Source organism: Melanotaenia boesemani, chromosome 6 (assembly GCF_017639745.1).
Source record: "Melanotaenia boesemani isolate fMelBoe1 chromosome 6, fMelBoe1.pri, whole genome shotgun sequence".
Lineage (NCBI taxonomy): Eukaryota > Metazoa > Chordata > Actinopteri > Atheriniformes > Melanotaeniidae > Melanotaenia > Melanotaenia boesemani.
In genome coordinates this window covers 25,819,087-25,940,624 of record NC_055687.1, presented here as the reverse complement: position 1 = coordinate 25,940,624, position 121,538 = coordinate 25,819,087, and the positions used below count along the sequence as shown (strand labels likewise).

General features: G+C 38.6%; 3 protein-coding genes and 1 non-coding gene across 6 annotated transcripts; 1 reads left to right on the top strand and 3 right to left on the bottom strand.

Moving 5' to 3' along the window:
* Positions 1-12,841: 12,841 nt before the first annotated feature.
* LOC121641797 (terminal nucleotidyltransferase 4A-like) lies at positions 12,842-24,995 on the bottom strand. Its single transcript, XM_041988093.1, has 12 exons — positions 24,099-24,995; positions 23,834-23,957; positions 19,696-19,742; positions 19,071-19,191; positions 18,812-18,919; positions 18,579-18,707; positions 16,625-16,838; positions 16,059-16,185; positions 15,836-15,939; positions 15,562-15,749; positions 15,246-15,377; positions 12,842-15,139 (listed from the first exon to the last, which is right to left on the bottom strand). The coding sequence occupies exons 1-12, from the start codon at positions 24,797-24,799 to the stop codon at positions 14,711-14,713; spliced, it is 2,424 nt and encodes an 807-aa protein (XP_041844027.1). The 5' UTR covers positions 24,800-24,995; the 3' UTR covers positions 12,842-14,710.
* Positions 24,996-26,191: 1,196 nt separating this feature from the next.
* On the bottom strand, positions 26,192-35,842 carry ice1 (KIAA0947-like (H. sapiens)). 2 transcript variants are annotated; one of them, XM_041988090.1, is made up of 20 exons: positions 35,624-35,842; positions 35,401-35,459; positions 33,731-33,842; positions 33,552-33,628; positions 33,430-33,467; positions 33,266-33,348; positions 33,080-33,156; positions 32,952-32,989; positions 32,776-32,858; positions 32,654-32,690; positions 32,406-32,462; positions 32,221-32,304; positions 31,721-32,085; positions 29,000-31,477; positions 28,230-28,398; positions 27,863-28,023; positions 27,075-27,265; positions 26,849-26,949; positions 26,656-26,754; positions 26,192-26,498 (listed from the first exon to the last, which is right to left on the bottom strand). In XM_041988090.1, the coding sequence occupies exons 1-20, from the start codon at positions 35,759-35,761 to the stop codon at positions 26,317-26,319; spliced, it is 4,629 nt and encodes a 1,542-aa protein (XP_041844024.1). In that variant the 5' UTR covers positions 35,762-35,842; the 3' UTR covers positions 26,192-26,316. The 2 variants fall into 2 exon arrangements, with proteins under 2 accessions (XP_041844024.1, XP_041844025.1); XM_041988091.1 differs by lacking the exons at positions 35,401-35,459; positions 35,624-35,842 and adding an exon at positions 35,236-35,298.
* A 1,155-nt stretch (positions 35,843-36,997) lies between these two features.
* Positions 36,998-37,069, top strand: trnae-cuc. The gene has a single exon. It is a non-coding gene; the product is annotated as a tRNA-Glu (tRNA).
* Positions 37,070-41,959: 4,890 nt separating this feature from the next.
* On the bottom strand, positions 41,960-103,109 carry LOC121642049 (A disintegrin and metalloproteinase with thrombospondin motifs 16). Of its 2 annotated transcripts, XM_041988518.1 has the most exons (24): positions 102,606-103,109; positions 102,371-102,449; positions 97,133-97,491; positions 82,837-83,266; positions 80,619-80,821; positions 76,392-76,475; positions 75,655-75,814; positions 73,979-74,084; positions 72,710-72,847; positions 68,798-68,951; positions 66,889-66,984; positions 64,486-64,634; positions 61,319-61,491; positions 61,042-61,172; positions 60,641-60,764; positions 60,229-60,473; positions 60,002-60,143; positions 58,658-58,784; positions 47,177-47,381; positions 45,383-45,577; positions 45,190-45,246; positions 44,748-44,963; positions 43,906-44,053; positions 41,960-43,803 (listed from the first exon to the last, which is right to left on the bottom strand). In XM_041988518.1, exons 1-24 carry the CDS (start codon positions 102,696-102,698, stop codon positions 43,688-43,690), a joined length of 3,930 nt encoding a protein of 1,309 aa, XP_041844452.1. In that variant the 5' UTR covers positions 102,699-103,109; the 3' UTR covers positions 41,960-43,687. The 2 variants fall into 2 exon arrangements, with proteins under 2 accessions (XP_041844452.1, XP_041844453.1); XM_041988519.1 differs by lacking the exons at positions 102,371-102,449; positions 102,606-103,109 and having other exon boundaries at positions 82,837-83,262; positions 97,133-97,231.
* Between the last annotated feature and the right edge of the window lie 18,429 nt (positions 103,110-121,538).

Here is a 121,538-nt window from a genome sequence, read left to right as displayed (position 1 = left end):
GGAAAGTGAGGCAGAGCAAATAAACTGTGAAATTGTTCTTATGCCTTTCACCTCTGTTGTTGTAACTTGCTTGAAACCTACCAAAAAATGAAGCAGTGCAAGTTAATTTAATTTATCACTAGAAATCATTAAATTCTTGACAGAGCTCTGTAAAAAAGGAAAACCCTAGCCAGAATGGTAGACAACTTCAAAACCAGTTCATAAATCCAATCCAGTCCTTTTATGGACAGAATTTCTAGGTGCAGCCGAGGTGTTGAGGGGATCCGGTTTGATGGCCTCAGGGTTGGGTCTCTGCTCTTTGCAGATGATGTGGTTCTGTTGGCTTCATCTGGCCGTGATCTTCAGCTCTCAGTGGAGCAATTCACAGCCGAGTGTGAAGCGGCTGGGATGAGAATCAGCACCTCCAAGTCCGAGACCATGGTCCTCAGCCGGAAAAGGGTCGAGTGCTCTCTCCGGGTCTGCAATAGGGTCCTGCCCCAAGTGGAGGAGTTCACGTATCTCGGGGTCTTGTTCATGAGTGAGGGAAGGATGGAGCGGGAGATCGACAGGTGGATCGGTGCGGTGTCTGCAGTGATGCGGACTCTGCATCGGTCTGTTGTGGTGAAGAGGGAGCTGAGCCAAAAGGCAAAGCTCTTGATTTACCCGTCAATCTACGTTCCTACCCTCACCTATGGCCACGAGCATTGGGTAGTGACCGAAAGAACAAAATCGCGAATACAAGCAGCCAAAATGAGTTTTCTCCGTAGGGTGGCTGGGCTCTCCCATAGATAGGGTGAGAAGCTTGGTGATCCAGGAGGTGCTCAGGGTAGTGCCACTGCTCCTCCACATCAAGAGGAGCTAGATGAGGTGGCTCGAGCATCTGGTTAGGATGCCTCCTGGACGCCTCCCTGGTGAGGTGTTCCGGGCACGTTCCACCAGAAAGAGGCCCCCGAGAAGACCCAAGACACGCTGAACAGACTACATCTCTCGGCTGGCCTGGGAATGCCTCGGGATCCCTCCAGATGAGCTGGTGAATGTGGTCGGGGAGAGGGAAGTCTGGATTTCCTTGCTTAGGCAGCTGCCCCCGCGACCCGACTCTGGATAAGCAGAAGAAAATGGATGGATGGATGGATGGATGGATGGATGGATGGAGTGTGTGTGTGTGTGCATTGATAGTGTGAGAATGTGATCCCAAAATGTATCTATTTCTACAACGTATACCATCTTCTTTTTTCCTGCATGACTTTGCAGAAAAAGCTGCCCTTTTAAGTATTTTGTACCATCTGTCCTCTTCTTTTCTTGTGTTGTTGACTTCTATTTAACTTCTATAATTTATTCCCACCCTCTTCCCACCTGTTTCTTATACCGTCTTTCAATATCATTAGTTCCTCTTACCTTCTCCTTTTCTAATTTTCACTTACTGTATGTGGCTTCCCTGGGTCACAGGCTAATGGTTGATACAGGTTAACGCAGCCTATTGACTGAAAGTTAATCTGATATGGAGGAACTAAGTGGTGATAAAATCTGGATTGTCAGATTTTGGCCTATTTTATAAAAAGCCACACTGAATCTCTTGAACAAAATGTGACATGAAGAATCATTACATTGATCAAGGCATTTCCATTTAACCAAATCTATACATTTTCTATTATCAACACATAAAATGAACATTCCCTTTAGCTGCATTACGTCTGCATCCATCTTACTTTTGCAAGAAATATACATTTATTAAATTTCAGTTGTCTCATAGAAATAGCTGGTACAGTTTGTAAAAAAAAATTAAACTCAGAGAAACATGTCTTTTCCAGTAAGTATGGGTTTATTGTAAGCCCAAACTGCCATAGTTCATCAGTTCAAACTGTGGCTTTTATGTAGCAGGAATGCATAAACGTGCAGCTTGTTAACACAGCTTTGGCCTGGCATTTTAAACCATTTTATATGTAAAGAAATAAAAAGCTATTTTTTAAAGATGTTCTAGTCACACTCATTAACTCATTAATACTACTTTTTATGTCATCAAAAGAAACTTTCCTTGGCTAATGAGCATTCCCCTTTGCATTTAAATAGCCAATAAGCTCAAAGGTCTTGTAGAAAAGTAGTGAAAAGTAGAGCCAGACAAATGCATTCCATCAAAGAATAAAACCAGACCAAAACCATCCCTCTGGTAAGAAAAATAAAGACATTCAGGGAGGAACCTGTGTAATGGAAAATTTTATACACATGCACTTTGTATTGTTACAAAACCTTGTCTTGTGTTTTACTGAGGAAGGAGGATGACTTGTACCCAGATAAGAACTGAGTGAGTTCCATTTACTTCCCCTTCCAATCTCCTAGCATTCCTTTGAAACAGAGTACTAATGATTTACCTTGATGTGATCAGCTCATGCTAGTTTATATAAACCAAACCCAAATGCATCTGTTCAGACCTGCACAGCCAAAACTTCTTTGACTGTGGATTTCTCATTGCTGATCAGCTCTTATTAAAAATACTTTGTTTGATTCTCACTTAGTGTGTGATCTTTGATAAATAAAATTCCACAACACCTGTTATTTTCTGTAGTATTGCAACTTAATGTGTGCTTCCAGTGTTTAATAAAATGCTAAACAATGATGGCATTTCATCTGTATCTTGAGAAATTGCTGAAAATGGATGATTATGATGAACAAAAGCTGATCAAGTGAATCCTGTGTAGAATCATGCGAAAAGGGTTAGGACCTGTCAGAATATAGCATCTACTGCATGTATCACTGTCACAAACAAACTTTAACCAATCAGAATGATAATAAGAGGAGCTGCTCAATTAATAATGGCCAAAGATATCACACATCAGGTCAAACCTAAAATTAAGAGGGTGAATCTATCACCAAACGAGATAAGTTGGAGCCCTAAAGATGGGTTATCTCATGACTGTACCTTTGGACGGTGAAAGCAAATTTGCCACTCAATAATACACAGCTTTGTTTGTACTCAAAATGCCCTGTTACCATGTTTTCTGTAAAACTTTCAAACACACTGTGGACATTTTCAAACATGTATAGCAGAGATAGCCAATAATAATATGTTTTGTTATTATTTTAATAGTTTCTTTATTAGTATCACGAATGCATATTGATTTTTTTCCTCAGAAAATCTAAACTATAAAGGCCTGTCCTCTAATGATATATTCTGAGGCCAGCCTGTGGGCATGCAATGTTCCTTCATTGAATTACATTACAGCCACGTATGACCTGAAAATTTGTTTCACCATCAAAGTCATTAAAGTGGAATAGTAATATTTTCCACATTGAAAGGTTGAACAAAATAAAAGAGATACAGTAATGGCTTTAGTCCCATTTAATGGCCCTGCTTTGAAATTCATGAACTTATTTCATGTTAATTAATACATTCTTCATTCGTACACTCTCTCTGGACCCTTTTATCATTTGTTTTGCTAGTTTTACAGATGTAAATCAGTTTTTTTTTGTTGTGGAAACTGTAAGAAGTTGTACATGGTTTTGTTACATATTCCCCTAAATAAACTTAAGCCAAAATGCCATCCATTAACTCCCAAGGTAGAGCGGTCGTCTCGTAACCCGAGGGTTGCCGGTTCGATCCTCGGCCAAGTCGGGTTCATGTCGAGGTGTCCTTGGGCAAGACACTGAACCCCTAATTGCTCCTGATGAGTCGTGGTCGATCACCTTGCATGGCAGCTTCCGCCATCAGTGTGTGAATGTGTGTGTGAATGGGTGAATGTGATGTATAATGTAAAGCGCTTTGGGTATCATTCCAGGTACAGTAAAGCGCTATATAAATACGGATCATTTACCATTTACCATTTACCCAAAGATGCAATATTACAATTAATTTATAGAACAATGTTTCACAGCACCCACTAAATATTACACTAATATTTTTTCAGACCTATTTACTTTCCTCCAATACTTGATAAAACAAAACAGCTTTGCAGTAACTAAATGCTCTGCTCTGTTCATTAGGACGTTAGTCCCTGGCTTGTCTGCAGCTTAACAAGGGAGTGTTTTTGCCAAAGGGAGCAGTTGAATGTGGCTGGAAATCAATTCAGTCAGTTGAGCCAAAAGACACATCTTCACAAACATTGTAATTTGATACTCTCATTTTATGTACTCTATTATATTTCCTGCCAATATGACTGACTCATGACTCACATTTCACTCTATGGGATGGTGGAGCGGTGTGGCATTGTTTTGCAAACTGCAAGAAAAGCCACTTGATCTTCAAAAAGATTTTTCAGGATGAGTGTGGCACCGTGGCAGCACTTTACTGATGTACGTCTTGTTGTCATAAGTTCAAAGCACTTCCTCTTGTCATGGTAGTTTCGCAGCTCTTAGCCAGTAGCTGCTATTTCACCATTCACAGCTTTAAGAACATATTCTTCTTTGCTAAATGAGAGCCTAAAATCACAGTGAGCTTTTGAGAGGGAAAATCTGAACTGAACGCGAGTTTCTATGTTACAAATTTAATGTAAATCCCGCAAAGAGAATGACCTTCAAAGTGGTGTATTAAGCAGATTTAAACCCACAAAAAAGCAAACACTTGGTGCAGTTATCTAGCTCAGCCCCTGAGCGTCATTGTCCACTTGTCCTTTACACTGGGAAAAAACTTGAATGACAATAAATTAGCAGCCAGGCGAGTGCAGTTTAGCCGGGTTGTATAGGGCTTACATCTCTTTGTGTGATCCTTCATTCTTATCAGCCTTCTCTAGGAGGACACTGCTCTCACAAACACTATTGAACAATAGAAGCCATTATTCTACCAGTCCAAGCTCAGACTGGTGAACTAGAGCCATGCCGTGAGCTTTTTTTGCCTTTCATGGTTGAGTGATGTTCTGGTCAGGCATTGAACGATTCCAGTGATGAGCTGCTCATCTGAACACTGCATTTCCCACAGCTAACACTGTCCGGAGAGGGCATTGCATCCTTGCATTGTTGTGAGTTTAGGCACAAGACCATACCATTAAATTGGAATGTTAACAATTACGACATTCATCATAAAAATGATGCGTTGTGTTTGACCTTACTCCAATCACACAGTTTAGGTTAATGAGATGAGTCCAGCTGATACTCGTGCTGCAGGTTCAGAGTTTTTCTAGCTCCTGATCTGCTGAGCTTTAGAGGAGGGATGAACATTAGAGCAGCTGAGGAAGATAATAAAACCCTGTTAGTGCTTTAATGATGAAAAAGATATGAAAGACTTGAGGAAGCTCATGGAGAGCTTTGAAGGTCTTTGTAAGTCATAATGTGGTACCTGCAGGAAGCCAATTAAAATCTTAAATGAATCTAAGATGTACTGTAGTAATACTTGTGGTTGTGTAATCATTAGAAAGGGAAATAACTATGAATTAAAGGAAAAACAATCTTTGTTATCTATAAACATACAAAAAGATGACAGAGAAGCAAAGTGAAAGTTAGACCTGAATGACTTTCAGAAATTAATAATTCATTAAAGTTGTGAAATTAACTCCTTTAGATTTTGTACTCATATCACAAAATTTTATAGGCGCATGAGATCATTTTAACACAGTTAGAGTCATTTGTATAATTGTGCAGCCTGTCTTTCACTACAAGAGAACACCTATACCTAAGCAGCCATCTTGCACTGTTTGCAAAGAAAAAAAGAAAGAGAAAGAATCCTGGTGAGAGGAAGAAAGTGAAGGAACCCATAGCTGTAGACATTGTTTGTGAGATATTTTAGGGTTACGATTTGAGAAATGAAGGTTTATGTTTTCTGTTGCAAGAACAAGCAAAGGCACATGAATCAACCATGAATAGTCTAAGAAGCAAAAACACGACGAAGCGATGCATTTCTAGGATGGGTGAAGGGTGAATAAACATCTGTGTGACTTTTCCCAGATGAATGACAAAAATATATGAAAATGTAAATAAATAACTGTGCAATGTGGAAGTGTCACAAGTAATAAAGTTTTCAATTGAGTTGCTGTGAGATTTTTTTGAAGCTCAAATTTTTTAAATGAAAAGCCTTCGAACTTCTGCTGTCCTCCCTGCTTCTCCAGTTCTGTACTTCACACAAACACGTGAAGAAGAAACCTGACATATCCCTTTACAGGTTCATCAAAACAACCCAAATGGAACTGGAATAAACTGGCTTCAAACACCACATGGATTTCAGCCATACAGAGTGCCAAAAACACATGCACACACAATATGGCAGATCCTCAAATAGCCTGCTGCACACTGCTGACTGTGTCACACACAAAGTCGGAAGTGTTAATGAACAAGATCAGTAATTAAAGCCTTGTCAACATTAAAGGTGCACAGCTGCTCACGTTATGGTGGCAGACAGTCTGAAAGGAAAAAACGGTCAGCACGGTTGCATCAAACGGGGGTAAGGTGGGTCATCTGCTTCTATCATTTCTCATGCATCCATCTATTTAGTCTTTAAAAAAGTTTTGTTCCTTATGTATTATAAATTCAGTGTAATCATGCAGAATAAACAGAAAACTAGTACAAATACTAATATGAATTGCTTTTAGCCTCCCAGTTTAGCAAATGCTTTGTCCTGGAAACTCTTGCAAACATGCCATACGTTTTCAGTGTTTAAACCTTCTCTGCTAATAAACTTTTAAATTCAACTTTCAGATGAGGCCTGCTGAGTTTCAGATTTGAGTTGTTTTTTTGTTTTGTTTTGTTTTTTTTTTTGTTTTTTTCTCTGTGTGTTTGTGTGTGTGTGTGTGTGTGTGTGTGTGTGTGTGTGTGTGTGTGTGTGTGTGTGTGTGTGTGTGTGTGTGTGTGTGTGTGTGTTTGCAGTCTCTTTGAGCATTGAACTGTTGGGTTATACTTATCGGGACATTGACTCCTGGAAAAGACTGACAGCTATCTTAAATAGCTTTACTCTCTGGTGCACGTTTTTTCAAATAAAGTATTTTACAGACATGCACATTGATGCTTTTCTGTATTTTAATCCTATTTTAACTTTTACTCAGTGTATTGATTTTTCTATTTGATCTATGAAAATATTTATAAAATAATATGTTGTCATATTAATATAATATAAATTTTCTATAAAAACACCTGGATCATTTTCTTGTCCTGTTTATCACTGAGGCAAACATGGTGATTATTATCTTAATTAATTAAGAATAAAACTATTTAAATACACACTGATCCCTGTCTCTCTCTCTATGTGCTTACATTGGCTGATGATGAGTTAAAGAAGTGTATTTCACTTTATTATATTATTATTTGATTTGATGGGGATTTTTAAAAAATTATCTCCTAATAACAAAAACGTTAAAATCCAAAGTAATAAGTACTTTTTTATTTTCATGATTGTAGATTGAAACATCAATCAATCAAACAACAATGTGGTTATTGGCTGTAAAACATGAAACATTTCCAGTGCACTGCTTCTGTCAGTCCCATCTTGTGTGACATATTTTTAACGTTAATTGATTTTTTTTTTTCAGCTTCTTGAGGGCAGAGCAGACAGCTGTAAACCCGACACAGGGATGGAGCATATAACTTAGAAAGTAAGTAGGCTGAATATTTACACTCCCAGCAGATACCAATACACAGATCTGGTATATCATGCCAAATCATTTCTAGCTACCTATAAATACAGATCTTATCTCATTTTAGCATACATTTGATCTGCTGTAACTCCTAAAGGATAAAAATGCAGTTATATTTTTACCAGCCGTATGCTTACCTTATGTGCTATTTGATAGTAAAGTGTTTATTTTTTGACTGACTTTTTTCAAAAGATGTTAATTGCCATAAATCCTATGTGCTCCAAAGCTACATGACTGGTTTTTTAACTAATGAGAAACCATTTTCATATACAGTCACAGATGTTTAATTAGCTGTCAACATGCAAATATTCAGCTGAACATCTTAAAAAATTCTTTTTTTATCTAGATTATTAATACTTTTAGTATTTTCATTAATCAAGACTTGAATTTCCATGTATACAGGCGGACAACAGGAGAGTCGATGGAATTCTGTTCAATCCCAAAAGCTGCAGGTTGTTAATTCCAGCGTCATCTCTGTCGTGCCCAGCTTGTCCAGGTTTTACCTGACTGATGCCAAATGTCAATCATTAGCTGATGGGAATGCTTGAATGCTTCAATCACAAAAACAATGAGTAGCATTTTAATTCTCTCCACTGCTATTTGTTGTCAGTGTCACTTAATAGATGGCAGTCATCAGTTTACAAAAAAAAAAAAAAAAAAAAAAAGCAGAGCCTTGCAGGTTTGTGCATCAGTACAGTAAGGCAGCTGTAATAGCAGCTTTCATGTTGCACACACAAAATGGATATTAAAAAACTGTAAACAAACCATTTCTAAACTACTTTTTTAAAGGTTAGAAGTCTTTCTTCTGAGAAAAATAAAATACCTGTGAATATTTCGTACAAGTCCTGCCTTGGAGTGTGACATATAAACCTGTTTCACTTCATGATTGCTTGTGCAGCAGGCTAGCTCAGATGGCCAAACATGACACCTGCTTTCCAGGATTACATTTTGTCTCCTGAGGGTGGCTGCTGCTTCCACTGTTCGCAGTAACTGGTGAAGCACTAACTTTTTTCCTACTACATGCAGTAACATCTAGGTAACCTAGATGATTAACTGGTATTACTGAGTTATAGCCACATAGTTTTTGATAAAAGTCATTTAGTAACTAAGTTGGATGAACTGGGAACAGAACAGAATAGAAACAGTTTGATGCTAATTCCTTAACTTGTATCATTTTTTTCAGTTTTACTTTACACACACTTTCTATGCCCAGTTGAATGTCTTTGCATTAATATTACAGCAGGTGATTTATGATCTGGCTTTAAAAATCCAAATCTCTCATTGACTATAAACATCATAAAATTCAGATGTTTTGATCATCCCGCTGTCTGCCGTGTCCTGCAGAGCCCACTTTATTCTCCATTCTGCAAGCATGGCTCTGAAGCAAATACTCTGCATTATAACAGGTTTTTACACAGCACAGTATCTCATGCTGAGATTGGCAGGGAACTGACAGAGTAAAATGAACTTTTATGCAAAGATGTCCCATCTTTTGCCCCCATAAAACACAATTTAATTGTTGCAGTTGTTGAAAACATAACTCAGACTAGTGATTATATCCTAAATTTGTCACGTAAAAAAAATCTGTCATTCACCTTTATGATGTTCTGCTATAAATCACACAGTATAAAAACAAATGCATAAACCTAAAACCCAAACAATAAGTTTACTTCTGGTAGTAATTACCAGAAAACGGATTTTTTAAGGGGATATATGTGAGTCCAGCTCTTTTTACCGACCTATTTCAAACTCAGATGAGCAAAAAGATCATATAATTGAAATGTGTGTGATGTGAATGGAGCCACATTATTCTCTTCCCCTTACTCTCACCATCACAAGAGGCACATGCAATAACAGACTAAGCTACCAAATGATCTCAAATAAATTAACTTACTCTGCTTCATAGCTACTTTTTGGTAGGGTTTAAGCAAAAGACAAAAACAGAGGTGAAAGGTATAAGAACAATTTCACATTTTATTTTATTTTTACTTTCAAACAACCCCACTTTCACTTTTCAGCTGAGTGAATAGGGGAAAAACAAATAAATGGGACATCATTAAGCAGACTGCCAGTATCAAGCATATAAATCACAAGGTGTAGACGAAAAAAATCATGAAGGTAGTCAGAAAGAGTGTCACTGTGACTCATTTATTTTGTGCATTATTATGAAGCTGGCAGAAGTAGGTTGGCAGAGAAATATCTCCAGTAAATAAAATGTCAAATGTCAAAATGTCATTTCTGTACCAAAAATTTGTTCTGAGTTAATTAAATGTAGCCCGTTACCTTTTGAAACTTTCTGACCAGCATCTCTCTTCTAGCAGGGGGGGCTGATAGGGTAGCAGCTTATGAATTTGCTGATCTATCCTTGTAAAGCATTAAAAATTAATATCACCTACCATGAAGAACTGTCAAAAATAGAAATGATGATTTGTGTGTACAAACATAAAATGGCCTGATTCACTCTGCTCTCAAGTTTCTTCTAAAAGCTGCCAAAGAACAGAGGTCCCAGGTTTCACAGAAAATGGGTTTTGTGTAAAGCACCTGAATACTTGTGTTTGTGGGTCATTAGTAATTAGAAAGAAGATGAATAGAGTTATTTTACAAAAATCCATCAGGCCTCTCTTAGCTGTAGAGAAAAAAGGACATCTCAAATGAATAAATTGGGATGATATGTGAATGAGCAGAAAATGAATGAAAATCTAAGGGGTGTGTGTGTGTGTGTGTAGCTAAGAGTAATATGTCCTGAATTTAGAGACTATTTTACAATATTTCACTGCAAAAGAGAAGCGAATGAGCAAGATTTCATGGGCTCAAATAAATAGACTGGTTCTAGAAACACATTGCTAGTTATCTGTCTTCATTAGAGGAAATGGTTATTTGACATGTCCAGGGGGCCCACAAATCCATTTTAAAGGTTTAAGTTGATAACACACTGAACACTGGACTTATTTGATGGACAAGAAGTTACCAGTAAAACTACATTTGCATTGCAGAATAATGAATGGACATGATCCAAACATGATTACTTCCTAGGTATAGCGGAGTATTCTTAACTTTCTTTTTACCTCTTTTACTTTGCTTTGCTTTTCCGTTGGCACATTTTGGGATCTCATTACTGACTTCTATTTTGCTCCATGCCGAAAATAGCTAAATAGGATAAGTATGTCCTCCGTATATCTTGAGAGCACAGCAAACAGAATCTGTCAGCAGAGCTTTTGATCACATTTCTCTCTGTATTCCAGGGAGATACAAAAAGAGCAGGCAGACTTAATACCCGACAGGAAATAAAAGGTGAGAAGAGCTGCTAATATTATTTTTTTATACTTTTTTTTAAAAAAAAGCCCAGAGCTAGGAAACTTATGCTCTTACCTAGAAACCCAAAAACGCAAATCTGGTAATAGAGCTCATGATTTCATGTTCATATAAATAGATATTAGACTTGATCTTGAGCTTGTTTATATTGACACTGGCATCAGTGTTGACTCAATGGAGTTTTCCAATAACACGATCTGTCTCTCAGGCAGCGGTCAGATGTCCGGCATGTTTACTAGGCTGACTTATTAAAGATGTTTCTCTGTTGCACACTTATTAGAAAATCCTTGTGGTACCCCAGTGTCCTTCCTGTGAGATGCTAACTGCTTGTAGTGATGGGAGGTTCGGCTCTTTTGGTTCGAGTCCCTTAGAAGAGCCAGCTCTCAGCTTCCAGATGGCCCTTCATTTGTGTGTCACTCTGAGCTTCTGTTTTAATTTAATTTAGAAATTATAGGCCTTAATTTTAATAAAAGCCTTTTTTTTTGGTTTTGGTTTTTGTTACAAACAAAAAAAAACAGTTACTATTTTTTTATCCATATAATAAACTTATCTCTAACCTATACCTTTTACAAAATCTTCATTCAATGGGCTTCGTTTCTATTTTTAGTCATTCCTCTACTACAAGGCTTCCTCTGGAATCACCCAGCACAGTCCAGATAGACAATAGACCTAAAAAAAAAAGAAGCCCAAAACCTATTGCACTGTGTGATTAAAGTACATTAACTGTAAAAAAGCAGCTGTAAATTATATTAAATATGAGACAGGCAGGCAGGCAGGCGGGCAGATAGATAGATAGATAGATAGATAGATAGATAGATAGATAGATAGATAGATAGATAGATAGATAACACATCGTCTTTATCCTAGCACCACTGACTGCCGCTTGTTAGCAAACACTTATTATATCCGCATCCTGATTCATAGTGTATTGACGGGGGATGGAGAGTAGGATTTGAATAGGTGGAGATGCACCTTTTATTTCCTTACTGGCTAATGCTGAATGCTACAAACAGCTCAAAACTATTGATCTTTTCTTAGAAGAACCACTTTTTCAATGTCATAGGGATTTGGAGGAAAGAAATTTCTTGGTTTATTTCTGTTTGCCTGGTTTTTCACGCTTTCAAATTGTATTGATTAAAGAGAAAAGTCACAAAAAGCTTGTATTAGGTCCCTCTGAAGCTAAGTCAAAAGGAAGAGTGAGCTAAAGGAAACTTTACAGACAAATTTAAGAGGGGACATTTAACGCTTATGAATTTTATGCTCCTGTGGACAAGAACCCTGTTAAAAAACCGCAGATTTCAGCAGAGGGATTACTGCGGCTCTTTTTTCTTTTTTTAAATCACGACTTTATGTGCTTCCTCAATTTCTAGGCAGGCATGCATGTAGATGAACAAGCCATATGGGTTCAGCTGTGTGAATGTCCACCATGTGCAATAGAAAATGAATTTCTCACTGCAGATCAACTTTACCGCCTTTATATTGAGGTTTGTCTCCGCAGATTTCCTATAACATGATTCAGCGCTGTCTGGCTCTCATCTTATCAGATTAATATATCCATCAAGAACAGAAAACCAGCTTTTAACAATGAACTGTAGCTGCACTGAAATAACACCACTATGTAATCATCAATGAAGATGGTACAAGAAAGTGGAGTGTTGTAAATTTATGGATCCGTTCCCTGGCGCCTTAGTCAGCAAATCTAAATTAAGAAAGAGTAAAAGGGGTCAAGATAAGGTTCAGACACAAGCCCACTAATGATCAAACCTTAAATCATTTAACTGAAGACTTTCCTTTATCACATTCTACTTCCCTGAATCCTGGAGTTTGTCTGAAAGCAAATATGATACAACTACATCAGAAAATGCTCCACTACTGCCCCCTATAGAGACCATGAGGGATTGCAAACAAAAAGCAGTGCTCCTCAGTATCTGTAAATAGATCAACTAATAACACTTAAAGCAATGCTTACTTTTTAACAGGGGCTATAAAAAAAATGGACACAATGAATTTTAAAATGTTTATTAAAAAAATAGAAAACTTACATAAAAAACAAGAAATACATCTCAACATCAATTGTTTGCAGATTGCAACCGATCCTTCGCTACAGGTGAGCCGGGGATCTGATGTGGTGCAACATGGCAATAACACTGATTATCCTCTAGACAGATTGCTGAAAAGCTTCACAGAAAGCAAAAAGGAATGATAACATTATGCAGAGTTTGGTACACAGGGAGTCATAATTAGACTTTGAGTCTTCAAACATTTTGTTCTGGCTGCTCCAAAACTTAATAATAATAATAAAAAAATCTAAGGTGTTTCAAGCTCAAGTGCTTCTGTGTTAGGCTTTGTAAACTATGTAGCCTTCAAACCTGGTCTTAGATATGCTCCTAGAATAGGAAAACATTTTAAATATAAATTATCTGTAACAACTGAATTATTCAATGAATTAAAAAACAAACAAACAAAAAGGATTAGACATGATAGCAATGCTAACAATCACTGCCTACAGTAGGAATCTGCTCCTGGAGCCAACATCTAGAGACAGCATGTAAAAATGAAAGCCATGTAACCCTGGCAGTGCTTCAAATACAGAAAGCTCAAGCTACATACAGGGGGGGGGGGGTGTTAGGAGGGAGGGAGGGAAGGTAGATTTGGTCAGTTAAGAAGGCAGTTGGCTTCTTGCTTTAACAGAATCAAAGCATATATAAGGCAGAAATTAAGCACTTTGCTGGTAATAAGTAGCACCAACCATTTTTTAAATTTCACATGACACATGTAAACATGGGAAAAAGTGCACCCCCCCCAATACAGAGGCAATGCATCTAAGTATGACCCTGGATAGGGAGTGATATGTTTGAAACGGAAACTAGTGGTAGAAAAGTATTCAGGTAGGCAGCTGAAAAAGTTTCAAGTGATCACAATACAATGGGAACTGAAACAAGTAAAATGTTGGCATTTCTAATGTTATACCACAGCTCCCCCTTCTGCTGGAAAGCCATACTGACACAAACACACACACACATACACACACTCAACACACACTTTCACAAACATTTTGCCTTGGCCCTTCAATTCATCTATTGCACTGTTCAAAATAGTCTAGAAATAATAAAAAAAATAAAGATAAAAAAACAAAACAAAAAAAGCTTAAAATTGAACTAAAATGTCAAATAAATAAAAGCAATTATTGCACATAAATGCACAAGTAAGACTAAGGTTGCAATGTTTACAATACAGACTAATAATTTAAAAAATGATAATACCAATCAGACCAAAACAGAAAAAAAGAAAAGCAAAAGAAAATAAAAGTCTTCAAACACACAAAAAGAGAAGAACCTTGGTACATTCAAGCCAGTCATCACAGTTATGAGTTTAAGCACTCAAGAAAATGCAACTTTTGTGCCATCACATCCTCAAAATCTTGTCAGCTTTGCCCTGCATAGGTAGAAAGGAAATGTCCAGAGTACAATATATAGAAGATATTCCAAACTTTAAGAGCTCTGAATTAAGACTTGAGCCGTTAGGAAGTTGCATTCAGGAGAATGAGCCTAAAACATGATGAGAAAGGCCCAGAAAGTCAAAACTTCAAGAGAACTCAGGCTTGATAAATCAGTTCTGTGATATGGCACATGACGTTTAAGCTGCATGGAGGCATAAACAGCTCCTCAGCCGACTAGGAGATGACCGCAATCATTAATTCATCAACAAAATCACAGACGTGCTGGTGTGCATCCAGTATGATGAGCACAGTTAAGAAGCTTTTTCAGGATTTCCAGTAAGCCGTGACAGAAAACTGGAACAGACCAGTTAATTCTCGCCCAGTGTAGATGCCTTTCCAAAAACTTTCGATGGTCTGGGTTCCTTCATTGGCTCTAGTTGAGCGCAGGAACACTGTCCTTCTTTCTGCGCCGCCAGCTGGTTTGGTTGTACTGGTGCTGGTTTCTGAAACTTAATCCCGTGTTATGACCCTGGGGAACAAATCTATGCTGCGGACTGAAGCTACATTGAGCGTGACTTTGGCCTTGGAGACTGCCAGCTTGGTTGTGCTTGAAGCCAAATTTGTGCGCCTCAAAGGAGCCATGGGAATTGGACCTCATGGCGTAAGTGTGGCTCTGCTGTCCTCCTACCTGAGGATAGTGGAGAGGACTGGGGAGAGGGCTTGTGGGGTTAGTGCGATAGGAGACTTGTGCGGCTTGCGTTGCGTGACGGAGCACAACACTGATGGAAGGAGGGTTCTCGTGGTAGAACTGGCAATCAGAGATAGAATGAAGGGCGACATTTTCTGGGAGAGACATCTGAACCTGCAAAAAATAAAATAAGAAAAACAATCAAATTCTGCAAAGGAAAAAAAAAAGTTTTTTCTTGTATCACACCAGACTATATTTTAATTAAAAAGAAATCTCCTACCTGATGTGTTGTGTGGATAAAGCCAGTTGATTGTGCAGCCTTCAGGTCAGCAGCCATCTGGATCACAGACTGAACTGAGCTCAGGCTGAGGAGCTGGATAGCAGTATTGCTGCTTAGTGGAGAATCCGACTCCTACACAAAATACACAGAATTTAGCAAAGCTACACACTTCAGACAAGTGGACTATGGTCAAGTTGTGGTAAAAAGCATAATAATTGCTGTGATCACAGAGTGATATTTATCAGCATGATGCAACTAATTCAATACACACATAATCAATAATGTCTTTCTTTGGTTTGATAAGTCTATGTCTTACTATATCACTTCCAGATGAGGAAGAGGAGAGTGAGCATGCAGAGGAGGAGGAGGATGATGAATGGTGTTGAGGGCTGGGGAGAAAAACTGGAGAAGGTGACTGGGAGTCAGCACTGAGAGGTGAGGAGGTGTCCCTTTGATCCTCAACCAGCATCAGTCTGGCAAGATCCTGCTCACAGGTCTCTACATCTAGAACCACACAGAGCACCTCATTAAAATGTTTTTGTATTTACTTGAAGCACTAAATAAAAGCAGAAAGTTGAACACAAACTTGCCATGATTTTCTAGCTTGGTGTACTGCTTGGCTCCCCACTTCTGGACAGTCCATTCCCTGTAAGCCAGCACCTCAGGACTGACTCTGATGATTCGTCCTAAAGTGCTGCAACACATAGTTAATCATAAATACATAAAAATATAAAATCATTCCCAAGATTTGACATGCTTTGCAAGAAAAGAAATGGCCTCCTTGAAGGCAGCAGGTGTGTCAAACAAACCAACCTTTCATATTCTTTGTTGGGGTATGCATGTGTGAGAGGAGACACACCGTGGCTCAACACCATATATGCAAAATCAAAGACCTGCTTGACTTGCAGCACTCCGTATGAACTCCTGCCCACATCGTTCCCTATAAACATCAGAGTGTGGTTATTACACACGCTAACCTATTTTATAGCAGCATTTGTCAGTAAAAATCTGCAGTACTTCTTGTGTGAAGGGTGCAATTAAAAGGAAATAAAGACCAAAAGAAAAATTTGTGCCAGAATTAAATGCACATCACATAAATATTCCCAGAATTCATAAATTTGTTTTTATTGGCAATGTACAGTAATTATTTGCCCCTTTTCTCTTTTGCTTCTTGTACTGTTACTGTCAGTCTGTGCTTGCAGGTGATGACACAACTGATGTTTATTATAGTAGCACATTTCTGTTCTTTCTATATGACTGCACCCACAGCAAATGTACGTTGTGCACTTGTTCTTGCTCTAGAATTAATGTACAGCATTTAATAGGATGGACATAATGAAAACTATATATTTATCTACAACAGTAAATCGAAGCCTGACCTGGCTGTACTGGATCTTCAATGCAGAGCATTGACGACCTGTGTGCATTCCCCATGGCTTCGAACATCTCCTCCTTGGACAGGTAAGCTCCGCCATTCTTCACCTGGATGCCCGTCTTCATGTAGTTGAAATGGCGGCCATATAACTCAAAGAACTCGATTAGCAGGATGCCCAGGTTAATGTTGGCACGCCGTGTGTCAATCCGAGGGTGTAACTGATTAGCAGGACAAAAAGGAAGCACACTTTGTTAATAAAACCAAATATGGAAATGCATGAATAAGACTTTTTACCCCTATTTTTTTCCTTGAGTGATAATTAGCAGGCAGTCAGCAAACACTGACTACATCTCTCATTTGTGCTGCCTCTGCTTACAAACCTAGGGTGCAAGCTAGCAGGTGAGCCCTAAGTTTAGTCATTGCAGGGTAATTTAGTCTTTTCCACCACAAAGCAAAACTAGAGGACTAACAGCAGCACACCAACACAACCAAAACTAGCTCACATCTCAGACTGTACCACAAAATTCGAAAACTTTCCCCAAGAGGCCCCAATACATGTTTTTGGTGGAAGCATGAAGACAAAGTGGTTGTAGAATGAAGCCCAAAGACAGCTCTTTGCATCTGATTGTCCTGTCCATATGCTTTATTCAACAGTTTTCTCCTTGTTCATACCAAGCATAATATTATTAGCTTACTTTACCAAGAAATTAACTAGACATGCCCTAGAACCATAGTTCTTAAACTGCAGTGCCTACCACTGGTGGTACTCATGCTCCCTCTAGTGGTACACTGAAGAATTTTCCAATATAAACCAATTTACAAATTATGAGGAGTAATCTGTAAATAACAGATAACAATTCAAATCATATCTCTGGTTTTACATGGTCAATCACAGTCAAATGAAAAAATCTGGTTGAGCGTTTCATATCTGAACTTTCCAGCTGACAGCAGGCTCCAGGTGATCAAGCGTTTCTGTTACAGCACTGTCAACACGTCGTGATCAAATCATGCCACAAATCTAAGGAGAATGTCTCTGACCGGCTCTTTACACTCTGCATCTTCTTAAAATTGTGAGACTGGGATAAAAGCCTTCTTTTCACGTGCTCTATTAAAAAAAAAACGAACAGGGCGATGGAGTCAAATCTGAAACGGGAGCTGGAGCTAACAGCTACTGACCGGGTATCAGGACTGTGCTCACAGAAGTAGGAGCATCCTTCTCATCAAGCTCTTCCGTAGCAGTTTCTTCATGTACTAACTCGATGGTCAACACTATTTTCAAATAACCAGATATTTTCAAAATAAATGAGTTTGTATACACAACGTTGTTACTTCCAGTAGTGTGTACTAAAGAGGGCGGAGACAGCATGGAGTTTTAACAGAGCTATAAGATAAAAAAGGAGGTCAACCTGAAGCACAACTGCCCGCGTCATTAGAAAGTTCAGATCTAAAACTCTTTCCTAGTCATTTTTTTATTGAACATTGATATAACATGGAAAACCAGAGATATGATAGTTTAAATCTAATAATAAAAACTATTTATCAGCGTAAAAGTGGGATGGGATGGATGGGTGGTGTTTCATTATCTTTATTCAGCATTTCATTAAATGAAAAACAACAATGTGGGTTTTATTATAATCAACTGTATTTTTTTTCTATTTAGATTTAATTATTTGTGTATTTTTGGGCCAAATAGTCCCAGACCCCTCATGGTTACAAAATCTAGGTGTGTGACAAACATTAAATCACAGTTCAGGTGATAAACCCCTTTTTCCAATGATAGCTGCAATCACTTCCTAAATAATATTTTCATTTGGAACTAATGTACCATGGAATAAAAAGTTATAGCCCTAATCACAGAATAGGGAATTTCTCATTTTATTGTGCTTTTACTGGAGTTAAATGCCTAGATGATGAACATGCATAAACGCACATGTTAAAAAAGTTGAGTGTATGTGTACCTGCAGGAAACTGATGGCCATTAGTATAAGGCTATATGAGCTGATGCCTCCAGTAAAGACTTCATTTAGATCCCTTTGCAAGAGAAACTGCTTCAGAACGAAGATCAGGGGTGGAAGAACAGTGTACTTCTGCAAAACAAAGAAGCAAAAAAAAAAAAAAAAACAGTTAAATGAAGTGGAAAAACAACATTTATGTTTATAGCATGTAACAATGTCAGGTGGTAGAGACTAACCTTAAGGTAACTCTTGATGAACTGTGCTGCTTTGACTGCCGTTTCCACATTAAAGCTAATGTCCACTTTCACCTTGGTTTCATGGTCTGTGAGCTTGATGATTGGCACCTGAGGACAGGGCAGATATTCAGAAAGTATTCAGTCAAAAAGTAGCAAATATGCCAAACATCTCTTCATGTCTGTGATGAACTGATGCAGCCTTTTTTTGTTATTTAGTTGTCAAAAAGTTGTTAAAAGTGAAGCCCAGTCTGTGACTTACTGTTGCTTTGTCAAGCACTTTAATAGGATATGGGCCAGCCACATTGTGTTTTTTCAGGGCTTGTTCAAGCTCCTGCAGGGGGGGATGCTCCCATTTTCCAAACACCACCAGGTCAATGTCACTGAGGACAGAACAGCAAAATTATATAACTCTCATCTACACCTGAAATGCATAGTAATGCACAGCCTGGAGAAAATGCATCAAGGCTGAAGCAAGGTTATTCTGTTTAATGTAAGAGAATGTTTTTTTTCTGTCATTCACAGTTAAGTCCCTATCAGCTGCCACACTCCTGTTGGTTTAGTCCTCCACTGTTTGAAAAGAAAATCTCTAAATCTACAGCTCACCTGTATTATCATCATTACGGTCCTGAAATGCTCCTGATATACTGTCCCCAACACAAAAATGTCATCTTTTGCCACCTCTATGTTGTCCATTTCTATAGCTCAAATTTAATGAGTAACACAAAGCACCACATTAGTTTAAAAAAAAAAAAAGGGGTGGGGGGTATCTGACCAACACACAACTTCCTAAACTGGTTCCTACTTCTTAAAAACAAGAACAAAGATTATATTTCAAAAGAGGCCCATGTACGGTCAATACACAGAAAGGGGAACCCAAACGTTACCTTGTAGGAAGATAGAGTCCAGTGCTGAAGCTGCCGAATAGCTCCACCTGCAAAGAACAAGACAAATTAGTTATTAGTTCAACTCTGTGACAATCAGTGTTAAGCAGCGCGCTAAAGATGAGTGCAGACAGTGAGTGCGTCTATTACACGACATATCCTTTTTAAAAATGAAAACAAATCCAGCAGCCTGCAATCACAAACAGCGATGCAAGATAAAAATCCTATTGATAAACGTGGCAGGAGAACGAGATGTGCAATTTGCCAGAGCACATTTCACTGGGCAAAGGACTGTCCACACAAAAGAGAAAATGTCAAACTGACAGAAGATGAGGGACAAAAAGAAGAATATGAAGAATGCAATATCACGCTATTTTCCCATGAAACTTTGTCTCATGCAGAAATCTTGATGGTGGAAGCTCTAGGATCAGCAGTGACTGACACAGCCTGTACAAGAACAGTGTGTGGGGAAAAGTGGCTTGAGGATTACACAAATGGACAGCCACAAACTGAGTTACACAAAGTAGTGGATGAAATAAGTTCAAGGCCATTTCGATTTGGTGATGGCAAAGTTATTCACTCCACAAGAAAAGTGACTCTGCCAGCAAAGATAGGACAGACAAGGTGCAAAATAGAAACAGAGGTCATCCCAGCAAACATACCAATGCTTTTAAGCAAAACCTCACTGAAGAGAGCAAGTGCCGTGTTGGACATTGCATATGACAAGGCAACAACGTTTAAACAGCCAGTTAAACTTGAGCAAACATCCTCTGGGCACTATTGTGTGAACTTAAGAGTCAATAGTCAGGACAAAAAGGATGCTAGTGAGACTCAGACAAAAGATGAAGATGAGATTCTCATTGTTAAAGATAACATGAGTTTCAAAGAAAAAAAGAAGTTACTTTTGAAACTACATAGACAGTTTGGCCATGCATCAGAAGAAAGGCTGCAGAAGCTACTGGCCTGCTCAGGCACTCAAGATAAAGAAAGCAATGCAATTCTTAAGACCATCGTTAAGCAATGTGAAACATGCAGAAGGTACAGTAAGCCAAAGAACAAACCAGTAGTAGGTCTTCCCATGGCTTCGACTTACAATGAAACTGTGGCTGTCGACCTGCATGAACTTGAACCAAATATGTGGTATCTACATGCTATTGACCACTTTACTCGCTTCAGTGCAGGAAGCATAGTCAACACAAAGACACCAAAAGAGATAGTGAAGCAGTTTATACACTGTTGGATTAGTGTCCATGGCCCTCCGCGCAGGTTTTTTAGTGACAATGGAGGCGAATTCAATAATGAAGAAATAAAAGACATGGCTGAAAAGTTTAATATTGAGGTCAAAATTACTGCAGCCTACAGCCCATGGAGTAATGGTCTTTTGGAAAGGCACAATTAAACTCTTACTGAAATGTTGTTGAAAGTTAAAAGGGACAACAACTGTGACTGGAAAACAGCACTTGATTGGGCACTTATGGCAACTCCTTGCAAAACATACATGCAAAACATATATAGTCCGTACCAGCTGGTGTTTGGCCAGAATCCAAACCTACCCTCAGTGCTCACTGATAAACCCCCAGCCCTAGAAACCACTGTCAGTTCCTGGGTAGCTCAGCACATCACAACTCTACATGCAATGAGAAAAGCATTTACAGAGGCCGAATGCTCTGAGAGAATCAAAAGAGCCCTTCGCAAACAACTGCGGCCAGTTAACGACAGGTACGACACAGGAGACAAAGTCTACTATAAGAGGGTAGACTGTAATGAGTGGAAGGGACCAGGAACCATAATAGGGCAAGCCGGTGCTGTTGTATTTGTAAGACACGGGGGAGCATATGTGCGGGTCCAAAAGTGATGACGAGGAAGAGACACAGACCAACAATGGATCTCAAAATAACAATACTGAACCCCCACAGATATCAGAGCCAACTGCAGGAGGCAGTTCGGATCAGATACCACAAGCTCAGGCAAGATGTGAAGGTCTTAAGCTGAAAACCGGACAAGTGGTAACATGCAATGACAATCAGAGTGGGAAAAGCTACACTGGAACTTTCCTTAGCAGAGCAGGAAAAGCTACTGGAAAACACAAAAACTGGTACAACCTGCAGTTCAGCCAGCCTGAGGAAATGGCTGGCACAACAGGATCGGTCAATCTTGGAGCAATGGACAGTGTACAGGTGATTCCGTCAGAGCATGAGGAGACAGGTGCTAACAACATCAAGGATGATGTGCTAGTTGTGCAAGACAACATTTTTTATGCCAGCCAAGCATGCAGAGCTCATGAACTGGAAGAAAAACATTGTATTTGATGAAGTCACAGATGAAGGTCAGAAATGCATCTCAACAAGGTGGGTGTGCACTCTGAAAGAAACACCTGCTGGCGTTGTGCCAAAGGCTCGACTAGTGGCAAGAGGCTTTGAGGAGGTGAATACCAAAGACCTTCCCAAAGACTCCTCTACATGTAATACAGAGTCCCTGAAGATGATCATGGCTGTCATATGTCAAAACAAGTGGCAGCTAAACTCCATCGACATTAAAGCAGCCTTTTTACAGGGCAAGACACTGACAAGAGATATTTACATCCACCTTCCTCAGGAGGCACAAAGTGAAGAGACTGTGTGGAAGTTAAAGAAATGTGTTTATGGTTTGACAGATGCTTCTTTGTACTGGTACAATAGAGTCAGAGATGCCATGCAGCAGATGCCATGCAGCACTGTGTCAAAAGTGGATCCAGCTGTGTTTTACTGGTTAGATAAGTGTGGCCAGGTGACAGGAATCTTCGCATCTCATGTAGATGATTTTATTTGGGGGGGGCACAGATGCATTTTCCACAACAGTTATCCAGTTAAAAGCTGCTTTCCAGGTTGGTAGGGAAGAGAACAGCAACTTTAATTATATAGGAATGGAAGTGCATTCTGTGCAGGATGAGATACATGTACAACAAAGTACATACATTAAAAATCTGCAAAGTGTCTCTATGGATCCCACAAGAGCTACACAACGTGAAGCACCACTGACTGACAACGAAGTAGACATACTAAAATCAAAAATAGGACAGATATTGTGGGTTGCAAGGCAGAGTAGACCAGACATGTGTGACATTTCTATCCTGGCATCTAGCACTAAACATGCTACTGTTCAAACGCTACATTGTGTAAACAAGCTGATTAGAAAACTTAAATCAGAGTGTGTCAGACTGAGGTTTCAGTACCTGGGAAAGAAAAGCTCTCTTAAACTTGTAGTGTTCAGTGATGCCTCCATGGGAAACCTCCCTGATGGTGATGATGAGCATTTCATCATGCCCATGGGTGAAAATGGAAAATTTTCACCCATATTCTGGCAGTCAAAGCGTATTAGGAGAGTTGTACGCAGTACATTAGCAGGAGAGACATTAGCACTTGCAGATGGGATTGACAGTGCAGTTTTTCTTGCCACACTGTATTCAGAAATCACAACTGGTAACTGCTCAAGCAAAAGTGTACCCATTGTGTGTATAACAGACAATCAGTCTCTTCTGGATGCAGTCAAGTCCACAAAGTCTGTCACAGAGAAAAGACTGCGTCTTGAGATCAGCAACATGAAGGAGCTTATACACACTGGGACAGTTCAGCAGATTGTCTGGTCAGTCACCAAAGAGCAACTCGCCAACTGCTTAACCAAAAAGGGGGCATCCGCACTTGGCCTCTTAAGAGCCCTCAGCGAAGGTGTATGCATACTTAAGCTTTAAATGTTACTCTAAAGCCTCATTCAACTGTACTGGATTTTTGCTTTCTTGTATGTTCTACAAGACACACTGCAATCTTTCATGTTAATGCAATACTTTACTAAAAAGAAAAAAAAGGGGGAGATTGTTAAGTTATATTTCTGCCTGGGCGCATGCGCGAGATTGTTCGAGAATGTTCGTTGTTGTGAAGCCTGTGTGCAACGAGAATGGAAGTAAAAGTTCTTCTCCAAACTTCGTCTGGTTATTGGATTTAACAATCACTACCAATCATTACCACTTACTTCCTTGGTTTGTAAGGATCATTGGGGGTATGTTGGATAAGTGGCAGGGGCAGCCAAAGAACTCTCAAAACGGGCAGTGTGGAATACAGCTCCTACAGTTACCTCTCCATGCCCACATTTATCAAGGAACACTCACCTGAGCTGTAGGCCACAAATCCTTGATGACTCCCTCTACTCTGTTCACAACACCCCTTCTCATGGCCTCTTCCTCAGGCCTTGGTGACATGAAGTTGAAAAAGTCCATTATTTCCTCATGAAGACTGAAAACCAGGGAAAGATGAGGCATGTGAAATCACAGAAAATTCAAGCGGAAATGAAACACTGAGGAAATAAAATGAAAAAAAAAAAAAACATGTAGAATTTTTATTACTATCCCTGTAAACCACTGTTTATCTTCTTACCCATTAATGCCCTGGCTGTAGCGCCTGCTTTTCCATAAGAAAGAAGAGGAATCTACATGATGCCCATTGAGGTGGCACGGATGCGGGTTGATACCGTGGAAAGTGTTGGCTCTGCTCAGCTGCCTCCTGCGGCCGGATGAATGGGACTGGAAGCGGTGGTGCTTGTTCGCCTTCTGGTTTTTCATCCCGGTGGGGGTGGGGGTGTGGCCGCCGGATTGTTGCATGCTGCGACAGTGTTGCTGAACGGTGTGTAAAGGTGGAGGGGGATGTTGCTGTAGAAGATTTTTCTCGTTTAGCTCGTGCTCGCTGTAGTGCAAAAACTGATTAGCCTCTTCTGTAACGTTCAAATTGTCGATCTGAAGCGAAGAACCAGGGGGAGAAGAGCTCTCGGCCTCAGAGTCCAGAGAGGACGAGGACGGTGACAACGAGCCCTTCCTCCGGACGCTTCCCCTCTCTCCGCCGCCGTCTCGCTTCGACAGTTTCCCAAACGCAACCCCCGGTAGCGGTGCTATATGCTTGCAATACTCGCCGTGAGAGTCCGCTGGGTTTGCATTTTGCACTGCCAAGTTGCGTTGGTGGTGAAAAATGTTGTCAATGCCGGAGTTAGAGCTAAATCCCAAGGAAGTCGCCCGAATGTGCATGCACGGGGAATTGGCCGGTCCCTTCTGCTCTGGCTGGATCCTAGCGGTCCGGGAATCCATTGGACTCGAGTTTAGTGACAACCTCTTTACGGGGAAAAAATGCCAGCAACTTAGCAAATTAAGTACTCTGCACTTAAAGAAAGCAGCAGATGTTTCGGTGCAGATTACTTGTTTTCTTTGATGTGCTTCATGTCTGGAAATTGGTATAGTTTATCAGACAGCTTAGACAACTCCACTATCCATGTAAGACAGCCAATATGGCGCAGCCTACACACTGCGCATGTGCAAGGGATTTTAAATTGTTGAACACACCCCCTTATGACTTGTATCTTCATATTTGTATCCTCTACACATGTCGTATAACTTTTATCTCTATATATGAAAGTGTAACAACAAGAATGGGTACAAATCAAATCTACAAGTATGGTAAACTAGTACAAGTAAAAGTTTAAGTACATGGCAAAAATACAATGCATAAACAAACAAATAAAATGTCCATATCATAGTTCCAAGATGGCAAAATTTTTTATTATATTTACAATACTGAGTTCTAAACTTTGGTAAAATTTAATCTATTTATTTTCTGTTTTGTTAATACTGGAAGGATCTTGTACCAAAATTGACTACACGAGATAATGATGCACCTATATCACCTTTGAGCTCGTAATTATATATTTTCGACCAAGGGAGAATTTTTTTTTTAAATAGCTTAAAGAAATCGGTATACAGTTAGTCACTCTAGACCCCTGGACTTTTCATATTTAGTGAGAGTAAACTGGTCACTACAGTCGTACAGTGTTATTTAATATCTGATAAATATCAAAGTCCTAAACATGCATTTTAAGCTGATTTGTTTCTTCTGTCAAGCTAACTAAAGAACATTGTTGACAAGTGCTAATAAACCAACAAAGCTAACTTTGAGATCAGTTATCAAATTACAACTTTTAGAGTTTGGATTTTCCCACTCTCTGATGTGCTACGAATGCAGCATAATGGCAGAGAGATAAATCTCCTCAACCCCGCAGATTTGTGAAAAATATATAGCCCTAAATAGATGGTAAGACCACATCAAAGCAGACATGATTTGAGTCTACATGTACGTATTTTAATGTGAAAAAATAAAGCATCTTAAAAAAAACTGTACAAAACGCTGGTATCTTGTATTTCAAGAACACAGAGATATTTACAGCAACTCCATAACTAAACCTTAGCACACGTACATTTTTTACAATATTTTATAGCATTACTTGAACAAAGCTGAGAGGCTCAAGTTATGAAAGTGCATTTGTTACAGGGCGTAGTAAAATACAATTTTAGAAAGCCAATTATATCTGTTAAATGGGAGTTTGCTACATAAATGGAGAACTTTTATAACAGAGAAAGTCATAAAAAAGCCAGGCATTTAAGAGAAATTATCTTTACCAATTTTGTGCAAGTTGACACCCTGTATTACAAAGAGCACAAACTTTTTTTTTTTTTTGCCTGTGCCTATATGGTCAATAATTGTATTCCAAAAATGAACGTTGAGGCATTTGTTTAGCCCTTAAAATAATTACAGATTTAAATACATATTTATTTCAGCTCTTGACTTGTCTACAAATAGATCCTAACTGATTAATGCAACTAGTAACAGCTGGAGGGACACTCTGATTTGTTTCTCCTCTCCACTGTGCCAGGGCATCTAAGGCTTGTTTGGGATTGCAAGGAGACAGTTCATAGATGCAGTACACAGCTGCCAGCTGAACCTCCCATGGTACATCTGCAGGTAGAAGATACACCATCATGAGAATTCTTAGTGGGACACACAAAGAAAAGTAAACATGTGCCTTAGAGAAATCATTTACGAGAGCGAGTGGTTGACAAACTGCTTCAAACTGAATTCTTCTGTATTTACAGCAGTTTATAACATTTCATACCTTGGCTCTGTCCGTGCCTTCCAAATGTGTTCATGACATTTGCAACAGTGCCCACCGAGGAAACACAGTTCTCTTTAAGGCCCAGCTGACCAAGACGTCCTATTTCAACCAAAGAACAAGATATCCTGTTTTTCTCACTAAATTACACATCACTTCAAGTTATGCTTGAAACTGAAGCAACAGCGCTGCTGACCTGTGAGTCGGATTACCGTGGCAACCGTCATGTCAGAGACAGGTTCCTGGCGATCTCTTGGCTGTGTAACCCAAGTGTTCATTAATGGCCACAACTCCTTGCTGTCAAAGCAAAATAAACAAGTAAGGACAAGTATACAGCTGCTTTTTATATTCTACATAAAAACAAACAGGATTACACTTAACTGGTACACTGTTGGTTTCTTGTCAGAATAAAAATGACATACCCCATTACATTTTCATAGGTCCACTTCCACTTCTTGTGTGAACATAAGAGATGTAGTGTGAAGATTTGTTCCCAAGCTTCGGATCCCAGGTCTTCTCCATGGCGACTGTGTTTGATGAAGGACTGATTTGCTCCTGACCGGAGATCAGACAGTGTTCTGGAGATCAGCAGGTCAATATCACAGGGAGGAGTCTGCAGTGATAAAGAGGTATAGAAGATAATGGCTTAAATGTTGCAGACTTAAATTAAAAGAATGGGCAAGTAAAAAGTATAAGACCTGACATAAAGTTTTGCCATCTACATAAGTTGGAGCTCCTCAATGCAGCTAGCCTCAGTCTGAGCCCTGGTCTGTGTCCCTTTGCTGCATGTCACACCCTCCTGCCTGACCACTTTCAATGAAAGGCTATGACAGCTAAAAGTCCTTTTAAAAAGACGATACAAAATATATGATTCTCTCTCTCAAGATATGGCCCAAGTTTTGTGTCAGTGTTGCTTGTAATTTTTTAACGTGTTTGGTTTTTTTATGTATTCAGACTGAAGTTGATGGGAAATGAAAGGCGCTCAAGGGAAAAGGCCTGTAACAGCACAAAAACCAGACAAGTTTCCATTCATGACCTTAACCTCCATGGCAACAGTGTGGTCCTGCTAGCACGACTGTCACAATATTCTTCTTATTTAGTACTGTTTAGCTGTAAAACTTTTTCAGCTGAGATATGCTCTAATAAGTCTGATGCCAGTTAAATAATACACACAATGTGACAAATATAGAAACTCGATCTCTAACATTACCTTCTCCCAACCAAGGAATGCTGAAAGACAGCTGAGAAGCCCTTCTTGTGCTTTCAGTTTGGTGATGGCATGAATGGCCTGGCACAAAGAACTGCTGTGTGAGAGAAAAGTGGGCCATGTCGTTGCCATAAACAAAATCAGCTTTGCAGAATCTGGGTAATCTGAAGAGAGAACGACAGTAGCACCAATCATAAGTACAGGTAAGGTAAAGGATGAGGTGTAGGAAGGCAGATTTCAGTGTTCTTTTCTAGCTCAGGGTTTGTTCACACTTGACAGGTTTAGTTTGAATAAAACCACATACAGGATATCACTGCTGTATACAGAGATATCCTGTATACGCTGAGGCAGTATAGAATAAACTGCAAACCTTCAGTGAGAATGCTGTGGGCAAGGATGCGAGCCTTTTCATGGTCTCTTTTCTGTCTACAGATCCCTGTGTAGACTCTGCAGAGAGCTTGCATGTAGTTTGTGCTGAGGATGTTTTTTTCAGCTTTCAGTGTTTTCTGGATGGCCAAAACCATGTCATCTGCATGGAGCTGAGAAGAAAGGGCAGACATGGAAAACTTGCATAAGAACAATACAATCCCATACTTATACAACTGATAAATGGTTTTCTTTTTTTATAGCTGCAAGTTAAACTGAGGGAACCTGTTCATTATGCAACAATAAACAAATGGGACTTAGTGAATGTTGTCAATGATAACACAATTAGTGGCAAAAAGGAAAAAAAGTTGTACAATAATAATAAGCTTGTCTCTTTTGCCTACTAGGGCCAACTGCCCTCTATGAATACAGTATCTGATATGTTAAAAAAAAAAAGGATTAGTCAGAAATTTTATAGAAATTCTCATTGTATTCATAACTGAATATAAATTGATTTACATTGCAAATCTATTTTTAAGTATCTGGAAATTTAGATGGGAGGAAAATGTGTTTTGTCATTCTCTTCCATATTAGTTATCAAGAACACAGCTTTTAGTAAGCGTATCATTTTATCTCGTCCTGAGTCGGCGAAGGTAGATGCTTTTCACCCAAGAATACAAAACATGAGCTTTCAGAAATATTTGCTTCTCGGACTACAGCAGAAAGAGCTGAATATGTAAAATAAATAAATAAATAAATAACAAACATACTAACCGAGTTACTCTGGCAAATCTCAGAGATGACCTCCTTCTCTTCATCTCTTAAGACAGGCTTTTTGGGCAGGTTACCAACATAAAGGTGGCTCTGGATAACAGGAAGTAGATCAAAGCACTGGTTCTTAATCTTCTGTAAAGACTCAACTATAAGGTTTTGCTCGACAGGTTCTCCAACTTTGGTAGAAACTGGTGTCCCACTCTTCAACTGTTCAAATATCAGCGTCTGCGGTGAGGTGGTCCCATCTCTGCTGTTTGAGAAGGGGGGAGGCACCTGCTTGCACACACCAGGGGAACTGCTGCCAAACTTTGGACATTTGCTGTTTTCAGGCTGAGACAAACAGATACCTTTTCTTTTTTCTCCCCGCATCTCAGTCTTTGTGAAGGCCGTTGAACTGGAACTGATAGTTTTAAAGCCAGATCCCTGACTGTCAGCTGTGGTGGGCAACGCTCCATTCTCTGATGAACTGATGCTGAGGCTGACATTTCCTCTAAGAATGCTCAGAGTCCGGGCCCGGGCAGAAAGTTCTGGATACATGGTATCAAGAATCCTCATGGAGTTTTCCTGAGAAGGGCTGGTAGAAGATGATGGAGAAGAATTCAGTGCTGTTAAGGGAAGGCGACCAGGAACTGGCACGGCATGTTTTGGAGTGGCAGAGCCGAACTGAAGTGGTGATGAGGGGACTCCATTTTGTGGGGCGGGGCTGTTGAGGGATGAACTCGGTCCCTGGCTGTTGGGTGTTGAATGGGCCTGGACAGGAGTGGTGGGTGAAGCCACTTCATCCATGGGGGAGGGAAATGAAAGTTTCCCAATAGCATGTCTTGGGTTGATTGATTTACCTGTCTTTTGAGGTGTGCTCAGAGGCGTCAAAACAGGAGGAAGTGGGGGACCCATTTTAGAGCGAACATGGCCGATATGCTCTGGGCTTTGAGGTGCAGCTGGACTTGCTGTCATACCGTTTTCTTGCTTGTTCCTACCTGAACACTGTTTTTCATGCTCTTTTGGACATGACTCTAAACATTTATCTGGTCTTTTTGTGGGAGAAGCATTCTTAACGAGGGTCGTAGCGCTACACGTGTCTGTGCAATCCTGAGCGAGATCTTTGACAGGAACCTTGTCAATAATGTCTTTTGTATCGACACATGCAACAGGAGTTGTGTTTGCAGCAATGTGCTCCGTGTTAACATCTGTATTAGACTTCTTTATATCAGGGTGACTTTCCAAAACCCGTACTTTGACAGAAGGAAACAAACATGTGGGACTCAACTGCCTGCAAACGAAATGTGTATTTTTCTCCAAAGATTTACAGTCCACAGTTAGCAGCTCTGGAGAGTTAGTTAATGAAGGTGGACTGCCAGATGTTACTTTACCATTTATCGTTTCTACATTCGTTTTAGATGGAGTTTTAGAATCAGCATCATCACATCCCTGGTCACCATGGTGCCCTTCATCCTTTAACAATGGAGATGTATTAACAGTCAGAGGTTCATTATCAGCATTCAACTCTGAAGGAAAAGCTGTAGCATCAACTCCTCTAGTTTCTTGTGCTACATTACTATCTTTTTTCTCAAGCTGCTGGTTGGCTGCATCAATTTGCAGCCTCTCTTCAAAGACAGGGCTCATGCAGTCACTGCTGCTTGATGGGATACATGCTGGGATTTCTGAGTCTTTACAGGGAGGCCCTGAACTCTCCCTGAGGTTACGTCCTGTGGCACCTTCACTGCCCTGAAAGGAATCAGAAGGACTTTTTTCAATTTCTAAACCAGTTTGTGAGATATTGGTGCTTTTTGCAGACTCATCCAATTTTGAAAAAGCAATAATTTGCTTATCTTCTGGCTCTTCAGAGGTTGCAGCTGCATGACTTTCTCTTGGCAATTCTCCATTATCAGGTGTAGCTGTTGTAGCATCAAGAACATCATTCAGGCTTCTGTCTGCATCCATCTTTGTTTCTGGCTCTGAGTCATTGTCTTTAGCCTCTTCAAAAGCATTTTTAATTTCAGAAATGACACTCACACCACTGCTGCTCAGATTCACACTACAGGAGGGCTCTAAGCCTTTAGTTAATGAGACAACCTCAACCAAAGCTGTGTCGTCTAGCGTGGAAGATGATGGCAATAAGGATGCTGGTACTAATTTAACTGATGCCGGCTCCTCCAAAGGTAACAGGTCTTTCTGAAGAAACATTTTGTCACCATCTTTCTCTGGTTTGTCATTCAGTTTAGCAACACAACTCAATTCTTTTTGTCTCAAGTCTTCCTCACTGGCAATCTGTTCACATTTCTGTGTTGTGACTTCCAGCAAATTCACATTACTCTCTTTCTGAGGTGCAAAAGATTTTGGACTTTTGTGGGTTGATAAGGATTTTGTGGTATTTAAAAAGTTTCCTTCAAGAGCAGAGTCCTCAGACAGTTCAGGCTGGTCTTTCTTTTCCCAATCATCCATCTCCATAGAGTTCAGCTTAGATTCTATCTGGGCATCCTGACAGAAATAAGAAAACAAGGATGTAACATGAAAATTTAGAAGTACTATGGAGTAATAATAACAACATGAACCAGAACACCTTTAATATTAAAATTACTCAAAAACAATAAAAGAAAACTACTGAGTAATTACTCAAATTCTCACATTGTAACCAGACTTACTATAATTCTAAATACAGAAGCTGTACATAACTCTATTGAAAGATAAATCCATCTACATTAAACATGACCAAGTTCTCACCAGGTCTGGTAGTGGGGATATGCAGGGAAGTAATGGTTTAAACATTTCCATTATTTCATCAAAAGATGGTTCGAAGCCAATCTTCTCAGGAGACGGTTCATCGGGTTGTTGCCTCTTCAATGATCGCTTGCTCTTTTTTGGAGTATCTACTTGTTTCTTGCCTCTGGAGCGCAGAGGAGACGTCTGATGCTCGATGGCATGCTGCACAAGAGGACCTGGATTTAACTCTCTGTAAGTGGCTTTCACGTGGATGTGTTCCCTCTGGGATTGCTGCTTCTTATGAGAAGCAGATGGGGAGATTCCACCCAAACAAGACTGCAGTTTCTTTTGTGGGGAGGAGGGAAGAGCTTCTTTGTAATCAGACTCTGAAATTACAAGAAAAAAAGAAAGTTGTAGTACTGTAACTGTATTAAAGCAACACAGCAAACATAAATGGTACTAAGTGGTGCTTTGTTCATAATGATGTACAAATTTACAAGAGGATGTAATGATGCTTTTACCTGGAAGGTGCAACATGTTAGCTGGCTCTTTGTTGTCTGGTTCTACACATGCCCACAAACTCTGCAAAAGCATCCGGACCTTTTCTGAAAAACATAAAAAGAGTTCACACAACAAAAGAATTAAGACTCAAACTGCTTTTAATGCTAATGCAACAAATAGATATCAAGTGGAACCAACAGCATACCTTTATCAACCTTTGGCTCCTCAGATGCACTCGTTTGAGTTGCTGTGCTCTGATAGTCTTGTTAAAAAATAAATCAGATATGGTTTACATTTCAATGAAAACTCAAGTCTGGAATACAGAAAACATTGCTGCTCTTGGACAATAAGTGTTCATGGTCAAATTATAAAAAAAATACATGTTTTTAAATATTTTTAAAATTGGAAATCAAACTACTATTACATCAAGTTTAGCTGTTCATTGTTTCTTACCTTTACATCTTTCTCTTTCCAGTTTGATCAGTCTCTCCTACAAAAGTATGGAAAAATTAGACATTTAAAAAGTATCAACAAATATTTTCCCAGATTTGGATTTTTCAAGACCTTTACTGCACCTGAAGGTCGTGTACATGTCTTTCTAGGAGAATCTTTTCTTTGGTCAGTTGAGATATTTCATATTTCTGTTTGCAAACTGAATCTAAAATGAATAAAAACGAAATAGTACAGTTGTGTCTCACACACAGATTTAAACATGTTTCACTTTGAGTCAAATTTCATTTCCTAAACTTACCTTCAAGGACTCTGGTTTGATTTTCAAGACTGTCTTTCCTGCCAATCAGAAAACAAGAATGTATAAGTTGTTTAAGATGAAATTCTCAAAATAAAACAAAGTGCAAACAACAAAGTGCAAATCCTTACATGTTGGTTATTGTTGTGTTCTCCTCCATCAGCTTATCAACTTTATCTGCTTGTGCTTGAGACGTCTTCAGAGATGTCTGAGGTGAAACAAAGTTTACAAAGATCAATGATCACCCGACTGTCAATAATAAAACTCAATGAAATTCTAATGGGTTAGATGGATTTGAGGAGTTTTATCTTGGTTACCTGTGTTTTAAGCAAATCAATTTCAACAGCAGCCTTTTCTCTCTTCAGCTGATTATTTTCAAGAGACTGTGACTCTGCCAGCTCTGTAAAATAGAAACTACTAATTACCATTCACTGATTTACGTCTCTTTCAGAAGACAGTTTCCAGTGTGGCTGTAAATTACCTTTTACAGATTTTAACTGGTCTTCAAGCTTCTTATTCCTGAGAAGTATGGAAAATAAAATTAAACAGTTTGCCTCAACATCAATTTTCCAGTCTGCACTGCCATCATTACTTGTTACTTACTCGGCTACTGTGTTGCTGTTTTCCTGCTTCAATTTTTCCATCTCTTCAGACAGCTGTTCACAAGCTTTCAGAGCACTCTTTAAAAATGAGAAGAAAGAAAAAAGTTTAAGTAAAGATATTTAAAGATAGGCCAGTATTTTCATTTCCTTTAAACCAGCGTTTAGTAAGTAAAGGCATACCCTCTTTTCTTCCAGTTCTGCATGTAAAGATTCATAATCTGCTGTCTTTTTCTCCTGAGTAACCAACCGGGTCTGCAACTCTTCCAGCTGCTGTTGAAGCCTGATTGTGTCACTGCACGAGTCACAATGTGAAAAAAACAAGGATATGTTTAAAGATATATTAAAGCCAATGTAGTCTGTATAAAGCTACAGTGATTTGCTGTTGTTGGCTGTTACTTCCATTTGAAAATCAGACATCATGTTTTGAATATAGGCAAATATCATTCATGTATATTCATGTCCTTATAGCTTTCATTAAGCTTTTTACATAAGACAATTGCTAAAGCCTTTAAGCAAAATTGCACTATGGAGTCATTATGGCGCACTATTTTCTTCTTCAAAAGGTTACTATAATTTATTAACGAATTTAAAAATCTATTGAAATTTTCAAACTCCTGTTAATTAAAGTAAGTTTGTGTATTTTACTTGGGCAAATTCTAACAGAAAACACAATTAAAAAGCAACCATTAATGAATAAAAATAATGTGTCAACACTGTAAACTGGTAAACTTTGCCACTAAGGTAACAGCTGATCAAGGGCGGAGTCAGAGGCCACAATTGCAATTTGGTTTGTGATTTAATCTTATTCCTGTTTCTGTTCACAACATGGAGCATTACCACGAGACGATTTCAGAATATGACCTGCTCTGTATTCTAACTCTAGGATGCAAAGCTGAAATATGAATGGCTTCACTTCCTAGATTAAAAGATGCAAACTATGACCAAAATGCTAAAGCCTGGTCATTTCAGGTTGCCGTTCTTCAACAACAGGTTTATACTTCGCCCTTGTCCTAAAAACTAAACAGTCTAACCACTGATTTGATTTGTAAAGATGTGAACGCTGCAGGTTTGAAACCTGGTAGAGCTGTGAGATGTAATATGAAAATGCTTGCGTTACTTTGTGATTTGTGGATTGCAAAGTTTTGATTTTGATTAAAAACCATTAATCGTTAAGCTCTACCTCAGATGGATAAGTGCAAGTGAATGCAGAATGTAATGTACTTTTAAATGTTTTACATCAACACTGCCACAGTCTTGATCATAATGCAGCATTTATAAAACTACCTTATCTTGCCAACTGCTAATGTGGTTTGGCCAAACTTTAGGAATCTTATGAAAAGCATGTAAAACTCATAATGCCACCCAATGTGAGAATTATGCCAAATTAAACATCAAATAATGTCAAATTTGGCTAGTTTAGCAACAGTGATTAAAGGGATGAAATGCATGATCATCCTAAGAAAACAACTGTTAATTAAAGAATATCTTTGGACGTTTACTTTTACACGTTCTTGCTTTACTTTTTACATTTAAGGACCAATTTAGATGTAATAATCAGCTCATTATTTCTTGAAACCAAGACCCTTTTAAAAGATACCGTTTACATGTGCTACCCGTTTCCTAGTTTGTGTTCCAGCGGAGGGCCCTTATCACAATTTTCCCAGACCCGCCCCCGCAGCAGATACCTGCCCCTAGGTCCAGAAGTCTCCGTAGCTTTGCTCCCCAAATGTCATCAATTGTTATTTAAAAATAAGCCTCTATTATAACTGAACTATTATAACTGGTAAACAGTAGTTTTGATTTTGTTAATAAAGTGTCACCGTGACAACTTATCATTCGTTGATACTCACTCTGAAACCGTTATTTTCTGTTTCAGTGCAAGAAATGACGACACATATTCTGTCAGGCTCTGTGAAAACAGAAGGGAATCAAGACAAACGGGAAAAGTCCGTAATTAATATATTAACTTGAGCTTATACGTGAAATACGTGAAACCACAGTACACTGTTTATGTATCCGAAGATGAGGCACAACACTTAAACTGCCCCGTCTGTCAAAGGAAGACTGTCTGACCTGGTGCAAAACAGAGCAGTTTTGGCATTTTCCATTTGTCGCGTCCGCGGCAATGGCTGCCGTTTTGGACTGGCTTTCTCCTGGCATCATGGCAACACGAGTCCCGCTGTAACTTACACGGCTGGTATTATATAGCATGTAAAATTATGATCGTGTCTTGGTACTACAAATTCCAGACGGGTTCAAAACAACTTCACATTTTCGTGTGTCCCACGTTGATCAAGGACCCAAGGCAAGACCCATGTGGGGTAGCTTCGCCCAATGCCTGCAAATGCGTAAATGATTCATTTATTTTTTTCTGGATGTGTTGTTGTCACATTCGAAAGATTACACATCTTCCGTGTCAAATTTATCTGTACAAAAGTACGTTTTAATTTTTATTTTAGATTTTTGTCAGAGCTCGTGAACTCATGTTTTAGAAATTTGGATTTTTCTTCAGGCTATTGTGGGGACTGTCAAGTGGATGCGCATATCCAAAAGAGGGCTTGTAAAAGATCTTTTAACAAGAAATAGTTTTTCAGTTGGAATGAGTAATGTGGGTGAATAGATTCTCAAAGAGAGATTAATAAAAAAAAAAAATAAAATAAAATAAAAAAATCAGCATTCCAAAGCTGACACAGTGGAATATTGCGACATCTAATGGATACATTCGGTATGTTCGGGAAACTGAGTGTTGCCTTCAAGACGGATTGAGTAAATCTTAATACGATACAAGGACTGTTAAGAGTAAAATAGATCTTCTACTGCTGATATATCTAATCAAAAAGTGTACATGCCTATTACAGGTGTAGTAAATTTTTACCCCATCTTTGAATTACAAAAGCAATATTAAATAATGAATTTATATTCCATTCAACTTAAATATTCAGGTTTTTAGGATATCCGTTTTTAAAGATGACTTTAATTAAAAGAATAATAATAACTTCAAAGCCTATTATAATTTCTACCTTTTATGAAGTCATGCTAACACATTTTATAAATAAATAAGCAATTTCTGAAGACTTTTGCACAGTAGCGTGCTGTATCTGTCTGTCACATCTGGGATGTTTGGTTAAGAGTACCCATAGCACACATGCATTTTGTATCACCTTTATTTTCCGTTTCCTAGAAAGTTTGTTAAATTGTTCCAGGTAGAAGGAAACGAATTGAACTTGTACAGGTAGGTACTGCAGAGTAACATAAAACATCATTTCAAAGTTTCAAAGGGTTTGACAAACAATTTTTGGTGTTTTTTTGTCTGTTTTGTTTGGTTTTCTCTCTCTCTTTCTCTCTCTCTCTCTCTCTCGCTCTCTGAGATGCTGTGATCACTTAATCATGCTTATATGTATTGAATTGAACTTCAGTATTGAATATGTGATGTTTATACGGTATATGTCCCTGGTGGTCTAGTGGTTAGGATTCGGCGCTCTCACCGCCGCGGCCCGGGTTCGATTCCCGGTCAGGGAACATCTTTTAATTTTTAATTCTTTGTCCCACAAACTTAAATTGGCAAATTTTAAAGTAAAAAACACCAACAGGGCCAAATGTAATTGCTATCCAATGCATCCCCACCTAAATAGTTTTCAGTCTTAGAATGTGTTTAGTTCAAAATCCAAAATTTACACATTGACAGTAGAGGACGCTGTTGTACTGAAAACGGTAATTGCTCTTTTGTCAGCGTCGGCATGCTCACATGGAGATAAACAACAGAATTGGGGAATTATTGATATATATCATAGCTGCAAAAATAAAGCAATTTCTTTGTAGATGGTAGAGGACATCTAAAAAGGCTATTGATGTGACCATAAGAAAAACTTATTTTGTTTACATCACTATCTCATGTGCAGTATGTGGTCATATGTGCAGTGTGGACAATCAACAGAATACAAAATCCCTTGTTGTAAATTCTTTTGGCAGATATTCACCAATCATCCATTATGACCACCTGCCTACTGTTTAATAGTATCAGGTAGTGGGACATAGGATATAGCTCCTTTTGGCCTTAGTTGGGATCTCTTAAACTTCAAGCCCTTCCTAAGTAGGTTTTTTCCAGGGCATACTACTATAGAAGATTGCTGTTTCCATGTGGGTGTGACTAGGCTAAAAAATGTTTAGTCTGACAGCAACTAAAGCAAATTCTACATGAATGCCACAATGTAAGTTTTCCCCAATCCGACTAAATGAGCAGCATCATTCCACTTGTCTTAGACACAGCTCATCCACATAATCTCCAGAAATTTGAGGCCTGCTGTGCATGTGAAAATTTCTTATTTTTAGCAATTCTGCCATGAGTATTTTTATATACTTTTGTGTCTAACCCGTATTTAGTGTTCATTTACCATTTTCTTTGTGTTATAGTTTGTTGTGTTCCATGATAATCCTGAATTTCTTAGGCAGCAGGTTTTTTAAGCCAGCTGCTGAGCAGAAAGTTTGTTGGAACTGCTGTAGGTGCAAGCTGACAGAAAGATAATAAGCCTGTGACTTCAGATGAACCTTCAGAGTGTAGCCTTGAGGCTAAGGGGCCAGCTCTCTCCAAAGAGATGTAGTTAGAGATAGCCCTGCTTCTTTAAAGTGCAAAGGTGAGTGCTGTGCAAGCTTCCTGTCTGTCTCGCAGTTAATCTCTTGTGTTACCTGCCGTAAGTAAGGTAACATTTTGAATGTGGGCGGGTTTGTCTCTACCAACTCTACAGGAAGCCTTTGTCTGATCATTATCATTGCATAAACATAAAAAGATTAATCCTCTTAATCCATTTGCTCTTGTGTGGTTGGATTTTCTCTGGCTTTTTTCTGTTAAGCTGCTGTTGAGTTAGTGTGGCTGTATGAGACAAGTCAAATTATATACCACTACCCCAGCAAGTTATTGTGTTTTTTTCTTAATTACTGAATGCACGTGGTTTCCCAAACTAACTGAGACATATTAACAGAGAATGTAGTCTGAAGGTGGTTATGTTTTGCTTTTTTTCTTTCTGAAAACTTGTGTGTGTTTCTGCAGGATTTGGGCTAATTTGATTGTTTGAACTGTTTTAGGAAACTGGTTTTTGTTTAGTAACTGGAGGTCTGCACATGCACTCACATGGACCGAGTATCACAATGCTCACAGCTGACCAGCTGTAAATTCACTACAGAAAGCCGGTTGACAAAGTTGACTATGCTTTTCTTTCTTTTTATACAACTTTCTGCCCCTCATCTATTGCGACGCCACCAAGTACAGCTAGGCAAAAACTGAGGTAAATGTCGACTGAGTTTTGATTAAATAATTAATGATACTATCAAATGTTTGCTGTTCATCTGAGTAACATTTACCACACTTTAAGACCTAGTAAATATCAAATGTTTCTTTTTTAATTATCACTAATAATTGCAAAATTTCAAATTGCGCTTTGTTTTTCACACGACTGTATATAGATGTCCCGTCTTTCATCTTCTTTCGACTCTTTTCTTCTCATATTTGTCTTCTTCTCCCCGCCACTCTCCATCTGAAAGCGCTAAGGCCATGCCCCAGGGATTATGACAATGATTATTTTGTTTTCTAGCATCTGTGTCTCCTTGACTTGAAGAAAGACGATTTAAGAGTAAAACCCAGACACGATATGTCATAAGTGTTGAAATGGCTAATACCACATTAGCATTACTGTTAGCCAGAGAGCTCTGGCTTAGGCGTTGCACTCCACTGCAAGCTGAAAAACTAGATCTTAGCATTAGTCCAAGGCAGTGGAAGCCTCATCATATTTCTTTTGAGCTCTGTTGTGACATGTGCATCAGCTGCACAGTGACGTGCTCAAAAGAACTGTAGAGGATTTGCTCAGTCACGAAAAGAAACAACAAACAAGACCAATACCTCAATCAAGATTGTTTGTTTACTTTAGTAACACGATATCACATTAGTTCATGCTGACTCCTGATGCATGTGAGGTGGGATGCATATGTCTGAAGAAAGAAGGGCCTATTATGTTGCATACCTGATTGTGAGGTGAATTGTGGGGACTTGCAGAAAAAATCTGAGCATCATATCATGTTGATTTTTTGTGGTGGAATGATAATAGCAAGACCAGAGCCCAACAAAATTGTAGGTGTGTTTTTTCATGACACCTCCATTTTAGTCTAGCACCCTATAGCCACAATCTATACAGTTTATACTTCCTTACTTAATTAAGACCTTAACAATGAAATGCTGTAATTTAATTGAATAAATTAATTAATAAATTAAGTAAAATACTTCTTAACTCATCACTCATCGCACTCTATGGACAAAATGAGCAATTCTGGACCACCGTGCTTTGGAACGCCATAGAATTTTTCCCTTAAACAGGGACTAATCTCAACTCTAAAGTCAAAGCAGTATGTATAGATTAGTCGCTCCTACAAGAAGATACAACAAACGTTGCATCATCTTCCATAAAATCTTCCCATGCTTCTAAAGCAGCTTCCTAGTTTTTAGTTGTTTTGTTAATATTTGCCCACATTCAACAACTGTTGCAGGATATCTTAAATATCTTAATTCTAACTATGGTTTTATTAACTTTTAGTTCCATTTAATCCAGTTACCTTGTTTTGGAATGCAAATTCTTGCTAAATTTGTCTCCTTGCTATCTTATTTTGATGAAGTTTACTTTGTTGTCAGGTACTGCAGAATACTGACTTCAGTCAGGACAAAGAACTGCAGTGTCTCAGCTGGTTGTTGGTATTAAGGAGTAACAGACAGGAGGAAAGGTCTGATAATTGCAATCTATTGAACTCAACCCCTAAGATCAACTGTCTTTTTTACAACTTTATTTTGGAAAAAAACCCAAAACAACAGTATTTTGGCAAGTGTTAGAATGCCGCTGTTAAAAGAACAACAAACTTAATTCAGTGTAGTGGCTGAGTATTATGGGGGCCTGGGAGGTACCACCACTATCAATGATAGTGAGTCTAATTAGACTTGGACAGCGTTTTATTACAGATAATGTGCTATAGTTGTATTTACATTGCATTAAGTGACACATGACTACATAATGCAATTTTACTCCAGACACAAATGCTAATTGCTAATGCTAGCATAATAGTCATTGCAATTTTTAATAGTTACTGCCACTATGACTGTAAATCCCAACGCTGTGCTTTGTTGTCAGTTATACTAAAATCTTAATCAACATTTTTGTAAGTTTTATGATGTGACTGTATGCCAGGATCGCCACTCGAGGGGCAATGTCAGGTTGGTGTTACGGTGTTTTCCTGCTTCAACACACTTGACTGGTGGTGGTGGAGGACTACAAGTACCTTGGAGTTTGTCTTAGAGTGGAAATGCAACACAGAAGCATCTACAAAAAGGGACAGAGCAGACTCTGCTTAAGGAAGCTATGACAATTCAGTGTCTGCACCAAAATGTTGCATATGTTCTATAAGTCGGTTGTGGAAAGTGCAATCAGCTTTGCAGCCATCTGTTGGGACATCACGAGTCAGAGCCAGACATTTCAAGAGACTGAACACACTGATCACGACGGCTGGTTCTGTACTGAAATTAACTTTAGAGATGCTGAAACTGATTGCCAAGAAGACAAGAATTCTGCACAACCTGCTGAAAATAATGGTTAACTCTTTGCATTCTCCACACAACACAGCAAATAAACAGAGGGTGAAGAGTGTGTTCAGTGTGAGGCTTTGTCAAGTCCAGTGTAAGACAGAAAGCTACTAGAGATCATTCCTGCCTGTAGCCATCGCCCTCAAGACATTATCATCCTCTAATTAATTATTATTGTTTTTAATAAAAAAAAAAGAAAAAAGATAAACCTGCTACAGCATTGCAGTTTCCCATTGATGATTAATAAAATATTTTTCAATTTCCTTTAATTTGACTCAAATAAATGGGTCATTAACAGACTTGTGCAGAAGTCAATAACAAGCAGTTGGGACCCTTTCCCTTTCATCAAATGAGTTGGAGCAGAGAAACACCTATAACATGCAGGACAGCTGCAAATGCATTAGCTTGGTGACTGGCAATTAAAAAATATTCTCTAATGAATTAGGTCATTATTGTAGCACTAAATGCCATATATTTAAAAAAAGCTGTGCAGCAGAAACATTTCTACCTTTGCAATTCTGTCACTGGTGTGTGCAAAGTGGTTCTGTTTAATGGAAAATTAATGGAAAATATTTACACAGATAGATTGACTAAAATGTAGTATTTTTCTGTTTATGGAACATTTTGACTGTTAAGTACATTCCAACACAATAAATAACAAATGTCATGTATTTTTTTTTTTTAGATATTTTAATACTGAAATATCACATTTTATTACAGTACCATTTATTAGAAGGTGCTGTTTCTATAAAAAAAAAAAATCCACTTATGAACCAACTCTGTAGTTTCCCTCAGTGGTTTTAAACCATTCAGATTCAGTCTTATTAATGGATTAAATCTAAATATTAATAATACAATTTTGATATTTTTTAAAAAATTGCAACAGTATTATTGTTGAACTTTGTTTTAATTAATCAGGTACCAAGGAACCCTGCCTGGCTGTGCTGTGAAGTGTACAAAAGAATACAAAGAGACAGGAACAGATCTTACTCTATGTGGGGAAAAAAAGAAAATAAATAACACCAAAGAAGAGTTAAGATATGCTTCAATTTACAAACTTACATTACAGCTGTTAAATCTGAAAGTTACAAAGCTGAGTATTAAAGCTACAGAAATACAAATAAAACATTCTAGCCCCTATTATGAAGATGAAAACGTGTAATAATGATAGTGATGTTAATAACATGTTGAAAGACAAATCCTCTGTCACGGTGTGATGATAGCACCTTGCCTAGTTGAAGAGATAAACGTGTGGGGATCAAGTTTCCATCTTAAGCCTTTTTCCCATTAAATGAATCAATTTGAAAAGAGCATGAAATTCAGTTGCACAAGCTAAATATGATGAAATCAGGACTGCTACAGCTTGCTTGCTATTATGATGCATATTTGTTAATATTATTTCATTTATACTGTAACAAATTCATGTTAGAATAGTATTAACTATAATCTGCCAGTGCTTCCAAATCATAGGTGACATGTAATGCATTTTTGTGCCATAACAACGCCTGCAATACACAACTGCTTTGTATAATAGTGTTAAACAATAAAATATGGACAAGTGACTTTTGAAACATGCTCAGACAGTTATTACTGTTCTGATGAAAATTTACACTCAACAGCTGCTTTTTTGTTGAGCTAAAATGCTGTTTGGACCAAAACATGTGGGTTTATTGACTAGTAGTACAACATGATATAAAATACTAAGGTACTGGTGCTTGGGTTTAGTTAAAAAAGAAAACAAAAAAGTAGCATTTACATTGCTTATTAATACAGTCTTTCAGCAATGCTGCATTGTAAAGCCAATAAATAAAACAAACAATACTGTACACAGGTCACACAATTCATTAGCCACTTCCTGAAATCTTGAGAATCTCCCACTGACTCTGTGAAATAAAAGTGAAAAGGTTGTAGCACCATTGAGTAAAAAAAAGAAGTTCACACAGATTTGTCCTGTCTCAAAATACTGTCGATCTCTAGTATGGTTTTTTTCTGTTTCCTTTTCCTTTAGGAATCAATATACCATTGTAGAGATCATGCAGAATTAAATATTGATTAGGTTTTTTCCATTAAATCTAAGGTTTTAAAAGTCCCTTTTATTATTAGACCCCAAATTTCCAAATGATCAAGATGAACAGCACAAAGTGGGAGACATCACCTGTTAGTTGCAACCTCGTCCACGGTTCTTTGCTGGTGTGCCATTATTATTTGTTGTGTTCTGTTACATTACAGTATACAAAGTTTAATTTTTTCAGTTTTTTTTTCAAGCTAGGCCAGTCATTCTTGCTTTGTCCAAGATTCTTTGTCCTCTCGTGGTCACATTCATGTTTACTGGTGTCAGCATCAGGTTCTTACATCCAGATAGAAGAAAAAAGGGCGACTCTCTTGCACATCCACCGAAGTGTACTTTTTTTTCAATGCTCACCACAGACTTGGAACACAAACACATCTTTTCAAGCTTGGACAAGAAATATAGTCTTTCTAATTCCTTAGCAATGTCTCTGTGAGCTGCAAGTCACACTGAATGATTATAGATTTGAATTTGAACAGGAGTGGCAGCATTGCTTGCCATAGAACTTGTGGTTGCAGACTCCATGCTGTGGCACCAGATAACACCAGTTAAAATAATCCCTGCACACAAGATCTGTGGAAAAAGAAAACAAAAAAGTCTCTGAAATCTCCTTTTTACTCTGAAAGCATTTTGAGAGAATTCTGTCAAGAATGCATCATATGACAACATCTGTACCTTTCTTCTCAGGTCGTGGGCAGAAGTTGGTGTTGCAGGCCTGGGACTCTGGGGGTTTAAGATGGAGGGCACAACCAGAAGACGGTTTCCCCTGGATTTGACACTGGGCTGTCCTGGCCTGCACTCCTCCACCACATGTCACTGTACACTATACAAGGAAACAAGGTTTCTCAAAGACACAGAGGAGATGCACAACTTTACAGTATGTGTTTACTGCATAGCACTGATTCAGAAGATGCTTTAATCCAAAATGACTTATAAGTCAGAAGCACACATATATGTACACTTAACGTGTTATACACAGTGGGTCAATTATGGACACTCGTTTTATGTTAAAGCCCCCCCCCCCCAATAAAATCAAGATGTTTATATGTAACAAAACACCACAAGCAAGGTCAGCTATCAACTTTGGGAACCAATGAAATACAAAACAAGCTTTGAGAATCATACTGATGCTTCCACTTCTGAGCAACCACAGATGCTGAAGCAGTGAACGTATGAAAATGTTTAATTCACTGTCAATTGCCTTGTATCATATTAGTAAATTATAATAAATATAAATGACTATTCTAATATTTACAGTACATGTGCATGCCAACATGTATTATTTTGTTGTGTCACTTTTTTTTAGTGTAAGTAGGGTAGGACAGAAGAGTCAGAGGTAGTGTAAGGAGGCAAAGGCATTGGTTAGCTTAGCTTAATCCTCATTCAAAGTATAAAGATAAAGGGACTTAGTAGTTCTCCAAACCATATTAAGAGTTTTTCATGGCAAAAATATCAATATATGTATAGTTTTTATAAGTTTTTAGGGGATTAATTGCTGCAGTTGGACTTTAACTGACCTGAGACCACGGAGATGAATGCCACTCTGGGGGAGGTGGACGGTGAGGGAGGGGCTGAGGTAGATAGGTGCGGTGAGGTGTGCTCCATCGGTGGACAGGCAGGATTATGCGTGCAGGACAATCAGCAAGGAAACAGGGCCTTTGTAGTTCAGCTGTGGGTTTGGGAACATGGTGGCACTTCTTGGCTGTCAGCTCTCTGTACTTTCCAGCTGTATCCTTTAATATGAATGTAAGAAATTCAGTGATGGCTGCAGGATACAATGACACAACATTGTTTCATACAGAGTGGAAGCACTGACAACCTAAAAATTAAAAATATAAAATATTATAAATGGGGATTTAGAGAAGTTCTGATGAGAATGGTCATAATATTCAGAGATTTAATCATAAGAAATTGGTATTTTGCTATATTTTAGTAAACAGATCACATGACAATACAAACCTTTTCTGCACACTTGATGAAACGTGTCTGATAGCCATGGCCACATGTTGCTGAACACTGAACCATAAACACAAAAAGATACAGAGAATGTTATGCAAATAAGCTCCAAGTTATTAAACACGCAGCACATATTTTGCTTCATTCAAATGAATTCCATGTTTTCTGCCAGTCTTTGTTTCTGCGGCTGAACTACCTCTTGCCACGTGGAGACAAACCACTGGACCTTGCGTTGTTTCTGGCAGCGTTTGATGATGCAGGATTCCTGACTGGCAGGTTTCTGCAGGCCTGCACACTCGCTGTCTGGCAGTGTGTGACTCTGAACACCTGCAGTGGTGCTCATACACATCACAGTCCTCTTCTTTAAACCGCTGCCACACTTACGTGAACACTGCCAAATAGAAAGGAGCACAATGATGACATTTGGTTTATTATAGTTTGATAAGGCAAGACACTATATGGAAACTATTGCTCTGCAGTTTAGATTTTTATTATTAGGCTAATTGCATTCCTTAACATTTATATATTATTTATTACATTTTAGAAATTAGACATTTTTGAAAAAAAAATAAAAAAAAAAGGTTATTGGTTTAAAAATGAACATGTCACTCTTCACCTATTGTGTCTCTTTTTGTATTGATTAGCTGGTTAAAATGCTATAGTTTTACATTATCATTTAAGGCAGTAACATCCAGAAGTATCACACACACACACACAAAAAAATCAACCCTGGTATCTGGGCTTAAGGAATAGTAGAGCAAACACAGAAAGAATTCTGGCTTCGTCTTCCTTTTTCCTTTCGGCTGTTCCCTTCAGGGGCGCCACAGTGAATCACTTGCTTCCATCTCACCCCGTCCTCTACATCCTCTTCTCTTACACCAGCTAACTTCATCTCCTCTTTCACTGCAACCATAAATCTCTTTGCTCTTCCTATAGGCCTCCTGCCTGGTAGTTCCAACCTAAGTGCCAACAACATACTCACTATCTTCTTTGTATATGCCCAAACCATATAGTCTAACTTGGTCTCCAATGACAACATATTGTCCTTCTGGTGTGCCCTCGAACCAATTCCTGATCTTATCCAATCATCCCAAAGAGACAATTGACATTCTCTGCCACCTCGAGTTCTGCTTCTTGTCATTTTCTCATGGAAACTGTTTCCAAACCATACCACATAGCTAGTCAGACCACTGTGTTCCTTTCATTCTTGCTGATTCTTTATCATATATCATACCTGACCCTTTTCTTTTTTCTTTATTCAACCTGCTTGTACACATATACATTTTAATAAATAATACCTGAATTTAGATAAATACTTTTATTACTGCTTGAATTAATTGAATTAAAAGTAATCATTTTAAATACCATGGAAAAGTAGACACAAAGCATTTCAGAATGGCTACTATGCTGTACATGCCTGTTCTCCAAACAATGACTTACTGTCGCTTACTTTTTTAAAAGTTCCTTTGAGAAAGTTCCACACATTATTCTACACACCTTATAGTGCAGTCGATTAAAATCAAATGAAATTTTTTAAAAAAGGAACATAGTGAAAAAATATTTTATTAATCCCTGAAGGGAAATTATAATCAAACCAAAATCCAAATTTTGAAAGTGTTTCAAAACATTACTGCACCAGAGAGGAAGTACGCTGGGCACCTTTAGTGCCGTGTAGGAATATTTCAGTTAAAATGGCCGTTACAAATGTTTAACAGTGAGACAGGTCACCACACACAATGTGTAGGTACTGGAGTGAGAAGAAAGAACCAGAGGTCTCAGTGGGATCATTCATAGTGTAACGTCACTGAGATCACTGTCATAAAATATGGTGAAGCCATCAAAGCCTGGGTCCACTTAACAACACTATAGATTGAATGTGCGAGTTGGACGTGTGTTTTTCCAGCTGTGGAGTAATGCTTTGTGCTATAACAGAAATTCCCATCAGTAAAATGATCATTCTTACACAATGGAGGCACTTTTACATGCTTACCTGTGACCATGGCCCGGTGGTCCATACAGGGGGGCAGCTATGAGTGTTGCAGGCCTGCCTCAGAAATGGGGTGGGCTGGGCACAGTGAGAGTCAGGCAGGGCGTCTACATTGGTCTGGCTGGTTTTCTGGACACACTGGACCTGCCGTGTCTGTTCCCCTCCTCCACAGCTCTGGCTGCACACCCCCCACTCTCCTACAGACCAGCTGGGACAACACAACACAAGCTCACTGAGTAAACATGCACAGCTCCTCAATCACTTATCCAGACAAGCCTGAAGGACTTCCTGAATGATAACATGACTGTACAATAATAGCAATTGTAGTAGACCTCCCGTGTTGCATCTGCCCTTTCTCTTAAGTGGTCTTTGTGGATGTATAAAAGTACAACTTAATTTCTTATGTAGCTTGTTATGCTTGTTGTGGCTTTCTGACAAACATACCAGGCTTTATTCTAAATTGCAATCTTCTGGCAGGTAAACTGGGGTCCTGCAGGTTCATCTCCACACAGGTGTTAGACATTTCTCCACTGACGAATGCCAGGTCAAGCCCCAACACCAGATTTTAAAACTGTAACTTAAACCCCATTTCAAATATTTTGTACACTGTGCTTCAGCAGGATGTCATTAGCTCAGCTAATCCCTAAGTCTTCTTGCTTCTTTTAAAGTGCATCTATTCCGACTGACCCCCAGCTGTTAGAGCAGGCAGCTAAATCCTTCATCACACACACTCTGTCATCCTCTCCCTGACTTCACCCTTATGTACCCACATAGCCTTGCAAGATTTACCCCAAACAACCCCAAAACATTGCTGTAAGCGAACACTGAGTTGTATATATTAGCTCTCTAAACTTTATTTGCAGTAATTTGGTGCTGGAATGTTGTATAAAGTGAATGAAAAGAGTGAAGCTTAAAGGGTATCATACACCCACTATTAAATCTAAATAAACGTAATGGGAGAAAATCCATCTGCTCTCATATGTGTTGTAGTTCAAAAGGAGGAAGTATCATCTAAGGATAAATCCAAGGAGGCTAGGAGGACTGCAGAAATGAAGGTTTTTATCTGCTTCTTTATATTAAACACTAGATTGTATTACATACTTCTAACATGTTTAACATGTTGATGTGATATTTCTAAAGGCCTGGTCCTTATCATGTCATACATAAATGCAAGAAGAAACCAACTAAGGCCACAGCAGTTTTTTGAGCCACAATGTGTCGTTAAAGATTTAAGATATAATCGAGTATAATAAACTCAGTTTGTTTCACAAGGGAGGAAATTTAGTCATTATAAAAAATGTATTCATCAAGTTTCAGTGACATAATATACAAGTCTGTGGTGATTACCTCATATCATGGTTTCAATATGTAACAAGATCAACCAACTGGCTACAATACGACATCATATTAATATATTTCATGACATATATTTTTGGCTCTACCTCAAAACTCAGATACTATCACTCCAATAGCAAGAGTAGTCCTTATACAGAATGGTATATTTCTGTCAGAAGGATTACTTTAGCAGTTTATTTCTTCTTGATAAGTTCATCATATTACTTTGCTGGTAAGTTAAGGATAGAGACTTTAATCTTGAATGAAGTAAAATAGCTCAAGAGTTTACTTTAGTAAAAACTAAGTATAGTACTTAAATGTAATTAATAGGCAAAACATTTTAATGTGGGTGACCAAAAGGATTTAAATCTGACGACTTGTGGTATGGATTTATCACTGTTATCACTTCACAGGAATGACTGTCTGCATAATATGGCAATTAATCCCATATCAAATTATACACCATCTTGTGGTCTTAGCCTTGGCTGCTGTATGTTCATGCAGCTGAAGGATGAGCAAGCATTGCACTTTGTGAACAGAAGCATGAGGGTCAGATGACTCCTTCTGGACTGCATGTCAGATTGCTGTATGGACACCAGTGGCATTTGATAACCTCTAACTGATGTTTATAGCTTTGCCACTGTGTATGTGTGCTTGAACTTTTATATGTGTCTCTAAATGTGTGTATGTGTTTGTGTTTATTCTTTGCTTGTCTTAGTGTCCACCCACACTATGATACAGAGTGATTTCACGCTATAATTATGCATCAGCATCAGAAACCTTGTTCCATGATGTAATGCATGTTTAGTCCAACTCACCGGCTGCAGACACAGTTAAATGAAATAACTACATGGCCTCAGAATAGTGTGACATGCAGAGATGCACTGATGACCACAGTCAGCTAGTCTGGCCTAGCATGCATGCTGCGGTAGGCTTAGCATATATTTTGTCTCAGCTCACGATTTATAAACTGAGACACATGAGACATTGGACACTTCAGTTCTCTTTCCTTAACTCACATTACTATTTGTGAAAGGAAACTGCTCCTTACGAAGATGACATCTTACCCTAACAAATTCATTTTAATTTCTATTCCATTACATACTCAAGTATTGATGCTTCAGATATAAAGTTGACCATAAATGGTAAATATGAGTAGCATTACTACCTATTGTTATGGTGTAGCAGACTCAATAAAGCTAAAACTAACTGATTAATTAAACCATTAAAGCTCAACATAAAAGACATATTAACAGTCAATTTTAAATGCATAGAAAGGCTTCCAAAAGGAAAGAAATATAAAAAATACAGGCTTTTTCTACTGAATACAGAAGGAAACTTCCAGATAGCCCAAAGCTGTCTGAACAATATATGGCTCCCATAGTATTTACATGCACACATGCTACAAATAAACTCACTTAAGCACAACTAAGCAGCTAAAGCTGTAGATAATGAGGAGGACATGCCCCAAGAAATGAGTGCAAACAATTGTGAGATTACTTTACAGGCACTATCACTACTTCCTCCAGTCAGCGTAAACACACAACTCCATTAGTTAGAAAATGCTGATAAGAATGAGAAGGTAAGAGAGAAAAGAAAAAGTGGGCAGAAGTAGCAGTAGAACAGCCCGTCTACAATTAACAGTGACTAAGAAGTGTATGTCAGAGAGAATGAAAAGTAGACCAACACATGTTTATGAATGACTTCTAACGGAGACAGACGGTGGGACAGACAGAGAAGCAGACTGTGTTTGTTGTAAAGCCACAAATCCCTGCGGAGACACTGAAAGTGCTGCCACATGAGCGTGACTTGGATTGAATGACAGTTTTCCTTGCCTGACTTGCTGAGTTGTAGCAAGTGTGTATATGTGTATGTGCGTGCAGCTGGACAGGGCTGGACAGGTCACAGAGAAAAAAAAGGGGGGGAAACAAAGGACACCACATCAAAGAGTCCAGTCCATTAGACTTATGTTTACAGCTGAGCCTGAAGCCACCCAGGTAATGGACACAGTAGTGGGGGTCTTACAGCAGTATGTGTATGTGTAAGGGTGGGACAGAAAGGTCTCACCACTGACCTCAAAGGCTTCTCTCGCGCCTCTGTATTTAAGATAGTGACAAGGTGAAACAAAATGGGGAAAGGTCCTGGATATCTGTCCTCTTTTCAGCTGAAACCTTTAGCTTTATGACTTTGCATCGATCCATTTACCAATACGAGCCTAATTAAATTATCCATGGAAAGTGCAGTATGGAAACGTAATACCTTAGTATGGAACTGGTTCAAGAACATTTAATATTCATATGTAGAAATATGTCACTTTGTATTATATGAGTTCTGCAAATGTGTAACTGAGCAAAATAGTTTAGACAACTCAATTAGTCTTGTTTTAATACTAAAAGTACATTTTAAAGCACATTAATTAGGCAGTTATAGCTTGGCATGAAATTTAAATTTTTAATGGTACTATTTCTAATGGGTGCTCCTACTTTTAAATAACCTAGTGGTTATCTGATATTTGTTGCTACATCCCCAGCAGAGGCCACAGGAATGCTGATGCTCCCCATGTAAAATGTCCAGAAAATCAGAACAAAAAGTGGCAAGTTCAGTTTTACTGAAATCACGGTATCAGTAAAAATCCATTTTTCTTGTCATGATCTAGTGTTATTGGACTACAGGATTTATTTCATAGTCTTTTAATATTGGTGCAAGTAACCTCTCTTTATCATGTCCATGCCACAAGAAGTAATAATTATAAAACCCTGTTTTTAAGGTCTTTTTAACTTGGAAGCAGGGATCGTACTTTGATATAAACAGGACTAAGTATAACCCTAGCCTGTGCCGAGTGATTTTCTCCAAAATGCCCACAGCATCCAACATTAAAAAATCAAATTAAATATCCCAATCTCGCCAGACATTATGACACATAAAGATTTTTCTACATGTGAAATATGTAGTCTGTTTACATTTCGTTGTGAGATCACACTGAATAAGAAGATAATTAAAACATTGTAAAATCCTTTTATTGTTAAAGCAAGGTCAGTAAGGAACCAATCATAAACTGATGCCATCAACAGCTGTTACAGTGTCATAAACTTTACTTTATTATGACAACATAATATTAAAATCATACTTTCATCAGAATAAAAAATTCTCAATGAAAATTGCTGCACTTTAAAGCAGCAATAAAATTATAACTGCTTCCAACTGTTTGACAAGACAGCTTGTTTGTCGTAATTAGGTCTATCTGTATATGTATAGGGACTGTAACATGTTTAAGTTCCCATAAAAGGGTTAATGAATAAGTGAAATATCATTAATAATACCTTAAAAATAATAATAATAATAATAATTATAATAATAATAGTCTTTCTGTTTTCATTACATTATTGCCTGCTGTAACATGATGGCAATTTTAGTTTAAGGTCCTGCAATATAAACTGAACAATCCCTGTTACAGCTAATATTTTCATCTCTTGAGAAAAGCCACAACATGTGTCTGAAAGCTTGGAAAAACTGAGTAAGTTGGACCTAACAGAAATTTTTGTTGTTGTTGTTAATATTCTGCCTGGAAACTTTTTTCACTTCTGTACTTATGTCATCTTGTCATTTAAATGCCAGCAGGCTTAAACAAGATTTTATTATAGACCTTCATAAACTAATCAACATCTTTGTGTAGAATGAAGAAATCCTCGGTAACGACAATTGTATAAATAGACTCCAACAATTAATTATCTAGACTGTAGGTGGAGCACGGTGGTAGCCTTCCTAACACAACATTTGGTGCAGACTTTCATCCAAGGTTCTTTACAACTCTATGACATTTCTAATCTGGGTGGGAATCATCAGCAAAGTTGGCAGAGCTGAACTGTGTGCATAGCACCATTTTTTTCCCTTAATATTACGGTGAAAACAGAGTGGTAATGATCACATGACACAGAACACATTACTACCATGATGACACAATAAACCACAAACTTGCTTCTACAACTTAAAATGTCAAAACTAACAAAGCTGGAGGGCATCGCCCTCATTTTTTTAAAATAACTAATATATGTTTTCTGTCAGCATGACCAGTATAGTCATTTCTTTTTGTCAGTGAGTGTGAGACAGCTCTGCCATCCTGCAGCATTTTCCTAGGATACTTGTTCCAAAATGGAGACACACACAAACCGAGTAAGATGGAAATATTAAGCTAGTGGCACTGCTATGCAGAGGAAAAATCCCCTTTTGAACAGCTGTTGGTCACTATAAAACTTGTGATAAATGCTAATGCATTTGGGATTCCATGATTCCAGTGTTGATTGCATGGCACTGGTGCCCAGAATAATACTGTATCCTTAAAGCCCTATTTTTCCCTGAGAAAACTTTTTGAAGCAACATTTTTTTCTTTTAATTAAAAACACCACCAACGCAGCGGAGATCAGAAGAGAAATGACTTCATAAGCAAGTGGGAGAATTGAGCACTAATAGATTTTTGGGGCTGCAGATTATTTACTGCACTGATTTTGCAGTGTGGTGCAGAAATGACACTTAAAATTGAAAAGATGAGAGGGTAAGTCGACAGCACAGACAAAGAAAATGTAAGCGAATAAATCAACAGATTAACAACAACAGAGATTCTTTGCATTTAAGACACCAATATTTAATGTTCCTGATCTTCAGCACTTTCATACTTATTTTTTACATAAATAATAAGAATGTGTTTCCCATTTTATTTCATTTTCTGCACTTATAAAGCATAACTGTGAAAATAAGTGACGGATGACATCAAAGGAACTTATGTGAGATGCAACAAAGCCTTGTGCGTGAGCTTAGCTTTCTAAAATCAAATAATGAGAGCCTTTAAAGCATTTTAATGCCTTGGTTTGGACACAAACTAAAGTAAGGGGGACACAAAGTATGGGGGACAAAGCCACATTTGGACATATGACAGAATTTTTTCTGGACATACACATGCACACTGTCTGAGATGAGGTCAGTGTTTCAGCTGAACCCCTGTCTGCTCATAAATCAAGGCACAACTTGTCAGCAATGTCCCCTTCATTTGCAAGAAGTTGGCTGATATTTCATACCATTGCAAAGCGTGTATGTGGGAATACTCAGAATAGAGACACAGATGAACTGTCGCCTCAACAGCAGTTGTTGAAAACCTTTAGACAAGTTCTCTTGTTATTCCTTCATGGACTGGCATCTTCTAAGTCTGTACCTTACATAAAGTAATGGCTCTAATAGAGACTGTTGTTAATAACCTTTTCATTTGTCCTGCAAAGAAGCTATAGAGTGGCCAACTCTGCATGTAGCAGTGCGAGACAACTCAACATCACTTTAATTTGGTTTGCACCTGTGGTCCACAACCTCTCCAAAAAGTATTAGAAGAAGGTGTGAGATGGCTGGATGAGTATCAAAAGAAAAGCAGGAGTAATTTCCTTACTTTAAGCAAATATTAAGCATGTATTTTAGAATTTTGTTAAAAGCTCAAATAATATAGCTTTTAGGTTTGTGTATGTCTAATTTGTGGCTGCCGGTTCAAATCTTGGCGGAGGCCTTTCTGTGTGGAATTGAGGCTTCCTTTTTGCCTGTAGCTTTTCTATACTTTCCTTTCATAAAACAAATACACACATGTGAGGTCATTTGGAAATCCTGAATAGAACATGGCTATGAGTGTGAGGGTCCGGCCCAACTGTAACCCTAACCAGTATAAAACAACTATAAAAAAAAGACTAGATGGATGGTACATTACATACTTGATTGAAATAACCATCCTTCATCCTTATCATGTGTTGCACTACTAACCTCTTACTTGAAGCCCGAGAGATCAGGTCTGTGTCATGTCTAAGAAATTATTACTCCTCTAATGCGCACAGCGGACATGATACTTTAGCCACAGCTGCTTTAAAAATGACATACAGTGTCTCAGTTAGTTCCTGCACAGATTGGTATTTAAATGTTCTGTAGAAAAACAACTTGTTGTAGATACTATAAATGTGTGTTCTGGGTAGCCTCAAACATGTCCAAGCAATCTTTTGTCCCTTTTATACTGTTGTGCAGATACTTTTCCCACTTTTGTGACACTTTATCATTATCAACAAAAGTCTCAAATTTCTCAGCTCATTTGGACCACAGATATCCCAAGAGTGTCCACATTACACTATCCAGAGCAGGACATTCTGTGTCCATGGCGTGGTGGACCGCTCCCTATGATATAGCATCAGAGCATAATGACTGATCATCCCTGAGTATAAGGGATGTATAGTCAGCGACCAGGCCTAAAGTGCTCCACAAAGACCTTGAAGAACCCTGCCCTGTACCCACACAATCGTTTGGGGTCTTCCTCTCACTCTTGTTCTGTCTTGTATTGTGATTAATCAGAAAATTTCTCAAATTCTCATCAGTGACATTTTGCAACATCGGGGAACACCTGCTTCCCCACAGCAATCTGACAGTGAACCTCAACATGTCTGATCACCACAATTTGGAACTGAACCAACATCTGATAAACTGACAGTGCAGTGTGCACTCAAGCAGTGCCATATACATCTAAAAAGCAAAAAAGAAAGCAGACCACAAAGCATGTGTTGTTCTTTTTTTTGTTGGTATGAGCTTGAAACCCAAAGAAATACTCCATGATAATCACAGCTTCAGGTCAGGTCTCTGACTCCTGTTCTATCAGTACTGGATCTTCTCAGGGATGTGTCCTTTCTCCCTCTGATATTTTCCCTCTACACCAACAGCTGCACATCTGGACACCAGTTTGTCAAACTCTTTGAGTCAGAGCCTACAGGGGTGAGATGGACCATTTTGTGTCCTGGTGCAGCATCAACAGCCCAGAGCTTAAAGCTCTCAAGACAGTGGAGATGCTGGTGAACTTCTGGAAGGCACCGAGCCCTTTCTCTCCTCTCATCATCTGCTGCAACACTCCAGTGACCTCTGTCAAGTTCTTCTGATTTCTGGGCACCACCATCACCCAGGAGCTCAAATGGGAGGCAAACATTAGCTACCTCACCAAGAAGGCTCAACAGAGGTTATACTTTCTTTGGCAGCTGAAGAAGTTTCACTTCCCAGTGAAGCTGATGGTGAACTCTTACATGGCTATCATTGAATCCATCCTCACATCCTCCATATCAGTCTGCTTTGCTGCAGCTACGGTCAGGAACAAGGCCAAGCTGCAGCGTGTCATCCACTCTGCTGAGAAGGTGATCAGCTGCAACCTTCCATCTCTCCAGGACCTCAACACCTCCAGGACCTGGAGACGAGCAACCAGGATTGCAGCCGAGCCCTTTCATCCTGGACATAGACTTTTAAAATTTTTCCCTTCTGGCACAAGGTCCACCAGGACCAGGACCGCATGCCACCAGAACAGTTTTTTTTTTCAATGCAACTATCAGCCTGTTGAAGATTCTCTTTGCTGCATTTTTCCTCATATTGTAAATGGCCTTTACTGTATCTGGCAAGCCTTACTGATTCTGATTCTGATGTGAATAGATTAACAGATCCTTGCGCTTCTGTTTCATACTAATTCAAAAGTTAATTCTTCCTGCCCGTCTGTGAGGTGTCATGCTGAACTGAATGAAGCCATAAAGTCCAGTGGAAGGTCACTTACTTCCGTGTGTCTCACACATTTTTTGGGCAGAACGCACGTTATTTTTCATTGCAGCTAAATGTAGTTATTACAGACCAGGTGCTTTAATGAATAATGGGTAGAGAATAAAGTTAATCCGGCCTGACACATTTCATTTGCTTTATTATGAGGGGATAGTGTGGGAAGATTGAAACATCTGACTTAACCAATAAACAGCTCTTTTGACACTGCATGCCAGGGTATTGCAGACCAGATGTGGGCCAGTAACACATATGGAAGAAAACGAGAGCAAAAAAAGAGAAAAGACTCCAATGGGAAAGTTGGGGTGCAATAGACTGGGCAAAAAAGAATGATGAAAATATTCCCCATAATCATTACTAGCTTGTTGAGCTAGAAAGAGTATATCAGCTATTTGGCTGGCAGCCTTAAAGCTGATCATCTGTCTTTTTAGTTTCCAAAGATGAGCAGGGTAATAAAAAACATGTCGGCAGTTACAGCCAAAATCATTTTTGCCTTTCTCACAGTCACATGCAGTACATTATATAATTTAGCTGTTGTAGTATTCATAATTTCAACAACTGAATAACTACATCACCGACATCACATTGTGCTGCTTTCTGTCCAAAAATGTGAGTAAATATCTGCACAGTTTAAATAAGATTTTTAATAATGTTGAGACTGAAAACCAGTGATTTTAGTGATGAAGTTACACAAAAACTTTAGAAACCACAAATTTTCAGAGACATTGTTGATGTTTGACTTACAGTAAATGATCTCTGATATCCCAAACACATACTCTTTCTAAATTTATACACTCTGACATATGCGACTGTCTCCATTAGGATATGTGTGCTTGTGCTTGTGCATGTGTTCGTGCTCTTCTTCGGGTTTGTGCCACATCTTCATTGAGAAGTTTATCTTCTCTCTACCTGTTGCCATTTTCCCTCCCCTGTGTTTGATGCCTGCATGTATATTAAGCCTTGGATTTTGAACTAAAATGGTTTTGATGTTCTAGATTTAGGTTTTCCTTCATAGAAGAAGTTACAGTAAAATCCAGTTAAACCCAGCAGGCTCCTTCTTCCCAACAGGGGACTTAAAGGAAGTGAACGTGATATGAAATATTTTTTCTTGTTAATATCAGTGGTCCCTCTCACATTTGTGGGAAGCTTAAATACATTCACAACTGTTATTCATGTAAGATCCTGTTTTCAGAAGCCACTGTGTGTCTGTTTTCAGGGATAAAGGAAAATAGAAGACTCCTGCAGACAAAATTACAATCTTCTTCCTGACTGCTGCCCAGCTCCTCGCCATCACTGACACTCATCACCTTTGAAGTTCGGCAGTGGCCAAGCTGACGTCTCTGGCTTTCTTTCTCAGTTCCTTGGTGGGTCAATACTTTTTATTTGTTCCCAGACTAGTTGCTGACAAACTTACACCTCTACCAATGGTGCCAAACTTGTCATAAGGTTGTTTTTGTGGTTTATTGTTGCCTTTTCAGCCCCATAGCCAGTTTCCTGTTCAGCTAATACTCTTTTTTACTCTGCTCCCAAGACATTAAAATCATATAGTTTTGGTTAAACTGTTTTAAAACTACTAATTTGTATTATTAATCTGTGCCAGCTAACACTAATTCAGCTCTGCAGTATTACCCTCCCTGGCAACCCTCCTGCTTTTTTCTCCACTTTCAGACTCCCACTCTCTGAATGGACAGTTTCAGAGTCAGCAAAACTTTTGTATTGATATAAAGGCTGAGTTCCCCCCCCTTTTCACAAACAGTGCTGGGGAGGGCTTGGGAGTACCGGTGGCTCCACTCTACTCGCTGATCTATGGCAGCCCCAGTGGAGTCTGCTGACATCTTTGCTGCTTTGTTGACCCCTTCCCTGTGGAACATCCATCTGCTCCTATGAGTCTGTCAAATGCCCTACAGCTCAGGTTTCCAGCCTTCTGTGAGTCCTGCTTTGGGCCATGAAATCCAGAATCCATTTGTCCCATTCGCAGCTGGCCTCCTGCCTGGCCTGCAGGTTCTGCCTTTGAAAGTGGCATCCAGTCGAGCCTTTGCTGAGATTCTGCCCTCATCACTGGTCTTGCCATCCTGTCTGGTTCCTGGCTTTCTTCATATGTACTTTAAATTTACCAGACTGCTGGCAGTACACTGAGTTCTGCATTATATTGGTGTCAAAGATGAAGAGATGAAGACAGACTCCTCTAATATACACAAAGCAAAGCTAAGACATGCCAGAAGTTTTATAGAGATTTAATTTAAAAGAAAAAACCCTAATAGGCTAGTTAAAAGGTCTATAGGTTTACTCTGAAATGATGATAGTGCCTCGATGAAATTCTATAGAATTAATAAGTGAGTGTAATTGTGTAAAAAAAGTGAGAGTAACACTGGTAACTGACATATTTCTCTTTTAACTAAAATGACAGACATTTACATTTAGACAACTATAACAATAACTATCCATGATGAGCAATCTACTACTTACCAGATAAAAAAGTTGTCACGTTTACGTAACAGAACAACTAGAAGTAGTGAACACAACATGGACATATATACGTGCAGAGGTTCTGACCTGGCAGGACATGGTTGGGTGTTGCAGGGCACCATGCCAGTAGCTGGTTTTGATCTGGGATTGCAGTATGACACATTCACCTGCACTCTCAAGTCTTTGTAGCATGCTGGCTTGGTGTTCATATGTCCTGCAAGGGTTAGAGATAACTAAGTTTAGTTTAATCTTTTAAGGACAGGATCATTTTCAACTTGAGTTTACTCCAACTGGCTCTACAAAGTGACAGTAAAACAAAATGACGGGCTGATACAGGTTTTCTTTCTAAAAAAGAAACCACTAAAAACAGTTTGGGACTTGAGGCAGATGATGAAATGTTTGTATGTAATATACATGTGTATGTAGGTGAGTATGAGACACTTTATAAAAATGTGAAAGTAATATGCCTCATGCTCACAACAGAACACCCTTGAGGGAAAAGAGGGTTGATGGATATTACAGCATGTTCCTATTTCACTACACCTCCCTCTGCACATACTGTATGTCATGCAAAGACATTATTTTTACTTAAACTTGATTTTCTCTTAAATTTTCTTCCCTATAGCATTAAGCCAAATGACATTTCCCAACACTGATTAATGTGTTGAAGACTTCTGGCACAACTGTAATTAGTCAGTAAGTCAGTCACACTCTTTAATAAAGCCAACATCTCCCAACTCATCATGCCCTCCAACAGGAACAAAAAGAGGTTAAGGTGGTTGGGGTGGAGTGCAAATGACCAGGGTGGGGAACTTTAACCTGCAGGGTCAATCAATAAAAACTCTACACTGGTGTCTTTGTTCACTGTCATGAAGTCTAACACGCATGCACATCCATTAATGTGTATACAGGCAACTAACAAAGTGTTCATGAGCAAACACACATGAACATGCAGGTCTACACATGCACACATGCACTATAATGTGTTTAACCTCTGGCCAAAAGCAGTTTTTGCATGTGTGCATGTGCATGTGTGTAATACCAGGCCTCAGGTGGTATACTGATCGCATAGCTTCCTGTGTGTACAAGCGTGCATTTTGAGTGTGTGTATCTAATAGATGGGTTTCCAGTAGAAAAAGAGGAGGTCCCACCGGCTCTAAACAAGAGCCTCTAATGTCCCCTCAGTAATAACGGGGCCACTCTCTATTTAACCTGCAGCTAGAAGGCTTATTACAGGTCAGAGAGGCCGGACTGAGTTCAAATGCTTGTCTGCTGATTCTCAAACTATCCATTTAAAATGTGCTCTGTCAGAGATTAGGATTAGAAGTGAATTGTCTTTTTTCATTTCTCACAAATGCTATTTTAAAATTTATATCTGTCTTGAATAAGTGTGGTGAATTTCCATTTCAAATATTATATGTTTGCCCGTACCTCCAGCACAAGTTTCAGAGCACTGGGATCGTATGATGGCCCAGGTATAATTGTTCTTGATGTGATTCTTGGGCAGCTTCTCATCAATGTGCTTTAGAGTATATTCCCAGCTCACACCAGGATTCCAGCCCTGCAACAATATCTTAAAAGAAAATTATATGCCAGTATGTAATCACATAAAGAACAACTGCAAGCAAAGTATAATTTCTGTATTCACTAAGGCTTACCTCAATTACTAGTGTTTCATTTGTAGGACCAGCTGATATGAGGCTCTCCGGTCGATTATATGGTCTTTTGTACTCAAAAATTGTTCCAGCAATGGGGTGTCGTCCTGGCCAGTCCACTGTCCAGTGGCCATTAAGATAATAGTGTCTCTGATTGTCTCTGATAGCCAAATAAGAAGTGGATGTATTCAGCTCCATCACACGGACGCTTCGAGCTCCTGCTGGTATGGTTACCACTCCATAGTACTCTGAGAAAAAAATATACAAAGGTCAAGCAATCACTAAAAGCTTCAGATTTTAAGGCTATTGTGATGTCCCCATAAATGAACATAGTATGCATAATATGGATTTTTTTTAAATGCTTAAATAAGATCACTAAATTTAGCACACTGAACAATATATTAGCTAGACCTACGATTAGTAAAATGCTGCTTTGTATAGTGTCCTTTGTAGATCTTGCACGTAGAGTTGTCTCCTTTACACACCCCACATGCATCAGGCACAGCTGTGGAGCCCAAAATACGATCACAGCCCACTCTCTGTGGAAGAAAGACGACTATGTACATAAAATGCAATATTCATTGTGACATCAGTTTAAACTGCAAACATTAATTGTGATGGTGGTGAAACATCCACATTCATTTTCCATGAGAATTAAAGAAGTTGTGAGACAGCAACACAACAAGTGTCTTTTTGTCTTGCCTTTCACTTAATCCATTCTCAAAATTTATAGCTCAACATCAATCACCGCTCTCGTTAGATCAGTCTTCAAAATAAAAATAAAAAAAAGAAAAACATCATTCAGTTTTACTTTACCTCACACAATCCGTCAATACAAACATTGGAGCTGTCCCTTGAACAAAGTGTCCCATCCTTTACTTTACTGGCCAGGGCAAAGAAGAAATCATAACCTTCAGCAAAGCAGTACAGCTTGCAAACATCTTGATCTGAAAGAAAAAGAAAACACCCACAGCGACCAAAGAGGCCATGCAAAGAGTTTATCACCAACACAATTAGCATTCCTTCAATGTTCTTTTACAATTTCACATCTTTTTCTCAGTAAATTTGAAGACAAAGGGGACAACTGTCTCACCGTCCACTCTCGTGTATGGTCTCCAGGTGTAGTACCATCCTCTGAACTGTTTACTGTTGAATTCAGCACACTGCTGTGCTCTGTAGTCAGTGGTGTTGGGTGGACAGTCTTGAGTGTTACAAAGCTTGTATGACCTGGAGGAGCCCTCACAGAACTTCCCACCATATACAGGTCTGGCGAGACAGATAAAAACACGTCATGTAGGTAAATGTGTTTCATTTGTATTACAGTATTAATAATCACATGTTTTGATTTTTCTTTGTGAAGTCCTGGTTGCCTCTTCTAGGCTTGTTTGGGTGTGTGTATTGCCATACAACATATAAGGATATGTATGAAGAGTAAGACATCTTTTTGAGGAAGGACACAATTCAGTGCTTTGATGCGAAAAGTAAGCTACTTTCAAACTACTTTTTACAAAGAACACTGAATTTCATTGTCCTTTCATGACTCACACATGAATCTTCCTCTGTGTGGCTGTGCTCCTTTGTGGAGACTTCTCCCATCACAGGTGTACATCCTCAGGCTATGTTTCCAAAAACCCCTTCTATCAGCCCTCCAATCACATTGTCACTTATCTCCCTCTCAATCTCAGGTTCTTTCCTTTCATATCTCAACATTTCATCTTTCATTTTTTTTTAATTCCAATGAAATCTCCCCTCACTCTTCCTTCGTGCTTCCCTACTCCACTCTCCTTCCTCTCTTAGTCCTCTTACCCCTCCACCACCATCTGTCCTTCCCTATAATTCTCTTTCCTCATCACTCTCTGTCTAATTTAGCCTAGCACTTGTCAGGATCTCGGCATGATAAAGAGGAGGTCCTGACATTTTGGATAGAGCCTCCTGACTGACTGACAGTGTAAATAATCTGGAGTGATGGATGAGTAGGGACCAAGTGACCAGATAAGTAATGAAGCAACAGATTCAAATTATCTTCACTAGTTTAAGAACTTGCTTTAATAAAAAAAATGGCCTTACACTTTTCTGTTTGACATTATAAAACAGTAAAAAAACAGGAGTTCTTTCTCTATTAAAATTAAAAACAACAATGCAACCAGTCATTCAAAGATGTTAGCAGCCAAAAAATTAGATAATCTGGCTATCTAAATATATTGTGTGACCACATTTTTTCATCAACATACTCGTCTAAATTTATTTCCATGATAGCAAAGACATATTCCAAAATGACAGTAGCTGTATTTACATGGAGCACTTTTGATCCAATCAAACGTCAAATCAGAATCAAAATGTTCCATATAAACACCTCAGCTTATCCGATCGGCCTCGATTTGAAACAATTTTCAATCTGATCAACAGGGGTTACTTAAACATTTCACGATCGTTCAGCAGGAACAAATAATCATGTATAAACCAGGGCTGTCAAATGATTAAAATTTTTAATCAGATTATTCACAGCTTTCAAATTAATCACAAATTTCAAATAATTTCAAATCGATTAATCACCATTCGCGACTATACCTAAAATTTGCCCGTTTTTACTGCATTGTACCAACAGAACGAGCCAATGCTACAAATATTTAATGTTTACTGACCTTCTCCTGGGAAAACATCAGATGTCCAAGGGCCATTAAATGCAGCATGTACTGTACTTCTAAATCTTGCTCTAAATCATCTCTACCATGTTCTAGATCATAATGCCAAATTCATATATCATCATGTCACCAACCATCTCCATGGTGTTCATTTCTGTCATTAAACCATCCGATGTGAAGACTGAAGTTAAACAGCCAACATTGATGAAGAAACTCTGATAAAACTGATAATCTGGACAATCGAAGTGTGTTTGTGCAGCAGTGATAAAAGTCCTACAGCAGCATCACCCAAAGTAAACACCTGTTGATAAAATAGATCATTGGCTGTTTTTCTTCACTCTTTTTCCTGATCAGTGCTCCTGCCTGGCACCCACCATCTGACCCACCCCTGCATAGCTGAAATATAAATTCTTTCTACAGCTACATCCTTTTGTCAGCCACTGTGTTAGAAAAGGTCCTGCCAAAAACAACACTTAGGGGTAAATATATGAACCAGTCTACTTCTCAGCTGAATGATAAACAAACGCAACAAGACAAAAGCCAATCAGCTGATCACCAACAGCAGTCACAAACAGAGACGACCAGAGAGTCGACTAGAGCAGACACGTTGGTGCAAAACGCAGCTGGGCTATCGCAAGCTTAAAAAAGAATGCAGGAAAAGTGCAGTTGAACCCTTTCACTGGGAAAAGGGTGTGTGTGTTAAAACACCCCCCATTATCCATGGAGGCAACATCCATGGGTTGCTCAATTAATGCTGTGTTTATTCTTAAGCCCCTCCATAGAATCACCATCACGTATTTCCATCACGCTTCTCTACGTCCCGCCAAGAAATGATGGATGTATGGGGCTTGTCATCCCATGCATGCGTTAATCGCGTTAAAAATATTAACGCAGTTAATTACATAAATTAACTAATGTCGTTAACGTGTTATTTTTTACAGTCCTAGTATAAACTCATTTTGATTGTTTCTGTGGTGTATGCTTCTGTGCATGCTTGAACCAGGTAGGGGTTACAAGATGTAATAAGTTTCAGACTGAAAACCGACATGGCAGATACAACATTTACACCACATCATACACCATTGTTAGAACCTGAAAGAGTTAAGGATTATTGAGCATCTCAACAGTCAAAATGTTAAAAAAAATATTCTTCATCTTTGGATTTAGGATGCATTCGCATGTCAAAAGCATTACGATTGTAATAAATCTTTCCATCACGCAAACACACAACTGATCGATTCACTTTTTCTAGTGTCCATGTAAACATGTCAGCAGGAATCATCAGACTGATTTAAATTAGAGAGGTGAAAAATACATCCATTTAAATCTAGTTAATGACAGGATTTATACAGCTAGAATTGTGAAAGTGTGGTTCAGGGAGAATGAGACATCATTTTCACACATAGATTGCCATCCAGTGAACTCTTTGGGATAGTGTCTTTGACTTTATATATGTCTAACTAGCCCAGCTTATCAAAATGATGTCATGGTGGATGCATGTGATACAAGGTCAAAGTTGGTCCAATAACATATTAGAGTGTGTTTTAGCCAAACAGTGTATTTACTAACACTAACAGCATTTGTATTAATTATATACTAATATTGTGTGCTCCTTTACCTGGGGTTGTTGCACTGCCTCTCTCGAAAGGTGACTCCACTCTCGCAGCTTCGAGAGCAGGTAGACCACAATGACCACTCCGACCAGTGGCCGTGCTGAGGCCTTGGGCCCTCATCACCCTGTTTCACACATTGTCCCCTACGACACCACTGAAGAGAAAGAAAGAATAACGAATGGGCAAAAGAAGGAAGGAAAAGAACAGAAGGAAAAGCAGAAAAGGGTGTCATATTGGTTTTAAATTGTCTCATCATTAATAATTTTTGTGAGGTCTAAAACTGAAACAAATGCTGTGGACCACAGCTACATGAAAAACTTAAAAAAAAAAAAAATCCCAATACAAACCAAATCCAAGAGTAGACTTTGTGTCTTTTTTTATTTATTTATATTAATGTCTTGATTGTACCTCAATCTGTGAAAGTATCTATACCAAACATTTTCACACATTTTCCCAATTTCAAAAGACTGATTTCCCTTTCGCTCTGGTTGCTGGTGGCCTGATTAGCATGTAGATATACACATATGTTACCAGTTGCTTCCCTCCAGAGAGTAGCTTCACTGAAGTTCGCAATTACCTCCATAGAATCCACGTCCTTTTGCATCAGGACCACACTGACCCAAATGTTTTCCCACAGTGAACACTGCCAAATGTGCTCAGTGAGGCAACCAGGCAAGAAAGAAGATGAATGTTAAACTAAATTAGGTGGGTAAAGTGTTTTAGATTGGGATGTATGCAATGATTGAACACCCTACAGTGCAAGCAAAAAGGCTGATAAGCCCAGAGCAATTGCAAGTTCCAAACTGAACGTGCTTTTCTCTAAAAAATCACAAGCTGCAAACACATGCACACACAAAGTGCAAAGCAGGGGTATTGATAGTGTGATATGTATTCAGCTGTTGAAGTTCTCATTGTTCATTCATGCCTGCACACACATACACACACCACTCTAAATATTCTTGTGCTCCTCGACTAAGAAATAGAACAGCTGATTTCCCCTCAAGTTTTCCCCCTGTAGCCGAGTGCCACGGATTCCTGTGTGAGCCTGTCATTGTTTGTCTTCAGCTAATTGTCTCGTGGAGGGAGAGGGCGAGATTAAACCATCAAGTTCAATATCTTGAGACGCAAATGTGGATGATGGGCTGTCAGGGGAACGAGCCTTGGGGGAGAATCATGTTAAAAGAAGAAAGTACTGAACTAAAGCATAAATAAAGAACACAGATTGGCTTTTGGCCCCAACCCCAATGGCATATTTTTGCTACATCAGCAATAAACCAGCTGCTCCCTGAGGTAAAATAAAGGAAGGGGAGAGCGGTACTTCTGTCCAAACCAAGGATTTTAATTCGCACTGTACTCACATGAACTCAAATCAAACACAAAATGAAGTTGCTCCAAATTCTTAATTTAGCTAACCAGGAGATTTAAAGGTTCACTCGGGGACACAAGGACACTGGCCTATAAAGAGATGCTGTTAAACGAAGTACAGCGTCACTCAGTTCATGTCTTTTGTCTCAAAATGGCAAGACTCAGTGGAAGCTCTTGCACTAAATAATACTAAAATGCTCAATAAATTTTGCTTTTATTATAAAACCAATTTAGCCTGTTTGCTGTATAAATTATTGTCGCTCTTTGTCTCATGCAATTTACTGACTCAGAGGTCTGTGGTATCCTTTAGAGGAGGAATGTGCTTCTTTCTGTGTGAGACATCTTTCTTTACAAGCTCTACCCTCTAAATACTACAGAGTTCATAATGTTAAGCACCACACTGAACAAGAAAAGAAAAAAACCCAAACCAAAACATGGGGGCAACTCAGGTCAAAAGGAAAATTTACTATCAAATCAGCTCAGACTATTAATTATAAGTGGAGGACTTTAGAACGGTCACTTTTAATGTTTTTGACTGAGTTGTGTTGTTCTGTTGGAAGATTTCTTTTCACTAAAACCACAAGGAGATTTATGTGAGAGGGTGTTTAGTGCCTTTCATTTGTGGATTTGTTTGGTAAGAAGTTGCCATGGACCAGTGTCCTGGCCCCATTAATAAGAAAGCAAGGAAAACAAAAAATATCCTGTCCTATTTGATTAAAAAAAAAAAAAGATTAAGTTATCTAAAAGGCATAGCAGTGGCAGTACCATGAAGTATCCTTTGGCTAAAACTGAACAAAGGTTAACTTATTGATGACATTAATAAAGGTTAGCCCCTGAAAAGGACATCCTTTTTCTCTCTCAAAAACATGGTATTGTGACACTCTGCACTGCTCCAAAGCAATGGATAAAATAAAATCTAACTTCCCAAGAAAATCATGTGATGACAGTTTTGTAGTGACAAAGCCTGCAAGTGTACTACTGAAATCCCCTTCACCTCATCCAAACACACAAATGCACACACACTCAAACTCGTGTTAAATCACCATATCAGGGCCGCAGGCAGAGCCTTCAGCAGCTGGCATGAATTTGGTCTCACACTTCCTCCCAACACGGTGGCACCACAGAGCCTTGCAGATATCCTGGAACAACATTAGGGAAAAATTAAAGAAATGGAGATTACCAGAATCCTCCTTACAGCAGCTGCAAGTAAATCTAGCAACAGGAGGAACACTAATTTATAACACTGTTATTTTGTCTCTTGGGAGCTATTAAGGCATGCTGATGAAAGCTTGCTGAAAAAGAGATTATCTGAATAATGATCCTTTGGCAAGCTGTCCCTGTGCACCAGTCGTGAATCTCCAAAATATTTATTCCCCAGTAGCTAGGATAGCAAAATCTTTGAAAAAAAGAATTAAAAAAAGACTAAATCTGTTCCAACAGAAACACATACATTGTTTCTGTTCAATGACAAAAAATAAAATCTTTGGTTTGGAAAAAGAGAAACAGCTACATTAAGATCACATAGAGCTTATGTCTTACCAAGCTGACATGATGTCATGGCTGTAATTCTCAACACAGTCTATAAGATTCAGATGGGAGCACCGGGCGTGCTCACATTGCCTGAGAAACACTGGCCTGCTACTTTTTTAACATGTCCACTCTGTTATTGTCTGAATGACTATATCAGATTTTGACAACTCAGTGCAGATGCTGACAAGCACCTCAGCCTCAGCTTATGGCTGCCAAGAGCCACCATGGAATTCATCTCGAAGCCTATTTGTCCAGCTGTTTCGCTTGCTCAGGATTTTTGTAGCTGTAAAACTGGCAGAGACGATTTGTGATGGAAAGAGTAGACAGAGACCGGGAGAGATGATGGACAGAGTATGACAAAATCTGAGAAAGAAAGGAAGACAAACACCGGCAAACATTATTTGCTTTTTCATTGAGTAACTCGTCTCTATCTAACTGCACACACAGTAGAGAGTATCATTTGTCTCCTCCAGCAGTACCTGATCTTGATAAGCATGCCAAAAAGTTTCATGAAGTATGTGTTCATTACACAATGAACTGCACCACTGAGGCTGAGTCTTGTGGTGTTTTTTAAGAGTAACAAGTGGCCTGGAAAGACAATGAGCTTAACGACTGCTTGGGGATTTTTAGTCCTGTGCATCTTGTTGGTAACAAGCATATAAGCATATGTTGTAGTTGTAATCACACATAGTGCTGTTTCCAGAGTGGAAATAGCCATAAAGATAGACTGTGACTTAGCATTTTATTGGAAGGTTCTTTCCAGTTTTGTCTTAACAATGGCTGCTTTCAAAGTGCCAGCAAACAACTTATTAAGTGTATTTCAAATGTTTTCCATGTCTGGTGGCCATCTAAACTTGCAGCACGGACTGAAGTGCCATTTTAAATAAAATTAAATCCACTGTCTCAAAACAAATAGGTATTGCCTTTTATAGAGAAAGTAACCTCTTTGGCTCAAGAGGGATCATTTAACACCTTTAAATGTCATTTAACATGATAATAAAATAAATCCTCTATGTAATATCTGGCAGGGTATAACAAACAGCAACATCAGCAGCAATGAGACAATGGAAGAGATGCAACAAGAGATTCTCATCGGCATCACGCCAGCTTATATTTAGTCATCTGTCCCACTGAGTACATCATAGCATTATAACTCTTAATGTTTGTTTTGTGAGTGTGTGTATGCATTTTAGTGACACAGTACGAATGTGTGTATGCATGAGAACATGTAACCAGTTCCTCTTTATTTCCTTTCTTTCCTCTTTTGTCCCATTTTCCTCTACTTCATTCTTCCCACTCTCAACTTCTTTGCTTTCCCTATGAAACTTTTTTTTAAGTGATCAGGATCTTGTGGAAGTGCTGACAAAACTCCTGGGAGAATCAAAGCATGGATTGGGAAAATTTAAAAAAAGTTAATTTTACCTTCTTAAAATCAAGGGTGCAGAGTTTCGCCTTTTCTCCAAACTGCCATTTGCACTGTGTGTCTGCATCATACAACTCGCCCGGCAACTTCTCAGGGTACTGGTACTCCTTGACAGCTTTAGGTTCATCTGATAGGCAAAAGGCTTGGGCGGTACTAGAGGGAAGGAAATGGGGTAAAAAGAATGGACATGACAAGGAAGCACTCACAAGTGAAGAGTGAGCAAAATAGTGGAAAGAGACAAGCGGAGGTCATGAGAGGACAGGAGTTTGAAATAAAACAGACAATTAGAGGATAGACAACGATTATAATGATAATGTTTATACATTTTTCTCTGATATAAATTGTTCATTCTCATAAACAGTATGTGATTGTAGATTTTGCCATCATGTAAAGTTGTTATAAACAACTTCCTGCTGTGCACACAGAAATTCCACCAAAGCGAGCATATACATGTTCCGCTGTTCCCAACACTGGCAACCATAAAGTGTTGCTATGGCAACATAACAAATTGCCAAACCCAAAACCTGAGAGTGATGGTTTTAAGACACTATACACTCAATTATGACAGACATAAAAAGTCCATGCCCATACCATTCATATTCTTACACAAGCAGGGGGTTTCCAGTGTTAACTGATATCAATGGTTTCTAAACAGAGATGTTTTATAGCTTTAACACTGCAGTCAGGGAAATGTAATATGAAAATATGGTGGAAAGAGCATGAAAAGGCAAAATATTTTGGAATGGTTCATTTTGTTAGTGAGTGGTCCTGATTGCTTTAACAGAGTGCATGTGTGTCTATGTGTGTATATGAGATATTCCACTCCTTTATGAACCTTATGTGTCTGCAGAACAATGGCTGCCCTGCAAGTGCAAGGTTCTGATGTCCTACATTATTCACATAACAAGCATCCTGAAAAATAGATCACATTCACAGTGTAATCACACACAGCGATTGTTAGAGAATGGTATCAGAACAGACTCAAAACAAAATGTTTTCCCCAAAATGTCAGCTGTAAGCGCAGTACACAAGATTATCATCAGCTGGTGATAAATAAGAATGTGAAAAGGACCCATTCTTTTCTATGATTCCCTGCAGATCCTCTGACTCATTGACTCATCTTTTCCAGACAGAAATTACTGGGCTTTTGGTTACAACCATGGTCTGTGGTACATGAAACATAATACCAGTAAAATCTTGTTATGTGGTGAGAAGGAAAAAAAGCTTCAAGGTCTTAAAAGCATATTCCAACTGCAAGACTGTCAAGAGGAACAATACTCTCAGGCAAGAAGATCTCACCTTAAAACATCTTTTCCATATCTCTAATTGCAACTTTGCAACTAGTGGGTACAATGCTCAAGACTAGAGCCTGAGCAAGCAGCTGACTAGCTTACTTACTGGAGGAAACAGCTGTTGTAGCCAGGCTCCTTCAATAGAAGAAAAAAGTCTGCTTACCTGAACCTCTAAAGCTCACAAATTAGTTTGTTGTTTCCCAAATAGTGAGTCCAATGCTCAAGACTAGAGGAAATATGTAGCCTGAGCAAGCAGCTGACTAGCTTAGTTTAGCATAAGACTGGGGGAAAACAGCTGTTGTAGCCTGGCTCATTCCATAGAAGAAAAAAGTCTGCCTTCCTAAATCTCTAAAGCTCTCAAATTAGCATGTTGTTTGCCAGTTTGTTTAGCTTAGGCAAACCAGAGTCATACCATGTTAGTAAGGGTGCTTAGAGTGAGCTTTGGTGTGGTTTTGTTACTTTGAAATAGGCTGATCGCGTCCTTTGTCCAAACTTCAAACTAAGCTAAACTAAAATGATCTAAGCTAAGCTGAAATAACTGACTACTGATACTAAATATACTGTAGAAATATAATAAAATATGTGTGTGGACTGACAACTCATTCACTCACTTATACAGCCAAAGTTCACTACATAGAAGATTTATTAGGGGTAAGGACTAAAAGCTGTTGATACAATCCTGACATTGCATATTTCTCTAATAAACAAATGCCAAATCAATTCCTCCACGTCTGAGATGATGGACTGTCTTATTTATACTGTCTTAATTATCATTTGTTTTAATATTTATACTGTCTTAATTATTTTTGTAAGAAAAATAAATAAACTAAATAAAACTTCCATAAAACTACCATTTAGTTGTCCCATTTGCTTAATCAAATGCCAATCTTGACTATCACATCCCATAAACTTGGAGCTGTCAAAACATTGTCATTTATAAGGCACTGAATATCACAAGAGGAGCATTCATGTGGTCATGTTATGAACACACAACCAAGTTTAAAGGCACCAATAGGTTTTTTGTCTACTGTGGCCACTTTGAGAAGCATGATGGAGACTGAAGCTGTAACTTAGCTATAATATGATAAACCTGAGCATATTAAAAATAAATTACCAATATCAAAAACAGTCAAATTAATTGGTTGTCAGGGCTGCAGCTCCTTGCTTTGCTACATATATGGCAACTTTTAATTTTCAATTTTCAACAAGGAAAAAAAAAAAGATAAGAAAAAACAAAACAAAACCAGAGTCTATAAAGTATGAAAACTCCAGTATTTTAAAAAGTTCCCAAAAGGGAGCTTACAGAAAACAATGCCAAACCTCTATCATGCTATTTCCAATCCATTTAACATCATATAAAGCCTCTTTTGTGAATTTTCAATCATCTGTTTATTATCTTAAATGAGCTGAATGATTGCATCAATACAATTAAGTCATGAAAAAAGCCCATTACTACTCAAGCAGCACTGGCACACACTTCACCTGAGAATATCCAGCTTAGATTTAATTGAGCTTAGATTGAGTGTTAAGTAAACTCTCTTGGTTAACACAACACTCCTCTCCATTGCACATAAAAGAAACTTTTAGGAGCCTCAGTAAATTCGTTAAGAAACAAGAACATTTAAATGTCATAACATTTGTTGATTGCAATTAGGAAAACATGCAGCAATCCAGTAATTATAGACCCTTGGCATTCAGGAGTGCAGAGATCCTCTCCGCGTGGCCTCAAGGGGTGATGGGAGTTTAATATAAGGCTGACAGGCCTAACAAGGTTGAGGTCATCCCAGCTCTAATAACTTAGCGAGGAAATACACTGTCTGTCTCCACCACTCAAAGAGAGCAGTCCTGACAGTTCAGTTAACACACTGGTAAATTTAGTGGAGGGCACTGACTTTGGGATATCTAGTTTCAAGCGCACACACACACAAAGCATTAATGGACACTTAGAAACACAGCCAGACATATGGACGCTATGGTCCTGATGGTTGTTTTCTCGCTTGGGTGAGCAGGCTGTATGTTTGGAAATGCAGTCACTGCACAAACACCCACTATTCTCTCCCTTGAAAACTCTCTCCAGCATGTAGTTCAACACATAATAAATATTCTCTGTAAAACAGCACTTTAAGGAGAAAAGCAGCACCACAAATCACTTAACTTAGTTGCTGCACTAGCTTCACTTTGCATTTTAACCGCTCTCTCACAAACACATGCAACGGTACTGTTTATACAGTTTATCTTCTAACATGATGCAGTTTTTCACTGGATCTCTATGTAGATCAGAGCAGCAATAGCAGCAAATAAATCTGCTGCTGACATGATCTTCCACAACACATGCTTTTCTATTAGTAATGCGTGATGAATAACAAACTTAAAGTACATTAAAAGGGGTTATTTGAATAATTTTTATGTAAAACCTGGCACAGTGTTTTAAGTCTGTTGCATGTGTACATATCAAAGTCTGGCACAATGATTTACTCATAATATATCAACATGATGTGGTCACATAGCGTAGCAATATAGTATATTTTCAAAGTTACCCATAAGTATCAGTAAATTAAGCGTTTTAGTATTGTTTACCACAACATAGCATGGACGTTTTATAGCAGAAGGGTTGCTTACTTGAGGAAGCGGCTGAGATACTGGCGACTGCATGGAGACCAAGAGAAGATCCCATTGTGACCAGCCAATGTGGGCGACATGATGTTGCCCTCCGATTTCTTGCAAACATTGCCTTCACCATCATGGACCATTCCAAAACTGGAGAATGAAGAAGTGCACAAACATTTTTCTTATGAAGACAAATAATCATTCAGCTTCATAATATATATACACATATTTTAACCATATAAGATGAAGTGTTTGTAAAGTAGGAACTGATGTATTGCATTGATGCAGGTAGGAACGTCATCATCAACCTTTAAATCATTTTGAAAATATTTCGATAAATCTCTTGCTGTCAATTCTTAAAGTTAAACTTGTACACTGTGTTATTCACTCTATATGCATGTTTGTGGAAATGTGCGTTAGAAAAGTTTCAGCATTTTTAATTTACCATAAAAGCAACATTTTCAAATAAAAGGAGGCCATTCCTAAAAAAATAAAATAACCCTTTTCAGCAATGCATCATTTCATGCAGCATGGTTTAGTGTTTCTGCTTAAACAGTTTGTATAGCATAGGATGGCAGTTCCCAGCCTTTTTTTCTTGGAATATGTCTGGCAATAGTCTGTGCAAAACTTTGTGTTTATGTTCTATCTAGATATCTTTGAAGATGAATCAGTTGAAGACAAACAAGTGCACTAGTCGTGGCATTCCACATCTTTAGAGCTTGACATGTAGCAGCTCAATGCTCTTTAACTCATTGTTAAGCATTGTAGCAACATGGGTAAAATCACACTTATTTCCTCTGAAAGCATGACCATTGCCAAGTAAATGACATATAGAGATTCTTACACAATACCATCTATTTCATCTGCAGTGAACATTAGGGGTGTCCTTGCAGTAAAGATGTTTGAATGAGGATCCTGCATCTGCTTGTTGCGCTCACCGTAGACTGAATATATCTGAGAATTATGGCATTTTAATAATCAATCAGCTGTTTTTACAGAGTTGCTGACATTATGCTGCAATCCTGTGAACTAGATAGTAGAAAGTGGTTCACAATATGCTGAACAACCACCGGTGATAAATTACTGAGATACAGCCCAACCAAGAGAAGCGTACTTTTCTTTTCTAAGTTAAAAAAATGTAGCATTGTCAGCCTTGTTTTCAAGATTACTGATTTCAGATGTATTATTTCATATTCAAGTCATTCTTGATCAACTCTGCTCATGAAGAATGACATTTTTTTTTCTTCCTTTTGTCAACATGAGAGATAATGAAAACCTTACTTGTGTCCCGATTCATGAGCGATGGTAAATGCCAGACCCAGGCCAGTGTCTTCATTCACGGTACAGCTCCGGTACTTGCTGCACATTCCACTAATTGGAGCAAAGCCTGCAAAGCCAATGTTGGACATTTTCAATTCTACATCACATCTCTATTATAATCATAAAAACTGTTGTCTAACTCTGTGTATTTAAGAGCTCTTCTAAACTTCTACTCTTCAATTCTGTGATGCAACGATCTAAAATCAAAAGATAAAATCTCAATCTCATCTAAACTGTGAGAGAAATATCAAACACAGCGCTGGACAGCAAAGAGTGGAAATCCCTCCATATGTTGAAATATTGGACCCTTTGGGAACATTCTCAAATCCCCCTGCTACCTTTTACTTCAATTTTAAACAAATCTTCTGCTGTCCTCACATCTTTCATTATTTTATTAAACTCCCTTTTACTGGTCAGCTCCCTTCATGCCCCTCTCTGTCCATTCTCCTGCCTCTTCTCTCCAAACCCACACATACAACACTCCTGGCTGTGAATCAAAAGGGGTAATAAGCATGGGGCCCTGCCTTAACGTTTTTGTCTCAGAGTCTCATGGATAGTTTAGTCTTGTTTTTAGCTTAATTTATTACTATAAGTCATTTGCCATGGAGTACAAAACCCCCTGAAGTAATGTTCTCATGTAAAAAAAACTAATGTGAGTAATGACATTAAACATAACTAGGCAGATTGACTGTGAGAACAACCATTTAGTTCATATTTTGTGTTAGGGAAAGAGGTATGTCATATATTTTGTATCAGTTTTGAAATATGAGTGAAAACATTAAGGGATAGGACTGTGAGGGAAAGGCAAATAAACAGTGCTATATAATTACTGGTTATTGTACTAGCTGTCATGTTATCTTGCACCTTTGTGGATTACTCAGCACTTGCTTTTTTTTTTTTTTTTTTTAATGTGAGCACACACACAAGTTTGAACTAGGCCGTCATAGCAATGATTAGGGCTAATGCTAGCCTGGACACTTTGAAGTCAAAACTTGCAAGTGGGGTTTGAAGGTATTTGTGTGTGTAGGTGGGTGGGTGTCATGTGTTATTCTGGGACACCAAATGTCTTTTCTCACAGTGTGAAAGACAACAAAGCATTAGCAGGAACATTAACATAAAAAATGCTCTGTAATTTAAGAGCGAAACGGTTATTGTGTTCTTCTAATCTCAATTTGCAGATTATATCTGTCTGTTTTCTCAGTTAAGTCTGTATTAAATACACATTTATGAATATGTCTTAGATTTGCCCTTCTAATATTCCTTTCTAATATATTGCATCTGCCATTAAACGTCATGTTTTTTAATATTATCAAACAGAAACATGGAATTTGTGATGCTGGAGCAAGAAAGCTGCAGACTTTTTTAACATCTGGTTTGGTTAGTGTCATCCCAAGTCACTCAGTGTGACAGAGAACAGAAGCATCTTCCCAGACTATGCTAGAACAGAGCTATAGTGTTAGGCTGGTTTCGTGGTGTAGCATAGAAAACATCCTAACTTCTACTTGTTTCAGTCAGTGCCTCCCATTGACGCGTGTGTCTGCTGCGATTCTTCATTTGGTCTCAGATTTTTGTTGTATTAGGTACTACTACTTTATTTTTGAGCAGTCCAGCAATAAAAAGTGCAAATACAAACGTACCAAGAGTATCACAGGGTTCATTCTTCCAAGAGCAGATGTCGAGTCCTGTGAGGAGGATGGCGTGGTCATGGTGTCGGCCCTCTCTGCCTCCAAGAGTTGACTGCCAGTGGCAGAAGCTGTTCAGTGTGTGATCAGCATGGTGGTTGATCACTAAGCCATTCTGTGAGATGAGACAGATAAAAAGAAGTAGAAAAATGGCAATATTGTTTTCACAAAAAAAGCAGATTTTTGTTCCCCCATCTATTGCAAATGTTTTAGATTCTTTCCTGAACTTTGCTATCAGTTTTAAGATTTTTAGCAAACCATAATATATGTTTGTTATAATTGGAGGGATTGTTGGACAAAGGTAAGACAAGGTTCTTACTTTTTATGTTGTTAATGCTGATATTTAGCTTCTCTTATAGATAATAATATCTGTCAGCATCACAGCTGGATGGAAAAAAGAGGCTATCAACCTTAATGTCTATTTTTTTTAAGCCATCTGTTTCTGTAGCTCATGTTATCTTTCTAACTTTAGCACTCTATGGGAATTTTTCTCCAAAAACCGGAAATGATCCAAGTTAATTTACAAAATATTAACAAGCCACTAAAATCTTAAACAGTTACAACTGATTTCTGAGAGACCTAAAACATCTAGATCATGACTTGTAAAAACATAAAAAAAAACATATAATGGTACTGTATGAGGCTGATCTTTGTCTGTTACTAGCTGTCTTGACTGCCATCAAGAATCTCACCTGCTCTTCACCCAAAAGCACGAGTCCCACTATAACTATGTTGATATTTCCTCCTATTGTGCCATCTTTAAAAAGGCTGGAGACCTACAGTAGAGAGCACAAAAACAAGCATATATTACATTATATTACACTATTGTTTACTTTAACACATTTTAATCTAGAGCTGCCACACAGGTATTATTAACATCTTGTTATCAAGGTAAAATAGTTTAGGCTGATAAATTTCATATCAGTCTAATTCAATGTGTAATCTCAATGTTTGGGCATTATCAACATAAATGAACATACGTGCCAATGTCACCATAACCAAGGAGTAAAACGAGTCGTCTCCTGGCGTGGAATGGTAAACAAGATTTATTAAACTGAACCTTGGATTAGGTAATGCTCAGATAGATACCTTAAACAAGAAACCACCGAATTTCATAGATTGATTACAATCAAAAAGATGGTTTGAAAACCTGCCCATACTTGAAAGGCATAAAGCCTCTGGCATAAGATACCATGCAGTGTCCAAAATAAATAAATAAATAAATAAATAAAAAAGAACAAAGGGCAGCACAGTAGTCTTTGGGGTCCAAGACTTCCAAACATCATTGAGAGCTTTCAAGGTGGCAGTTACTGCGTTGTGTTGTTTCCTAAAGCCAGACTGAAAGATAAAATGTTTAAAAGGCACAAGTACTCACTAACTGATTATTCACAAGCTTTTCAAGAACCTTTGACAAAACACAAAAAGGGTTTGAAAACAGGTTAATGGTTATTCAGTAAAGTTGAATTGTCACCCTTCAATAAAGGGAATACAACAGCTGCATCAGGAAAAAAAATGAATGTCGAATTAACATATATGTTAATTATTCAGTAAAAATATCCGCAGCGAGGCCTTTAAAGTAGGGTGGATGGTTATCTGGGCAAGCAGAGTTTTTGGGACCTAGGCCATTTAAAGATTTAGAGACATCACTGACAAAGGACTGATTAAATGACAAAGTGTAGCTACTGGCGGCATGATGTAGCTGGAGGTAGCAAAATGTCTGTTAAGACAATTAAGCATCTCAGATTGATTTCACACAAGGATGCATTTGAAATTTAAGTGAGGAAGCAACTGAAATAAGTAAGAGTTGGCAGAAACATTTAGGATTACTTACTTATTGCATAGTGTGAGACAATACTCAAGTTTTGCCCAACACCACACACATACACCACACACACACACACAACGGGGTGGTCTAAATGTCATGTAGATGAGCCCCAGAAGTATGTTATGAAGTATGTTGCTTAATTACTGAATGTAAATCTGTCTTAAAACACAAAACCTACCATGTAAAATAAAGTTCCCACTGCACTCAAATGTAAGACTGACACATCATAAAACTCATCTCAATGCACATGTTGCTTTTTTTTACAATACTCGAATACAATTTGGCTTTATCATAGATAGTTTCTTCAATTTCCTTAGCTTAAAAGCACTAAATCAAAGTCTGATATTAATAAAGGTCTTTCTCACATGATTAACATGACACAACTTGACATTTCTGCAGGGTTAACAACTAAACGAAATAAAACAAAAAACACACATACAAAGTCCCTTTGATGGTATCATGAAGGTCTGACAACCACAACCGCTGTTTCCAATTCAGCTTCTTGTAGAGACATCTAAGTCATAACATTATGGGCTTTGAAAGTGGAGCCACGGTCATTTGTTTACGTTTGCTATCTGTATGTCTCAGGCCATGTGAATAGATCAGGTGCCACTCACAAAACCTTGTTTTTCTTTTCCCATACTCATTCATTCCTTATGCTCCTCATGTTTGGTCTTTCAGGGTCACAGACTCATGAGAAGACGCATGGCTGTGGTTTGTGAACAAACTCAAGGGGTCAAAGAGACAATCAAAGCTACTAGCTGATACAAAGTAACCCTGGAACCAAACTGTTTGACAAAGTGTCCGATTTGCACATCCTGATCTGATCAAAAGATATCCAGTGAATCACCATGTTTTTATTGCCACATAGAGGAAACACTCTGTTTCCATGGAGCTGCAGCGCTCTGAGGTTCATAATTCATGGCATGTTTTAATAAATTTGATAATTACTACATTCTTTTATACACTGCTGTAGGTAAAACATCAATCTATCCAAAAACAGGAAAGTTATATTGAATTGCAATTTAAAGAAATATCAAATTACCTTTTATTACGTTTAGGAGCTAGCAGGTGGGGTAGAGGGCAGCGAGGCATGTGGCTTAAACTGGGTATCTACTAGACAGATGAAAGTTTTCAAAATAGATGGATTATCTTTGGATTTGTCAGTCAGTCTTTAAGTAGCAAAAGGAGCGTGACAAAATTTGCTTGCAGATAATCTGAGAAGAGTTTGTGGACACTGTTGAGTGTTGCACCAATGATCTCACTCACATATCAGTTTCATGTTTTTATATGTGCACGTCGATAACTAAGACTAGGAGACCTGGTTATCAGGTTACTAAAACCTAAGCTTTGGCACACCTCAGCTGATGTTACATTCGGTGCAATAGCAAAACATGCAGCAAAGTAGATAATGATAATGTAATCATAGGAGTTGTGCATCAACAGGGATGACCAACTTGGATAAATGAACCTTACAACATTGATTGTGTGCATCTTTAAGGGTATTGTCTTACATACAATGGTCACTTGCCAAAGGAGGTCTTAAGAGCTTGAAAACAAAACAACTAGACCTGAAGCCTTTTGGATGCAAGGTTAAAAAGTTTAGTTTCCTTTATTGAAGCTCTTTAGACTTCTATGACTTGAGTGAGAATCCACACCATCACTTACCAGAGGAACTCCCAGCACTGATTCATATTCTTTGGCATTTTTCAGTAAATGTTTTAACCAGCACTAGCCATTGCTTGATTCACTAACAAGTGAGGGTTTGACTTCTCTATCAATTCGTTGTTGCCATCTTACGAAATTCTAATGCAGTGCAATCATTGTGTCTCATTCACCAAACACTTCTTTCAAATCTTCTTAAATATGTTCTGAAATTGTAATTAATAGTTTTGCTTTTTTTTTTAAAGCCCTCCCTCAGACTCACCATGTGTTAGTAGACCGCAAAATTGTATCTTTTCTCTTAGATTGGTGAATGCCAACCTCGCGTAATTTGAAAGGACATGCCTTTGGCCCTATTTGCATAGGTGAATGCCCAAAACCTGCCCGTAAAAGGTCAAAACTTACAAGCCATGTGCAAACAGACTCAGGCAGCGGTGAGACCGATGAGGAAAAATAACAAACAGAATGGCAAAAGAATGAATGAAAATAAAAAATGATAACATGTGCACTGAAACCTAATTGTCCTCATTTTTAAAGTGAGCCACACAGTGAGATTCAGATCATATAAAAGCAGTTTTATGTACAAACAGGTAATTACTTCTGAACTTAAGACAGCCTGCGGTCTGGTCCCATAAAAACAGTAAGACACATTTCCTCATGGTGTTATGGTGTGGATCTGGGAGTCACAGGTGTCTTGGACATTTGTGGAGTGATATTCTTGCAGTTAAGGGAACGGATCTGGTGAGGGTGCTTTGGTGCACACATTTGTAGTCTGTTGCCCCGATTATGTTAGGAAGACCAGCAATAGAATTAGATCCTGTCATGACAGCTTCTTGTTTTTGAATGAATGAATGTCTTTCCCATGTAATGTTTTGTATTGAATCTTGATAGCAATAAGTTGGCTTCCAGACTCTAGCGAAAAATGTAATGTTGGGACACAATCCGCAATATTTCACTAGTCATTTGGAAATAACTAAATGCTCTTTAAATTCCCCAAAGTTATTGTAAAACCTGACCTAATCATTAGTGTAGTATCATTGTTTTATTTTAACCCATAAGAGCCCGACGTGACATATTTGTCACATACAGTTTCTGAGACATTTTGCTTCAATTTATGGTATAAACTTTGATGAAAATCCTGTTGAACACAATCTGATACTCGTCTTCTGTCTCCTAATAGATACCCAGAAGCAGAAAACCATATTATAATATTTTTAATATATCACATGGTAATAAATGGTAGATACCCCCCCCCCCCCCCCCCCCCAAAAAAAAAAGATATTATTTCTTGTTACATTTTGTTAAAGGGCCAAATAAAGACCTCATATTTAAAAAATTTGACTTTTCTTACCATTTTACTACAGCCTAGCCCAATGATAGCATATCAACTTGCACACATACACAGCAAACTTAGTATGCTCATCTTTCTTACCATATTTAGCACAGTAAGTACATATGTTGTGATGTTCTCGTGGCCGTGGTTGTCCATCATTTTTCTGTCCACAACCACCAGTGTCTCCACGTTGAGCTTTTGATTGACCTGATTCTTCATCAGCACGGCCCGTTTGTTCCTGGGGATGAACTTGTACTCATCTGGGAGGATAAAAACATCGTCCTTTGGCAGTTTGGGCATATCTGTAAACACAGTTTTAAAGGCATGAAAAATAAGGAATGAAGAGAGAAAGTTTCTATGTTTTGAAGGCTAATTGTGCATTTAGAAATCTGACTTAAACACCTTGCAGTGCATTGTGGCTGCAGAGTGAGTATGACTCAGCCCTTTACTTCTAAATAGTTTTTAGATGACTGATGAAAGACAAAAACAGTAGTCCATATAAATGTCAACCCCACAACTTCCCAAAACTGATTATGTTTGTTGGGTGTCCTAAAAAAATCTGAAATGACTTATTAAACTAAGACAAATGGCTACATTTGCTTGTGCATGTTTCTGGCAAGGTGCTGACAACCATACTGGATGATTAATTAAACTCTAACTTTTGTGACCTTCTATCATAATAAACTGCCCGATGAGCTTTTTCTTTTCTGTTGCTGACTCTGGCAGCCCCATTGTTATGCTACCATTAAATTAAAGAGTGAATTTCCATTATGTTCTATGCCTTTTGTGCAGCGTTATCAGCCCTTATGAGTTAAATGCACATAACCTAACCTTAAGTATAAATATCCAACTCAACTCTTTTGAAAACAGTGTAATAAAAACACTCTATTACAATTAAATTTGTACACTAACAAAAGGCCAAGAGTACACCTGTCAATAAAAAAAGCAGCCACATTTCACCAAAGTCGGCATTATTACCCCATATCTTCTCCTCCATGTTACCAGGTATCAAAACACCTTTCACTGCCTGGCTGAGATAAACTATAAAGGCAAGGAAGTTTGCTTACACAGGCAGAAAGCAGGTGAGTGACCAAAGTGTCTGTAGACTAAAACACCCCACAGGTGTTCAGTGATGTCACCTAATGGAAATGTAAACAGCAGTGTGTTTTCACAAGGGCCTGACAGCTGGGATTCTGCAGGGTTATAGTGGTACCAGTCCTATCCCTGCCTTTTTTCTCTTTCAAATGACCCCCGTGACACAAGCAATGTGAACTGATCTTGTGGTAATTTCTTAAGAACAAACACTCGTCACAGTGCAAAGTGAAAATAAATAAATTTTCCCCTTAACCTTTAACAGGTTAAGTCACTAATGAAATCAACCAAAACTGCCAATGTAAACTGAGATCATTTTCTTTTTTGTCATAATGAGAGATGTAAAGAAAATTTCCTCTAAATGCTTCACTCTCAGGGGTATATCTATGATGAAAGCCCACTCAAACATTCACATTGGGATGTTTTTAAATGTTTAAATGATCTCTAAGTTGGCAAAGCTACATTATAAAACTTGCAGGTCACTTTTTGGGCTTGCAGTGCCATTTTTAATTTTTAACACTAAAGGTGCTAATGATGTGTTAACAGCCACACGTCAACACAGACTCTGCAACCTTTAATGAAGTGTTACACTCTTGGAAAAACAGCACAGTAAAGAGTGTTTTTAAATGTTTGCTGCACCCATATGATGGTATTAATATTCTTACAGGGGCAATAACATGAAAACAAGAGCATGATTTTATTTAGTCTGTTTAATTTTCCCTTTACCCTAGCAACCCAGTAAGGTTGATTGCTAACACAGTTAACCAAAAATGTCAACAAATATGTTTAATGTCATATACAATTTATTTTTCTGGTGTGGGTGAAATTGTAAGTGATATGATAGTCAGCATGTGGCTTAGGTATAATTTGGGGGCAAAGGGCTATTGTTAAATCTGGGAATTTGAAAATATTATGGCAACATGAGATGCTTGTTTAGATGGGAATATCCTTATTTAAGTGTCCTAATATTTGTCATTTTTTTAATGGAAGAATCTATGTGACTGACTTTAGTCTCGTGTTTATTTGTTTTCTGCAAATTATTCGTACAGAAACTACCTGAGCAGTATAATTTTTCTATCAAAATCGTTTCTCTGCATGACCTCTATTTCACAGTTTATCTAATGTGTGCATAGGAATATGTTACTGAAATGTTTTATACATCCATACATGTAGAGGAACATGAGTGTGCAGGTGGGGATTAGGATGAGAAATTGCCCTTACATACATTTCTTCCTTCTCCCACAGAAGTGTTGCCTCTGCTTCTCTCCATGTCTGTAATCACTGCGGTGGCGTCCGTTGCCGTGACGTTTCAGTAGGTCCCCATGGCTTGTGCTGTTACTGTTGTCATGGTGATGTCTTCGGATGTCACTTTGTTGTTTTTGGAGGAGTCCATTTTGATCTTCATTAACTATGTTGTGTGCGGAGTCCAGCTTCGAAGGGAAGTGTTCATGTGATTTGTGGTGAGAGGAATCGATGGATCTCTTCTGAAGCAACCGAGACTCACGATGCCTCTGCTTTGTTAAAAAGTCCCTGTCAGTCTTGTAGAGGATGTGTGGTTGGTGACTGGTGGGCATGGTAAAGTTCTCCCTCTCTGCAAGGCTGCGTGACACTGGTCTGAGGAAGTAGTCGGCATCCTGTGTTCGAATCAAACCTGACTAGAGGCAAAACAAAAAGTCCAATTAGCTTTGCAGCACTTGCTCTTTGGTTTAATGAGCTTGAACAAACCTGCACTCAATGCTAAGGTGCCACATAAAGGAAAACAAACAATACACTTTCATTACAAATAAAAATGTTTGACTTAAATGTTTGCATGTACTTAATTTGCTTCAGTTGTGTCATAAATTTCTTCAACATTTTGCCTGAGGAGTACACATTTTTCAAGCCCAACACATCAGGAGCTGTCCCTTTTATTTTAAGTAGCCTAAAGGACTCTAGTCTCATAAAAGCTACTCTTTTCAGCTATTTGTTGAGCTTCCCAACCTGTCAGCTATTAGTCAAAATCTGACCCTTGGTCATTGCAAACCTGACCTCCCCAAAAAACCTCTGTGCAGCTCAATTATTAGCCATGTTTCTTCACCCTCAACATCTGTTTTGCTGTTCAGGGTCACCCGTTATCAACTCAATCTAAATAACACAAGGTCAGACAAGAGGGTTTTCATACAAAATATTCAAAGGGATCTCGCTTGTAAACCCAATTATCACAATACATACATATATATACAGTATATATATATATATATATATATATATATATATATATATATATATATATATATATATATACACATATAAATATATATATAAAATAGCAAATAAAACATTTTCTGATCTGAATGGAAATAAATGTGAAACAGTAGTTAATGGACAGTCGTGTGAATTAAGGTCTTATTTTGGGTACCAGTAGTCGTGTTTAATTTTCGAGACATTTTTACATTGTGAGCATTCATATATTCCAATTTCAATGCAATTATATAAATAAAGCAGATTCAGAGACTTGGAGATGTTTTTTTCTTGCTCTCTGCCTCTTTCTGTCTCTCTCAGTCTGTCTAAGCATGTATCACATCTGTGTTGACAGTCAGCTGGCAGGGAAAGTTTGGACTTTAACTGCACTTGGCAATTTCTGTGGTTCCCCTAAAATACGTCTAATTGCCTGTAGTCCTCTCTTTTTTCTGCTATGAGTGGAGTGTGAGGTCTTTTGTCACTGCAGCCAAACATGATATGAAACACACAGTGGCAGTGGTAAGGTTGTGACTTGATCAGTGTTGCTCTATGTGTGTGTTTGACAGTCTTAACCCAGTGTAAAGTTTGTTTTTGTAGAAAAATGAAACACTTTGTGTCTGTACTAAGGATTAAAGGTGAAAAACACAAACTGAGTAGAAATGAATACACTCTGTTACAGATGTGTCAGCCAAACTATGACTGGAATGAGTGCAGTTTAAAGCAACTGCAGTAAAGGCTGCTCCTGAGTAGGTTTATTATTATAAATTGTGCATAGTATTAATCCCTTTCCCTAGCTAGATTTAAAAGCCATAAACACATCTGTGTGGTTCTGTATGACTCCCGTTAAGTTGGACAAAGACTTTTTTAGATCTGTGACGCTCCATGCTTTTACAGGCCAGTGCAGAGCAGTTGTTGTTTTCAGGTGTTTCTCTTTGGATAATGATCATTTCCCACCATACAGTAACTGGTGTTTCAGACAAAGGATAACCACAAACAGTGACAAAGAAACATATTTGGTGACATATTTACAACCGGAAAGACAGTTGTACACAGCACTTATTGAGATGATTACAATCTTTTAGTGCCTTTAACAACTGCACACACACACACAAAGTGATGAATGGATGCTTCATAGTGAAGTCTTGAAACTGTGTTAAAATCCCCTAAAATCCTGAAGCTAATGTTTTACTTACCATCCAAGACAATGTCGTGCTCAATACAATGAGACAGCACTGCCTTCAGATGCCTGATTCCATTTAGGTTTGGGAAATAAAAAAAGAAGAGGGTGGAGGATCAAGTATTGAGCACAAGAGAAGAAAGATATTAAAAGGAGGATTAGTAATGCATTACTATTTTTAACTGGCACTTGCTGCCAATAGCCAACAAACACCCCCGCCCAGGGTTGTTACTTACAATTACATATGACAACCGGTGCATGATTCCACATGGCACCCGCCCCGCCGCTGTGTAATCACAGGCAATTGTCAACATTTGGTTCCAAGTCACGGTGAGGCCTATGGCCTGAACTGTGCTGCTGTCAGCTTTGAAAACTTTACATGCTAAGTATTTATTCTGTCTGGGTGGGAGGTTGGGGATGGGGATAAGGATCAGGGAATAAAAGAAAATTTTGCTTCCAATTTTGATTTCCATGAGGGGTTATGCTTGGTCAGTTCATTTTAATGGCAATAACATGAGATGGCATAGACAAAGAAGAAGAAATCCATGATGACAAAATACAACCATAGCACCTGGAACCTGTGGACTAAACTGTTGTAAGGATTTGTCAAAAGGCTGTCATGTTCTAACAAAAATTAAACAGTAGTCTGGAGTGCACAGGGTAAACTGGCTGACATTCAATCAAAACACCTCAAGAGGCATCTGCAGAGCTGCATTACTTATCCTAAGTACAGCATGACTATGGTTGCATTCAAAACCAGCAACCCTAGTTATAGTGTGCTTTGCATTTCCACTTGGGGCATGTCAACTAGAATGAACAACACTGTGATTACAACTCAAACAGGGTTCACTCTTTCACCACTTAAAGCTTTTAACTTTCACCACCACATACATGTGTTAAATTCCACAATTTGTTGATTCAGACTGGTCTATCTTTACAGCACTGGTGTTTGTTATATGTTATACATTTAGTCCCTGACAAGAGTGTGTAGATCCTCAGAGACCTTGATGAATCTCCAATTCCAGTCCTGTGCACTTCCCAAAAAAATTATTTATAAAGATGACTAAATGAGATTGTTTTTAACCACATATTGCCAACTTTCTTTACATTCTGTGTTCAATGTATGTAGCAAGTAAACATAGTCAAGATGACCTACTGAAGTTCAAACTAAGCATCATGAGTTGGGAAGAAAGGAGATTTAGGTGACTTTGAGCATAGTGCCAGCCAGGTTGGACTGAGTGTTAGAGAAAAGGTTGACCTACTGGGTGTCAGTGATCAGTGCAGCAGGAGACAAGGAGGTAGGACCCAAATGCAAGCCTTGCGGAAACACACGTGGATGTTTGGATTAGAGATGGTCTATTAAAACCAAAGCCCTACAGAATCAGGACTAACAAAAGACAAAACAAAGATGGCTGGAATGTCTCACTGAAACAAAAGGGATAATCCAACATAACACTACAGATGGCTGACGTGATGAACGTAACACAGCTAATACAATGAGGTGGCAATGAATTAAGGAAAATCTGCAGCATATATTCAGAGGGACTAATTACAAAACGAGAAGCAGGTGCAACAATTACGAACCAGAATCAGGGAGCAGTAAAGCGAGACACACACAAAGATGATCAGGGCTGTTTTTAGCCCAATTTTCCACCTTCCTGACCAAAGACCAATTAGGAAACACCTAATTATCTTAAATCTTATAAGATTATCCTATAAGATAATCTTGTGGTCTGAGGTGTGTTAGAAGTGAATTGCTCCCAACAATCAGCTCTGTATTAAAGTATTAAACTTGCTTATTTATGACCAAATATCTTCATGTATGTATTTTCAGTGGGGAAACCGGACAACTCCTAAGTTGTGACTTTGTGGATTGTGACATGAAACAGATTTTAGCCAATCAAGAGAGCGAGCTGACTGGGGAAAAAGGAAGCAGGTACTGATCCATGTAGATCAGTGGAAGAAGGGGAAAAAAAAATCAAGCATTATCAAGCACTATTAACAGTAGTCCCAAGACCACCATCATTCCCTCATCTTGTATGTCCTCTTTTCTCCTGAGTGTTGTGTTTTCCAATTGTTGCTGCGTTTCTTTTTCTTCTGTTATGTTAGAGCCCATTTGATCATGTGAAATTTCTGGCTCGGAGGTTGCGGGACAGAACTGTAATGTGTTATGTTCTGTGCTGAGATCATTAGAACACACCACACATAGTACAACCAAAACTGTTTTTATCTTTATGTGTGGGGTCTCAGATAAAAAAAAAATCTCTTCAGATTAAGAAAATCCTTATGTATGTACTTAGCTTAAGTAAACTAAACCGAATACAAGGGGATAAACCACAGAATAAAACAGGTAACAAGACAGAAGAGTTAGTCCTAGTTGTCTGGAAGAAAATACGTTGTTGATCTCAGAGGTCAGTGGAGAATGGGGAGACTGGCTGGAGATGATAGAAGGCAACAGTAACTCAAATAACCACAGGTTACAACCAAGTTTTGCAGTATACTAACTAAACATTCAACACATCAAATATGGAAGCAGATGGGCTACAGCAGCAGAAGACCACACCGACTGCCACTCCTGTCAGCTAAGAACATGGAACTGAGGCTACACTTTACAGATGCTTATCAATACCTGTTTTGTTGCTGACCATGTCCACCCATTTATGAGCACAGTGCATGTGCTGATCGCTACTTCCAGCAGGATAATGCACACAATGCTGAAATCATCTCAAACTGCTTTCTTGAACATCACAATGAGTTACTTGAACTAAAATGGCCTTCAAAAACACCAGATTACAATCCAATAGAGCAGTGGTTCCCAACCTGGGGTACGGGACACCCCAAGGGGGTCCCCCAAAGAGCACAGGGGGTCCCTGAGGCTTTGAACATTAAAAGCCATTGTGATTAATGTCCACACATTGTCCCTATTTTAAAGGTGTCATCACCTGGTCTTTCATGTATCCACTGTCCTCTAAGTGTCTTTAAATATCTTTTTGAAAAAAAAAAAATCTAACATAGAGCTTGTTCTGCCCCTTTGCTCATAACACAACTTTGTCTCATTAAAGTGCATGCAAGCTTTTGACTAATGTTAATGAGGTGTGCGCTGATCGGCGGCGGGGAGGCCAGAGTCAGAAGGGGGGCTGGCCCAGTGCATGCACAGTGTGTCCGACTCCAAAACATCTACAGCTTAATGATAGCAAGCGAACCTGACCGAGCAGAAGCTTACGGAATTCAGCCATTTATGTTTGAACCAGACTCCAAGAAAACATGGGGCTCATTTGTACATTGTAGGGGGTTAAACGCTCATCCCTTAGCGTTAGCATTAGTGTTAGCTACATCAGCAGTAAAGCATGACTTATATCATTATATCATTCCACACCTAAAGCATGACTTTAGGAGTGGAAGAGGGGCTGGTTTATTCAAATAGCCTCCTGTGATGATCATATCCCAGGAGCAAAATAAAATCACGCGTTTCCTGTGAACAAAGGGCCCAGACGGAAAAAATCGACCGTCTTCAAAAGAAAGACTTTCAGGGAAGTTAACACTTCGGTCCAACACCAATACACATGTTTTAACTTGAAAAAGTTTAATTTCCGGGTGATGACTCCTTTTAGAAAAAAAAGTATGGCAATTTAATTAACTTAATTTAACTTTGGCTTTATCAAAGGACAGGACTACATTATGGTAAGAATATCACCTTTGAAAGCATATGAAAAATATGAGAAAAATAGGTTGAGAACCACTGCAATAGAGCACCATTGGGATGTGGTGGAATAGGAGGGTCTCATCATGGATGTTCATCCAACAAATCTGCAGCAACTGTGTCATGCAATGATGTCAATATGGACCAAAATCTCTTTTCAACACATTGTCTAATCTGTACCACCAATAATAAAGGCACTTCTGAAGGCAACAGGGGGTCCAACTCTTAAAATAATAAAAAGAATGTAAAGATTTTACTCAGCTAAAATCTATGACCTGATGATTTCATAATTTTCAAATGTGGCCAAATACATTTTAACAATAGTCATAAGGCTTGTTGTCAAATACTTTAACTCAATTTAATCTGCAGTTTTCTGCCAACAAGCACGTAATACGTTTGTTTCTGGGATGACATCTTTAGAGGTTGGCTTTCTGCAGTGCTTTTCTTTCTGTTAAAGGACTCACATATTTCCAATAATTCCTGAGTCAGGTTTGGCAGACTTGATCATCGGATTTTTAAAGCCAAATTTTGCAAGCGTGTAGTACTCTGATGTTGTTTTATTTGTAAAGCAACTGCATCTCTAATTACTAGCTTTCGTTGACCCAATGTCACTGGAAATACAGCATCATACACTGAGCCTGTATGCAGGCTGTAGAGGGTTAAGATGTTAATAAATTCTGTTTTATTCTTCCTATTCTGAAGATATTCTGTCTAAATGCTGCTTTAATATTACCTTGTTGTGACAAAACCCAAGCCCGGTTTAAAAGCAGAAAGTTTGACAAGTTATTGTTTGTAGACAGACTACATGTTTAAAAGACAATAAGTAACAGCAGTGTGCTGTATGTACAATGAATTTAAAACGTTCTTGTCTAAAACAAAGCAGTATGCATCCTCTTTTTCTTCCTGCACATAAAGGTCAAATAAATAACAAATGCAGACATTCCTTTTGTCTTCAGTCTTCATGTTGCTGCACATTCCAAATGTTTAAGTCTTATTGCACATAGACCAACATTTGCATTTTCTTTAAGTGTGTGCATGTATACAGGCCACTATGTTAGGAGATTAGGTCACACTAGTGCCTTTCTTAAATAGCCAAAGTCATCAGATTACACACTGCACCCTACGAGGTGCAAATAGCAGTCATAAAATGCTGAAACACTACTTGGGAGGGCGCAAACAGCTGGACTCTCTGGAGTCAAGACTCATCCAGACAAGCAGCAACAGGAATTGGGGGTGGGTGAGTAAAAAAACTGTAAAGGAAATGAAGGGGGGGAGCACTGAGTGCATTACAAGGTGCACCTGAATGTGAACTCTATATGGTTCTTTCATATTTCTCTCTGCTTCTCCTAAAAGGGATGTGTGTTTTTTTTTTATCTAAACATGCTTTCTTTAATACACCCAAGTATTAGAAAATCAGTATGATAGACAGTACCCACAACTTATGACTAAATGCAATACCCCCCCCCCCCCCCCATTAAAACAAATGGGTTAAAACTTCCAAACAATCCCTCTTACTGATGGCAACAATTACTTTAGCCATGACTTTTTGTGTGTGAACAAAATATTACTCCCAATTCTTTTCTAGCTGCTGGAGGTATAAGAAATTTGAACTTGACTTTGTGTTGACAGACTTTATTGAAAAGCTGAAAATGTTACCATTTTAAAATGATTTAACAATTTACAAAGTATCCAAAACATGTCACAAGCTGGAGGTCTATCATTTTGGAAAAAGCATCCAAACTTACTTAACTCTGTTTCATGCCTTAATGCCTTAATTTATTGTGCATGACTGAGTACCTGCATGAATTCATAACTACCTTTTAGATTATTTGATGTATTTTGTGCAGTTAATTGATGATAGCAACCTGCCAAGACCACACTGCGTGCATTTCAAAGCTCTAACACATCAGTAGACCATCCTACATATACTCTTGGAAATCCCAGGGGTGGGACAAGTGTGCAACATTCAATTATTACTACTACTACTATCCCTAAGGCAAGAAACACACCCTGCCTTTTACAAGAGGAAAACACATGCCCTCCATCTGATTCGTAATCAAAAGTTTAGCAATTCCTTATGGCACAAAAGTAAAGTTTGGTTTGCAAAGGAGAGGAAAGTTAGAATGAGTAAACAGAAGCATAGGGAAAAAGAGGAACACCTGGGCAAAAATAAAGATAAATTTTAATAAATTTGTGTAAATTATGTCATATAAGACAAAGACTTTACAAGCAGTCTCGTCACAAACCACTAGGCTAAGTGGGCTAGCAGTCACATAGCCAACCCAACAAAACTTTCTAAATAAAACATTAAAAAAGTGTATTAAGTATGTAACTGAACCAGGGTGTTTTCAGAAAGTGTTAATACTTCCAAAATTAGCACTTTACATGCTAGCTGTTCACGTAAGGTACAGCAAATAATGGTTTTAGCTTCTTTTTTTTTTTTTTTTTTTAGCGAAATGCTAACACCACCATGCTAACACAGTCGCAATATGAATACTAAGCTTAAGTTAACACAGAATATTTATTGTTTTCATCATCTTAATTTAGCCTATCTTCATAATATATTAGAAAAAGTTAGTACAGTTAGTGAGACTGAAATGCAGTCCTGTAAAGGACACATCAAAACAACTCATCTCGATAAAAGTAAAATGAGATTGAGTTGCCTTGGTTACGAAATGCTGAAGAATCTCTAGTTTGCACAAATGTAAAAGATCAATATTTTATTCAACTTTGCTTTAATCAATCTAATTTTCTTATTTTAGTTTGGACCAAAGTGGCAGGCTTTTCTTGAGTTATGGTTTGAGTATTGTGAAAATTCACATAACGTGCCTGTAGGGGGGTATAATAATAATTCATGGTTTCAGACTGAAATAATGTCTGCACTGAGTTCCACTAATCCTGCAACACTCTCACCCCCATAAAAGCCAGACTGAAGCATATTATGCTGCAGCATAAAGTTGACACAGAGGAGGAACTGTTTTATGATCTCCTTTTCCACATGTGTGTGACTGTCCAGAGTATGAAACCATTTGGCAGGTGAACAGTGCAGTCAGTGGGATTGGCCTGCTACTTTTATTCCACCAATTCCTTGCTTGTAAGAAAGGGATTTTTATGGTTGATTTCCCTACTGTCATCAAAGCTGGGCTAACCACTATATGGGCTGCCAAGAGGGGAGGGTTAAAAAAGGCATCTTATACTTTACAACATCACACTCCCTTCAAGGGGGTTTTCAGCACTTCACACCACTTGGGAGGGACTCAAGACCCTTACTCTTCATCTCTACTTCTTTCTCTTTCACTCTGATCTTGATTTATCTTTAACTTTGCATCCACCAGCCAGCCTGAGAAACCCTAACACAGGCCATGTAAGTCACTCTTAATTCAGCCAGATAGTGCTGAAATCTCAAAAGACTGACAGAGCAAGCAATAATGACAAACAGGTCTCATCTCAGTTTAACATGCTGTAATTTGGGGTCAGGTGCTGGTAACTCTGGTCAATATTTACTTGGTGCCAGTCAAATAGGAAACTAGACAAAGTGCAAGGTCTCCTATTAGCTTTCAAGTGGCCCGGTAAACTTTGTTACAAGTTTTTTCTGGTTATATGTAACAACTGAAAACACCACCCCACACAAAACTGTGCCTCTATTACTTCTCAGGGGAGATACATTCATGCTTTGTGTAGCCCTCATCACTCCTTAGCAAATCCTAGCACTTAGTCTCTATACCATTAAAGTCCAAATGAGCACGCCTTATTTTAACTGTGAACCAGCAAAACCATCATTATAATTATTTATTCGAAGGTGACTTGCTCTTTATCCCATGATGATATAAAAGTCCCCACAATGTGAATAAAAGAAATGTCTCACACATGCACAAAGTAGAGGGAAATAACCAGTAAAGCCTTAGATACTGTACTAAACCATGTGAGTGGTATGGGTAGGTGAGTTCAGATATTACAATGGTCTCCTGAAGCAACTCATGCATTATAAAATGATTCATATAGCCTATGCAATACCTATTAAATGATTTAAGATGAAACTGATAATCAGGCCAAACTGCACTCTCTGTCAGGATCAGATGCTATGCACAATAAGTTTTGGGAATGCTCAATGATCAGTGACTTTTGGAGTCAGGTCACATCATTGTCTGAGTTGTTAGGTCCACAATATTACCTAATTCATGCCTTTGTCTACTTAGTGATGATTCATTGTTGCTTCTTAATCTAAACCAACATAGATTACTGTTTGCAAGCTTCCCCACTGCCAAGAAGGCTATAGTGGTTCCCACTATCTCTTTAATTCATTATTGGATAACATCTTACCAGAGTATGGCTTCTTTAAAACGTACAACAGCACGGCTGAGCAAAGCCAGTATACAAGCCTGGTCAAACATAATTAAGTTCATGAGAAACTACCTTCAAAAAAACGAATTCTCCCACCTGCTTTATGTCCCCACATTCTAAAACAAAAGACCGCTAGCATTCCAGCTGAAATGGAAAGGTAGATAGCTAAACCATGTCTGGTGTACTGTGTATAAGTTATTATTCAGTTTCAGTGCACTACTGTCTGTTTGGACTATCAATATGTCTCTGAAACATGTCACCCAACTTTTTTTCTCATATAATTGATTAAATTAATTTTTTTTTTTTCATATATTCCTTTGTTGTATGTGTGTGTGTGGGTGTGTGTGTGTGTGTGTGTGTGTGTGTGTGGGTGTGTGTGTGTGTGTGTGTATCTAAAAATGATAATGAAAAAAGAATGTTGTTCACAAGAAAAAAATATATATATTATATAGATATATATAGATATAGATATATGTAGAAATAATGTCAAAGCTCATCTTATCTTCAAATGCTAAGTGGTGAGGCAATAATGTGAAACTCTGTATTGGAACATGCATTCAGGCATTTTTTTTAAAACAACAACTATCTTTATCTTTCCCCAGGAGTGTAAATACCTTTGACTGCTAACATCGCTTTGCTGTTCCCTAATTCACATCAGAAAAAATCTTAATTCCCAGTGATGCAATCCATCCAAGCCAGTGTCAGCCGTGAGAAAAGCCTTTACAGTCTCTGCATCCCTGGACCTTTTTGGCTGAGTCTTTTATTGGATTCTGGTCAGAACACACACTCGCAGAAGAACAACCATCCCTAGAGATGTGCCATACTCTGTATCTAGTTTTAGAGGGCAATTCTCAGACACAGCAGTGGTCCTCCGTTATACTAATATAAACAACAGGCCTGCCCCAAGGAGCTAGGCATTTATAATACTTAAAAACACCAAACAGGCATGCTGAGGTGGCATAACTTTTAAGGTCTTTGTTCTGTTAAATCTATGAAAAGGCAGCTAATCCAAAAGAATTTTCTTTATATTAACACCTGGGGTACATGGTGCCTTTTAACCTTATCTAGGCTCTACAAAGCACTGTGCAATGTTTCTCTACAATAACACATGGATAAACAATGTGGGGGTTCACCAGCTTGCCCAAGGCTAATCTTGAACACATGCAGAGGCTGGGAATCAAACCACCAATCTTCTGATCAGAAAACAGTCCCTGTATCCAATAAGCTACAGCTATAAGTGTGGTGAATTTAAGACTGAGAGGATTATATCTGAATTCATACGGTCCTTTGTTCTCTTGTTCAGCCAGCTGAGAAGGTTAAAATATCACTTGGAGGTCTCAGAATGGAACCCCTTCATTTCAGTTTACTTAATATCGTTCTTACAGTAATGTTTCCTTCATTGCTCACACAGGAGAGGAGGGGGTTGGCGGTGGAGGAGGGAGGATGGGGTGGGTGGCGGTTAGGGTGTAGGAGGATGGGGGGAGTGGTAGATGGTGCCCTGGTTCCCAGGGTGTGCAGCTGGAACATTGGGATGGGTGCTGGACCACGCCAGGTGGCTGTCTGAGGTGGCCTGGTCCTCCTGGGCATGGTACAGTCCCTCTGCCTTGGGGGGGAGGGTGCTTTTGGGGTTCGGGGCCCTTCGCTCTGGATGGCCGGTTCCTGGCGAGGTTGACAGCTTTTTTTGCTGATCTTTGCCCGCCAGGTCCTGTACCCCTTGACTGCCGGGGGATATTTGGCCAGTGCCTTCCTCTGCCACCCTCGGGGTTGGTCCAGGGTAGTATTTGTGGTGGAGTGGCTTGGGTTTGTGCTCCAGGATTGCTGCTGGTCACCCGGGTCTCTGGGCTGCCCTAGTCTGGCTCTGCCCTCCGTAGAGGCGTGGTCACATTTGCACGATCACACTCATTTCCGCTCACTCCTCAGTCCTCACTCTACATGCTGACATAGTCACTGTGTTGTCCACTGGGTTCATACACAAGCTATTTTGGTTTAGGTTTTCTTTTTTCTTATTTTTTATGTGTGTGTCTTTGGTACTTTGGTTGTTGTTATGATACATCTTGTTGTTATTGTCTTGGTTTTTTTCTTTAGGAACTTCTAATGACTGTCATCTTAGTTCGCCTGTAAAAGATGTAAGAAATTCTCTGTTGTGTTTCTGTACAGGTGTAGTAGTTGGTTGTATGGTGTTAAGTTGAATTGAAGGGTCGTTGCATCTATCGACTGTATCTTTGTCTCCTCTTCTTTTTTTCCACTTTCCTTTTTACTTCTCTCCATTGCTGTCCTTTTTTTCTGTCCCTTTCGGTCAGGTACAGCAAGATTATATAAATTCCATAATACCAAATAACTAAGATTAAACAATATATTTAAACAAATAAAGAAATAAAAAATTAGATTATCAAGAGGAGGCTTATACCCATAAATATCCTCTTGGCAAAGCAAATTTGTTCGGCACAACACAGCAACCAGACCATCATTCTGTTTGCTACAATGCTGAACAGGACAAGTTAAAAAAAAAAAAAAAAAAAGTGAACATAGGCTAATATAAGAATTACTTGCAGAGCCAAGTGAGCTGATCATCCACTTTCCATCTTTCAAATTCTTGTATTCTACCTATTCCTGTGGAAGAAATTTTTTGCTGAATCATTAATAAAACCCAATGAAAATATATTCAGTGCTTTAAATTTGTCAACTTAACTTTACATTTTAACTCATAAATAAGCTGTCTTTTAAAAATAATTTTCAAACACCCTGTCGTGTTGATGTTTTTCTCTTAGTAGTTGATCTAGCAATGCTTTAAACAAGCAACAAAATAGGTCTAATAATGTACAGACTGGACGAAGTAACCTTTATACATAACTTGCCAGAATAGTCTAACGGATGAGTCAACAATAAATCCATTCCCTGACTGCACAGACAATGCAGTGCCTCAAGTAGCTACTGTGTGAAAAGCAGCTTTACAGAAGAGTAATGGAAGAACTGACTGATGGCAGCTATGAAGAGCCAAAAGCCTCGTTTCCACCAACGGGTGCAGGTCGTGACGGTTAGGATTGGATACAGTCTGTAAACTGTAATCTCGTTGCATTTCCACAGCCAATCACAACTTTACTTGAGCAGCTGAGTATCAGCTGGATAGCGATAGATGCCTCAGCTACGTAATAGCGTGACGCCATCACAGCACAGCACCTTCCTATAAAGTATAACCAAAACACGACTCAGAAACAAATGAGGAAAATGGTGGTCATCCAACAGCTTCTGTTCTTTCTTCTTGGCGGTGCTTCGTAACGTCATTTTAAACAAAGATTTTATCACCAAAAAGACAATATGTTGCTCTAAAAAAAGAGCTGTTCCTGCTTTGTTTTTATGCCAGGTCACACATGAAGTGACTTATTTTCTCAACCAGTCAACAGATTACATGGTGTCAAACTCCAACCTTTTGGGAATTGTCGGGTCAGATATTAGGGTACCCTTTCTAGTTTTTGTGTGTGGAAACACAAAAAAATGCATCCGAACTCGCCCCAATCTGCACCTGTTGGTGGAAACGGGCTAAAGAAAAGTTCTTAGTTTAACAATGAAAGAACTGAGGTTTTATCTACCTCTCCTGGCTGGCTTGATCTGAATTTGTCCTCCTTTCACCCTTCTTACCCTTCTAAAATAGTCATCTTTGTTCTGTGTCTGTTAAAACTGAGTTTTCCCTCAATTTTAACTGTTAATTTAGACTTTCTAATTTTTGAGATGATATCCGGAAAGGGCCGATGACCTCCTCCTTTCTCCTCTCACAGGGTTTCGAGCTCTGACACTCTGTTTATATTATCAGGAGTCTCAGGATGAGCCAAATTTCTTTGGCTCACAGTCATACAATATCCTCTCAGTCAGAGAGTGTAATTACAACATTCCCTGATCAATCTAAAATGCTGCCAAAACCAAACTAAAACAAAAATGTCCAGGAGACAATTTTTCAATTGGAGTGACCCTTGAGCCCTCTTGAATGATACAAACACATTCACACACCAGTGTAGATTTGACTTATCTACTCCCTGTTTCTTATCCAGCCCCTTTCTGCAACCTGAGCCTATGCATGTTCAGACTCACCATCCCCATGCATGTGGACAGTGCCACTGAGGAGTTGACCTTTGACCTCAGTGACCCCTGGTAAAAGCAGAGGTCATCCTGGTGGTAGGCCCTCAGGCTCTTGGTGCCATTCTTTCCCAGGACCTGGATGGTGAAGCCAGGTGCAATCAGGCTCTCTGAGGCCTCCCTCAGCTCCATGTGGAAATCCTGCCCGAAGCCACTAAGCCGGAAGTGGAACGTTTCGCTGCTGCTGCCAGTGTTCCACGAGTCTGCATCTGGAGTCAAGGATCTACGTCGTCTTCTGCTCTTATGATGAGCAACATCATGCGAGATGTATGTTCCATGATAATTGACCTCATATGGTGCTACAATCTCATATTCTGGATGGGACAAAAAAAGACGACAGGGGACAAAAGAGGAAAGAAAAGGTGTTGTTTGGTTATTCAATCTGGAGAGAAGTTAAATACTAAATGAAAATGCAATCAAACCCCCTGCACATGTAATATTTACCCTTATATTGGAAAAAGCATATCCAAAAGTTTGTCAACCATTTAGAATAGTTTAATGTTGTGACTCCTTTTTGCAATGACAACTGCTGCCCAGCATATCGACTTGTAGGAATTTTTTGCCATTTCTTTGAACAGCTTTATCTAAGGCAGTGGTTCACAAACATTCAGAAACACTACCACGTACTGCTTCAGTGAAAAGTCTTGTGATACCTGGATCAATCAATGTTAGCTTAAGTTTAAGATTTTGACTCTGCATCCATCCTTTTTTCTTTAGTTTTTTTGACAACATGTGAAAAGACGTCTTTCCCATACTTCTGTTGTCACAAACAAAAGAAGAAAGCATCATTTGCTAATTAGGTTTTCTGCATAACACTAGAAAAAGCCCAAGTACCACCAGTGGTATGCGTACCACTACACAGTTTGGGAACCATGTATCTAATAGTTTTTATAGAGTTACCTCAGATAAACTATTTGTTTCAGGTCTCGTATTAGGCTGAGGTCAGTGTTTTTAAGAGCAGTGGGTCTTCACATTCAGCTCTGCCATGCATCCACCAGCCAGCCTGAGAAACCCCAACAAAGGCCACGTACGCCACTCTTGATTCAGCCAGATAATGTTCATTTCTCAAAAGATTGACAGAGCAAACAATAATGACAAACAGGTCTCATCTTAGTTTAACATACTGAAATTTGGGGTCAGGTGCTGGCAACTCTGGTCAATATTTACTTGGTACCAAGCAAATAAGGAACTAGACAAAGTGCAAGGTCTCTTATTAGCTTTCAGGTGGCCCAGTAAACGTTGTTACAAGTTTTGACTGGTCATATGTAACAACTGAAAACACCACCCCACACAAAACTGTTCTACAATTACTTCTAAGGGAAATTACATTGATACTTTGTGTGGCCTCATCACTACCTAGCTAATCCTAGCACTTAGTCTGCACCCTTAAAGGTCCCATATCATACAAAATTCAATTTCTAAAGGTTTTCTAACAGTCAAATGTGTAACAGTCATGGCCTGTGTATGAGGTAAAATTCTGTTACCTCTCTCACTTACTTTCTCCACTTTTTAGTGAATGTATGCACAGACAGATGAGTCTGAGATCTTTCCCTTTGTGACACATAATAACCAGCAGGGAAATAACCACTGCACCTGGTAGTGGATACTGTCATTGACCTGCCCCCCCCCCCCGGCTAGCTGAGCCTGCCCTCTAAAATCACCAAGCGAGCGCAAGCAAAAGCCGGATCCTCTCCCAGAGAGGAGCGTGGACAGGCACCACTCACGAAAATTTTATGGTTCAGACACTGAAACAGTCCGTTCTCATTAGAGCTCACTAGAACCACATTTGGAATGGCTGAGATTAAGGACCAAGGCTGAATTTAGGGTAATACACTTTGAAAACAATGTTGTTGGACCTCTGACACCTATATTAATTGTTGAAAAAATGTATAATATGAGACCTTTAAAGTCCAAATAAGCAAACCTCATTTTAACTATAAACCAGCAAAATCGTCAAAATCATAAAATGATTTATTTTAAAGGGGACTTGCTGTTTATCCCATGAGGTTATGAAAGCCCCCACAAAGTGATACTATAACTATAATAAGACAGTTCTTCAAACCTGTGAAGAACACAAGCTTAAAATTGCTAATCCATGACTTTCATCCTCAAATTAACAACAAAACAGAATAATTCACATCAGCTTCTTTTGTCAGTCGCTGTTGGATCACTATCCTCAGGAAGACTTTTGTCTAATTTAGTTTATTTGGCTCTTTTCAACTACCTCAAGGACTTATGTACAAATCTGATGATAGCTTATGTCATTTACTTGCAAAAACATAGAAATTCCAAAGGGCAAACAAAGCCTCGATTTTAGTTTTATTGTCTATATCAACTATATTATTGTAATATTACAAGTTCAAATACTGGGTGTCAGACATTACTTTGGCAAAAACAAATATCCCAGATGTCAAATATTATATTTTAAAGATGCAACTTGGCCATTAATAAAACAAATCATCTATGTGTTCATCAGCACTAATATGATACGGCAACATAATTTATAGCATTATATTGCACACAGGATTCAGCTGTTTCCTTGGCTGCATCACAGACTGAATATAAACAGCAACATTTTCCTTTCCCTTTTAAGTTCTCCTTGACCTGACTTATACACTTTTCATGGCAGGGTCAAAACTTTGTTACAAGAAAAGGAGAGCTTCCAGACTATTCCACAGGAGACCTTTCTATGGAGAGTGAGTCATGTTTTAACATAGTGCTTTACTGCAGCTGAAGAGGGATTACTGTAGGTCATAAAAGAAGATGGTGGCCAGTCACAGACCTGGCTTCTTTGTCCAGGTGAATGTCTAATGGCACTTTGGTGAGAGAATTTAATGGATGGGTGATTCCTTCTAACACCTTGAGTTGCACAAAAATAACTTTCACAGGCAAAATCACGAGTGAACGTTCTGCTCTTTAAAATAAGAATGGCCTTATCTAGCTTAGAACATCACCATGTAAAAAGAATTGAATAAATCCTTTCTTTAAACTTTTCAGGTTGTTAATGATCATGCATCTTATAAAGATAGTTTTAATTTGTGAATTATGTCCCCAGAATCTTAGTATGTTTCTAAAGGGGGATGTTTTCATGGCACACCATCTGGGACTATATGCCACCAAACACCTTGCAACAAAGATGCAAATAAAGAGAACATTATTGTTTATTCTGTTTCAATACTGCAGCAGCAGGAAAGTGATGTGCTGTCTCTTTTTCAGGTTTACGTCCAGGGAAATTCTAGCAACCCTTGACATACGGTACAATGAATAAGAGCTAGCTTTGGCTGCTGTACAGTGTGACCTGCTTTAATAAGGAGTAAATATAGCACAGAGACATGGTTTGGCTGTGAGAAAATCATCCCAGCTGGTAGACAGTGTGTCATCACTGGCAGTGTGAACGCCTGGGGTATGAACTTGTGGTGTGGTGCACCTTGAGGCTAGTTTACAGCCCTACCCCTTAACATGACATACGCTCTATTCTATTCTATTCTACAGTCATTTGGCAGACGCTTTTATCCAAAGCGACTTACATTTGAGAGTAAGAACAACACAAGCAAAAATTCAAACAAGATGTAACATCATAATTAAGTGGTAGTCAGACTGCTGTGAGTCCAGTTGGACCAAGGTGCTGCCATGTAGTGCTAGAGGCAGTGCTAATTTTTTTTGTTTTGTTTTTTGTAAGTCATTTTGTTTAAATACAAGATCATGAATTCATCAAACAATATCAACTTGGGCATAAGTGTATGATTTCATCACACAATATCATGGTGGGCATAAGTGCACGAAGCTTATTCAGTACTTGGTTGAACCAAACAGCTGGACAAATCTTTCTAACTCATTCTGAGTAGAAGAGTTAAGCTAAGTGCGGAAATGCTCCTTAAACAACTGAGTCTTTAGCTTGCTTTTAAAAGTGGATAAGGACTCTTAAAAGCAAGCTATAGACTCAGTTGTTTCTCCTCCTTAGCAGATGCATCTATCAGCTTTACAATGACTGTATGACTTAAAAATGGGTTGCCAAATGGGAAGCAAGTCCCCAGCTCCGGAAGCATGAACAGTGTGATCTGTCTGAGAGTAAGACTGCAAAGACATACATCAGGTCTAAGGCAGTAAAGCATTTAGGGGGAAACCTAAGAGATCGTCTTCTATGTTTGCTACCCTACCATGCTTCCTCCAGCACACACACACACACACACACACACGCACACGCACACACATACACACACACACACAAACTGTCCCACTCAAACGCACACACACACACACACACACACACACAAAAACAGCTGCAGTGACCCATGTCGGACAGTATACAAACAAAGAGTCTGCGGGAATAGAGCACACACACACATATACACAAGTCGTGTCTGCTGAAATGAGACAAGATCCTGCAGTTGTTAGTTTGTTGGCTTAGTGGTTCCAAAGTGCCATTAGCACAGTAAAAACATGATGGCTTGAAGTTAACACAAGTTCAAACATGTGAGTTCAATCTTCAGTTTCAATTAAAAGGAAAAGAGGACCGGGTGAAAAATGGCTGTTTAAAATATGACAACACTGATGAGTCATTGAAGAAACACTGACTCTAGATTAATATTCACTTCTGTTTTAGATCATTTACATATAGAGATAGATAAGATTTCTCATGTTTGTTTGTTAAATAAGCTATGCATACATTTCGCGATGAAAACTAAAACAATAAATAAAAAATATTGAATAGGATTGCACAGGCACAGAAACAGCTGACACAGCACATGGTTGCAAAACAAAGAAGAAATAAAAATGCATAATTTTAACAATTAATAAATTATTATCTATATGTGTATTTTACTCGTGTTTAAGATTCACTGATGAATTGTGTTTTTTTGTTTTGGAAAAATGTTAAATCAGTACTGTTTGTTTGTGAGAATGTAACTTTTTTCTTATTGTTGTGGAACCCATGGTTTAGATCAGCTGGTGCAGCAGACACTTGCTATTCAGAGTTAGGTTGCAGGTCGCCCCCCGGCGGTGAAGAAAGGTAACACACAGCGCAGGTGGGCGCTGTTTGATGCTGCTTGGACGATTGAAAGATGCATACATACTTTGAAAAGCTTAACATAAATCTGCAAATGCGTATGCAATCCACCACTGTGACACTTTGCATCGCTGCACAGAAGCAGTAATAACATCTGCCAGACATGTAGAACACGTAACATCACCCACCTGTGTGTTGAGGTAAATTGAGTGACTGAAGTAGAGCAGATGAGCCATGATGTCCAGAAGAGCCAGCACCATTATTCAACTGCAAGAAAGGAAATGTAAATACGACTTAGTTGGTGTATCCTGCAAGTTCTCGCTAAGAAAAGTTCCTTATGCATTGCACTTTGTCACGCTGACAACTTAATGAGCTCTGCGTGCATGTCCGTGCAGCAGAGACAGCAGCTTACAACAGACTTACTGTGCACGGTGTGAAAAAGCAGAAGATGTGGAAAAGTACCAAAACCACCGTGCAGTTTCTCCAGTCCGCACAAAAAAGGCGCAACAATGCCATGTCTGGTGATCACCTTTATTCTGTTATCGTAAAAAAAAAAGTGGAGACTTTCCAGCAGGTTGAATTAAAAAGTGTAACAGCGGCGGCAGCAGGAGCTCTGCATGTGGTAAACGCAACATCAAAGATTTTCGGCTGCAGGCTTCTTTATATTAGTTCATTTGCTCTTCATTCATTTCCAAGCGCAGTGTCCAGACGTGGTAAATAGCTTGAACTCGAGTACTCTCTCTCGGCTAGTCATTTTCATTTTTTCCACTCAGAGAGTCGACTACAATCAATCCCCCCCTCTCACACTCACATACACTCACTCTTCTACTCTCTCTCTACCCAGTGACCCCCGCGGAGCATTTTGACTCCCAAATGAAATCATGTGATTGTCTTGAAAAGGCTGTGGTTCGTCTTAGCAATGGCAGAGTTGTATGAAAGTTGCCGAATATGTGTCTCAGGGGAGTCTCCCGCGGGAGCACTGAGCATGCACTCAGAGTGAGAAGTGTGTGTGTATGTGTGTGTGTGTGTTGGGGGGTTGGTTGTAAGTAGACTTACAGCTTGCAGCCAATCGCATTTGACACCTGTGTTGAGATGGGGTTGCATGTAGGAAGAGTGTTTGTAGAAGAAAGAAAGAAAGAAAGAAAGAAAGAAAGAAAGAAAGAAAGAAAGAAAGAAAGAAAGAAAGACAGACTTTTCTCTTTTCAGATGTGTAAGGACACCTTGCCTTTAATTTAAAAGAATACAAATACTCTATATGATATTTTTAATCTATGAGCTCTAAAAAGCGCATCAACCCAGACAGCTCTGACCCATTGGGGTATGACCTTTGTGGGTATCCTGTTGTGTTCTGGCTAGGAGTTGTTGGCAGCTGATCCTTTGTGTCCTGTGGGATGTGGGTGGGGACTCTGTGAATTGGGATAGTTCTAGTGAAACCCACAGATACACAGAATTGGATCTGTGGAGTTTGTCATGTTTCCACCTGAGAGATACCGTTGGTTGATTGTCTGTTGCCATGGGGGTTGTGCTAAGTCCACAACAATGTCTGGTTTAGTGGTACATGCTGAAATAACTTCTACAATTTATGAAAACCAGGACTCAAAGTTAATGAGATGATCATTTCTTTCACTTTATGTGATGATAGAATGATAGACTGAATTAAACTGTTTGCTATATAGTATGTGCTCATTTTTTAAGAATGAAACCTAAGTAACACATAAACACACACATGCACACTGATGCATATACATTTGAACAGTTCTCATTTTTTTACTAAGTTACTTTGCAACAGATAAGTTGCATTATTTGCTCTTAACAGAGCATCCCAGAGTCTGAGGCCATGTACACCCAAGGTGTACTCAGTGGGGAAGAAATGAGATTTAAGTGACTGAACGTGGAATAGTTGTTGGTGCCAGACAGGCTGGTCTGAGTATTTCAGAAACTGCTGATCTACTGGGATTTCCTTGCACAACTATCTCTAAGGTTTACAGCGAATGGTCACAAAAAAAGAAAATATGCAACGAGCTCCAGTTGTCAGGAAGAAAATGCCTTGCTGATGTCAGAGGTCAGAGGAGAATGGGCAGATTGGTTGGATGTGACTGAAAGGCAACAATAACTCAAATAACCATTGGTTACAACCAACATATGTATACTACTGAACCTTGAAACAGATGGGCTGCAGCAGCAGAAAATCACACTTGGTGCCACTTCTGTCAGCTGAGAACAGGAAACTGAAGCTATAATTCACACAGGTTCACCAAATTTAGATAATGGAAGATGTAAAAATGTTTGATGAGACTCCATTTTAGCTGCAATATTCAGATGGTAAAGTCACTGTCTGCTGACTTTTGTCAACATCACTCCACTCATCACAGGTGATCGAGTCTGCTGGAGCTGAATTAGTTTGCTGAGTCATGATATTTGTCATTTTAATGGTCTTGTCCAAGATTACATGCTGTGATGTTTTAATGAACCATCATTTTGTAAGGCTTTCCATGCCTAACTATCTCTTCAGTTGCCCCAAAACCTGCAGCAGGTAATTTCTTGCCACAATTCAAGCAAACAGGTAACCAACACAACTAGCAATGAATCTGTCTATTCAGAATTACAATCTTTTTTTTCCAGAGCCAGCAAAGAAGGCCTGAAGAGTCACATGTGGCTCACGAGTCTTGGACCCCTGGTTTAGGGGAAAATTTTCTTGGAACCAACCTTTGTGTTAATTGAGTATCATTTAAATACCAGAGCATACCTGAGTATTGTTGCTGACCATGTCCATCCCTTTATGACCAGTGCTACATCCAGGAGGATGATGTTTAATCTCACAAAGCTCAAATCACCTCAAACTGGTTTCTTGAACACGATAGAGTTCATTGTACTCCAATGACCGCCACAGCCACAAGGAGGGAAAAGTCCAGTTGGGTGTCTCAATATCACTGTTTCAGCTAAAGATCTCCAGGATTTATCCCTTTATGAAAAAAACTCTATGACTAGACACAGGTAGTTACAGAACAACGCTTCTGAATATTTCATTGCAAAGAATTTAGGAATTTCATCATCTGTCATACATAATATGTAAGGACTGTCCTGTGGTCCTGTGGTCCAATAAATTTAAAATAAAAAATTTCTTTGAAACCCATAAATAGTGCATCCTCCGTACTAGAGGAGAGGAACAATTCAACTTGTCATCACACAGTTCAAAAGCCTGGATCTGCGATGTGGTGCATTAGTACACAAGGTATGGGTAACTTGCACTCTTGACGTCAGTGATTTGCAAATTATTGGGTTCTGTTTCATCTGCATATTAAATTTCCTTTATAAATAGTCTGCAAAAACATCTATTTCTGACACTTTTTCCACAATAGGTCATTTGGAAACAATGCTTTTAAAACTAGGTCTAAAACATTTAAATGAATTCACTTGTCTGGGGCTTGTAACCCAAACTTGATCTGGAGATTACACCCTGGAGCAGGTAATCAGCAATTTGTGATGGTTTATAGTCTAAAATTTAACATCTGACCCTGTTTAATCCACTCGTCATTCTTCCATCTCTGCTGTATTCTGCAGCTGCACTGATAGGCAGCTTGCCAACATCTCTTAACTCCCCACAATCATTCATAGAAGTGCTTAGGAGTGTGAGAGCCAAAGGACTGGAAGCAATCGTTCCATGTTCTCCAGCATTTCATCCTCCACAAAAGAAAACCAGATGAGATTTTTCGCTGTGTGGCAGGATAAATAAATGTGGGTTAGGTTTTATAGGGGGATCTTTTTGGCTGTAAATCAGCATATTGTGTATCGGGGTATAAGAAATCAGAGATGATCATAGTCTTCAGAGCTTCCATCCATTTTAATCTATTGCCTATGGATTACATGCTTAAATGTACTTTCTACTTGAGGTTTATTTATTTTGTCCAAAACAAGCAGGCTGTGTCGTTTTCTTGACAAGATTCAATCTTAGCATTTATTGTTGTATTTGAATATTTTGTTAGTTTTGAATACAGTAACATTTTACGGTTGTTAGCAACAGTAACACTAACACCCAGAAATTCCTGTATGTTTGTCGTTTGGCATAGTAAGTGGAGCCATTAAGCCTGAAATATTGGAAACAAAACAGCAGTAAAGTGTTTCAGTCAAATGTCAAATTACACTGAGTAATGAATACTTGAGGAACAGAAGCTAACCCGTAAGTGAGAGCACTTCAGTTCTCTCTGACACTCCATCTAGGGGGGTTGCTTAACACTGGAATGCAAGGTGTTTGATGCATCTTCCAGATGGTCTTTGTCAGATGTTAGATTATTGTTAACACATAAAGGATTTCTTTTTGAATGAAGGAAGAGGAATGAATAGAGAGATGGTGATATCAAGGCCGAATGGGCAACTTACCCCTCAGCTCCTCTTAGATAATAAGTAAAGTAACTGCCAGTGTCAGATTAACATGTTTAAAACCTATAAAACTGATACATATACAAAACTTTGCTGCAGCTTGCCAATCCTGGATTTAATCAGTGATAAAATACCACGATGAAAACAATTTTTACCATATGTTTGGAAGCTCGGGAAATGTGTGCTTTACGCTGTCAGCCTCTGCTGACAGCGTAAAGCACCCATCCGCTCCAACCCCAGTGTTTGCACACTACTCACTCCGACACATATGCTATCACTGCAAAAGATCCCAGTTGATTGTGAAGCTGCCACACAGTTCAACGTTTCAACAGCAGGATGTTTCTTTGTGGGATGTTTTGGGTTAGATGACACTGGCAGATTGAGAAATTAAAGATGTTGGATTTGAGCAGAAATGCACCTCCTGTAGACCAATGTAAGCTGGCTGCCGAGAGTGTTTTGACCGATGAACTGTGGAGCTCCTGCATGTCTCTGTGTCAGCTTTCCTGTCTGACTGCTTGCTCTTCTGGCTGCCTGTTTCTATCAGCTTGGCTATTTGCCTGACTGTCTGTCTTCAATATCATCTGGGGATGGATAAAGGCAAGAATCTGACATCTGACACATAAAGAGAGCTCCTTCCAGCACATGCATTTTCAGATGCACTGAAGAAATGGACTCAACATACCTCATGGAAATTCAATATTTATTTATTTGTTTTATTTTTAAATAATTGAACAAGCACTTGATATTCTCTGAAACAGAGTCAAGAGATTCCAGATATATATTCAGACTACAGAAATGAAATGTTAAATCATGTCATTATAAGGAACATTTTAAAAAACACACCAAAACATGCAAAAAGTAAGTTGATGCTTCTTGTTTTAGCAATCTCTATGCTTTCACGTTGCAAGGGTGTAATCATCTTGAGACCTAAAAAGCTCTCTTTATCTCTATAAAAAAGTGAGAATGCCTCTAAGTCTGTCAAAACATTTTAAAAGACAACAACAGATAACAAATTAGCAGCAAAAGTTACTATATACATATTATACAGAGACGTTATATAAAGAAATGAAAAAATAATAAAATTTGTTATTTACATATAACTGAGTGGTGGGAAGCAATGGAGTGTGATGAGGTGGCAGATACACAGGGTGGTGGGTTGACAGGAACTGAATTGTACATTGGAGCTGTCATATAGTCTGATAGGAAGAAATGAACTGCAGTAGCGCTCCCTCCTGCTCTGGGGGTGTAGCAACCTTGCGCTGAAGGAGCTGCTCAGAGCCACTACAGCAGGATGCATCTGGTGGGTGGAGTTGTCCATGATGGATGTTTTTGGCCAACATCCACCTGTCTGCCACCTCCTTGATGGAGTCCAGTGAACAGCCCAAGACAGATCCAGATCTCTTAATCAATTTGTTAAGTCTTTGTCTGTGCTGCTCCCTCCCCAGCTCAGAATGGCATAGAAGACCGCAGAGGTGTCACAAAATGCCCGGAGCAGAGCTCCATGTACATCGACGGACCTTAGCCTTCCCAGCTGGCCCTTCCTATATAAGGCATCTGTGTCCCCTTGACTCAGACATTCCTCTTGATTCTATTATTATTTTAATTATATTAAACACTGCAGAGGGAAGTATCTTCAAAGTCTTTCTAATTTCACTTTAAGGAACAAATTTCTAAAATTGTTCCACAATCTTTAGTCGCAGTTTGTTGCAGACTGGTCAATCTCTCCCTATCTTTACAACTTCAAGGCTTTTCCTCTCTGAAATCCTCTTTTGTACCTAGTTATGTTATTGACTTGTCAGATTAACCTAATTAGTTTTCAATTGATCCCCATCTGTTTTTTTTTATGTGCCAGTTACTTTTCGTTTGTTTACTTTTTGTTTTTGTCTTCTGTTGTCCCTGTTCCAACTTATTTTTTTAGACATGTTGCTGCCATCAAATTCAACATGAACAAATATTTTCCATGAAGATAATTTCTTGAGTTCAACATCTGAAATGTTGTTTGCGTTCAGCTGGGAATAAAATAGGGGTTTATCACATTTTCAAATAATTTTTGTTTCCTTTATATTTTACTCAGCATCCCCACTTTTTTGGAACTGGGGTTCTAGAACATTTTGCAGATTTTGCAGTCAAAATAAAATAATTTGGTGGGAAACTAATGAAATATAGTCACTTGCAGTGATTTTGAATCTCTCCAAGTGAACAACTAGATTCAAAATTGGTTGGCACTTTCAGCAAGCCACCTTGAAAAGTGTGTTTTCTACTAGACTAAGAATAATCAGAATCAGATAATTAAACTCATGTAATGTGACATTTTGATTGAAACATTTACATATAAAAACAACAACAACAACAAAAAACAAGTTTAGATTAATTGATTTCACAGTTAGTCCAACTAACCTTGAACTAAATGCAAACTTCTAATTTAACTGCTTCTCTACTGCTTCTGTCAGAAGAAAAAAAAATACATTTTGTTATATTTATTTATTTATAATCTGAGGAAAAACGTTGTTGAATGTAATATATTTTAACCAATCAGATTAAGAGAATTATAGCAGGTGTATATTCTTTGACGAACCTTAGTTGCTAACAGGGAAAAGAAGTAGCTAGCATGCTATGCAGAGTGGTGTTGCACCTTAGATTTGAATTGATTGTAGTTTTTGCTTAACTTGGCACAGTGGATGAAGGGGGTATAAATAGAATTTTGCTGCGGATTTACATGCTAAGGCTTTAAAAGTTTTTTAAAGTACTTTTGAAAAAAAATCTGGACATTTTAGGCGATCGATGGTGCAGATAGCAGCTTTGTGTGCAGCGAAAGGATTTTTGCAGCGACATTCAAGTGAACAGCTTTGGTAAGTTTTGTGGGCTTTTATGTGTGTTTATAAGCAATGACAAGCACCATAAGACGTCGGGCTCAGTAATAGATATGAATATATTTACTGAAAACTGACCAACAGGGAAGTTATTGGTTAAGCTAAATACTGTGACTTATCAATTGTGTGGAGTTTGGTGTTTGAATACCAGGCATTGCGGATGAGAAAAATAGCCCTCATTTCGGTGCTGAACATTTTAACGAGTATTATATTAAATAGTTTGAAGTGATGTCGAGCGGGTCTGAAATTAACACTCGCCAGGCGCCAAATGCGAGTAAATTTTTCGTTTGGCGAGTAAATCTCAGGGGGCTATTCGCCAAATGGCGAGTAAATGTTTGTACAAAATTAAGTCATGTTTTTCAGTCTTCCTTTTGGTGGATTTCTTCTTTATGTTCCTCTGCTGTCTGCATGTATGAACAACGCGCACGTACACAAACATGCACTGACACTAACACTCGCACGTGACAGGAGAATGCGCTGCACTGTTTCAGTTCTGTTTATGTTTAGCTCAGGCTAATTAAGTAGGGTAAATATGTGGACATTTTTTAGCAAGAGCCGGCCAGCTTTCCAAAAGAAAGCACGGAGAACTGGGGAATAAATCTGCGGGGCTTACAGCCCCAACCACAAAGTTCAGTGAAAAATGATGGTTTGGATATAGCGGTGCCTTCTGTCTGCTTCAGGGCCCGGTTCCGTTAGCTTCTCACGCGCCGACTGTAGGCGGTAACACACTTGCGCGTGCCGCGCTGTCAGCATAGCAGCACTCTGTAATATTAGCCTCTTAGCTTAGCTGTTTACAACCTGAAGGGTGACGACAGCTTCCTAACGGGCATGACGTGACTCCGCGAGACTACGAACAGCTGTCAACCGATTAACTTATCAATATAATAATAATGATACTTAATATTATTGTATTGATCAGTTATTAAGTTCATTATTATAAATAAGCTTTTATGATGATTGATAAGCTATTTATATTCAATATTACTGATTTGTCATGAATCAGATCAATAAGCTTTAAATTTATTTATCAATTTTTGTGAAGTTTATTTTTTAAACAACAAAATAAAAAGCAAAAATCAGGGAGTATGATCCCACCAAGGCTGTAATGCTGTGGTACAAGGACTGTTAGGAGCAGGAGGCCAGACTTCAGGGACTATGTGAAAGAGTAGAGAGGGAGAAGTCTGATCAGGTTTTTGTTAATGAATTCAGACATTAATACTTTATCAAATAAAACCATTTTTTTGTTGCCTTTGTTTAATGTTGCTGTGACTTCCACTTTAAGTTTGGATACAACACAACATAGTATTATAGAAAATAACATGTGCGTAGAGGTATGTATGTGTAAAATAATTTAATAATTTGGCCAGTAAAAAATATGTTTGGCCGGTGGATTTTTTCATCTACCGGCCAACTTGACCGGTGAGTTAAAAAGTTAATTTTGGACACTGATGTCGAGATTCGGTGACCTGTCTGTGCCGTTGAGTGCGGGTGGTGGCACGTGCGTTTAAACTCCGCGGGCTCACTAGAAGTTGTGGGGAAGGGTTCAGATTCTTGATCAAACTCACTGTAACACATAGTTTCGATTGCTTTGTGGTTGTATGAGTAAATCTGCAGGTTATAATGAATTTAGCTGTTGTTCCTTTTCTATTGACATTGAATGCAAATGTGTGCCACTTGTAATGCTGCATTTGTCAAAAAAACATGAAAGCTAATTTATGGACCATTTTCAGCTTTCGTCACTGATCACGTGACTTGCACACCTGTGACAGTTGTGGGTGGCTAACAAAATTAATAAAGCAGGGTACTGCTACAAGCTCGGTTTCCTGTCGGGAAAAAAAAAATAATGGTACATCTGTGTTGTGCCTTTGGATGGTCCAATCAAAATCCCAAGAATGTGTTTTTTCATTTTACAGACTGCCTGCTGACCCTGAACAACGGGCTAAATGGGTTGCTGCCTCCAGCGAGGTAAGTGAAAACTGTCAGGGAGCTCTCAGCTATGTGTGCGAGCACTTGGTTTCGTACGCTTATGGTGGGCTGCTCTAATTTTTTAATATATTCATAAAAAATTAAGGCAGTGCATTACTAAAATGTAGCAAACTACAGTGGTTTAACTTTAGAGCGCCCGGGGCCAGACACTCTATGTTAGTCTGCTGGTATAAGTGTGATCACCTGTCGTCCCCAGCCTGTCTCATTCATCTTCCTGCTTGTCTGCACTCCTGAGAAAAGAAAGCAAAAGGATGATCTGGAAAAGTTTGAAAGACAAAGAGTACAAAATTATGTTAAAGGTTTTTTAAAATGGTCTTGTTTATTTGTTTAACTCTTGTTCAAACCTTCTTGTTCATGCAACAAGAAATGGAAACAAAAACCTTGTTCATATATAATTGGGAGGACAGTCGAATAATAAGTTCATATGTAGGTCATGTTTTATGTGAAGCAGCAAATGATGAAAACATTCTCACAGTTTCTCACAGTGTGAATGTGACCACGGTGAAATTGGCTGAATATTAGACAAATTCAATCTTCACAGCGGATCACCACGGTGACGACAGTTTTCAGTGTTAAAGAAAAGTTGAACATGTATTTTCCTTTGTGGTCGCAATAAACGAAACTGTCTGAAAAAAGGGATGTTTTCTTACAGTAATTGTCATTACGGACATCCCTAATTTTTTGCATTGCATTAACATTATCTACATTTGCTGTTTTCTTATTAAGCTTTGACACGAAGAGGGAATACTTTGGGGCACAGCTTAAGGTCTGATACCCATCCTGCCATGAAATATTTATAAGCCTATAATCTGACTTATATGCTTTAAATATTTTTTTAACCAGGAATTTGGAAAATCATATGGATTTTGAGCACTAACAAGCACACTTTTTTTTCTCTCCAAAAATCCCTGTCTGACCTGACCACATAAGTGCCGAACTGGTTTGGAAAGTGTTAAGTCCCCTAGCCACATAACTGATGAGAAACAGTAGGTATAGAGGGACCGGGGTCCCTCTATAGTGATTACAGGGAAACCCAGACTTCCCTCTCCCCAGCCACATTCACCAGGTCATCTGGAGGAATCCCGAGGCGTTCCCAGGCCAGCCAAGAGATGTAGTCCGTCCATAGGACCTTATATATATATATATATATATATATATATATATATTCATATCCCTCCTAATTTTCTAACTCTTGTTTTTGTCAACAATCACCAATGAAAATATGGTAGTTACATGTCATAGTCAGGTTATTCATGGCTATTTTCATTAGAAGAAGGTAGTGCTGAAGGTCTGAATATGAATGCACTCTGTTAACTTGAACTATATTTATCTGCTTTAGTTTCTTCTGGTAATTTGAAGTCTCATTTAATTAGCTGTCTGATGCTGTCATCAAAGCAACATGTGTGAGTATGCATGAGAGTTTGCGCTTGTGGTCTGCATAAGTGAACTTCAGGCTCATACTGATGTGATTTATGTGCACATGTGTCTTTGAACATTAGTGTGAGTCTGTTCACACATGTATGCTTGTACTGATGTGTTTTGGTCTGTAAGTGTGTCTGTGTACGTTCACAGTAAGCTGACAGCGGCTGTAAAATTCCTCTGTGAGCGTCACAGAGGGGAGGCTGATGGGAGCTGACATGGAGGAAGAGTGAAGGGAGGTGGGAAAGAAAGATGAAGGTGAGAGTGGAGCAAGGGGAGATGGTGGTTGCCAGCTTTCCTCATGACTGAAGGTTTAGCTGGGCTTTGCAAAAATTCTGCACTTTGTTGAAGAATACTGATACTTTTACAGCCATTATCTTGACCTTATCTAGTGTAACCCATACACCTTGGATGCATCAGCTCAGAGTAAAGCAGTTCCCCCTAAATATTTGCAGATGGTGCAGAAGTCTGGCTTTGGCCATGGGTTTATTTCTGGGCCTATTCCCAGTAATTTATGATCTTTTAAAATTTTAGAAGGCAAAAGTGATTTAATTTTAAGCTACATCTGATGTAAGAAGAGACAAAGATGAACTCCAGGGAGGAAAAAAGTAGAGAAATAGATACGAGTAGAAAGATGAACAGGAATAATGCGCGTTGGGAAATATATGTAGGGCATCTAAAATGCAATTTTAGAGTGTTACTGATTCACATAAATAAAAAGTATTTGGTTCTTTCAGTCAGCACTTTTTAATTAACGTTTTTTCCCTTTTTGGGCTATTTCTGAACACCAAATGACCCTGGTGTTTACTCCCTTTGTCTCCAGCAACTTGCCACCTGCTGACTGTTTCCAGTCACACACCTGTACTCACTTTACTGATTACACTCAGTTGGATTTTATCCTCCACTTTTCCACAGGTTGGGGTTTTTTTTTTTTTTTTTTTTTTTTTTTTTTTTTTTTTTGAGGATTTATATTTATCTTCTGCTGATGGATTCTTTAGAAAATCCATCTTTGTTTGTCAGATGCAACATTGTCCTTTTTTTAATGTTCATTGTGACAGACAAAGTAAAAATGAATGGGATTGGAGCCCATATGTGGGCTTATTGTAAATATCTGTCAATTTGCTTTAATCTTGTTTCTAAAATTCTAAAACTAGTTTGATTGTCCAGATAATATAATTTGATTAATTTGAGGCATTTTAAAGACGATAGATGATAATATGAACACATATCAAATGCTGTAAAGTGAAATGGAGAGAGAGAAAACAAAAACATTGCTTATAGTTATTAAGTGATATTACTCTAAATGCTATTCCTGTTGACGTTTTAAGATTTGGAACTACTTTTAATGAGTCTAGCTACACAAGTTTTCTTTTTTTGTTGAGATGGCTGTCACAGCGGTACCTCTGAGTAAAAGTGAAATACAAATATGGTCTTTGAGTGTAGCTAGAGAGACTTTTTTTTTAATCACCAAAATTTTTTTGCTTTTTATTTTGTGAGATTTTGTCATGGGCTGTTACTTTGACATGTTTTGGTCTCTCATCTTGGAACTTAACCTGCTTCATAGTAGGTGATGTAACTGCTGCCTCAATAGACTTGAACGCTGTGCCATCTGTGGTGAGGAGCTAAGAGGAAGCCAAAAAGCATTGTTTATATATTGAATTCCATTTTTATTTTAAATTCATTTGAACTTGACTTTTGGGAAAAGTTGCAGCCCTACAGGAAACTGGTGGACCTCACAAAGTTGAGAAGTTTACAGACTCAGAATTGGAACAAGATTCACGAGTAAGTGGTGTCTTTGATTTGGCTGTGTATTGAAGCAATGATTAAGGCTTCATCCACATGGAGAAGGAACTAATTTAGTTTCAAAAAAGTTTTTCTTAAAGAAGGAACTGTTTCAAGAAGTGTGTGTCCACACAATGTATGTATGCCAGTTTTGTATGTGGCACTGTTAAAGGGCCACAGAATTACACCAAAAACAGAGAATAAGACATGGAGCATGCACAGAAACTTGTGTTTGTGTGCTAAAAAACAAACGTACATATGTTTGCAGTAGATTTAAGAACATGTGGCATACTCTTTTCTCTGTGTTGTTGTTGAAGCAGTGGAGAAGATTTTGCTGGCAAAGACGTTTCATACTCAGTAGCTTTTTAAACACGAGTGCAACACTGTAATCTGTTATTGTTGTATCTGTTGGGGTTTGTGAATGTGGGTTAAGGGAGACATGTAGCTATGGCATTGTCTGTTCAGGAAAGATGTGTATGAGCTGTAAACATGAAAATGAAATGTAGGGATTTCAGATTATTATTTAGGACCCAGTTTAAAAAAATATAATTTTTGGGCTCCCAAAACACTGGTTCAGCGGATGAAAAATCCGATAAGCTTAAGCTTATCTAACACTTGAAGGGACGGGTTGGTGCATGCTCTGGTGTCTGGTTGCCGACCCGGGACCCAGTGTATAGCCCGGGGGCCAGAGTGGAGTAGGGGTTTAAAGGAGGGCTGAGTGGGGTTCGGGGGATTGTAGGTACTCCAAGATTGCTGCTGATCTCCCAGGTCTCTGGGCTGCTCTAGTCTGCCCTTTACCCTCTGTAGAAAAAAAACAAAAAAACAAACAAAACATGGTAGTGCTGGGCACGTTAACGCGTTAATTAACGCCGTTAATTTTTTTAATCGCGCGTTATTTATTTAATTTTTTTGCTGGCCGCTGGCTTTGATGACAGAAACATGTCTCTCTTCCCTACTGCAGCGGTGATGATGTAATCAGGAGAGAGCGGGTTTATTAAAATGACGAGACGTTTTCTGTCTTAACTTAAGAAAGAAGAAGAAGAACCGACTTTCTCTTTGTCCGGTTAAAACTCATACAGATGGACAGAACATCGTGATTTTTGGACGGGAAACTTTTTTTTTAATAAATGCGGTTTTAATCTATGCAAGACAGCAAAGGTAAGACATGCTTTCTGACTTTTACAAACGTGAAGCATAAATCGGGTCTTCTTCTGCCTCTGGTTCGGTGAATCTTGGTCATAGTGAGATGAAACTTCCAGCTGTGGAATCTGTGAGATGTGAGCTTTCAGTAAAGGAGCCGTTTGTTCGTGTTCATGGGGAGACATAATCTGTGCTTACATATTTTTCGGACATCGTGTACCTTGTCTTTTGAATTGTTTGTTGTCTTAACTGTGTTTGTTGGTGATAAAAATGGTTTTACTGAGCTGTTAGCTGAGTTTCTGGACTTTCTGTGGATACCACACATGTTTATAGTTACATCTACAGACCTGACGTTACACCCGAAAATTAGATGTTAACCCCTTAACTCCCGGTAGCGGAGGCTGCAGGTGAAGCTAAACAGTCAAGCTAAGAATGAAAGTTTAGAGAATTTATAGGCCAGAAGTCAGAATAATGAAGCACTGAAGGTGCATGGATGGAAGTTATTGTGCATATTGTGAATATTTCTCTCTCCTCACCATCTAGAAGCTGTGAGATTCTAATCCAGCTTTCTGTCTGTTCACCTGATGCTGATATTCATCACATATGGTTCCTTCTGTGTTTAGAAAGAAGCAGCTTCACAGCTTTAAATTCATCCTGCTGACTTTTTACCTGTTAGTTAGTAAATCCTGAACATTTCATCCTTCTTTCTAATAAATATTTGATTTTATAAATATATATGAAGAAATATTTTAACTGTTGCTGTTTAAAGAGAAAACTGCTGCTAAATCTGTTTGTGTGTTTAGTGCAGGGGTCTGCAACCTTTCCAATCCAAAGAGCTATTTTTCTCTCAGCCAGCTAAATGTTACGAGACTTTTCAAAAAGGTAACTTAATGTATGTTTTAATGAAGAGCCACCATAGGATATTTGTTATTTTTGAAGAACCACATTTTTATTTCCATTTTTAGTTTTTTTTAAAAAAAGAAAAACATAAAACCTTTATAAAAAGAGGATAGACAGACTTTTTTCTAAGGGATGTAGATATTTGTGGAAAATGATGTAAAAGAAAGGAAGAAAAAAAAAAAAAAAAAAAAACGTCCCAGGTTTCCAACCTAATGACAAGATAGATTTAAAAAATATTTTAGCCACGTATTTAGAGGCATTGTGGAGGGTCCAGAGAGACACTTGCGTTGTTAGACACTTGTTAGTAAACCAAATTTATACTGCATTTTCTTCATCTAACATTAGGCCTTCTTTTAAAGGAATGAGACATTTTGCTCATAACAATGCGATTAATCGCGATTAATCGCAGCATGTCATGCGATTTTAATTGTTGCCCAGCACTAGTTGTTTATTCACCAACATAGATGAACAGAACATGAGAGCGTGAAGTAGGTGAGTTTGGGGGTGTGTGTGGTCTGCAACAGAACACATATTGGAACCAAATTAAATAAAGCTTTACACAGTTCCTTGAATGATTAAACTAAAGATGGGAATCTACAATATTAACTCAAATATAAATAGGGATGGCAATTAACTACTTTCTCCCTCCACACCTACATCATTAATATGACTATTTACAAGAACCATCTGAACAGTCCGGATTATTGATATGAAGCAATGAATTCCTGTTTCCACGGTTAAACTGCCAAATATGCTCTCAAGTAAGAATACAGCTACATGCTAACAGCCCACTAACAATGACATGATTAGATGCTTACAGAATACCAGAAAGGCACTAAATCACATATACGTTATATCGACAATAATTATGATGAAATAAAGAACACTCAATCTGTCTGTAATCTCAATACTCACGAGTTATTCATAAACGCACGGTCAATTCACGCAGCACATGCTTAATTGCCTCGTTAGCTGTTGACTCCTCTGCTACTGAAGCTAAGGAAGACAACTGAACATGGCTGCAGTTCACATCTCCACCACAAGGTGTCCTGTCAGGCTTCCAGACACCCATAAAGCTCCCCTTGGTAAAGCAAATTTGTTTGGCACAACACAGCAGTCAGACCATCATTCTGATCGCTACAATGCTCAATGACAAGTTAGAAGGACAAAAAAAAAAGCTTAAGATTTTTTCTAGAACAGGTTTATACTTTCCCCGTGTTAACTCAACAGTCTGATGTTGTTTAACCTTTTCTTAGCGTGAAGATGGCAGCACTCGTGTTGTGCTGAGAACTTCATGTCCACTGCAGGAGACGCAGCTTAATAAGCTTGAATGTACACTTCATTGTAGTAATTTCAGAGCCGTATTACAGCTTGAAATGGATTTGTTATTTTGTGTACATGTAACATTTATTAATGTTACATGTTGTCTGAAATCTGAACTTTAAGAATATTTAGGTCGGCTCCTCGCATTTCAGAAGTTGGACTTCATCTGTAATCATACAGTATGCATGAAGGAAAAGGAGGGAGAAATAAAGCCCTGGCTTGGTGGAAGAGGAGATTGTGGCTATGACAAAATCCATGACAACAAAGTGTTTTCAGCCAGCCTACCGAACAGTTTTCTCTCTGTTCTCAAACTGACCTTCATTTTTTTTTTCTGGTTGACAAGGCAGGTTCGTACTATACAGTATTTGAGTTTTTTTGCTGAAAAAATTTTTTAGTCCTGTGGGTCTCTCTGAGAAATTTAGGGTGAATTATTTACTGCACTCCAGTGGAAACTTGGACTTGAAATATTTCACTGTACTGCTTCACCCATCGCAGTGAGATCTGGATAATGTGTTGGACATGGCTGACTCAAGATTTAGTCCTCATAATACCCAGTGATTAGTAAAATTATTGTGCTGATGTCAGTGCTCCACATCAGTTGGCCCAAGAAGCGTTGCATCATGGGAGGTCTTGTCTTGACCCTGTTTGATCCTGTGAGGAGTTCCAGTTCACAGTGGGGCACAAGCTGATGTTTCCTTGATTAATCTGATTTATAGTAGTAATCATCATGTTGATCTATTGCTTTCCAAGTATTCATTTAGTAATTATTTCAATCAGTTGCACATTATTTTTAGCAACAAGTTTCTTATGAAAAACACTGGTTATGCAGTAAGAGTGTAAAATATTGTAATTGCACCACTAACAAAGTTAATAGTTGGAGTCACATATTCCCACATAAAGAGCTAAATAATCAAGATAAATATTATTTACTTTAATTGTAAGAGCTGAAAGCCCATGAAAACAGCTTTTAATTTTAGATTGTACTGTTTTCACTTCTAAAAAAGTGTTTTTTTTTTTTTTTACATTAGAGCTACTGTGAAAATGAGACTTTTCGCTGAGTTTGAGATGTGGAGATGAAAATGAAAGCCTGAAGAATTGTGCTAATTATTGGGAGTCAGCTGGATGTGATCACTGGGGCAGAAAGAGCATCTCTGGAGGGGTGAAACCTAAAAACAAAGTGGCTAGTCTTATGACGCTCTGCAGGGGTAAGAGCCTGCTAAAGTTCACCACCTCTGTATTGTGAAAGCAGCCCTGTTATATGAAACTGCCTTCATCTTGTGCAGGAAAAGACTGCAACACTTTATTAAAGAATGCAGATTAAAAGTAGCATGTTTTTCTTTTCCTTTTTTTTTTCTTCAAGTGTTAGATATCACACGCTCTTTCTTGAGATAATAATATCTAAGGTAATAATTGAAAGTTTAGGCAATTGCAAGCATTTGATGCCTGAAAATTTCCCCATAGTCCTGCACAAATGTGGGCTAACTGTGATGCCAGTGTCAGGAGCACTGCCAGTCTTACCTCCTCTGATGCACAGTGACTCTATTTTACAGAGCCAGACCCAAAGCAAAGTACCTGTTTCTTTACAGTCAAACATTTGCATGTCTGCAAACTAGTGGCAGGATTTTTTTCCGTGTGGAAATTTCTGTCATGCATAAAGTATCTGTGCCACACAACCCACCAGTGTCTTGAGTTTGTATGGGCCAAGGCCTCTTGGCAAGAAAATGAGGGAACTACTCCTTTACCTCAAACCGTGCATTCAAAATTCTTGCTGAAGGGTTGTATTCACAAAACCTGCCAATGCATCAGTTTCGGTATTGTTGATAAAGCAGTTTATTTTTGTGACTTTAAACTAAAGCTTATACCTGTTGATGGACTGTTTGAGATTTGAGTAAACTTTGACCAAAATCTTCATGTTAAGCTCAATAAAGTACTCAAATGATTATAGTTAGTCATTTTAACACCAAGTGTGATAATCTTCCACAATAATAACCATTTCACTGTTGATCTATTTAAACACTACTACTAAGCAACTAAAGAGAAATAGTTACAAAAAATAAGTTACAGCACAGTGTTAATCAAACAAGCATTCAAATTGCTCATTGCTCATATGAATTAAAAGTTTGTTGTTACATAATACAGACAGATTTCATTTTGCCACCAGTCACCAAAGCAAAAACTTGACTCCACCCCCAGAAAAATTGAGGCATGGAAAGGCCACAGACCACCCAAGCAGACACACGCCATCACAACGTGACTCAGAAGTAATGACCCCACTAAGGTGAAGTTGTATTTATCTTCAAGTCCTGTGAAATTAGAAAATGCAGCTCAACACTGAAATTGGGGTAATGTTTGGCTATCAGGAAGCTCCATCACATATTTACTCTTAAAACTGTGCATGCACAGAGGTTTTCCTTGGTGTCACAGTGGTATAACTGACTAAAAAAAAGCAATTCTTCACCCGAATAATAAGCCTGTATCTTTGGATGGTTCTGACGTGGCTACTATCCATGACAAATTTGCAGACGTGATGGAAAAGAAGACCTTGTATGGTAAAAGGAAGACCCCCATTTTTCACTATGAAGGACTTACTTTGTTCTTTCAGTAATACTTAAGAATTATATATAATGTTAGATCATATGAAAATATATTAATCATATTAAAAAAAAAGTTTGAATGTTGTAGCCTCTTAGTGCCACACTTGGAATCTTTTAATTAATCCAAAACACCAGCAAAGGACTGCTGAGCATTCAAATGGTCTCGGTCGATTTCAGTAGAATTCACAATCATGGGGAAGATTGCTGACCTGATAGTTGTGCAAAAAACTGAGGAGGGAAAGGTTCAAAAGGTAATTAAAAAAGAAGTTGGATGCTCAAAGTACTATATCAATGCACAGTTGAGTGGAAGGGAATAGTGTGGAACAAAAACGTTCACAACCAGCAGGGCTGACTGCAGCCTGGAGAGGATTGTGACACTGGTGCTGTTGTGATTGCTTTATACAAACCCTGGTCTGCTTCCACAGATAGTACGGTTTGTTTGGAGTAGTGTGAATGCTTATTTGCACTCTAGTTTGGACCAAAGAAGCAAACTGTTGTCTACTTGAGAACTGGGAGACTTGGTTTACTTGAAAGTGAGCCCTGGTGTGGTCCAATTACAGTGTAAAAGAAAATGGACTATCATAGGGTAGTGACAGAGCGAGTCCCGCAGGCAAAACAAATGTGAATGTGGCCTAAGAATTTTATGTTTATTTCGTGTGGAATACGCCTGTCGTGATAAGAAATTTTGCTGTGCGATAAATTTTCTCAGAAATTATCGCGATAAGCGATAATATTGCGCAAAGCGATAATGTTGTCATTTTGAGACCATTTTCAACTAATATAATGACAGTGCCAAAATAATGCAAGTACACCCTTTCAAAGATCAATAAACTTTCATTTCTAAAGAACATTTTACACTGAAACTGGAAGACATTTTAACTAACAAAACAAAACAATAAAAAGAATGGACTCTCAGTCTCATTAACAATGAATGAAAACGAAACACAACCAAAAACAATAAGTAT

Coding starts and splice junctions, on each gene's coding strand:
- LOC121641797 (XM_041988093.1), bottom strand. CDS start 24,799: ATGGATTCCCGGACCGCTAGGATCCAGCCAGAGCAGAAGGGACCGGCC. Junction 18,708..18,811: donor TCATCAAGAGTTACCTTAAG/GTTAGTCTCTAC, acceptor TTTGTTTTGCAG/AAGTACACTGTTCTTCCACC. Junction 15,750..15,835: donor CACCAAGCTAGAAAATCATG/GCAAGTTTGTGT, acceptor GTGTGGTTCTAG/ATGTAGAGACCTGTGAGCAG.
- ice1 (XM_041988090.1), bottom strand. CDS start 35,761: ATGCTATATAATACCAGCCGTGTAAGTTACAGCGGGACTCGTGTTGCC. Junction 35,460..35,623: donor ACTGCTCTGTTTTGCACCAG/GTCAGACAGTCT, acceptor CTGTTTTCACAG/AGCCTGACAGAATATGTGTC. Junction 26,499..26,655: donor AAGGCACGGACAGAGCCAAG/GTATGAAATGTT, acceptor TTCTACCTGCAG/ATGTACCATGGGAGGTTCAG.
- LOC121642049 (XM_041988518.1), bottom strand. CDS start 102,698: ATGGCATTGTTGCGCCTTTTTTGTGCGGACTGGAGAAACTGCACGGTG. Junction 60,144..60,228: donor ATGAAACACTAGTAATTGAG/GTAAGCCTTAGT, acceptor TTTTCTTTTAAG/ATATTGTTGCAGGGCTGGAA. Junction 45,578..47,176: donor CCACCGGGCCATGGTCACAG/GTAAGCATGTAA, acceptor TCTATTTGGCAG/TGTTCACGTAAGTGTGGCAG.